This window comes from Notolabrus celidotus, chromosome 10, assembly GCF_009762535.1.
Source record: "Notolabrus celidotus isolate fNotCel1 chromosome 10, fNotCel1.pri, whole genome shotgun sequence".
Taxonomy (NCBI): Eukaryota; Metazoa; Chordata; class Actinopteri; order Labriformes; family Labridae; genus Notolabrus; species Notolabrus celidotus.
The window spans coordinates 35984026-36115077 of record NC_048281.1 but is presented as its reverse complement, the minus strand read 5'-3'; the positions used below and the strand labels follow the sequence as shown (position 1 = coordinate 36115077).

Sequence of the window (131052 nt, the reverse complement as noted above, 5' to 3'; positions counted from 1 at the left end):
GAAATTCCCAGAGCTCTGCTAAGTGAAGGACAGGGGAGGCGAGGGAGGCGGGGGGGAGCAGGAGCGAGGGAGGCCAAAAACAAAATGCATTAACTCACAAAATGTGGAATAGATTAAAAAAATCTAAATTAATACATCTTCATTTTTTCCCTTTCCTCATTTCTTCTACATTAGTGTTTTCCTCCTCCTCCTCCTCCTCCTCCTCCTCCTCCTCCTCCTCCTCTCCTGCGTTCTGCTCTTACCCAGTCGGTCGCACGCTATTAAACAAACAGTCCTAATATTTTGAGCTGGCTGGCAGTTTGAATTTCATCTCGCCGACGCATCTTGTTTCTCTCAAGCTCTGACTGTTTTGACATGCGCCCCGATTAAATTATAAACAAGCAGGCCTCCTGATGGTGATGCTGGAGCCACTAATTTCCCTAATTGTTTGCAGTTGTCTGGGAGGCGAGGCTCGGAGGCTCGGAGGCCCGGGCCTGATCCCACCGACTGGCACGGGTTAGTTAGAGGAAAGAGAGAGAGGGAGGGACGGAGGAGGAGGGAGGAGTGAAGGAAGCAGGAAGAGGGGAGGTGGAGAGGAAAGGAATGGAGGAGCCAGAGCAGGTAAAAAAGAGAAGGAAAAAGGAGGGAGGTAAAAAATAAGAGTGGAGGTGTAATTAGGACTTCCTCGGTTGGTTTACTCAGCGGCCTACAAGAACGCCCATTAGAGACCAAAATGGCCGACCTGCAGTGACCTGGTGGGCAGCAGTCACTCAGATCCTTTACTTCAGAGAAACCAGAGTAACAATATCCAGTGATATGTAGAGAACTGAACTCTCTTTAAACCGGATTCCTTTTGACTCTGTCGCTTTGAAAACCTGAAGTCTGTCGACGATTCTTCAGACTGAAGGCAGAAAACTTAAACCCTAAAAGAAAGCTGCAGTTTTTCAATAAACTGAATGTGTTCCTGTTGCAGCTGTGCTTCTGCTGTCCTGTATTTTCCTGAATGAGTTTATTTCTTACCTGCACAGAGACAACAGATCTAAATGAGCTGCAGCTTCAGCCTGCCTTCTCTTCCTGCTCCCCCTGCAAGCCACCTCTCAACCCTCCTCCTCTCCAGCTCCTCATTCCTGCTGTGTCTGATTTTATCAGTGTCATATGTATCGTCACTGATTCCCACTCTGCTCTGTACCAAGAGAGGTCTTTGCTGCTGCTCTCCCTGCATGTGAAAGAGAGGGGAGGTGTGCTCTACCTGCCTTAGGCTTTGCCATTCCACATAGGCAGGTGGAAGGGGCAGGGGGCTCTCAGAACAGGGAGATACTGCTAATGCATGCTCTGTTCTGCACTCGGGGTGTCTTTGCTGCTGCTCTCCCTGCCTTGGCTTTTCATGCATGGACAGGAAAGAGAGGGGAGGTGTGCTCTACCTGCCTTAGGCTTTGCCATTCCACATAGGCAGGCGGAAGGGGCAGGGGGCTCTCAGAACAGGGAGATACTGCTAATGTATGCTCTGTTCTGCACTCGGGGTGTCTTTGCTGCTGCTCTCCCTGCCTTGGCTTTTCATGCATGGACAGGAAAGAGAGGGGAGGTATGCTCTCCCCACTTCAGGCTTTGGCATTCAGCATATTAAGAAGGAAGGGCAGGGAGCTCCCAGAACAGAGAGATGCTACTAACGCATGCTTTGTTCTGTACCCCGGGGGTCATTGCTGCTGCTCTCCCTGCCTTGGCTTTTCATGCATGGACAGGAAAGAGAGGGGAGGTGTGCTCTCCCCACTTCAGGCTTTGCCATTCCACTTAGGCAGGTGGAAGGGCAGGGGGCTCCCAGAACAGAGAGATGCCGCTAATGCATGCTCTGTTCTATACCCCGGGGTCTTTGCAGCTGCTCTCCCTGCTTTGGCTTTCCATGTATGCATGTGAAAGAGAGGGGAGGTGTGTTCTCCCTGCCTTAGGCTGTGGCATTCAGCATATGCAGAAGGAAGGGCAGGGGGCTCTCAGAACAGAGAGATGCTGCTAATGCATGCTCTCTTCTCTACTTGGGGTGTCTTTGCTGCTGCTCTCCCTGCCTTGGCTTTTCATGCATGGACAGGAAAGAGAGGGGAGGTGTGCTCTTCCCACTTCAGGCTTTGCAATTCCAAATATGTAGATGGAATGGCAGGGGGATCCCAGAACAGAGCCATACCGTCAGTTACAACACTTCTACATTCTCTGTTCTGTACCCCGGGGTCTTTGCTGCTGCACTCCCTGCCTTGACTTTCATATACGTTCTTCCTGTGTCAGGCTTTGACATTCCACGTAGGCACATGGAAAGGCATGGAGCTCCCAGAACAGAGCCATACCACCAAATATAACTCATTGCATGAACATAAGTCTTTTAATGGTCCTGACTGAACTGTCCTTCAGAACAGGAAATGGTGACAGCAGGGCGCGTGAGGCCGCAGAGGTGTTTACATTTTACACTTTTGAGTCAGTCCACCTTTTCCTGATTCAGTGTCCTTCACAACGTAGTAAAAACATGTCTCTCTGTTTACCTCACATCCAGTGACACATGACTCAGAGTTCAGGCAGTCACCAATCAAACACACCTCTGTTACCCTCTGTTTCATCTCAGACCTCCAGCTGTGTGTCCACACACTCCTCCAGGACTGATAATGTGACAGAGTGACTCACAGAAAACACATATTTGCTCTGGTATGCTCTTCATGGTTTGATTTCCGGGCCTCAGTAACACGAGATAAAAACACACAAACAAACTGAAAGGAAATCTATGTATTGTATGTGTGTGTGTGTTTGTGTGTTTGTATGTGTGTGTTTATATGTGTGTTTGTGTGTGCCCTGGTCCAGATGGGAGCGGATGAAAGACTTCAGAGTTGAGCTGTGAATGTTATCCTCGCTGGCATCAACAGGCAGACAGGAGTGCAGTCATATCACCGCCGTCATCACCCCATCACTCCTGTCGTCTGTGTGTGTGTGTGTGTGTGTGTGTGTGTGTGTGTGTGTGTGCCCTATGAAGGCTAATTTAGCGTGACAGTGGAGTGGGTGGTATTGTTGAAGAGCAGGTGAGCTAATACACCTTCCTTGCTCAGAGGTGAGACCTGAGGAGGAACACGTACACAGAAACACTCTCTGCTCTGACTGTGAGACTGAAGAAGAGAACTTACAAACATGATGAGAGACACAAAAACACATCTGAGTGTCATTTGAGAAGCTAAACTAGCGGTCGGATCATTCGACACTGTGGTCCAGACTGAGGTTTGATCAGCTATAATCCAATTTGCTGCAATCAATCAATCAATCTTTATTTATACAGCTCAAAATCACAACAAACGTCACCTCTAGACCATACTCTATGTTCTATTATTAAGATCCAGTCCCCTCTTCCAGACAGGACTCAGTCTGATCTCATCTTAATCCACCATGAGCAGAGCACTTTGCAGCATTTAGCAAGTTACAGTGGCAAGGACAAACTTCCTTTAACAGGCAGAAACCTCCAGCAGGACCAGACTCATGTTAGACACACATCTGCTGAGACCGTGTTGGAGAGAGGGATAGAGGGAGATGAAGAGAGAGAGAGATGATAGTGGGGAGACGGATAGTAGTAGTTGTAGCAGCTGGAGTCTGGACCACGTCCACAGCAGCAGAGATCCAGAGGAACCTACGAGACAAGGGAGCTCAGGGACTCCAGAAAGGTCTATGGTTAGTAACTTTAATGGGACAGGAAGAGTTAAAGTGAGAGACAGGCAGAGAGAGGAGAGAGAGGGAAAGACAGGATCCCAGTGTGTCAGTCTAAGCCTATAGCAGCATAACTAAGAGCTGGTCCAAGCCTGATCCAGCTCTAACTATAAGCTTTGACTAAAGGTTTTACCTCCCATACTACTTTTAGAGACTTTAGGTAAGATGAGCAGGCCTGCATGTTGGGAGCGTAGTGTTCTAGAGGAGTAATAGGACACTATGAGCTCTTTAAGATACAGTATGAAGGTGTAGTTATTATAAATAATGCAAAGTATTTATTTAAAGCAGAGAAGAAGAGTTTGAGTTTTATTTAATCAGGACATCAGGAGAAGGTTCCTCGCTCAGTCCCCGGCCTCTTCTCATTTAGTCATTTCCCCCATTGCAGAGGGACTGTGTGTGTGTGTGTGTGTGTGTGTGTGTGTGTGTGTGTGTGTGTGTGTGTGTGTGTGTGTGCTGCTCTGTCAGCTGTTTAACTATTTCAACGGAAGGAGCCCATTATGTGACAGCTTGTGGTGATGAATATTGAATACACTGTGTGCCCATGTTAATGTCTGCAAGTGTGTGTGTGTGTGTGTGTGTGTGTTAGTAGGTGTGTTTGTGTGTGTGTGTGTGTGTGTGTGTGTGTGTGTGTGTGTGTGTGTGTGTGTGTGTTTTCTGTAAAATACGTGATAAGATCTGAATCATATTTTCTTGGGGAGGAAGTTGCATGCTATGTAGATTCTGCATGCTCGTGTTAATGTCAGCTCATCAACAAAGACTGAACACACACACACACACACACACACACACACACACACACACACACACACACACACACACTCGCACACGGCTACATTAGTACACACACCCTGCGTTCATCACTTATTTTCTGGGTGGTAAATATTTGAATGGATCTTGTTTGTCTTGGTTCTGAATGAATAGCTGAGAGTGAACGGCGTGAGGACAGCGATCAACGGAGCGACCGTTTGGACGTATTAAGATAAACAGACGGAGAGAATGAGTGACAGACGAGCGTTCAACCAGAGCACGCTGCTCAATACTCCACTGATAGAGTTAATGCCTGATGAGACGTCAACACCTTCTGTCTCAAAGGGTGACGGGGGAAGTTACTGACTGACAGCCTTCAGGCGGGTTTGAGGAGTTTAATGTAAAGACTGAGTTATAGAGACGAGCTGAGATCTGTCAGAGAGAGAGGACGGACCAGTTCTTACACTTCAGCAGCTGCAGCCTTCAGTCAGGATGTTTACACCTGAGGGTTCTGTCATAGTGTCCTATTACCCCTCTAGAATGCTACCAACATGCAGGCCTGCTCCTCGTACCTACAGTCTCTAAAAGTAGTATGGGAGGTAGAGCCTTCAGTTATCAGGCCCCCTCTCCTTTGTATTCATCTACCAGTCAGGGTCCGGGAGGCAGACACCCTCTCTACTTTTAAGAGTAGGCTTCAAACTTTCCTTTTTGATAAAGCTTATAGTTAGAGCTGGATCAGGCTTGGACCAGGTCTTAGTTCTGCTGCTATAGGCTTAGACTGACACACTGGGATCCTGTCTTTCCCTCTCTCTCCTCTCTCTGCCTGTCTCTCACTTTAACTCTTCCTGTCCCATTAAAGTTACTAACCATAGACCTTTCTGGAGTCCCTGAGCTCCCTTGTCTCGTAGGTTCCTCTGGATCTCTGCTGTAGATTCTTTTTTTGGGGTCTGTTATTCTTTCTTTCTTTCTTTCTTTCTTTCTTTCTTTCTTTCTTTCTTTCTTTCTTTCTTTCTTTCTTTCTGTCTTTCTTTCTTTCTTTCTTTCTTTCTTTCTTTCTTTCTTTCTTTCTTTCTTTCTTTCTTTCTTTCTTTCTTCCTTCCTTCCTTCCTTCCTTCCTTCCTTCCTTCCTTCCTTCCTTCCTTCCTTCCTTCCTTCTTTAATTCCTGCTGCTGTGGACGTGCCAGACTCCAGCTGCTACAGCTACTCCTATCCGTCTCTCCACTGCATGCTAAGGTTGAAACAACATGGCTAAGTCCAGCTCTTACAATCTCTGAGTTTGGTCTGTACTGTTTGATCCCCCTCATCAAAGCATGAAGACGTCCCTGTCTCATCCAAACAGTGTTCTTATTTAAGGTTTCTTCATTAGCTTCCGTCCTCTTCTCCATCTGCTCTTCTATTCTCATCCCTCCTTCATTCCAGCAGTCGCTCCGTCCTCTCTGTCAGGAAGCATCAGTGCTTCACGGGGCGGAGGCCTGGCACCGGGGACGGCCCCGGGCTTCTCTGTCCTACACACACCTGCTTCTGTTTGCTCGTCCCTCCATCACAGCCCGAGGGGGGCAGAGCTGTGCTGAGGTAATGGGGGACTGAGGGCTGATCTTATGGCCTCTGATGGTCTCTCCTCAATCCTCCAAACAGTCAGATCGGTTCACTTCAGCTCCCATCAGCCGCTGTTTCCCACTCTGAAGCAGCTGTTCATAAATGACCAATCACCAACCCGCCCTGTTGTTGTTCATCATCTTCAGTCAGACTGTCGGACTAGCATAAAGCCGTCACAACCTTTCAATCCTTATCCTCACTTAGTTCTGCACTTTGGTTTTCTGGAGCCAGAGGTGACTTTAGAGGAAAGAGGGAGGAGCCAGTGAGGCATTCGTAAACACTGAGTTATCAAAGTCTGATCCATTAGCTAGCTAACCGTCATGTTTCTAACAACACAAGATTCTTTTTAACGTTTGCATGCTCACGTCTCTGTTGGTAGAGCAACCAGCAAATCTCCAAAAGGCTCCAACCCCACAAACACCGACCAGAGGTTAAAGGTCAGGGACTGAATGAGCTGACTGATACCTCTTTTCGACCAACCAGGTCGTACCGGGTTGTATTTCCGGGCTGGTGCTCGTGCTGGTTTGGAGCTGGATGAACTCACGTACCACAACTCGAGCCCATGGAAGAGACACGTCATAACGTCAGATTTACATGAGCGCTTCTCCCAGCAGCGCTAGTGTGAACTTTCCCTCACAACAACAACGATGGAGGACAACGGCAGCTCGTCTTCTCGGCCGACCGCTGCTTTGTCTTGGAATCCATTAGTCTCTTTGATTTGTTCGCTGCAGGACGATGGAGGAAACACGTTTGGGTTGTGTTTCTGATCACGGCAACTCCACCCCCTCGCCCCTGATGTAAGCGGTTCCTGGTTCTAGATCAGCAAAGAGTTGGAGCCGCTCTGGAGCTGGTTTTCCTGGCCGGGAGCCGGTTCACTCACAGTCGAAACATGAAAAAACGGTTCTCAATTTAGCGCCGGCTCCGAACCGGCCCTGAAACTGCCTCGGTTGAAAAAGGGGTAAGCTAGCATCTCCCACCTGTCACTCAAAGAGGCCACACCCCCTAATTCTACCTCCCTTTCATCCTTAACCCATTAAGACCTCAAACGCCTGCTAAAAACGCCTTTAAAAACCTAAGCATAAATTATACACAACCTCTGAAAACCTGAAGATTTTCTGGAAAAAAATCTGAGTTGTCAAATGTCACTAAAACTTTTCTATCTGAGCCTCTGGAGCAGATAGGAACATGGAATGAAAACCATTTCATAGTTTAGAAATTAGGCTTTAATTGGATCATCATTACTTTGCTCTTATGTGCATTAATCATCATCAAACAACAAAAATATTAAAAATATACATTCAAATGATTACAAAATATTTTTTCCTGCAAGCGCATTTCATTGGTCACATGTCTTGAAAATGATGACACCGTCTGAAATGACCTACATGTCACATCCAACCTTAAAGGTAAATATGGTATACGTTGCATCCGGTCTAAATGGGTTAAATTCGCTGTAGAGATCAAAATGTTTAAATTTCCTGCTTGTTTATTTCTGCAGTAAAATCAGAAATTTCATACATTTTTTTGGTAATAGTGCGGCTAATGCTGATTTGGCTGTCATATATACATTCTTAGTTAATATTATTATTCTGTTACTGATATGGTAACTGTTGTCAATGTTGCTTGTTGTTCTCTTGTCTGTTTTGGAGGATGCCCTAGCTTGGATGGTGGTTTATTATATGTGTTGGTCTGAATGGTTGACCAGCGGTTGTTTCTGGTGGTCTTTGTTCCTGTAAAGAGCTCAGTTATTGTGAAAAATCAATACAAATCTTACAATACAGAAATTTAATATAAAGGCGAGTGGAAGTTGACTCACTTTGGAGGCAGCCTCGTGTGGACACTTGAGGAACTGCTGTTTTTGCACCATGCATGCACCTTCACTCTCCTTTTCTTTTTAAGTAGCACAGGTTAGTTCACAAGTCTCACCCTCCCCCCAGGTTGTGAGTCTGGGTGTCATCCTTGACAGCACATTATCCTTTCAATCACACATCAATAACATCACCCGGACCGCCTACTTCCATCTTCGTAACATCAATCGTCTCCGCCCCTCCCTCACCCCTCACACAGCCGGCATCCTTGTCCACAGCCTTGTCACTTCCCGTCTGGACTACTGCAACTCTCTCCTCTTCGGCCTCCCTCACAAATCCCTCCATAAACTCCAACTGGTCCAGAATTCAGCTGCCCGGATCATTACCCGAACCCCCTCCATCCACCACATCACTCCTGTCCTCCAACAGCTCCACTGGCTCCCTGTTCAGTTCTGTATTCAGTTCAAAGTCCTTCTGTTAACATTCAAGACCATCCACAACCTCGCCCCCCCCATATCTGTCCGACCTCCTCCATGTTCCCACTCCCTCCCGCTCCCTCAGATCCTCTTCCTCCATACACCTGTCTGTCCCCTCCGCCTGTCTCACCACTATGGGGAGCCGAGCATTCAGCCGCTCTGCTCCACGTCTCTGGAGCTCATGACCACCTCAACTCAGAAACACAGATTCTTTCCCCCATTTCACCTTAACGAGGAAAAGACTGAGGTCATTGTATTTGGACAGCCCCAACAGTTCGATGGGAGCACTCTCGGCCCTCTCACAGCAAATACTCACTCCTCTGTAAAGAGCCTTGGAGTTCATTTTGACACTGCCTTCAAATTTGGGAAACAAATCTCTTCTGTGGTTCAGTCCAGCTTCTTCCAGCTGAAGGTGAAGGCATATCTCCCTCCTAGGGATCTAGAGAGAGTGGTCCATGCCTTTATTACGGCTAGGCTTGATTATTGTAATTCTTTGTATGTGGGCTTAGACATGGCGTCTATTCAGCGCCTGCAGCTTGTACAGAATGCGGCTGCTCGCCTCCTGACTGGCAGGAACAAGAGGGAGCACATCACACCTGTGCTGTGTGCTCTCCACTGGCTCCCAGTCCGTCACAGGATTGATTTTAAGGTTGCACTTTTAACGTACAAGGCCCGAAATGGATTGGCACCATCCTACTTGGCTGATCTTCTCCATGCTCACAACCCAACCCGAGCACTGAGGTCAACAAACCAGCTGCTCCTGGATGTGCCTAAAAGTCGCCTTAAAACCCGGGGAGACCGAGCATTTGCAGCAGCGGCCCCCAAAGCTCTGGAATGGATTGCCACTCCAATTAAGATCGGCCCCCCTCTGTTGAATGTTTTAAATCTTTGTTGAAGACACATCTCTTCTCTTTGGCCTTCTCCTCGTGAAGAGGACAGTAATATCCTGTTATGTTGTTGTTTATTGTTGTCTTCATGTAATTTTTACTTTTTACCTTGTAAAGCACTTTGGCCAACACTGGTTGTTTTTAAATCAATCAATCAATCAATCAATCAATCTTTATTTGTATCGCGCCAAATCACAACAAACGTTATCTCAAGACGCTTTTACAAACAGAGGAGGTCTAGACCACACTATGTCAAATTATGAACAGAGACCCAACACCAAGACAGGGTAAGACTCAGTCTGACCCCACCTTAATCCATCATGAGCATTGCACATCACAGTATTTAGCAAGTTACAGTGGTGAGGAAAAACTTCCTTTTAACAGGCAGAAACCTCAGGCAGAACCAGACTCATGTTAGACAGCCATCATGCCTCGACTGAGTTGGGTCTGGAAAGACAGATAGAGGGGAGTAAGAGAGAGAGGTGATAGTGATGAGACGAGTCGTAGAAGCTGTTGCCGCTGGAGTCCAGCACGTCCGTATCAGCTGGAGTCCAGATCGTCTGAGAGATTCAAACAGAAATAAAAAGATGTCTCTTTGTTGATTTTGATTCCTCTCTCTGAGCGTGAGACGTGATCCTGTGAGAGACGTTTATTAAAGCTGTAAAGACTTCTGAACGCCGTCCGGTCCCTAAACTAATATTATTTCATCTCTCTCTGCTCTCAGGGAAGAATCCTCCCTCTCTGTGTGTATCTGAGACTTTGCTTTAAAAGTGTTTGAGTAAATCCTTTGATGGATGAAATCATTACATTTGCCCTCATGTATATTTCATGTCCCAGTCCAGATTAGTTATTCCAGGGTTTAGAGAAATGCTGAGTGCGATTTATTTTTAATCACAGCAGCTGTTTGCCTTCTCGTATTGAAGATCTCGCCTGACAAAGACCCAGACCGGATGAGACAAATCTGACCGCGTGCGACCCGTGCTATTGTTAATTCACACTGCATTTGACATATCACTGAAGAGGCGGCCATCTTTCTCCTCTCTGTGCTTCATATTGAATTAACACACCCTCTCAAACACACATGTCGGACCAAACAAACACAGAGCTGCGGTTCGCTTTGTCTCCCAGCAGAAACATCTGAAAGTGTTCTGATCAACTTGAAGTGTCACGAGTCGTATTTCTCCGAGGACGCCATGAAAGGCTGAGTCCTGACAAGCAGTTGTTAATCTCGCCGTAACATTTGGCTAATTGAATGTCTGCTGTTGTTTACTGTTTGTTTCATTGTGTCCCCTCGAGTGAGTAACCCCGCTGCCTTCTGTTTCTTTGGTGCATTAACGTTGATGTACAGCGTCGCCATGCCGAGAGCTCACCAGCTGCTTCGCCACTCTGCAGCACGGTGGCCGGGTTCCCATGAGAGACCGGTCCATGGGAAGTCTCTCCTCTCTCCTCCTGTAAAAACCTGTATCTTTTCACTCCATCAACAAACAGGAGTGTGAGTGTAATATCCCCAACAGAGAGGACGTCACAGGCCGGGTATTCATGTCTTAACCATGCCTGGTATATAAATATGTTACATATATGTGGTATAAAGAATAAAGCAGGTCTATTCAGCTGCTTTATTAGACGGGCCTGTTTTTTTTTATCAGGCATTCATTTCCTGGGCAGAAAACAGCCAAATTAAAAGTGCTAAAAACTGCAGTTCCTCAAACGGCCACTAGAGGCAGACACCAAAAGTGAATCAATCCCCATTGAGCCTCATATAAAGATGTCCAATTATAAAGCACAAAGAAAAATAGCTCCTGGGGCAATGTTATCTTAGTTTCCATAGCTTATTTTTTTATATATAGTGGTACACACTTGCTCTACTTTTTGAAATTGTTTTTATTTATCTATTTATTTTATCATTTATACATTAATTCATTTTTTATTTTATCTATCCATCTATTAAATCATTTTATTTCTTGAAGTGGTAACATATTAAACCTAGTCAAATTAAAAGTGCCAAAAACTGCAGTTCCTGAAATGGCCACTAGAGACAGACTCCAAAAGTGAATTAATCCCCATAGAGCCCCATTATAAAACGTCCAATTATAAAGCACAAAGAAAAATGGCTCCTGGTACAATGACATGTTTCCTGAGCTTATTTCAATAGTGGTACATACTTGCTCTACTTTTTATTTATTCATTTATTTATTTATTTATTTAATCATTCATTCATTCTTTTATTTATTTATTTATTTATTTAATCATTCATTCATTCTTTTATTTATTTATCTATCTACTAATCATTTTATTTCTTGGAGCGTTAACCTTTTTAACCTAGCCAAATGAAAAGTGCCAAAAATTGCAGTTCCTCAAATTGCCACTAGTGGCTGATCCCAAAAGTGAATCAATCCCCATAGAGGCCCATGTAATTAAACATATTAACATTGTACAAATAATTTTAGACTTTTTTTGGCCCACTTCTCTGTTTTATATACATTTTTATTTTATCTATTGTATTCTAATTTTAAAAAATGCCACTAAATACTGCAACTCTAACTAACTGTCCTACACATAGAACAAAATTATTATTATTTTATTAAAGCAGAAAATCCGAAGGCTGAAATAAAGCCGACATTAAATCCCAAAAACTGCAGTTCCCATAAATGGCCACTGGAGGCTGGTTCCAAAAGCAAGTCACTCCCCATAGAGCCCCATGTTTTAATGTCCAACTTTACAGCCTGGTACAAAAACAGTTTTCATCTCTATAGCTCAACTGAAAGGGCTTCATTTGTATATACTCACCTGTTCACATTAGATTAAGGATTAAAGGGAGGTAGAATTAGGGGCGTGGCCTATTTGAGTGACAGGTGGGAGCTGCTAACTGTCTGCTAGGATATTTGGCGCAAATCTCCCACACACCTCCACTTCTACTCCCAGCTGTTGTAGTTTTGTGTCTTGCAGAGTCTTCCTCCAAAGTATTCTTCTTTGTGTGTTTTTTTCTAGCCTAGCTTGAACTGTTGGCTGCACTGCTCAACACTGCCCCCACAGTTTTTCGGTGGTACTGCATCGTACTGCAATACAAGAGAACGCAGAGCACAGGCAGAAGGCTCCATCTGTAGACGACATACATGAGCCTCGGTGGTGTCGTCTCTTATTCTGGATACATATTATTTTGTAAACTTATCACTTCGTCCCATATTTCTAACTTCATTCAAATAAAGAGTCTAAAGAGGTCATTAAAGGACCTGACTCAGCCGCACTGATGTAGCTCTTGACCCACACACACTCCCATCCCTCCTGAACACAGCAGGGGGCCACAGGTGTGTGAGCCCTCTCCACAGAGACCGCCCCCCCTACCCCTGATGCTGCATTGTGGGTAATAATAGTTAGCAGCAACAGCTGTGCCCCCTCTCCCCTCTTTCACCTCTAATGTTCTCTCATCATCCCTCTATCAGCCTAATACCCTGCAGCGGTGCCCTCGCAGCTGTCGGAGGAGCCCAGGGTGCAGAGACAGCTGTCAATCTCTCTGCTGCTAATTCTCACACACACACGAGCGCAGGATGGAAATCTGATAATTCTTTGTCCGTTTAATGACGATCTGTGACGGGAAACACTCCAAGAGATTCTCAGGGTGAAGATTTTCCTCCCATTCAAGGACGGTGTCGGTCAAATGATGACTTAGGTTTGAGACTCTTATTTCATTCATGCATAAAGAACAGAAGATTGATCCAGGAAGTTTATTTAGATATCCTTTTTTCTGCTTCATGAAGCGAAACAGATATCCCAATCATAGTCTGAGATAGGAGAGTCCTTTACTCGTTCCACAACAGGGAAATTCAAGAGTCACAGTAACAGAGTAGAGTGTGCAAAAAATATAAAGCAAACAAGAGCCTATAAAATATCCATTATTAAAAAGTTATTAGCAATTAACATTAAAATTAAAGAGGTCAAAAATAAGCATATCTACAACATATATATATATATATATATATATATATATATATATATATATATATATATATATATATATATATATATATATATATATATATATATATATATATATATATATTATTGGTTATAGAGTCTGACAACTGCAGGAGAAAAGACCTGCTGAATCTCTCCGTGAGACACCGCAGGTGAAGAAGTCTGTCACTGAATGAGCTCCTTAGTGTTGTTCTGGTCTCCTGGAGGGGGGAGCGATGTGTTTTCCATCAGAGAAGATAGCTTTGCTATCATCCTCCTGTCAGCCACCACCTCCACAGGGTCCAGTGGGCAGCCCAGGACAGAGCTGGCCTTCTTCACCAGTCTGTTCAGCTTCTTCCTGTCAGCAGTAGAGATGCTGCTTCCCCAGCAGACCACTCCAAAGAAGATGGCTGATGCCACCACAGAGTCCAAGAAGGACTTCAGAAGAGCCCCCTCCACACCAAAAGACCTGAGTCTCCTGAGCAGAAAGAGTCTGCTTTGTCCCTTCTTGTACAGCGCATTTGAGGCAAGGCAAGGCAAGGCAGCTTTATTTGTATAGTGCATTTCATACACGAGGGCAACTCAATGTGCTTTACATGAAAACATTAAAAGCATTGGAGACATTCAGACAAGCATGAAAGAGCACAATTAAAATGACAAATATAATAAAACAGAAAAGAAGAGGAAAATTAGAAATATATTAAAAATTACATTAAAATTTTAATTTAAAGTGGGTTAAAATAATCTAAGATAGGAAGGCAGTGGGAAATAAAAAGGTCTTAATCTTTGATTTAAAAGAGGTGACCAGTCCAGTTTGTTATTCAGGTGAACACACAGGTACTTGTAAGATTTCACACTCTCAATGTCCGTTCCCTGGATGTTCACTGGTGTGGGAGGAGAGAATACTTATAGCCGGACTGCCTGCAGTAAAAATGCTTGATAAGCAGTTTTGAGTGTTTTATTCTGAAAATTAACCGGATGTTTTCATTTTGTTTTGGTGAAACCTGACTTCCTGTCCCGCTCCATCTGCTCTGTTGAGATTGATACGTCGTGCTCCGGCATCCGGCACAAATAGAAGTCTTGTGTATCTGATCCGGAGGGCTCCGACCTGCCGGATCAGAGACGTAGCGGATCCAGTGGAAGTTAACACATTGACTAGAATAGAAACCTATCAGATCTGGAGCTGTGACGGATCCGATCTGCTGGAATTTGGCCGTTAAGAAGGGCACCTTTTTCCTTCCTTACCTCTTCATGATCCGTGGAGTTTTCTTTCCTTGCTGCACGTGCAGAAGATCACTTCAACAGTTCACACTTCTTTATGTGCCTTTAAAAATATACCAAACACAAGCCTTCAAAGAGAGGTGAAATTAGCCCCCACTTTTCCACAGAGACTTCCCAAAAGTGATCACCCAGACGGATGCTCAGACTGCAGTGAGCATCTTTGAGAACCACAGACCTCTGGGTGGTCCTAAAGAGCAGACCTGACTCTCATCCAACTTCTGACGGAGCCGCCGTTTAACACAGAGAGGCTGACAAGCATTTAACTGCTGCAACACCCCGCAGGCTCTTCAGGCGCTTTATAACACTTAATGCACGTGTGTGTGAGAGAGAGAGTGTGTGAGACAGAGAGAGAGAGTTTGGGCCTGCTACCACTCCGTCACAAACCCCGTCTGTTAATGACTACCAGCTCTATAGGACCTCAGGCAGGCGGGGTTAAAGCCCACCAATTGAGCGAATAATGAGTTGAATTAGGAGATTTAGGGATGAGGTGGAAGGAGAAGGGGACGGGTGGTGCTGAATGAAAACCAGAGGTGCTTACCGCAAAGCTGCAGAGCTGCAGAGGCTGTGAGAAGAGAGTGTGAAGAGAAGAGGAGATGAGAGAGAAGAGAGTGTGAAGAGGAGAGGAGGAGTGAGAAGAGAGTGTGAGGAGGAGAGGAGGAGAGAGAAGAGAGTGTGAGGAGGAGAGGAGGAGAGAGAAGAGAGTGTGAAGATGAGAGGAGGAGTGAGAAGAGAGTGTGAGGAGGAGAGGAGGAGAGAGAAGAGAGTGTGAAGAGGAGAGGAGGAGAGAGAAGAGAGTGTGAAGAGGAGAGGAGGAGAGAGAAGAGAGTGTGAGGAGGAGAGGAGGAGAGAGAAGAGAGTGTGAAGAGGAGAGGAGGAGAGAGAAGAGAGTGTGAAGAGGAGAGGAGGAGTGAGAAGAGAGTGTGAAGAGGAGAGGAGAGAGAAGAGAGTGTGAAGAGGAGAGGAGGAGTGAGAAGAGAGTGTGAAGAGGAGAGGAGGAGAGAGAAGAGTGTGTGAAGAGGAGAGGAGGAGAGAGAAGAGAGTGTGAAGAGGAGAGGAGGAGAGAGAAGAGAGTGTGAGGAGGAGAGGAGGAGAGAGAAGAGAGTGTGAAGAGGAGAGGAGGAGAGAGAAGAGAGTGTGAAGAGGAGAGGAGGAGAGAGAAGAGAGTGTGAGGAGGAGAGGAGGAGAGAGAAGAGAGTGTGAAGAGGAGAGGAGGAGAGAGAAGAGAGTGTGAAGAGGAGAGGAGGAGAGAGAAGAGAGTGTGAAGAGGAGAGGAGGAGAGAGGAGGAGAGAGAAGAGAGTGTGAAGAGGAGAGGAGGAGAGAGGAGGAGAGAGAAGAGAGTGTGAAGAGGAGAGGAGGAGAGAGGAGGAGAGAGAAGAGAGTGTGAAGAGGAGAGGAGGAGAGAGGAGGAGAGAGAAGAGAGTGTGAAGAGGAGAGGAGGAGTGAGAAGAGAGTGTGAAGAGGAGAGGAGAGAGAAGAGAGTGTGAAGAGGAGAGGAGGAGAGAGAGAAGAGAGTGTGAAGAGGAGAGGAGGAGTGAGAAGAGAGTGTGAAGAGGAGAGGAGTGAGAAGAGAGTGTGAAGAGGAGAGGAGAGAGAAGAGAGTGTGAAGAGGAGAGGAGGAGAGAGAAGAGAGTGTGAAGAGGAGAGGAGGAGTGAGAAGAGAGTGTGAAGAGGAGAGGAGTGAGAAGAGAGTGTGAAGAGGAGAGGAGAGAGAAGAGAGTGTGAAGAGGAGAGGAGGAGAGAGAAGAGGGAGGGAGGTTTTTACAATGAGATGGAAACCGTAAATCAACCTGTTGAGGTCTTCTACCGGTCTGAGATACGAGGATCTCCAGTTTCTGGGCATCAAGACCCCTCAGAACGTACCATGTAATGATTATTGTTACCATACTTGATGCTGATTGGTCAAAACACCCCACTTTATATCAAATCAGTCCACAGAAAGCAGTCATTTCACGTCTGCCTGTTGACACTGTGGCAAAAACGTTAGCTTCTGTTAGCTAACCCTGTCTGAAATCTAATGTGCATGATCCCTGCTTACTTCATTTCATCCATACTTATCACCTGGCTTTCTTACTAATCTTCCGGCTGTGTAAGATGCTTCATTCTGATTGGTCAAAACCCTTTGACCATGGTTATTAACTTCAATAACATGAGCAACACCAGAGACAAACTGATCACATGTCATGTCATGGCTAATAATTTTGGCCTCAACTGTAGAGAGAGAGAGAGCTGAAGGCAGCAACTCATGCAACCTGACACCTTACAGACAGCTAGCAGCTAGCTTGTCACTCAAATAGGCCACGCCCCTCTTTTTACGTAACTTCAAGCTTCAATATATTTGTAACAGGTGAGTTTTATAAAGAGTCAGTCTTGTATGAGCTGTAGAGACCAAAACTTTACATGCACCAGGCTGTAATCAGGATTAAATCTGCTGTACAGGATTTTAATATGAGGGTTAATTGAGATCGACTCACTTTTGGAGCCAGCCTCAAGTGGCCGTTTTGGGAACTGCAGTTCAGGCTTGAAATATTAAACAGAAACATACATTTTTCTTCAGTATGTTTATATATATATATATTTTTGGGGGCTTTTTTTTGCCTTCTATGATACGACAGCTGAAGAGAGAGACAGGAAATGTGGGGAGTGGAGAGTGGGGGAGGACATGCAGGAAATAGTCACGGCCGGGAGCCGAACCAGCAACCCCCGCGACCAGGACTGTAGCCTCTGTATGTGGGGTGCTTAGAACGCTAGGCCACCAGCACCCCTCTTCAGTATGTTTGACAATAAGTCACTTTAAGTCAGTTATCAGACCCCTCTCCTTTGGAATCATCTACCAGTCAGGGTCCGGGAGGCAGACACCCTCTCCACTTTTAAGAGTAGGCTTAAAACTTTCCTTTTTGACAAAGCTTATAGGCCTAGACTGCCGGGGGAACTGGCACACTGACACACTGGGATCCTAGCTCACCCCTTCATCACTTACTTTAACTCTTCCTGTCCCATTAAAGTTACTAACCATAGACCTTTCTGGAGTCCCTGAGCTCCCTTGTCTCGTAGATTCCTCTGAGCTGCCGTAGACGTCCTCCTGCTGCGGACGATCTGGACTCCAGCGGCAACAGCTTCTACGACTCGTCTCATCACTATCACTTCTCTCTCTTACTCCCCTCTATCTGTCTTTCCAGACCCAACTCGGTCGAGGCATGATGGCTGTCTAACATGAGTCTGGTCCTGCTGGAGGTTTCTGCCTGTTAAAGGAAGTTTGTCCTCTCCACTGTAACTAACTAAATACTGTGAGGTGCAATGCTCATGATGGATTAAGGTGGGGTCAGACTGAGTCTGATCCTGTCTTGGTGTTGGGTCTCTGTTCATAATTTAACATAGAGTGGTCTAGACCTGCTCTGTTTGTAAAAGAGTCTTGAGATAACGTTTGTTGTGATTTGGCGCGATACAAATAAAGATTGATTGATTGATTGATTGATTGATTGATTGATTGATTGATTGATTGATTGATTGATTGATTGATTGATTGATTGATTGATTGATTGATTGACTTTAACAGCATTGATCGAGTTTTAATGAAACAGATCACAGAAGGAGTGTTTTAAAAGTTGAATAAGCCGCCTGTCTCTCGGTCACTGATGAGGGGAACTCCAGCAGTTGTTGATAAAGTTCCATTCCCACTGGATACCCCTCTGTCCTCGTCTGCCTGATACAGATTTATCGATGCAATATGCATTTTGATAACAGACGACTAAAGAAGTCAAAGGAAAAAAAAATCAGGCCCAAAATTTGACGCCATAACAAATGTCATTACCGAGGACGGAACTTTTTATAAGAACATTAAGTTCTGCTTGTGGGCCGGAGAGGATTCATGTGAGAGCTGTATTTCCATTCAGATTAACTTGTTGTATCTTTAAAAGCTTATTCCGCTGCCGGCTCTGGACCATAAAAAAGAAAATGTTCTTGTCACATTTGTGATTCCAGGAGACGGTTTGATGAGGTTTATTTTTTAATTTCCAGGACCATCCACAGAGAACTCCTTTGTAACAGAATTCCAGTCTTATTTGTTTGCAAATGAAGCGGCAGATTTGAATGGCATTAGCACTTATTAGCTTTATCTTGCATAATATTCTCCTTTTATCCGGTTTGAGGCAGATTGCTATAGATGAAAACGCCACGCTTTGCCTTTTTAATGTGTGTTTTTTTTAGTTTCCTGGACATCTAAAGCTCTCATCTTTGGTAATAATGCTTTTAAAAGTCTATTCCTTTGCTGTATAAACACAGGAAGCTGCATTGTCATCCATAATTTCCAGTAAATTCCTCCCAAAAAAGCCTCTTGGGTAGTATTTTTTTCCATTCCTGGTTTTCTTTGATTGCGTACAAATGAAGCAATATTTGGTTCCTGTGGCCACGTCTTTGACTCGGCCCAGCCTGCACCCCCTCTCCCTCCCTCCCTCCCTCCCTCCCTCCCTCCTCCTCCTCCTCTGAGCCAAAACCTTATTTAAGTTTATACACAATACACAACATTGTTCAAAAGACAAGGCGCTCGGAAACAGTCTGGAAGCCTTTGAACATCATGAAACGAGTCATTCCAAGGTTAACTTGGACGGATAAACATAAACTGGGAGAGAGGAGTGATTCATGTGGAAAAGAAGGAAAAAATGACAGGTTTCTATTTGCTGGATAATGAAAATATCAACCGTACCAATGAAATGAAAGACAGCAGCTGCTCCCCTTAAAGAAGCACCAGATAATTATCCTTCTTTCTTTTTCTCTTTGCTTTGTTTTTATTCTCTTCCAACAAAAACTACAAAAACTACATCTTAATAAAACACGGCAGGTCATGAAGGGAAAATAAGGACTCTGCAGAAACGACATAAATCTTCTCACCACTGCTTCACTAAATACTCTTATCCCAGATCCCAGTCTTTGGTTTTAAGGATCGTTAATGTGATCTCCCAGAAGTTACGACTCTGAGTTCAATGTTAATAAAACAGATTTTGATGCTTTGTAAATCTTTCAAACACTATGAATTATGGGAAGTGGTGCAGAGATAAGATGTCTAAGAGTTGGTACAGGGTTCATCAGCTCTTCTTCGAACAACACTCTGTGAACCCAGGAGACCAGGTTCTGGACTTTAAAGTGTCCCGTTCTTGCCTGATAGAGGATTTCAGCTGCTCAACAGTCCAGGGTCTCCTTTGTCATATTTTATGTATCAATGGGGGACGAGTCAGGACTGCAGGCAGGCCGGTTCAGCACCTGGACTCTTCCACTACAGAGCCATGCTGTTGTAATCTGTGCAGAATGTGGTTTGGCGTTTTCTTGCTGAAATCTGTAAGGTCTTCCTGAAGACCTCATGGTCTGGATGGCAGCATGTGTTGCTCCTAAACCTGTAGATATAGTTCAGCATTAATGGAGCCTTCACAGATGTGGAAGCTACCCATGCCATGGACTCTTATGATCCCCATACCATCAGGGACGCTGGATTTGACCTGTGAGCTGATAACAAGCCGGGTGGTCCCTCTTCTCTTTAGAGCGGAGGACACAGAGTCCAGGATTTCCAAAAAGAATGTTCTGATCCATCAGACCACAGGACAGTTTTCCACTTCAGGTCCGTCTTAAACTGGCTCAGGTCCAGAGAAGTCTCTGTGATTCTGGATCAGGTTTATATATGGTTTCCTCTTTGCACGGTCCAGTTTGAACCTGCATTTATGGATGCAGTGACTTCCACTACAGAGTCATGTCTGTGTTTAATACAGTGACTTCCACTACAGAGTCATGTCTGTTTATAACGCAGTGACTTCCACTACAGAGTCATGTCTGTGTTTAATGCAGTGACTTCCACTACAGAGTCATGTCTGTTTAATGCAGTGACTTCCACTACAGAGTCATGTCTGTGTTTAATGCAGTGACTTCCACTACAGAGCCATGTCTGTTTAATGCAGTGACTTCCACTACAGAGTCATGTCTGTGTTTAACGCAGTGACTTCCACTACAGAGCCATGTCTGTTTAATGCAGTGACTTCCACTACAGAGTCATGTCTGTGTTTAACGCAGTGACTTCCACTACAAGGCCATGTCTGTTTAACGCAGTGACTTCCACTACAGAGTCATGTCTGTGTTTAACGCAGTGACTTCCACTACAGAGTCATGTCTGTGTTTAATGCAGTGACTTCCACTACAGAGTCATGTCTGTGTTTAATGCAGTGACTTCCACTACAGAGTCAAGTCTGTGTTTAATGCAGTGACTTCCACTACAGAGTCATGTCTGTGTTTAATGCAGTGACTTCCACTACAGAGTCATGACTGTTTAATGCAGTGACTTCCACTACAGAGTCATGTCTGTGTTTAATGCAGTGACCTCCACTACAGAGTCATGTCTGTTTTTAATGCAGTGACTTCCACTACAGAGTCATGTCTGTGTTTAATGCAGTGACTTCCACTACAGAGTCATGTCTGTTTTTAATGCAGTGACTTCCACTACAGAGTCATGTCTGTGTTTAATGCAGTGACCTCCACTACAGAGTCATGTCTGTTTTTAATGCAGTGACTTCCACTACAGAGTCATGTCTGTGTTTAATGCAGTGACTTCCACTACAGAGTCATGTCTGTTTAATGCAGTGACTTCCACTACAGAGTCATGTCTGTGTTTAATGCAGTGACTTCCACTACAGTCATGTCTGTTTTTAATGCAGTGACTTCCACTACAGAGTCATGTCTGTTATTAATGCAGTGACTTCCACTACAGAGTCATGTCTGTTTAATGCAGTGACTTCCACTACAGAGTCATGTCTGTGTTTAATGCAGTGACTTCCACTACAGAGTCATGTCTGTGTTTAATGCAGTGACTTCCACTACAGAGTCATGTCTGTGTTTAATGCAGTGACTTCCACTACAGAGTCATGTCTGTGTTTAATGCAGTGACTTCCACTACAGAGTCATGTCTGTTTTTAATGCAGTGACTTCCACTACAGAGTCATGTCTGTTTTTAATGCAGTGACTTCCACTACAGAGTCATGTCTGTGTTTAATGCAGTGACTTCCACTACAGAGTCATGTCTGTTTTTAATGCAGTGACTTCCACTACAGAGTCATGTCTGTGTTTAATGCAGTGACTTCCACTACAGAGTCAGATTGCTTTGATCCTCTAGCTACAGATCTGTTATGGTAGACTTACCAGCACACGGTCATAAGTCTTAATAATTACAGATTGATGATCTGCTGAAACGAATGAAAGTCGTTAGCTTCCGTTCTGTTTTCATTTGTACGGTCTAGAACACAGAAGGTCAGCAGTGACGACTTTTTATGTTCATAATCTAACCCTAAAAAATCGTCTTTTTCCGATCCTGACTGAGCGTGTGGACTCCTAAAATCTCCCCCCTCTGTGCTCCAGGTTCAAACCGGTCAACACAAGTTTGGTTTGTGAGATCTTGCAGAAGTTAACTTCCTTGCTGCTCTGTGAATCAGACATTAGTCTTTCATAGTTTGAGCCTTGTTAGAGTTTAAAGCGTTTAAAGCGTTGGGCACAGAGACGGGCGTCTGCATGTAAGGGGGGCAGAGATGGACTCTGATGGTTCTCAGCAGGTATAATTACCCCTCGTCTGCAGAGTCGCAGCACAAGCTGATTGTCTCTAGTCAGAGGAGACAAGCTGAGAGGGACACGCTTCTGCAGGACGACCTCCACCCTGCAGCTCATCACCGGCTCTCAGCGGCTATTGTTTACCGCTCTAAACGCTCGACCCAACCCCCGGTGGCAGGTTAAACACCAACATTGTTCTGCCCAGAGTCACCTCATCAGAGCTGAGAGGATTTAGAGAGGCAGTCAGAGCAGTGTGTGTGTGTGTGTGTGTGAGTGTGTGTTTCCTGCAGATTGCTCTGTCTCATGATCTCCTCTATTTTACAGTCTCCTGATGGACAGACGTGTTGGCATGTCTCGTATAGAGACGTATCATTTGGTTGCATATTAAATATCTTTCTTTTTATGGACTCTTTTTTTTGACATATTACGATATTACTTCCCCAACCAGACACCTCCAGAGCCAGAGATGCTGCGTGTGTGTGGTTCCATGAGTTAGCATGGAGCTTACTGCTGGAAACCCAAATCCACAGTAACCTTCTGACTGTGTAATTTAAGTTATTATAGCAGGCGTCTAAAATAGTTAGCGTCCGAAAAGTGTCATAAGCTTCTCTCTGTAAACATTCCTGATATTGGGTTTGGGCTGGGCGTGGATTTGTTTGTTTTATTTTGAAAATCACAGCCTTAAAAAAAGCTGACATCTCTCACTTTCTTTCTACTTCTTGGAAGAAGCTGGATGGAGCAGAAAGAGCTTAATTTACTCTGTTTATTCCCTTTATGTATAAAGTTACTAACCATAGACCTTTCTGGAGTCCCTGAGCTCCCTTGTCTCGTAGGTTCCTCTGGATCTCTGCTGTAGATTCCTTTTTTGGGGTCTGTTATTCATTCTTCCTTTTCTTCTTTATTTTCTTTTCTGTTCTTCTTTCTTTCCTTTAATTCCGTCCTTCTTACTTTTCTTTCTTGCTTCCATTACTTCTTTCTCTTTTGTATTCCTTCCTTCTTTCTTTCTTTCTTTCTTTCTTTCTTTCTTTCTTTCTTTCTTTCTTTCTTTCTTTCTTTCTTTCCTTTCATTCCTTCATCCTTTATTTCATGCCTTCCTTCTTTCTATGTTTCTTCCTCCTTTATGTCTCCTTTCCTCATCCCCTCCTTTCCTTCTGTCTTTCCTTCCCCATTTATTCTCCTCTTTTTCTTTCTTCTGGTCTCCCTCTCTTCTCTCTTTTCTTAGACCTTTCTGGAGTCCCTGAGCTCCCTTGTCTCGTAGGTTCCTCTGGATCTCTGCTGCTGTGGACATGCCAGACTCCAGCTGCTACAACTACTACTATTTATTTATTTATTTAATGTATTTGTTTATTTCAACAGGGACAGAGTACAGCCATGTAGTTGTACCAGAGTTAGCTAGGAGCTAATTTACATCAGTAGTCCCTGGGCAGGAGACAGAGACATGCCTCTGTTAAAAACAAACAGTACATCATTTAAACAGCTACACAATAATACATAACCCCTATACTACAACAGGGATGCATTTACATCCAAACTATCAACACAATAATAACATATAAAAAGCTAAAAGCACTACACTATGAAAGTCATTTTATTGAAGTGTGATGAGGACATGATTGGGTTGATTTTAGCCGTGATTTCATCCTGGACTTAAATTTAGCAAAGCTGCAGCACTCTCTGATTTCACTCAGTAAGGAGTTCAGAGCAGTTGTTGCTCTAACAGAGAGGGCTGATTTGCCAAATTCAGAAGAACTGTGGTGTATGACACAGTCACCTCTATTTGCTGTCCTAGTTGTTCTTCCATTATCTGCACGCAGTGATATAAACTCTTTTAATGGGGGAGCAGCCATATTGCAGTAGTGATAACTTTTTTGGCTTCTTGTCCAGTATTTAATGTTTGCTTGTACAGTGCTTTGATGGGAGCAAGTGTTGTTTTCCCAGCTTGTGACACAGAACGACAGATGGGAAAATATCATTGCATGCATGTATAGTTTTGCTGCATCAATCGGTAGCTGGTTTTGGATAAACCTGAAGGTCCTGGGATTAAGTCTTACGGTGTTATGAGCTTTTTCACATGTTTCTTAAAGGACAGCTGTGAGTCTAAGAGAATTCCCAGGTATTTGAATTGTGGAACTATCTGTAGCCTTTTACCTTTAACAGTGATATCAGGTTGAAATCTGTTTGTCCTTATATAGAAGTACATACAAGCTATTTTGCTCAAATTAAGTGTGAGGCAAGACTCAAAGAGCCAATCTGATATTTTAGCCATTGCTGAAGTTAATTTGGCTGCCTCTTCTTGCCTGTCCTTACCATGTGCAAAGATGACAGTGTCATCTGCTACAACTACTACTATCCGTCTCCCCACTATCATCTCTCTCTCTCTCTTCATCTCCCTCTATCCCTCTCTCCAACACGGTCTCAGATTCAGATGTGTGTCTAACATGAGTCTGGTCCTGCTGGAGGTTTCTGCCTGTTAAAGGAAGTTTGTCCTTGCCACTGTAACTTGCTAAATGCTGCAAAGTGCTCTGCTCATGGTGGATTAAGATGAGATCAGACTGAGTCCTGTCTGGAAGAGGGGACTGGATCTGATCCGGTCTTGATGCTGGGTCTTTGTTAATAATAGAACAAAGAGTACGGTCTAGACCGGCTCTGTTTGGAAAGAGTCTGAGGAGAACATTTGGGATTTAGATATCCATGAACTCAGCTTGTAACCGTGTTTGTTTTTGTTTGGCTTGTTGAAGGTCGGTGGTTAATTCACCTTCCCCATAATGAGCATGTTTATATATAAATATAAAGAACATTCAGGAACTTTCTCCTCAGAGTCCTCATTTGACCCAAAATAGACCAAACATGTGCAACCGTCCTCCGTCTGTTTATGTGCATGTGTAATTTCACCGCTTGTTGCATTTTCATATTTTATCTTTAGAAACAATGAGGAGAGTAAACCTCAGAGACAGAGGGACTTTGTGCAGGCTCATTGTTTTCTGTGCAGCGTCCAGGAGAGAGAGAGAGAGAGAGAGAGAGAGAGAGAGAGAGAGAGAGAGAGAGAGAGAGAGAGAGAGAGAGAGAGAGAGAGAGAGAGAGAGAGAGAGAGAGAGCTGCTGGCTGAGCTTCTGTGTGAATTACTGCCACTTATTAGCAGCCCCTGTGGCTTTACACAGACTTTTAATTGATTGGCTGCTCGCAGGAATGCTTGGCCCCGCTACAACATGCATGTCTGTGTGAATGTAAGGAGCCGTAAAAACGTCTGATAATAATTATGTCATGCAAATGAAAACACACGCCGTTTCTGAATTCACAAATTTTAATTCACTTCAACGCTGGATGAACTTAGATTTCATTGGAACTGCATTTGAGTCAAACCCTGATTCCTGTCATACAGAAAAGCACAATATCACCGTACAGAGTGATTACGTAGAAGGCAGGTCATGTTTGAGTGTAGCAGCAGATCAGGAAAGTCCAACCAGGAGATCCTGTCCACGCTCGGGTAATGTTTGAACAGACTGTAGACTTTTACACGACGGCACCAGACAGAAAAATATGAATTCAAGGGCTGCACCTGGCTCTGAAGTTTGTCAGTTGAAACCGAGCTTCAAATCCCCTTAACATTTCCCCTCTCATGTTTACCTTCAGGACTACTTACTGGTGTTCAAGTCACCTGCAGGTAAACAGTGTTTATCTGCAGGTTAAGTCATTTTTGGTTACCTTAAGTTCTGCTAACTTTCCACAAAGTCCTGCAAGCTGAGCCTCCTGAAAACAAGTTACTGGCAGCTCAGCTAGCAGCCCCTCCTGAGGTTGATGTAAAACTGAACTATGTGGTGATTTGGATAAATGAAGTCTGCAGTCCAAAGTAAAAACCTGGTGTTCAACTCACAGTGCAGGAATCCTCATAAATAAGCAGCAGCTCAGCTAGCAGCCCCTCCTGAGGTTGAATGATTTGGTGTTTTGGATAAATGAAGTCTCTGCAGTCTAAAGTAAAAACCTGGTGTTCAACTCAGTGCAGGAATCCTCATAAATAAGCAGCAGCTCAGCTAGCAGCCTCTCCTGAGGTCTAAGAAAAGCAGTTTTTAAAGCTGAACTTCTGTTTTTACCCGTTTTTATTACCTCAAATACAACCGAGCAAACAAGCTGACAGCAGCTCAGCTCATAGACCACTGGAGGAACTCAGATATTAATGAAAGACTGTGTTTTTTGAATTTTCACTGATTATAAACCAGTATTATCTGATTGTTTATTTAAGGAAAGGAGACTTCTTTGATAATTTGGCTTCATAATAATGAAGTACTCTTGCAGGGCACCTGTTAAAGGTCACAGCAGCTCAGCTAGCAGCCCCTTCTGAGGTCCTGTTTCTACTTGTGTCTAAGGAAAGCAGTTTTTAAAGCTAGACTTCTGTTTGAACCAGTTTTTAATCACCTGGTGATCAGTTATTACAGATGGATAACCAGCCCCAAGACAAGCTGACAGCAGCTCAGCTCACAGACCTCTGGAGAAACTCTGATCTAATGAAAGACTGTGGATTTGGAGTTTTTACTGATTATAATCCCCAGATTTGTCTGTCTTTTGAGGAAAGGAGACTTCTTTTCATAAATTGGCTTCACCACAATGAAGGACTCAGCTCAGCTTGCAGCCTTTACATAGAACTGATTCATTCTGTGACTCTACCTGCTCTGATCTGTTTGTTTTGGAGACTTCTTTTAAATGTTTCTTCTCTCTTGCTGCAGATAATCATGCAGCAGCTCAGCTAGCAGCCTCCTTTAGACGTGCTGTGTCTGCAGAACTGCTCTGTTTCATGTTCCACTGGTTTTAATACAGAGTTTTAAACAACAGCAGTTTTGAACACTGAGCTTTGAGACTGAAAACAAGCTAAGCTACTAGAAATGACTCAAATTAGAAAGCAGGAGCTCAGCTCACAGCCTATGCATATCTGGAGAAGACTTTTGGAGGAAGCTGACTTTAATGTGAGACTGCTTTTTATGTGTTTTTATTATCAGACATGTTTGCTTTAAGGAGGAGGAGACCTCTCTGGAGTCACTTTATACAAACAGCTCACAGCAGCTCAGCTCGCAGCCCCCTCATTGCGACATGAGGCCTAAAATCCAGATTCTCTAACATAAAGACTTTTTGTTTTGATGAAATGAAGACCTCAGCAGGTCAATCAGCTGAACTGTTTCCCTAAAGACGAGCTCAGCATCTACTACAAGCTAACAGCAGCTCAGCTCACCTCCCCCTTTCAAACCTTGTGTCTCCTAAAGAAGCAAGAGAAAGACTGACTTTAGTTCCTACGTTGATCTGCATCATTCAGGCTTCACTGACACTTTCTTTAGAGAGGGTGAATAATCACGCTGCTTCAAACAGAAGTGACGCAGGTTTCCTCTGACAAACTTCGATCGGTAGTCCCTTCATATGATTGGTGGACTCTGAGCAGCCCTCGTGAATTCTCTTTAAATATTCTCGTGATTGAATTTTTCCCGGCACGACGAAATGAACTGATTTCACTGAGTTGTCCTGAAGAAAAACAAAAAGAAAGCACTTTTTCTGTTACTCCAAATTGGCTCAAACACTTGAAGTCACTCAGCAAAATAAAAAAAAGAAAGTAGAACAATAACAATTTATCCCGTGTCGGGTATTTACACACATCCAGAGTGAAGAACAGAGTCCGACCTGCCACTTTTCTTTAATGGCTCAAAAAGTAGATTGTCATCAACATCAGCGAAAAAACACAGTTTCCTCTTATTTCTTTTTTAAAACAAGTCTTATCTATAATTTTTTTTTTGGAAATAATGATAAAAAATGGCGTAATGCAACATGACAGGATCTTTCCAAACCAAATAACACTCAGTAACTGCTTCTTCTTCTTCTTCTTTATCTCCTCCACCCTCTCCTCCTCCTCCTCCTCCTCCTCTTCGGGGCAGAGTGCTCTTAATGTCTCGTGTCGCCCGGCTCTGCGAACCAATATTTAAAAACCATGGAAACAAAACTAAAAATAGCACGCAATGACAGAAACTCTCGCCATAATAACAACAATAATAACAATAATGATAATAATAATAATCATGGATAAAGATAGCAATAAATAGGGTTGGTGAAGTTTAAGTGCGGGGAGGTGTGGTGGAACACAAGACTGTGGGCTTCAATTAGAGAGAGGGAGGGAGACGGGGGAGACGGGGGAGGAGAGGGAGAGTGGAACTACCGCACATAAAGTGACTGATTGTTTGGCTGCTGAATCTCCGCTCCGTCCGTCCGTCCGGTTCTTTACATGTTCGCCTCTTCCTCCGGACACGCGGGAGCCGAGGCGACGCCGCGTCACACCCGTCGTGTCTCAGTGAACAGTAAGTGCTATAAAGGACAGGAAGTGATTCTGGAGTGTGTCGGCGAAGCGAGGGCGAGGACTTCAGGTGGTTTCTGATCTCTCTGATGGACGGTCGGTCGGCGCCGCGGTCCATCCGTGTTCTCAGGCAGGCGACAGCATTAGCAACATCAGTCAGTGTGTCCTGAGGATTGATCGGATCTTGGAGGTCTGAGGAGGCCCCGGATCCGGTTTATGAATGTCACTAAAAGGAGGACGTGTTATTATGTGACTGTGCTCAGATTTGGAGAGGACGCCTCCTCCTTTCGGAGTGGCGTTCTGGTGATGAGATGTTGGATGGTTTGCGTTGAGGAGGTTTTGAATCTGTCGGAGGAATGAGCAGCAGAAAGTCTCTCCAGAGTTTAGGAGTGAATCATTTTTGGGGAAACTTGTTTTTCACAGTTGCACAACCACTTCTGTGTCAAAGCAAACCTGCTGAGGTAATTTCACTCCACACGTCAGGTCTTCACGGATGTCTGAGATTGTCACGATGAAGAGTCTGTGCAGTATTTCAGCCGAATGGTTTCTGGTTAATCTGTGCCGACACAGACGTTCATTCCCGACCCGTCCCTCCTGACTTTATCTTATTCCCCTGTTCTGTTTGTTGGTGTTCTCTCCGTCCGTCCTCTCTGGGAGTCAGTCTCTACCTTTGGTAGTCAGCCTGCTCTCTTGGACTGGATGAGGAGCTCCCGCCGGGTCGGCCGTGCCCCTTGTCCTTGCCTTCCTCCTGAGTGGCGTTGCTCCCCGAGGACGACTGGCTGCAGTTGGAGCCGGAGGAAGCCGGAGGGAGCTGGTTCATCCCTCCTGCGCTCCCTCCGTTCCCGTCTGTGGACTGGTAGATCTCCTCGGCTCCGTCTTCACTGGACTCGGGGTCCTCGGATCCTGACAGCAGCTCCTCTTCTCTGTACTCGCTGACGTCCACGCCTCCGCTGGCCGCAGCGCTCTCGCCCAGCTCCTTGAGGCGGCCGTGGTGCTTGACGTGGTAGCGCTGGTTCTGGAAGAACTTGATGATGGTGTGTTTGGGGAGGTCGAGCTGGGCTGAGAGGGTGTGTATGGCCTCCTGGTCTGGGTACAGGCCCACATCCTGGATGAAGCTCTGCAGGATCCCCAGAGCCTCCAAGGAAATCTAGAGGAAGACATGAAGAGCTTTGAATGAAAGTCCCTCAGCTAGCAGCCCCCTTTAGACGCTGGAGTCTGCACTGAATCAAATAAGACCCCAGCAGATCATTTAGCAGCTTGTGGAGTCCTCCCCTGCAGGCCTTTGGACCCCTTCAGATTTAAGACACCCTCTGCATCAGGTTCAACTTTGCAGCTACAACTCTTCCTCCATCTCTGCACTCTTGAACGTCCCATCATCTTACCTTGGTGCGTGATCGCGGCTTCTTGTTGCTCCCGCCGCTCCCTCCTGCTCCAGGTGGACATCCTCCTCCTGGACCTCCTGGTCCCACGTTATGCGACCCCTCCTCGTTCACCTGAGCGGACAGCTGCTCCTCACGCATCGGGGACAGGCGGTGCTCCTTCATCTGGGGCGGGGGCGGCCTGTGGAGCGCCTGGCGAGACAGACAGAAGAGCTGATTAATGGGGCACAGTGACCCCTGATCAAGACTGCAGGATGTGTCAGTGACGTCAAACATGTGGACCCTGAATCCTGTTTGCAGCAGAAAGATACAGATTCTGCTCGACGGGGGCGGGGACTTTATTCTACACAATCATCACTCTGGAGCTTTAATCTGTTGGATTAAATAAAAACATGATCCCCTGAGGATAATCTGTTCCTCACACTAACTTCTAAAACACCAGTCCCCCGTCCCTGCAGCACACAGTAGCCTGCAGGGTGAGCCGAGGGTGAGAACAAGTGTTTCACAGCTCACAGAGCGTCACGGCCGATTAACCTGCTCCAAGGCTGGCCGGCTGACCTTTGACCTAATGTGTGTGAGAGATTAGCTCGAGTAAAACGCCAACCACCCGTCTGCAGGGAAGTTTCTGATTCACTAACTTTTGACACCTCGTCACTTTTTAACCAGCTCATTCAGAAACATGAGAGAGGACGGAGGGTGATGCAATCCTCTTTAAGGAGGTGTGTAACCACGGGCTGAGGATCCAGTCTGAAGGTTTGGAGAGAAGAGAACGAGACGTGACTGAAGTTTAAATACGATCACATCAAGGGGAACGGTTTCAGGTTGTGAGTGCATCGTATCGAGAAAGGTTTAAAGCTTATAGTTAGAGCTGGATCAGGCTTGGACCAGGTCTTAGTTATGCTGCTATAGGCTTAGACTGACACACTGGGATCCTGTCTTTCCCTCTCTCTCCTCTCTCTGCCTGTCTCTCACTTTAACTCTTCCTGTCCCATTAAAGTTACTAACCATAGACCTTTCTGGAGTCCCTGAGCTCCCTTGTCTCGTAGGTTCCTCTGGATCTCTGCTGTAGATTCCTTTTTTGGGGTCTGTTATTCATCCTTTCTTTCTTTCTTTCTTTCTTTCTTTCTTTCTTTCTTTCTTTCTTTCTTTCTTTCTTTCTTTCTTTCTTTCTTTCCGTCCTTTCTTTTCTTTCTTCTCTTTTTTCTTTTTTCTTCCTTCATCTTTCTTTCTCTCTTTTATTCCCTTTTCCTTTCATTCCTTCCTTTCTTTCTTTCTTTCCTTTCTTTCCTTTCATTCCTTCCTCTCTTTCTGTTTCTCTTTTATTCCTTTTTCCTTTAATTCCTTCTTTCCTCTCTTCTCTCTCTTCTTCCTTCCTTTCTTTGGTCTTTCCATGTTTCTTTATCCTTTATGTCTCCTTCTCTTACTCCGTCCTTTCCTTCTGTCATTCCTTCACCATGTCTTCTCCTCTTTTTCTTTCTTCTGGTCTCCCTCTCTTCTCTCTTTTCTTAGACCTTTCTGGAGTCCCTGAGCTCCCTTGTCTCGTAGGTTCCTCTGGATCTCTGCTGCTGTGGACGTGGTCCAGACTCCAGCTGCTACAACTACTACTATCCGTCTCCCCACTATCATCTCTCTCTCTCTCTTCATCTCCCTCTATCCCTCTCTCCAACACGGTCTCAGCAGATGTGTGTCTAACATGAGTCTGGTCCTGCTGGAGGTTTCTGCCTGTTAAAGGAAGTTTGTCCTTGCCACTGTAACTTGCTAAATGCTGCAAAGTGCTCTGCTCATGGTGGATTAAGATGAGATCAGACTGAGTCCTGTCTGGAAGAGGGGACTGGATCTGATCCGGTCTTGATGTTGGGTCTTTGTTAAATATAGAACATGGAGGACGGTCTAGACCTGCTGGTGTTTTGGCGTTTTCTAAATAAAGAAGGTTTCAGTTCCCTCAAAGAAAGGAGATATTATGCTTTAGATTTATAAGCTTCAAGCATTAATTCAATTAATAACCTCTTACATAAAGCATTCAGAAGCATCCGGTGCTTTTTAAACAAGTAAAAATATTTCAATCCCATGACCCTCGTGGAAGAAAGTCTGATCTGAGACTCACCACAAACCACCAAAACAACAAACCAATCATTTCAGCTGGTTTTTAATAAGTGTGGGGAACTTCTGCACGTCCAATCGATGACATGCTGAATAAACTGGAGTATTATCTGCTCAGTGATGAGAAAAACAAAACTCTCTTTCTTGAAATGACAGAAGCTTAAAATACCGATGATGTAAATATAGATCACTGTTTCTGAAGGTTATCTATAACGGCCTGAACGATCTGCAACCGGGGACATGTGCTGCAGAATTTAGAATTGATGCACGATCACAAACATGTGCAGGAATCTGAGAGAAGAAATAATAAAAATATATTTCTGATATATAAACACTAGTAGGGTTATTGCACAGATAAAAACTGCAGTTGTTAAAAAAATACACAGTATATATGTTTGTTTGTTTTTCTAATATAGTTTTAATGCATTTTCTTTTTCACTAGATAGGACATCTGAAGAGAAACAGTAAGGGTGGGGAGTAGAGAGCCGGGGAAGACATGCAGCTAATTTTCACGGCCAGGAGTTGAACCGGTGACCTCTGGGACGAGGACTGTAGCCTCTGTACATGGGGCATTCTTAGATCGCTAGTTTAACGACAACCTGTTGCATGGATTTTGGACTTTTGCATTTGCAAGCGAATTTGCATCCTTCCTCCCTTCCTACTTTCTTTCATTCCCTTTTCCTTTCATTCCTTCCTCCTTTCTTTCTTTCCTTTCATTTCTTTCTTATTTCCATGTTTCTTCATCCTTTATGTCTCCTTTTCTTATCCCGTCCTTTCCTTCATCATTTATTCTCCTCTTTTTCTTTCTTCTGGTCTCCCTCTCTTTGCTCTTTTCTTAGACCTTTCTGGAGTCCCTGAACTGGGCATTTTCGCTTTTACTAGATAGGACAGCTGGAGAGAAACAGTAAGTGTGGGGGAAGACATGCATGGATTTTGGACTTTTGCATTTACAAGCAAATTTGCATCCTTCCTGCATCTCTCTTGATGATGTTCTAGATAGCTTTGCCTTGATTACAGTCGCTGTGGGCGGTCAGGATACAGGAGAGCAAGACTGAACTAACTGGGGAAGAAGGCCAGCTCAGTCCTGGACCCTGTGGAGGTGGTGTCTGACAGGAGGATTATGGCCAAGCTGTCGTCTCTGATGGACATTTCTTTTCTGTATATACTGTTTCCTGTTGTAACTCCATGAATGTCCCTGTTGTGGGACGAATAAAGGAGGATCTTATCTTATCTTATCTTATCTTATCTTATCTTATCTTATCTCATGGGATTGAAATGTTTAAAATTACAGTCGGTTTGTTTTCCTGTGGTGTTGGTACAAAAGGGGCCCAAGAATCGAGCCTTGGGGAACTCCTCTGGTCATTTTGGTTAGGCCTGTGTGACATTGCAACAACAGAAGTCTCTTTTATGAAACAGTAAGAGCTTGATTGTTAAATATTCATCGTGCAAGTAGATTTCAAAGGTTCACTGAGGAGACATATGATGCAATTTTGGAATACCAACACGGTGAGTGCCCTCGTTTGGCTTCACGACGCCAGCGGGTGACGCCACAATGTGTCACAAGTCAACAAACTTTATCCTTTTAATGCGTTCCAGCTGATCTTGTGATTTGCTGCCTGGTTATTTATTTGACTTAGTATTTACTTAAATGAAGCGTTCATGTATTAAAGCACAGTGGGTGTACTTTCAAAGAGGAAGGAGATGGACTCCAGATGAATGATCTTTATTAACTCCGCCCGGTCGATAACTCAGCCTGACTCAGAGAGCTCAAAGCTCTGCAGGTTTTCAGTTAAGATTTAGAGAGCCGGTTTAAAATAGGACACATGAGAAGAGCTGGGATGGAGATTATAAATACAGACAATGAGGGTGGGTGTAGTAATGTGTTTGTTTTTGTGATGGGTGGAGCGGCTCTCCCCGACACAGACGGATGGATCCTCTGGCTGTCAGGAGCGGCGGGAGGGCCGTGTGACAGCAGCGAGGAGGGCCGGACGAAGTGTTGGGAGGGAAAGTGGGGCTCTGGGTTGTTTGTCAGGAGGTAGTGGCTGTTGTGAGAGCGTTGCGGTCGTGTCCCGCCCGCTCGCTTTAAGAGCAGGGAGGGGTTCTCCCCACTGGAATGCCCAGCTATAAATCTGTGGCGCATTAAAATTAAAGGACCCACATAAAGATAATAGTCATTCGCTTTTCTCTCCCTCTCTTCAATAATAACAGGGTATTACTTAAATAATATTGAGGGCAGGCCAGACCATGAAATTGCTCCGGTTTCACTCGCAGGGGTTTTATTTTCGGTAGGGGGGATGACCAATTTACAGGAATTCAGAAGGTTTTTGACATTTTTCTCTCTTTTCCTCCCACATAATCTTCAGTTTCGCTCACACAGAGGGATTATTTTAGAAAAGACTGTGAGAAAGCTGGAAACCCCGGCCCACAACAAACAGATATCTACCCTATTTGGCCTAATGAGGACCACACATCAGGACCACAGAGACCCCGCTTAATAACTGAACTCGTGGAGGGGGGTTCTGGAACCGAACGTCTCCGCCCGCCCTCCTCTCAGACCGTCATCGTTTTTAAACTTATCCGTCCTGACAGCGAGGACTCTTGGATCAATCGCCACACACACATGCATGCACACATAGCGGGGCCTGGTCTCCTTCATGCACTAATGATGATGTTACAGAGCAGAGCCAAACACACACACACACACACACACACACACACACACATCGCCCGGCTCCTTCAGAGTTCATCTCTTCCTCTCACTCCTCTTTCGTACCTTTAATTCTGCCCCTCTTTTACTAGCTGTTTCTCCTCCCCCTCTCTCTCCTCACCTCTAATGCATCAGGACACTAATGAAGTGGGCCTCTGCCAAGCCAACATGACTCCACATCCAAATCAACCCTGAACCTGGTGGACGCCAGGAACCCCCCCACCTCCAACACCACCTCCCTCGTCCCAGTCTACCTCCCCTTAGCTTTCATTACACCTTCAGTCCTCGCGGAGACTCCTCCAGCTCCTCCGTCTGTTTGTCTGGTAACCTTTGACCCCTACAGTCTGTCCCATTCTGTACAAGCAAGCACATATCCTTCTGTATCATCACATTCAGGGAGGACGCAGTGACCACAGCTCTCCTCTGAGTCCTCTCTGTTCTGTTAGTCTTGCAGAAATTTCCTTTTAGTGACAAACTCAGAAACAGTCACTATAACTGAACACTCCACCTCCTCCTCCTCCTGCATGCTCTACCCACCAACAGATCGAGTTATGAGAGCTTATTACCCTGATTCTGGTTGTATAAGATGCTTGATTCTGATTGGTCAAAACCCCTTGACCACGGTTATTAACTTTCACTAACATGAGCAACACCAGAGACAAACTGATCACACGTCATGTCAAATCAATCCACAGAGAAGAGTTCAGACACATTTAGCTTCTGCTTGTTGACACCATAGAAAGCCAGTTAACAAAGAAACTTAAGGTGCATTTGGACCAAGAGTCCAAATGTCTTTTAGCCCCCAGAACTACTTTCCCCTGAACTAAAAGGTTCCTGGTCCCCCATTGTTGTCTGTGTTTCGACCGTGGGCTGAAGTCCCGGGTAGATTGTGTAAATCAGGCCAGTGATGTATGGAGGAAATAAAGTAAATGCACTACACCACCAGACCAGTAGAGGGCAGTAACACAAAGAGGAATGCCATTCATCACAGATGACACCATAGAAGCAGACGGACAGGCAGGTATCATTCTGAGCAACACAACAGTTAGCCTGTTAGCATGAAGAGACTCAGCTGGTCTGTTTTAGATGGTGCTATATTTCATCACAGATGGATTCACTGAATCAACACGTGAGAGGAGATAAGCGCGAGTAGCAAAGACGTTTCAACACGGCTTTAAAATCCTTTAGAACTCAAAAAGTCGTGATCGCAGAGATCGGCCGGTGTTTTGGTTTAAACGGCGACCCTGTTAACTGGAGACTCTCAGCCGGATGCATCCCTCATAAACGTCTTTAGACCATCATTAAATATCTGATGAGGATATTTTGAAATCTTAATAAAAACTAAACTAGTTTGCATTCCCAGGAACTCCCTCTGTGTTTCAACAGCTGTGTAAACTCCACAAACACTGACACGTTCAGCTGAAGGTCTCCAGTTTACAGGGTCACTTTTAAAAGCGGAACACCGGGAGGAGAGACGCATTCACGGTGGGCTGAGAGAAGACTACTGTTACACGCTGCTAAATCAAGAGAATCACAGCTTCTTCTTTTGAAAAGTACACACACATACAAAAAAGATAGAACAAATAAAAACTAATGAAAGAAAGAGAAATCAAGAGAATCACAGATGGAATGGAAAAAAAACAATTACTGTGAATTGTTTTTGGAAAAAACTGAAAAAAAAATTAAAATTTGACAAAAACATTTTATGAAAAAAAATTGAAAATTTTTTTTTTGAAAAAAATGGAATAATAAAAATTTGAAAAAATAAATTTTGACAAAAAAATGTTTGACAAAAAAAAATTTGACAAAACATTATTTTGACAAAAATTTTTTTTTACAAAAATAAATTTTGACAAAAAAATTTTTTGACCCAAAAAAATTTTGACCCAAAAAAATTTTGACAAAAAAAAATTTTGACAAAAAAAAAAACGGCTTTAAAATCCTTTTGAACTCAAAAAGCCGTGATCGCAGAGATCGCCCGGTGTTATAGTTTAAACAGTGACCCTTGTTAACTGGAGACTCTCAGCCGGATGCATCCCTCATAAACGTCTTTAGACCATCATTAAATATCTGATGAGGATATTTTGAAATCTTAATAAAAACTAAACTAGTTTGCATTCCCAGGAACTCCCTCTGTGTTTCAACAGCTGTGTAAACTCCACAAACACTGACACGTTCAGCTGAAGGTCTCCAGTTTACAGGGTCACTTTTAAAAGCGGAACACCGGGAGGAGAGACGCATTCACGGTGGGCTGAGAGAAGACTACTGTTAAAAAGCTGCTATATCAAGAGGGGGGAGATTATCTACCCCTGAACTTAATTTAGACCCTAGTTCCTCCTGTTGAAATGGCCCTTATGGTTAGCAGGAAGTTATGGGAAATAGAATCCTGACAGGGTGAGAACAGACCCGGTGGATTCAGTTTTTCCCTCTCTTTTATTCGCTGTAAGCGTTTTCTGCCACTCAGCATTTCAGGCTGACGGGAGGTAATCTGTCTTCATGCAGCAGCAGCAGCAGAGCGACCTTTCAGTGTGTGGGAACATAAAAACCAGGTGATAATCATTAAACTCATCTGCTCCTCTCAGTAAATATGATTATAAACTGCTAAACAGAGAGCATTAGTCATATGTCAGAGCGAGCAGACTCACACCCCGGGGACGAATAACTGGAAACACAGCCACACCCCTGAACGTCACCGGACTACAAGTCCTCCACAGTTAAAGGTTTCCTGACCTTCTTTTGAGTCCCGTCTCTCTCAGAAGGACCGGATCTTTTTCTCACTAAGCTGTCTGAGCCTGATTCATGGGCCCGGTCTCTGACCTGAGGCCTGGGGGGGAACGGTTTGGTTAGGGGTCAGGGATAAAAACAGTTTGGTGAAAGTGAGGAGAGGATGGTGGTTTGGGTTCAACAGCGTCTTGTTTAAGGGCAGAGAAAGATCATGGTCAAAGTTAAAAGAAGACTCAACTTGGTTAAGGTTTGGGAAAAACTCATCAGTGACAGAAACAAAGAATGTAGACAGTGATGCATTTTATACTCAGCTAGAGGAGCTTTTTAATGCATGATGAGCTGAAATAATGCTGCTTTAAAAAGGAGGGACATTTATCAAAGTTAATTAGATTCATTTTCTTTATTTGATTTTCTGTTTTCTGCACATTTCCAATAGACTCATTTATTAGGAGCTGGGGTAAAATGAGTAGAATAAAGCTAACTTGGATTTTAAAGCTCTTTACAGGCGACCCTGATAGAGATGAGGATAGTTGTTTTTATTTGCATTTATTTATTTATTTTATTGAATTGTATTATTATTCTTATTTTTTCTTTATTATTATTCTTATTTTTTTATTTTATTTTATTTCATTTTTTCTTTATTATTATTCTTATTTTTTTATTTTATTTTATTTCATTTTTTCTTTATTATTATTTTTTTTTTTTTTTAATTTTTTTTTTTACAGTGTTTTATGTTCTGTGTGATTGAACTTATTTGACCTCACTGTGCAGCACTTTGGTAAACTTTATTATTTAATGTACTAAATAAATAAAGTGGATTGGATTACTGACACTGAGCGTCCTTAATGACCTGAATCTTTATTGATTAAACTATTGAATATTTTCCTTTATTTGTTGGAAACAAATTCTTTAAATGACATTTTAATTACCTTTCCCTAACAGTCATTTTACTGACTGAACCTGAACACATCACATCTTACGTCATCTTATTTAGCTAGCTTTCATCCTGCTGATTTCATCAGAGTTCAACATTAGATCACTATAACAGCACTTGCATCAGAGTTTGGATGTGAGGATGAGGAGGATGACTGTCCTTCTGCAGCAGCAGCTGTTTTATTTTGTATTCAACCTGAAGTCAGTCAAAGTTCTGCTTTTTCTTTAACTTGATGCACAATATTGATGCTCTTAGAGGTTATGCAACATCCAATCCACTTTAATGATAAAGCACATTTAGAGAAACAAAGTTTACCAAACAAAGAGAACTTAAAATACTGGAAAAAATAAAAATAGTTAATTAATTAAATGAATTAATTAAAATCAAATAGAATAAAATTCAATTAAATAAATTGGTTAAAAGCCAAGAAGTAAAAATATGTTTTAAGACTTGATTTAAAAAGTTGGTAATGTTGGGGACAATCTGACATGAGGGGGAAGCTTGATCCACAACAACACAAACTTAATTTATCCTCCTCTTTGTCTACATTTAAAGAAAATGCACAACAACCATGAGTCCAGAATGAACCCTGCTGAAGCAAAGGTGTGAGATTTAATCTATAAGGAAGTGATAAATGTTGTGATCATGCAGTAAAGTAAGATATTGTAATATGAAGGGTCTGCAGCATCCTCTCCTGATCCCCTCAGCTTCTCATTATACGCTTTATTCTGTTTCGATGGTTTAATGTTTCATCATCAGACCACAAGAAAACTGCAGAATCAGGTCCCAAAAAGGGGCGGAGCCTATTCTGGTCTGTATTTGACTTCTCCTGACCTTCACACTCTGGAAGAAACGTCATTTCAGAGCAACACAATGCAGCTCTGCTCTCCCAAAACCACAAACACTGGAGTCCTGACCCGCTCCTCTACAGCTCTGATTCAATATTCCTGAAAACTTCCCCTCTCTCTCTCTCCCTCTCTCTCCCTCCCTCTCTCTCTCTCTCTCCCTCTCTCTCTCTCTTCCCCTCCTCCCCTCCTCCCCCTCTCTCTCTCCGAGCCGTGCTGAAATGAAAAAGTTTTCTTTTAAACGTAAATCAAGGCAAATTACGGCGCAGAACTATGAAAGAATTATACAACATGAAATATTCATCCTCTCCTTAATGAGCTCTGGTTCTCCTGGGCCCTGAGCGGTGTGTGTGTGAGAGTGTGTGAGAGCGTGTGAGTGTGTGTGTGTGTGGTGAGGGAGGCAGTGTGTGACCACCAGAGACACCATTAACACAGAGATAAATACGTAATGAAGGAAAAATCACTTTTCTGTTAGTTTTGTGCATGACTTCACCTTTTCCTGTTAATCAGAGTGTGTTTTCTTATTTTCTGCTTCTCTCTCCATCTGTCCGTCTGTCCTGCTGTCTGTGTGTGTGTGTCTGCATGTGTGTGTGTGTGTGTGAGATGTATTGGAATAAGTGTGTGTGCTTGTAATTCATGATTCAGGCGGAGGGAGTGGATGAGTCACTTCACATTTTCGTTTTTTATTTGTAAAATAATGTTTCTTTGATGAAAAGCTGAACACGTTGTTGTTCAGACGGGGAGAGCAGCTGAGTGTGTGTGTGTGTGTGTGTGTGTGTGTTTGTGTGGTCGTATATTTGTTTATGTGCATGCTCTTGAGACATTGCATATTTCTTTGGTTCAGGCTGTGTGTGGTATTCATTCCATTTATCTGCAATTAAACAATTAAGTTAATTGTGGTTTGCCAGAAACTCCACCCTCCCACAATAAGAGGCCACCGGGATGCACCGAGGGGGGGTGAGGGAGGGAGGGAGGGAGGGAGAGGGAGAGAGGGACAGAGAGAGAGAGAGAGAGGGAGAGAGAGGGAGGGAGTCATCTTGAAGTGAAGTTAGGAAGCAGAAAACAAAGTGTCGCAGCTTCCAGATTTATCCTCTGATTTAAAAAGTGCAAACGTTGCAGGAAAGGGTGCAGAGTTAACAAATCTTAATAAGTGACCCTATATGATTTAATTTGACTGTTATTTAAATTAATTTAACCAGGTTGGTCCCATTGAGATTAAAAATCTCCTTTTTGAGTCATCTATTTTTTTAATAACTTCTTTTAATGTATCATATTAATGTCACTAATTTATCATTTATTTTAATATTCTATTGTTTTATTTATTTTTAACTCCTTTAGCTTAATTTTGTATTGCATTTATTTATCATAGACCTTTTTTATTGTCTACTAGTCATGTTTTATCTTTTATTGACTTATTTCTTAACTATTTCCTCTTATTGTTTATTATATACATTATATTTCAATTGTTTTGCATTAGTCTCTACTTCTGAATCCACTTCAGCTTCATATTTAGTTGCTATTTATTTTATTTGTATTTCTTTTAATTGCTGTAAAGCTCTTTGAATTGCATTTGATTTGTATGAAGGGTGTTCTATAAATAAAGCTTGATTGATTGAAGACAGTTGGTTGTAAGAAACACAAAGTTACAGACGCAGACACACGGGGGGAGCCGACGTACGATTCAGCAGCACTTAAACTTGCAATAAAAGAGAAACTATCTGGAAGTCAGTTGTGCACCAGATCCCCACTAACCCACAACGGTTTCTGCAGCCGTGCCTCTTTTAATTTTGAGTTTTCTGCAGAAAAGTAAACAGTGATTATTGCAAAAGCATCAAAACAATGGAAAGGACTAGACTACAGGGACCATTAGAACAAAACTAGCTCGCCTTTTTCACGACCAACGTTTGACTCGTGAAATAAGAAAGCACAGGAACCGATAACCAGAATCTCAAGGCCCTGAAACTGAAGCAGCTCAGTGGATTTCTGCAGAGTCAGAAGATGCACCTGAGCTGTTCCTGCAAATGCATGACACAATACAAGTCCACAACATGTCTGAACCTTAGACCGTATTATAAACGGATGTAGTCTCCCTGACGTCACCGGCTGAACTCAACCTAACTTCTGTAGAGCTAGTGTGAGGTAAAGAGGCGGGCCTTGCTAACAGGTACAGCGTTACCGCCTGTCAATCAAGTCAGCCACGCCCTTATTTGGGCAAAACTTGTAAGTTTAATATCTTCAAAAATACAGAGTTACAACAAAGTCACCCCGAGAGAGAAATGAGCTCCTCAGACCTAAACTGTTTTTTGAACCAGGCTGTAAACATGTTTATTTCTGCTGTAAAGATCCTCTCTTTGAATGGGTGTGTATGTGGTTTCTGGTGTTTTTTGCAGCCAGCCTCTAGTGGACACTTGAGGAACTGCAGTTTTTAACACTTCTGCATGAGCTTCATAGTTTAAGAGTGGAGATGCCGCTTGGTCTGAAAAGCTTGGAGGAAACGCTTGGCTGTTAAAAACACTGGAGTAATGCTTCTGGTGGGAACTTTCCAAACTCTGAGAAAGTAATACCTGATGATGTCATCCGGGTTTTTCTCGGCGTGGGCTTGGACGGGACGGCAGAGTTACAAAATCAGGGAGTTTTTTTTCGAGTCTAATGGAGAGAGACGGGAGAGTTGCATTATGGGAAGTGAAAGGTCTGAGCATGACTCATTAATCTGTGTGTTACTTAAGACACTTCTTTTTCTCTTTAACTCTACAAACATTTTCCAAAATAAGCTCCCATGCAGTCGACTACAAGGGAAGCAACCATGTCAGGGATTAACTGTAAACGCAGAATCGTCCGCTGTTGATGCGTCGCCTCGACCGCTCTTATTTCTTCTACATTTCATACATATTTACTGAAACAGAGAGATTTCCACTGCAGAGAGAGGAGGAGGGAGGTCACAGCGGTTGTTACTTCTTGTTCTAGTCCACCACTCCTGGGGTCTCAGCCATGGTGAGCGGTCTCTCCCTCTCTCTCTCTCACACACACACACACACACACACACACACACACACACACACACACACATAAACACCCTCTTCTAGCAGCAGAAATCAATTTAGCAAAAACAATAAAGAAATAATTTATAAGGGCAGACTCTGCCAAATTAGCTGTGGGACGCACTTAACTGCTAAAGCCGTATGAATAAGAGCTGTGGAGCGAGCACCAGGACCGTGTCACTCATGGAGAAATGTGATGCTGCTGAGTTTACTGACATGCACACACACTCCAGCAGCACCTGCAGACCCAACACACACACACACACACACACACACACACACACACACACACACACACACACACACACACACAGTTGGAGATCTCCCAAAGCTCAGAGACATGCAGAAGTGGCTCACGCTACTGTACATACAGTCCGGTCCAAACACACACGCAGGACTCGTGTGTGGGTTTTTAAACCTGCATCCTCTGAGGGCGCAGAGATGAAGAGAATGCTTCAGTGCCTAAACTGCAGTTCCACGAGTGGCCACTTGAGGCTGGCACCAAAAGTGAGTCAATCCCCATAGAGCCCCATGTTATAGTGTCCAACTTTAAAGCTCAAATAAACGTGTTTAAAGCCTCGTACAAGAACAGTGATGGTCTCTACGGCTCAGTTCTTTATTCAGGACGACTTTACAGGGAATTCTATTTTAAATAACGCTACATTTTAAAATATATTAGGTCACAGAGTTTTTGTAATTCAAGTTAAAAGACGGTCAAATAGCTGCTGTGCTACTTTTTCATGTGTTTTTAAAATTAATTGCATAATTTTCTTATAAAGCCTAAAGATAACTATCCAACATTCACACCCAGTGTCAGTAAGGTTTATAGAAACCTATGTAGGAATATTTAAAACTGGAATATTAGGATTTAAAATTATGTTTAATACTTTTGAGATGCTCGGACAGCTCTGGACAAATTTAACAGAGCACTAGTGGAAAGCATGACCGGACAAATGAACGCTGTGTTAAAATAATTAAAAATGTTCCACTATATTTTTTCATTCATGATCACCTGATTTAGAATTTCAATTTTTTGGTGATAATATTTAAAAATTGAAATAAACTTAATTTCTTTGCGTTATTTGTGAGATCTAAAAAATACTGCATTTTTTTATAACCTCAATCAGTTATGATATTCTGCAATATAAAGGCCTTCTTGAGAATATTTTACATGGAAGTTGAGAAATTTTGAGAAATTGTGAACCCTGATTTATACAAGGTCATTCAAGTGATGCATAATTAGGGGCGTGGCCTCTTTGAGTGACAGGTGGGAGCTGCTAGCTGTCCTTTCAGCTTAATTCATCCCTGGATTTAACCTCTGGCTAACATCCTCTTTCCACTGTTTACTGTAGGGTTTGAGAATTTTAAAAATAGCTGAAGTCCCAAAAATTGCAGTTCCTCAAACATCCACTAGAGGCTATTCCCAAAAGTGAGTCAGTCCCCATAGAGCCCCATGTAAAATGTCACAGCAGAAACAAACATGTTTACAGCCTGGTACAAAAACAGTTTGGGTCTCTAGAGCTCATTTCTCTCTTCATGACGACTGTACGGCTGAATTTATATACAAATCACCTGTTCAGAGTGATGCATAATTAGGGGGCGTGGCCTCTTTGAGAGAGGGTATCTGTCTGTGCTAACTAACCTGGCTTCAGTGTTTGTCATACAGTGATTTATTCCTGTTGGCTCATGAATGGGAGTCAGTATTCTCGCTGTCTTTCCTCCCTAAAGAAGACCTCGAGCCGGCGATGACAGGTCCGGGTATTGTTCGCCGCGCACCACAAGTCGTCTCAGCTTCGTTTGTCTGATGAATTAAAAAAGTTCACCACAAATAAAGTCTCAATCAGAGGGCGACACGATGGTTGATGAGGCAGCGACAGGCAGAGATTGGACCGCTCTAATAACTGAGTCCTCTCTAGCTCCGCCCCTCTCGTCCAAATATGGTCACTTCTGGCGGCAAACCAATGTGTGACATCACAGAGTCTACGTCTATTATTAATACAGTCTACGGGACGCACGGCGGCGTTTCTGCCTCTGCACCACATTCATTTTTCATGTGTACTCTGTGGTCGCTTGTTACAGTTTTAGAGACCCTCTCATTGTCCACAACACAAAGCAGCGCTCACATTACCCTCTATCAGTGTGTGTGTGTGTGTGTGTGTGTGTGTGTGTGTGTGTGTGTGTGGCAGATGGGACACATGTGTGGTCTGTGGTGGCAGGCTGGCTGGAGCCTGAGGTTGGTGGTGGCTTCATCTGGGACGGAGGAGGAAGAGGAGGAGGAGGAGGAGGGTCTGAAGACAGCTACACACACACCTCGTTTCCCATTAATAAATCACCAATGTTTCTCCACAGCTCCTCTCCTGGTGTCTGTCAGGGCGCGGTGTGTGTGTGTGTGTGTGTGTGTGTGTGTGTGTGTGTGTGTGTGTGTGTGTGAGAACATGGGCGTTATGAGGGTACTCTTTATTTTTAGTCTCTGCTGGGAGTGTTGGAGGAGCAGAGGAATGTGTTAATGGTGCCACCACAGCTTCCGCCCAGTCTTCCCATCAGCCTTTAATACACAGCTCTGAATGGGAGGGGGAAGGGGGCGGAGCTACAGAGCAGCCCGTAGGAGTTGTGTTGAAACGGGAAGTTTCAGGACTGGGGCTGGTTTTGATTTATGGCAGATGGTATGGACTATATGTGGTGTATAAGAGTTTTGTGTTCAGGCGGCAGGATGAGCTGCTGGTGAGACAGGAAGCCTCTGAAACAGGAAGACGGACGTGAGCTCACACTAAACCTGCTGTGATGATTGGGGGGGCTGACCCTGACCTTTCACCTGTCATCAGTTAAAGAACTATTCTATATGAATATTTCAAAATATTGCAAAAGGAATGCTATACTGAGCTATCAAAACATACTAAATCAAACTGTTAAATTCAGTCAGTTTTTGAGTTTATGGGAAACCCAGGTCACATGACTGATCAGCTGACCTAGTCTGCACCCATAAAAGTGTCTTCAGACTAAATGCAAATTGCGTTTCTGCACAAGAACTCAGTATAGGATGAGTCTAGTTGAGGACAGGAATTAGCTTTTCACTAAAGCTGATCAGCGTTTAGATTTCCTGACTTCCTTGAATGCATCAGAAATGATGGATCCCAACTAATTCAGAAACATGTTGAACCTGGATCTCAGGGTCTGGGTTTTAGTCTGAGAAGGGTTCTGGTCTCTGTCTGTAGTCTGAGTAGTATCCACCAATCAGGTGTCTGCAGGAGAAACAGTCTGTATGGAGAGCAACAGCAGGAGGAACACAATCCAGGGGAGGATTTCTTTCTCTCTATAAACAGATATCTGCATGAAGAGCAGCTAACAATCTGTTCTACATCAAACATTTACACTGAGACACTAATCTGCTTGATGCTGTGTCACTAAAGACAATCAGCGCTTAGATTCCCTGACTTCCCTGAACGCAGCATCAGAAATGATGGATCCCACCTCCATTCAACAAACAAACATTGTAGACGTAGTTTTCTTCTCCTCTTGAGGACAGACCTGACAAAGCTTTTTACTTTCAGTTACAACTAACCTGTAATTACAGATTCTGATTCAGAGACATGTTGGATCTGGATCTCAGGGTCTGGGTTTTAGTCTGAGGAGGGTTCTGGTCTCTGTCTGTAGTCTGAGTAGTATCCACCAATCAGGTGTTCTGATTGGTCTGATCTCAATTCTAAACTCAAAGACAGTTTCTTAAGTTTCTTTACTTTAAATCAGGAGATGCAAACACTTATGTCCTCCTGTGATGTTTCTAAAGTGACTTAAAGATGAAATGGTAAATGGATGTTGTTGCTGTTCTGGACTGAGGCTCAATGGATTTTACAGACTAATGATTCAAAAGTTTGGGAACAAGTTTCTTCCCTTGCATGCATTTTAACATTTACCTTAAGAACAATGTTTCAGCTCATCTCAAACATGACCTCAGTAAATATGGAAGAAGATACCAGAGTGTACTGAAGTCATAGATGTCTGTGTTTGACTGCAGGAGTTACAAACCAAACATGAACGTTTTGTTCTTCATTTTACCTCCTAGTTTTCTTCCTGATCTTAATACTCTGTGTATTAAACCTCCAACTGTCCCGTGTGTTGGTGTGAGAGACGATCAATCACTGAAGTTACTCTAACTTCTGAGAAAGTAGATGTTTCTGAAGATTTCTGTCCCGTCTGTGACTTTAAATCAATAACAGATAAGAGGATTTATACAGCTGAGGAGTAATAAACGGACAGATAGACGGAGAGGCAGATAGACGGGGTCAGCGTGTGTGTCGGGAGGAGGGTTACAGTGGTGTGTGTGTGTGTGTGTGTGTGTGTGTGTGTGTGTGTGTGTGTGTCCTGCATCGATCTCCCTCCTCCTCCTCCTCCTCCTCCTCCTCCTCCTCCTCTTCTTAAGCTAATGGGGCATTTCCTCCAGTGCCACACCACCCAGCTACACTGTTTACTCTTCACTCCGCTGGGGCACGCACACACACACAAACACACACACACACACTAACACATGTGCACACACATCCAGATCAAACAGAGCTGAACACACACTCACACACACACACTAACAGATTTTAATAACAGCATTAATAAGGATGGGTGCGGACTGAAGAGAGACAGCGCTCCGGCTCTGGAGATGACACCTCTGCACATTTTGTTTTCTGCACGTTTTAAACAAACACAGATGCTGCTCAGAGGAGACCACGACACAGAGGACCTTAGACTTTGTTTGAATTTCATGCTGGGTGACTTTTAGAGGAAGTGTTCACACTAAGATTTAAGCAGTTATGAAATCTTTAAGTTGAGTTCTCCTCTCACACGTAGAGAAGACGTCTTTGAGGGACGTCTTTGGTGTTTGGAAAGTGATGTGTGTTTAGTTCAAGTCTGCAAACGTGACACCTACAGCTTCTTATATTTGACTTTTTAAGTTATAAATCTACTTTTTTACAACCTGGGAGCAAATATTGTGCATATAACTTTGCTGTATTTGGCTTTAATATCCAGATTTATGATGCAAAATATGCAAATCAAATAAACAATGCTGCAATTTTAAAGAAAAGGATGTTTCTGCATGTGTATTTAGAACCGGATAATAATCATGCATCCAAAAGTGAGCTTCTCTCGTGCATGGAGATTGTTTTTAGGACTGCTGCTTCATGTTATGATGCAAACACTTAATCAGGCCACGTTTTAAATGCACGAGTGTTTTTGACTCGTGCATGTGAGGACTTCTACTCAGGATAGGATAAACTTTCAGAGAGGCCAGAAACAAGGGAAAACAGCTCATCTTCCTCTCTTTAAAGGTGACAACGAGGTCCTCTAAATCTGATGATTCAAGGAATAAAAGAGCGCCACCGAGGCGTGCATGTTCGGCTATTTCTCGACTTGAACCAGATGCAAGAAAACCAGAGGAGTAACTCTTCACCACGCTGTGAACGTCTGAGTCATTGGATCAAATGTTGAACTACTCCTTTAAGATGTGTTGCAGGTTTGCCCGCGCAGCACCTCTGGAAACGATCAGCAGACGTTTGACAAAAACAAGATCATAACTAACGTAAATAAAACACATTCTCCTGCAGCAGACACACCTACGTATGTCAGGGAGAGTAAACTCTCGTACGCCGGCTCAAATCAAATCATGTCGGTGAAAATACATCCTCAGAGTATTTCTGCGAGCTGCAGAATCCGGATCAGGTGTTTACAATCTACTTCAGCAGATGTAAATATTGTGAGGTGAGGTGGCGTGTGCAGGAAATCTGTTTCTCATGCGTGCTCCGGAGATGCATTTTAACGCCAGGTGTAAATAGAACCTTCCATCTGGACGTGCAGATAGGAGTCGCATGTCAGCCGCAGCTGTGAGCGCTTAGCGTCCGGGTCTTACCTGGGTGTCCTGTGGCAGGTGGAGGACGGTGTGCAGCCTCTCCGTGTGGTGGTGCCGGGACTCCTCCTCGTACGCCAGGTCTCTGTCGGCCTGCGGGAGCGTCAGGAACCTCCGGATGGTGCACAGGTTCTCCCACAGGGTGCGGTTCTCCGGGCTGGGGTTCTCCTTCCACCGGAGCAGCTCGCACAGCCAGCCCTGGAGAGACGGAGACGGAGGGTTATCATCGTTTAATTTGAACTTTAATTTGAGATTATTTGATTCAGATAATGCACATTAATCAACATTTCAACAGAAGGCCTCAATGTTAATATGCAGGAATTAGCACAATAGCTAAATTTCATCTGTAGTCCTCAGGCAGGTACTCACATAAAACATTAACCAACAAGTTTTAAAATGACAGGGTGTCACAAGACCGTCTAAATTTCTTTTAATTCAAACATTTGATTGTCTTTCTCCTGTTTGGATTCTATTCATCAGTTCCTCTGTTTGAAAAAAGAAGAAAAAAGAACATTTTGATAATAAACTCATAATTTGACTGAGAAAAACATCAATATATTAAATTACTGCACATTAAACTAGTCTCTTAAATAAACAGAATCTTCAGGATAAAATAAAATTTTCTCTTTCTTGTCATTTCCCCTCGTTTTTGCAGAGATAGTGGAACTAAATAATGTTCCTCTGCAGCTCTGGTCGGTGCACATGTTTAAAAAACAAACTTGAAACAAGCTCAAACATTTAAAAACACATTAGAGACCGTATGTTAGCATGCATGTTGTTTTAACTTTGCAGCACACTCCGTTTTTAAATGTTTGAGCTTGTTTCAAGTATGTTTTTTAAACGTGTGCACCAACGAGAGTTAGTGAGGAACATTATGTTCCACTATTTATGCAAAAATGATGGGAAATGACAAGAAAGAGAAGTCTTGAGTTCATCCTGAAGAGTCTGTTTATGTAGGAGAGTAGATTAAGGTGCAGGAATGTAATATATTGATGTTTTTCTCAGTAATATCATGAGTTTATTATCAAAATGTTCTTTTTTCTTCTTTAATGTGCTCCTAGACTTTAATCTCATGAGGTCAGATTTTTTCCCTTAAAACACTTTGTTGTAACATTTTGCATGAAGTCAGAAAATTGTTAAAAATCTTGTTTAGTGTTTCCAAAAGCACGAGCTGACATTCTCAAATATCTTGTCTCAGTCATAACGCAGAGAAAGTCAGACAAAACAGACCAAAGAGGAAAAGTTGAAATCAGAGAGTTGGGGATTAGATTTCGTGTAAAGTTGCAGAAACTCCAGACAGGCTATCAGTTTCCCCCTGCTCTCAGTCTTTATGCTAAGCTAGGCTAACCTGTTTGCTAACCCATCATCCGTCTGTTCCTGAAGCCAATCAATGGCGGGTGCCATATTGGAAATGCTGAACTCAACCTAACTTCTGTGGAGCTAGTGTGAGGTAAAGAGGCGGGCCTTTAGCCTCCTCACTGACAGCTACAGTGTTCCCGCCTGTCAATCAAGTCAGCCACGCCCTTATATGGGCAAAACTCAGATGTTTAATATCTTTAAAAATAACGAGTTATAATTAAATTTGCCCCTGAGAGAGAAATGAGCTCTTCAGACCTAAAGTGTTTTTTGAAACAGGCTGTAAACATGTTTATTTCTGCTGTAAAGACCGTCTCTTTGAATGGGTGTGTATGCGGCTTCCTGTGTTTCTGCAGCCAGCCTCTAGTGGACACTCGAGGAACTGCAGTTTATAGCACTTCTGCATGGACTTCATATTTTAAGAGTGGTGGTTGCAGCTTGAAATGAAATCCTGTGTAGCTTCAGTCAGAATATTTCTGTGAACAGGAACCCAAAAACTGAACCCTGAAGGAAACTTCATGAAGGAGAACTCTGAAGGATGATGATGAGGAAGAGGGGACCAAGGAGGGATAAAAGGACTGAACTGTGATAACAGAGTTGAAAGTTGAGAAAGTAGGAAGTATGCAGAGAGAGAGAGAGAGAGCGAGGGATCTGTAGGACAGGAAGACGAGCGGAGGAGAGATGGAGAAGATTGAATTATATCTGCTAGACTGGTTCAGTTTGTGACACCAGCTGTTGTGTTCAACCAGCCGCCACCTCGGGCAGCGGCGCCGCTAATAGCCTGATCATCTCCCTCTCTCTGCTCGCTCGCCGTCCTTGTGGCCAGCTGCAGCAGATGGGTGCAGTGAGCCGTGACCCTCAGCCACCCCCAGACCCACCGAGCAGGGGGACCTCGCCAACCGCACGCACACACACACATGCACACACACGCAGGAGCATAAAGAACACTGTATACATCTCTGCAGATTAGCTCTCTCACGCTCACAGCTCTCAGTCACACGCGTTTATGATAGCATGACCGTTATTCTTAAATGAAGAGGTTCAGCTCCTCCTGAGAGTTGCAGAAACAAACATGCATGTCCTCTTTTTTAAGATTGCAAGGTGTTTATATCCTCGTTAGCAGCAGAGAGAGAGGGATTGTTAGCAGAGGACAGGTTGAGCCACTTTCATCAGCTGTCTTCAGGGCTGAGAATTAACACAAACACTCTGCAGGATCGTGAAAAATCGACAAATCTGGTGTTAAATTTCCTCTTTTTGAATTTGCTATGCAAGGATCTACAGCATGCAGCCCACGTGGACGAGTAGAGGAGCGTCTGATGCTCTGATTTTTAACCTGAACCTGCTTCAAACTGAGTTTTTATGGTCAATATTTCATGGTGTTTGATTTAAGGTGGAGGGGAGCTCTGTGGATGATCCAAGTCCAAATTAACACCTTATAAATCCAAACACTGAAGGCATCCTAACTGCAAAGGACTGCTTTACAAAGCTGCAGTCCTCCCTCTCACCTGTGGGCAAGAAGCTGAAGGTGTTTGTTGGCGTTGAAAGTCTGAATCATTCCCTCTGGAATTTCAAACAAGCTTCTCTCCGCATTGATCGTCCCAAACTAAGAGGTAGAATAATAAAGTGCTTCCCTAACCTTTGCAGCACAGTTTGAATCTCTGTCCCCGAAGCTCTGCTCCAGTTCAAGTCCTTCAATCTTTGAGATTTTTATTCTCTTGCATTTTGAGGTTTCTACTTCTGCAACTGTCTGCAAACACTACCAGCGTGCATGGATCTTTAAAGTCCCAGTAGGTCATGTGCAGCACTCTGACTGACTCATGACCTGATGCATCAAGTTTTATATTTTTATGAGCTTTCCAACTCAATCAGAAAAATCTTTATCATCCTGATAAACTCAAATCTTAGTTCCAGGGCATCATCCTTTTTATATCCCCTTATTCCTGCAGTGTTTCCCTCACCTGGCTCTTGTTGGCGCCTAACCTTTGCAGCTCCGTCTAAATCCCCGTCCCTGAAGCTCGGCTCCAGTTTGAGTCCTTCGATCTTTGAGATTTTTATTCTCTTGCATTTTGAGGTTTCTACTTCTGCAGCTGTCTGCAAACACTACCAGCGTGCATGGATCTTGAAAGTCACAGTAGGTCTCGTGCAGCACTCTGACTGACTCACGACCTGATGCATCAAGTTTTAAAGTTTGTTGTGCATCAGAAAAGACTTCTTTGTCTTGATGTGCTCAAATTTTAGATGCAGGACATCACCCTTTCTTTTGTCCCGTTTTTTCTGCAGTGTTTTCCTCACCTAGCTCTTGTTGGTGCCTAACCTTTGCAGTTCCATTTATCTCTCCGTCCCTGAAGCTCTGCTCGATCTTTGTTAGATGAGTCTCTTGCATTTGGAGGTGTCTACTTATGCAGCTGTCTGCAAAAACTACCAGTGTGCATGGATCTGAACTGTCACAACAGGTCTCATGCAGCACTTTGACTCTGCTCCTCTGACCTGATGCACCATGTTTCACATTTGTATGGGCTTTTTAATCCAGTTTTGTTGTGCAAACATCTCTAAATCAGAAAAGACTTTATTGTCATGATGCCCTCAAATCTTCAGGGCATCATCCTCTTTAATGTCCTCAGTGTTTTCCTCATTTGATTCCTATTGAGGCCGAACATTTGCAGCTCCGTCCCTGAAGTTCTGCTCCTGTTAGAGTCCGTCGATCTTTGTTAGGTGAACATTTTTAGTGTCTTGCAATTGGAGGTTTGTACTTCTACAGCTGTCTGCAGATAACACCAGTTTGCATGGATCTTAAAAGTCACAGCAGGTCTAGAAATGGACGGAGGAGCCTCAGCGATCACAGAATCAGAGCCTGTAAGAGAATCACTCAGACTCGGACTCAAGACCTCAAGTTTTACGTTTTTAAATCCAGTTTTTGTTTGTTTGTGCATATATCTATTAATCAGAAAATACTTTATACTCTTGATGCATCCAAATCTTAGATGCAGGACATCATCCTTTTTATGTTCCTTATGATCCGTGCATGGATCTTAAAAGTCCCAACAGATCTAGAAAAGGAAGGAAGAGCCCACATTAATCAGTCCTCTTGTGCAGCTCTCTGACTCTGACTCAAGACCTCAAGTTTAAGTTTTTATGAGCTTTTAAATGCAGTTTTGTTTGTGCATAAATCTATCAATCAGAAAATACTTTATACTCTTGATGCATCCAAATCTTAGATGCTCGACATCATCCTTTTTATGTTCCTTATGATCCGTGCATGGATCTTAAAAGTCACAACAGATCTAGAAAAGGAAGGAAGAGCCTGAGCGATCACAGAATCAGAGCCTTTAAGAGAATCACTCAGACTCGGACTCAAGACCTCAAGTTTTACGTTTTTTAAATCCAGTTTTTGTTTGTGCATATATCTATTAATCAGAAAATACTTTATACTCTTGATGCATCCAAATCTTAGATGCAGGACATCATCCTTTTTATGTTCCTTATGATCCGTGCATGGATCTTAAAAAGTCCCAACAGGTCTAGAAAAGGAAGGAAGAGCCCACATTAATCAGTCCTCTTGTGCAGCTCTCTGACTCTGACTCAAGACCTCAAGTTTAAGTTTTTATGAGCTTTTAAATGCAGTTTTTTTTGTGCATAAATCTATCAAACAGAAAAGATCTGAGATGCAGAAAATCCTCCTCTTTTTGTCCCCAGTGTTTTCCTCACCTGGCTCTTGTTGGCGGCCACCTTCGCGAACAGCGCCTGCGACACCTTGGCTCTCTTCATCTCCTGCTGGATCTCGTCGTAGATCCCCGACGTGATGTTGACCAGCGAGTCCAGCTTCAGCGGGAGGTCAGAGGTCGGCCCGCTCGGCTTTGGCTGCGAGGAGAGAGACGGAGAGCGTATGACGTCACAAACCGTGAGTACCAAAGTGAGATAAGTGTGTGCGACAGGAAACGTCACGAAGCAGAGAATCTCTCACTAAGTGCTTCGGATAAGTTCTGCAAGAGGAGACGAATCCACAAAGCATCTCCGGGTGTTTACATGTCAGAGCGGAGGAGGTTATCAGCTGATGATCAGACGAGTCGTGCAGCGCTCACATCTGCGGCGCACGTCTCCACATGACTTTTGTTTACAGATCAAAGTCATTAAGTCCTCCTCTTTTGTCTTCCTTTGTTGTTTCTGTTTGGGGGAACATGTATTGGCTCTCAGAGAAGCTTGTATACACACCGTTTGAAGTCGTCCACGAGACGAGTACGGACCAGCTAGCTTACATTCCCTCAGTGTAAACGATGCTGAGATAATTTTACAGACATAATAAGAGCGGCTCTCAGATTCTCCGTGAATGGACGCTCGCCCTGACATCACAGAGAAATCCTTATCGCTGATGTGGCTAAATTGTTCTCCGCACATGGAAACAAATACTGTATAATGTCCTTTATGTTTACAGCATGCTGCTCGGATGGCTTTGAGGCTGTTTCTCATTATAAACAGGATTTGTTTAAGATAAAGGAAAAGTTTACAGACAGGCGGCGTGACGTGCCGCAGCTCGACTCCGGGAGGGCAGGGCGGAGATCTCAGATAAACTCACCGAGTTGGAGATCTTAGTCTTGTTCTTCCAGATGGAGGCCCAGGTATCAGGGGTTATCTGGTCATCCAAGCTCCTCTCCCACACTTTCTATGCACACACACACATGACACACACACACACACAGCAGGTTATAATCAAATTCATGCATCACAAAAAGCTCAGGGTTTCATCCTGCTGGAGCTCCTTTAGATGCAGATATCACAGAAAGGGAAACACTTCCTCACTGAGTCTCTGCAGAGTTTCAGGAGTCAGGGATTTTCAAGAGTGCTCATTTTGCAGAATCAGGGTCCGGTTTAGTTTTGTAAAGAATTTGTTTTCAAGGAACTCAAACAGAAAGGGATGGAAGTATTTTAAGATAATAACGATATATCACAAACTTTGCACAATAAATGCAATGAGGAGTTGTGCAGTTTTGCAGGAATGTGCAAGCCCGACATCTAAAAACTGATATCTGCATGTTTCACTCCCTCCACTTTAAAACAAGCTCCTCACTTTGACTTTAATGCATTTTATTTTGCATCACTGTTCGCTGATTTCATCCTAAATGAACGAGACGACAACACTCAGGAAAGATGATTCTCGTTTGCAGTGGCGTAAAATTGTGTATGGACCGTAGGGACAGGTCCCTACCAACCTCAAGCAATGGCTGAAATGTCCCCACTAATGTTAAGGCTGAAGGGGAAAAAAATGTGCTTCATAAGACGCATAAAGGGTTAAATCCTTTCCTACTTTGGCACCGCCTCCCAAATACGTCTTTGAAACCAGTCTGTTTTTTGATGGCTTAGCTCCCTGTAGGTCAGTGTTTCCCAAACTGTGGAGCAGCGCAAAGGTACGACACTTCAGGAGGGCAGAGCCACGCTCCTCAAACAACAGCAGAGCTCTGCAGCTCTGTAGATCTGTTACTACAGCTCTACCTGCTTCAAAGTGTGTTAACACTCTGTTACCACGACTCTACCTGCTTCAAAGTGTGCTAACACTCTGTTACCACAGTTCTACCTGCTTCAAAGTGTGTTAACACTCTGTTACCACGACTCTACCTGCTTCAAAGTGTGCTAACACTCTGTTACCACAGTTCTACCTGCTTCAAAGTGTGTTAACACTCTGTTTCCACAGCTCTACCTGCTTCAAAGTGTGTTAACACTCTGTTTCCACAGCTCTACCTGCTTCAAAGTGTGTTAACACTCTGTTTCCACAGCTCTACCTGCTTCAAAGTGTGTTAACACTCTGTTTCCACAGCTCTACCTGCTTCAAAGTGTGTTAACACTCTGTTTCCACAGCTCTACCTGCTTCAAAGTGTGTTAACACTCTGTTTCCACAGCTCTACCTGCTTCAAAGTGTGTTAACACTCTGTTTCCACAGCTCTACCTGCTTCAAAGTGTGCTAACACTCTGTTTCCACAGCTCTACCTGCTTCAAAGTGTGATAACACTCTGTTTCCACAGTTCTACCTGCTTCAAAGTGTGTTAACACTCTGTTTCCACAGCTCTACCTGCTTCAAAGTGTGATAACACTCTGTTACCACAGTTCTACCTGCTTCAAAGTGTGTTAACACTCTGTTACCACAGTTCTACCTGCTTCAAAGTGTGTTAACACTCTGTTACCACAGTTCTACCTGCTTCAAAGTGTGTTAACACTCTGTTACCACAGCTCTACCTGCTTCAAAGTGTGTTAACACTCTGTTACCACGGCTCTACCTGCTTCAAAGTGTGTTAACACTCTGTTACCACAGCTCTACCTGCTTCAAAGTGTGTTAACACTCTGTTACCACAGTTCTACCTGCTTCAAAGTGTGTTAACACTCTGTTTCCACAGTTCTACCTGCTTCACAGTGTGATAACACTCTGTTACCACGGCTCTACCTGCTTCAAAGTGTGTTAACACTCTGTTACCACAGTTCTACCTGCTTCAAAGTGTGTTAACACTCTGTTTCCACAGTTCTACCTGCTTCACAGTGTGATAACACTCTGTTACCACGGCTCTACCTGCTTCAAAGTGTGTTAACACTCTGTTACCACAGCTCTACCTGCTTCAAAGTGTGTTAACACTCTGTTACCACAACTCTACCTGCTTCAAAGTGTGTTAACACTCTGTTACCACAGCTCTACCTGCTTCAAAGTGTGTTAACACTCTGTTACCACAGCTCTACCTGCTTCAAAGTGTGATAACACTTGTTCTGAGTTCCATTTGAGGGCAGCAACAGTTCAGACTGTTTCTGAATCACGCCGCTGACTAACCTGTGAGAGGCGAGAAGCTCCAGAGTTGGATGGGTTGGACGGAGGGAGCCCGACGGTCGGGTTCATGGTGCGCTCTCTCTCCTCCTGGTAGATCCGGTCTCTCTCGCTCTCGGGCAGGTTCAGGAAGTTCTGCATGGCCTTCAGGTTCACCAGCAGAGACTGAGAGGCCGTGCGGGGGTCCTCCTCTTTCCGCAGGATCTCTGACAACAAACCCTGCAGGAGGAAGAAGAGACAGACGGCCCCGGGTGTTTATTTACTTCAATCGATTAAGATGTGAGGCCTTTATTTGAGACGGTCTTCTATTTGAGACTAGAGTGCAAATAGAGTGGTTTTTAATCTCCAGAAACACATCAGAACTTTAAATCAATTCATCAAATATGTAAAAACATGATAAACTGTCATTTATTATCGTGACAAAAACCATCAACATGTTTATTTACATGATTTCATTTCTTAAAGTCAGTCTTCAAAGGAATGAAAGTTTGTAATAAATACACATACAGTATCAGAGTGTGTGTTGGAAGCTCACACACACACACACACACATGCACACACACATACACACACGCACTAAATGACACCTGGCCTGTATAGCAGTAGCTCTATGATCCACCTCCCATTACATTGGTCTAATGGGGCGTACGCTAACCCGTTTAGCACAGCCTGAATGCATCAGGTGTTTGAGCTGCTGTGAGGGCGGAGGAGACTCAATGACCCAGCGAGGAAACCTGCTACGCTTCCGCTAATCCCCCTGAAAATACCCTGAGGTGGGTGACCGCAGAATCAGCCAAAGAATTATCAGGGATCTATTTATTTCTATCACGTGCGGAGTCGTGAGGAACGAGAGATATGATCCTTTCAGACCTGGAGGAAGCAGCTCTGGAGTTACAGAGGATGCAATGTGTTGAAGTTCGTATGCATGACAGGAAGGGATGCCAAAATGTCACATGGCCTCAAGTAATGCAGCTCAGGTAAGTTTCAGTAACCTGACAGTGAGTTACTGTAGTTTGGCGACTGGTTTTATTATCACACGTGACTTCCTGACATTTTCCAGACAAATCCTGAACGTCCAGGTCCTGATATGATCAGAGATGTCCTTTCATAAGTGAATATTTAAAGACATAGAAAACCTCAGACGACAAACTGCTCCTAACCTCATCGCCGCATCCACTCCCTGAATGTGTTCACACCGACTTGGCTTCATGTAGTTCCTCACTCCCAAACTCTGCCTACCTCCCCTCCCTCGCTCCTCCTCTTCCTCTGACCTGACTCTACCTCCCTCCTCCTCTCTGTGTCTGTGGTCGTTCCTACTGTCCTACCTGTGTGCGGTTGAAAGCCACGCGGGCGAACACGGCCTGGGAGACACTCGCTCTCTTCAGCTCGTCTCTGACCTGCTGGTAGATTTCAGATGAGACCTCGGCGGCCGACGGGTTGCTCCCGGGATGGTCGCCTCCGACTTTGGACGACCCGCGTGGGATGGGCGGGTGGTTGAGGAACTGCTGGTTGATGGCCTGCGGGTGCTGGTGCGCCAACAGGCGGCCAACAGCGAGCTGCTGGTTGATGAGGTGGGCCATGGCGAGCTGTTGGCGGACCATCTGCGGGGTGAGCTGCGGGGACAGGATCCCACCTGGACCCAGCAGGGGCTGCAGGGCACCTGGGAGGGGCGGTGGGGGCGGGGGAGGCACCTGGCCCGTGCGGAGGGGAGGACTGTGGTGGAGCGGGCCGTGAGGTGAGGGCTGCTGCTGGGGAGGAGGGGGCTGCTGAGGCTGGCCGGGGGCCTGAGGGTCACCTGAGACCGCCTTCATGAGGGGACTGCCGGCTCCGAGGTGGCCGAGCTGGGCCAGGGTGGCCAGGTGAGGCGGAGGTCTCTGGCCCAGGACGCAGAAGTCGGCCATGTTGTCTCTTTCAACTGGAAACCAAACGGGACGATCAGAGCAGTCGCACAAAAACTTAACACCAACACAGAGTCTGAGATTCAATCCTTACTTTTGATGTCTGACGCTTCTCGTCCGGACCACATCTTCTCCAGGTAATCTACTGCTCCACAGAGAGACAGAGTCAGGCAGGGGGGACACGGACTCATGGAACTAATGCAAGGCTCAAAATCTGCACTCATGCATCCTGTGTGTTAGCATCATGTGGAACCTAACAGGCTGTAGCAGCTTATCAGGAACAAATCATCTTTGCATCTTCTCCCTACATTTCAGGGGAGATGCACTTAAGAAAGTCTAGCTACAGAGAACCTATGATGAAGATTAATCCAAAAAAACAGACTCAAGTGTTGGTCTGGACTTGAAAAGGACTTGTTCCTTGATTCTGTTCATTATTGCAGAATAAACTTGCAAACGTCTGACTCTAAATTGGAAGTTGCATTGTAGAGAAGAGAGATTTTGGATGTTATATGTTGTATTCTTCCCTTTAAGCATCTTTCTAAAGAAGAACCTTTTCTCAGTTTTCCATCAGATACAGAGGCCCTCACTTTGGGAACAGTTTACCGCTCATATAACAAGAAACACAAACTTCAACTCATTCAAGAAACAAACTAAACACTGTCTATTAGGTGAGTTAAGCAATACAACATGATACTAACTTTAATGCATATTTACAAACACATACTCTCCTTACTTACCTAACTCATAAATAAATATTCTGTTAGTTTTTAATCTCTTTCTCCTCTTTTCTTTTCATCATTATTTTAAATATTATTGTTTTTATTTGTATGCAGATATTCTGTTCTACATTGATGCTCTGTCTTTGTGTTGATTGTTTTCTGTTGGAGGGTCACTCCTCCTGCCCATAACATGTTAGAGGTTAGTTTTATTATTGAATTGACCTGTTATATCTTGGCTCATGTTATTGAACAAAAAAGTTTTGTTTTGTTCTTTTAAATGTGCAATAAATAAATACATAAATAAGAATTAATGGGAATCTATAATCACAAAGCTGCAGAGCCTTTAGCCGTGCAATCAAAAAGGTGATTTTCTCTCCTCAGATTGTTTCATCGTGTCGTTGTGAAACTGTTCACAAGACAGAGAGAGATTTATTGAAGATGCATTTTCTGTAAAACTTTAAATCAAAGCCGATTCCAATTAGACGCAACTAGCCGGTCTGCAACTGCACTTAAAACCACGTTGAATAAATTAATGCTGATCCCAAAAAAGAAGTCAAAATGCATGAATGCACTCTCTGAGGATTAAATCAACAACTTTGAATTTTTCCTGTCTTTGCTTTGCATGAGTTTCGTCTGAAAATGAGCAGAATCTGGCCTCAAATAGAGGACTGTCTCAAATAAAGGCCTCGTGAGTTCATAGATTACAGTAAATAAACGCCCTGGCAGTTAAAGCATCTTTATAAATGTCCAAATAAGTTGTGTGTTTCATCAGTTTGACACCAAAGACATTCAGCAACCTCATCTTGACTTTTCACAGAAGTGTGATCCATCAGCTCACCTTTGATTTTCTTATATTTCTTGTACCAGCGACCAAACTCCTGACATTTGGCGGTGGAGACGTTGGCATAGTACGAACTATTCACTATGGAGGAAATCATACTCTGAGAGGGAGAGAGAGAGAGAGAGAGAGAGAGAGAGAGAGAGAGAGGGAGAGAGAGAGAGAGAGAGAGAGAGAGAGAGAGAGAGAGAGAGAGAGGGAGAGAGAGGGAGAGAGAGAGAGAGAGAGAGAGAGAGAGAGAGAGAGGGAGAGAGAGAGGAGAGAGAGAGAGAGAGGGAGGGAGAGAGAGAGAGAGAGAGAGAGAGAGAGAGAGAGAGAGAGAGAGAGAGGGGGAGAGAGAGAGAGAGAGAGAGAGAGAGAGAGAGAGAGAGGGGGAGAGATAATTAATAACCTACATGATATGAAATGCTTACACTCACGCAACAACCACATGGCATGCTCACGTAAACACACACACACTCACACACACACTCACACACACTCTCACACACACTCTCACAATAGGAACAGACAAACATTAATCATGATTGGAAGCCACCCATGGAAACTCGAGCCAGTGCAGCGCAGAGAGAGGGAATCTCCAGCCACACACACATATGCTTGCAATTGATGCTGCGATCAACACCCCCCCTCCAGAGCTCCATTTAAACACACACACACACGCACACACACGCATAAATCTCACACAGCAGTTATTATGAGACAGGAGAGAGGGAGAAACATGCAGCTGGGGAGTTGAACATGATTGAGGAGACAGTTCTTAATTTTGTGGGGTGGAGTTTGATTAAAATGTTACAATAATCAATACAATGCATGTCGGATTAATCCTGGGGCTCGTATTGCCTAAATGTGTCTCATAAGAGCCGGATCATCCACAACATGTGACAGTCTCGTTCGTGACATAAGGATCTAGAAGCGTAATGTAAAGTTGAGATTTAGGAGAGCTCTTTCTAACTCCCATGAAGACAAGTTCTGCAGCTTCATCAGCGGCTCAAAGCTGCACAGTGTAGACACCCTGAGCATACTCTGTAAAGTCTTATTGTTTTAGAGCAGCATTAAAGCTCCAGTAAGGAACTTTATCTGGTTATAAAACAGACTGAAATTAATACTGAAGCCTCTTAATGACCTCTTAAAGTAAACCAGACCATCAGCTACAGGACAGATTATGTCCATTTCTTTAATTGTGATGTCTAAAACTGCTAGCGGGGGGTAGGTGTCAGCCGAGTTCTGCTGAGTCAGCCTTTCCAAAAGCATTTTACAAAGCAGAGAGTTACACAAAGTGATGTGTTTTAGTGTCAAAATAACACGTGGAGAGATAATTTGTCAGAAAACACGCCAAAGAGATAAGAAGTTCCACTTTGTCCACAGGGGGCGCCAAAATCAACACACAACAAAAGTTCCTCACAGGAGCTTTAACACAAGTTGACTAGTTTTATGTTGTTTTTCTCAAACAGATATACTAGAAGTGCTACATAAATAAACTGTACTCACTTATTTAGGCTAGTTTTACATCAATTCATAACATTACCAATCATTATCATTACTTTAGCCACATATCATGTGTTTCTGTTTTGCGTTAGCTCCTTAGGAAACATTACTTCAGTTTTAAATTAGCATGCATGACACAAGGTAGATTTAAACGTCACATAACTTACAACTTTTAGATTTACTAACATGCTTTTATTGGCTTAACGGCAGTAATACACATACCTGACTTAGTTTTGCATTAGCTCAATAACATACTAGTTTTATGTTAGCTGGATAATATAACACTCCACTTCTTAGTTTTATGATGAGAGCAGAGTGTAAAAAAAACTTTCTTCAAATACTTATTTCTCATTTTTCCACACTTTTCTCTGGTAGTTTTGTTGCCTGAATATGACCGAAATGCAGCTAACACATGTATTACTTATCATAGGAGCCATGCATCTTCATACCGCTAGTGAAGCTTTTGTATTTGACATTTGGGTGGAGGATCAGTGTGTTCTGTTCTGCAGCAGCAGCAGTTTGTTCTCACCTGTGACAGAGGACACTCTTTAGCCAGAGTGCTTTGGTTCATTTCCTTCAGCAGCTCTTTGAGAGCGTTCCTGACCGTCGCGTGGTTCCACTGCTCACAGGGAAGATCCTCCAGCTTTGCAAAACTATGAGACAGAACGGACACAGGTAGTTTTAGAGCAGCATTAAAGCTCCACTAAGGAATTTTATCTGGTTATAAAACAGACTGAAATTAATAAAGATGCTAATTAAAGACCTCTTAAAGTAAACCAGACCATCAGCTACAGGACAGATTATGTCTAGATGTTTAATTGTGATGTCTAAAACTGCTAGCAGGGGGTAGGTGTCAGCCAAGTTCTGCTGAGTCCAACTTTGCAAAACTATGAGACAGAACGGACACAGGTACATGAAGCACGTCTTAAAGTTAACAACCAAAGACACAAAAGGCAAAGCTTTCATTTAAAAGCAAAAAGTAACTCAAACTTTATTTATAGACACGTTTAAAACAACCGGGGTTCACCAAAGTGCTGTACAGATCAAAAGCAGCACAAATAACAACATACAACACAATACTAAAATACATAAACAGAGTGCAAATATATAATAAAATAAGACAGACTAAAATAAATTCTAATGTAATTAAGATTATGCCAGATGTGCACTCAACCTTGATTAAAGGCGAGGGAGAAGAGGTGAGATTTAAGAGAGGAAGACGCCGGTCTGACGTCTGTAAACGATGAAGATGAAGGTAAAGTCCACATTTGTTAGCTTAGCATAAAGACTGGAAACAGAGGTAAACATCTACCAGGTTTTCTTCAGATACTCAACTCAACTTTATTTATATAACACCTTTCATACATAAAAACATGCAGCTCAAAGAGCTTCACTAAATAACAGAGAGACAGAAAACAACAGCAATGTTACTTTTTAAAAAGGCATGAAGGAAAGAAAAGGTTAGAAATAAGGAAGCGTTGACAAGATCAGATGAATACAGGAAATAAAATAGAAAGTCTGCTTTCTTTTTATTTGAATTATTCAGATATAAATACCACAACTAACCAAACAACAAGAGCCACAAGTATAAAGACTATTCCTGCAGCTCAGAAAACAACGATTAAAAAAGCATCAGAAAAAGTTTTAAAAAGTACGATAGTCAGTTGTTGTTTTTTTTTCCACTTTCTTCGATCCCACATCGAACAGATTGGCGAGCTAACTGTTTGGAAGCATGACTTCTATCAGAGTCCTCCAGAAACATCACCTCGCCAAGAAACAATCGCCCAACACTCAGAAGATACACAACTTTCTGTTTAAGCTTTGTGTGTTTTTATAAGACCGACTCGTTGTTCCCACCTTCACCCTACAGACCTGAGAATGATTCTAAATATTCTCAGTGAGTTCTCTAAAAGGCCTTCCTCTCCTGAACTCCAACATGAACTTCATGGATCTTTTAAAACGTCCTTAATTAATCTTTTTTTCCCTCAAACCACTATTTCCTGTATCGACCTATCTTCCCCCATCTCTCCGTTTTTATGTCATTTAACCTCAAATAAATCACTGAACCCCAGACTGAGCCAAACTCTGCCTTTTCCATGGATACACACACAAACACGTAAACAAACCTGGCTGGTACGTGCCAAGACAATAACAATAATAACCCTCTCATCTGGAGTTTATCTGTTTTTATCCGTCCATCAGGATCCTGCTTCACTTATTCCGGGGAACTAGGAGTTCCTGGCAGACGGGCGCTCCCTGACGGAGACAGATAATAGATAAATCCCCCGCGGGCTGTTTAACTCCAGCTTCAGCCTTTCAATACTGCTCTCTTATATTTGATAGATACGCTGAATTCTCAGAGTAATTATCTGTGGTGACATCAGCTGCCCTGTGGACCCAACGTCTGACTCAGTGCGACCGCAAAGAGCCATAAAATACGGACACGCACTCTTTCTAATGATGTTTGTCATCTCTGAGGGAGGAGCATTGATGAGTAAACGTTTCTGCTTTCTCGCCCCGACATGCAGAACATAATAATCCTCCGTGAAATCTAAGGAAAGATGAGCCGTGACCTCTGACCTTTGTAGCTGTATGCGTAGAGTGACCATGTGGTAGACCTCCATCAGCATGTCGGCGACGGTGGCTTCGGGAGCGTCGGTCAGGAAGTGGATGGGCAGAGGGTTCCACCGTCCCACCTTGATGATGCCTGGAGGGAGACAGAGACTCGGTTTTAGATTCTGAGGTAAAAAAAAACAAACTGTACCATATCCAGACCCAACTCAGTCGAGGCATCATGGCTGTCTAACATGAGTCTGGTCCTGCTGGAGGTTTCTGCCTGTTAAAGGAAGTTTGTCCTCTCCACTGTAACTAGCTAAATACTGTGATGTGCAATGCTCATGATGGATTAAGGTGGGGTCAGACTGAGTCTGATCCTGTCTTGGTGTTGGGTCTCTGTTCATAATTTAACATAGAGTGGTCTAGACCTGCTCTGTTTGTAGAAGAGTCTTGAGATAAGGTTTGTTGTGATTTGGTGCTATACAAATAAAGATTGATTGATTGATTAATTGATTGATTGATTGTCACATATCATAAAACATTTAATCCTGTTGACATCATCTTATCCCGCCATATTGAATTCTACCCTAATAACTATGTGATAAGGCATCACATTGTATCATATTGTATTATAAGGCATTTGATAATATTGTAATACATTGTATCAAGTCATTTCGTTGGTGTCATTTTTTTGTATCCTGTAGTTTCATGTCATTTCATATCCTGTTGTTTCTGAATCAGAAAGAACTTAAATCACAAAGTATCTCAAGAATACAAAGAATTTGACTATTTTTGCGTACTCCCTGCACAAACATAAATAGACAGACACTAAAAATCAAGAGCTAATAAAAAATATATAATATATAAATATTTATATATATATATATAAATATATATAGATATATATATATATATATATATATATATTATTATTTTTTTTATTTATATATAAGTACAAAAGGCACGAGTGCAATAAAAATAACATATTACAACGAAAACTAACAAAAACAAGCAAGGTACAAGAGAGCGCAGTACCGATGTGGCCATCTGGGGCGCCATCTTGAATCACCACCATTCGTTTGTGTCATTTTGTATGGTGTCATTTCTTTGGTGTCATTTCGTTTCGTGTCATTTCTTTGGTGTCATTTCGTTGGTGTCATTTCGTGTCATTTCTTTGGTGTTGTTTCGTATCGTGTCGTTTTGTCATTTCGTGTCATTTCTATGGTGTCATTTCGTTGGTGTCATTTCGTTGGTGTCATTTCGTACCATGTCGTTTCGTGTCATTTCTTTGGTGTTGTTTCGTATCGTGTCGTTTTGTCATTTCGTGTCATTTCGTTGATGTCATTTCGTATCGTGTCGTTTCGTGTCATTTCGTTGGTGTCGTTTCTTTGGTGTCATTTCGTATCATGTCGTTTTTTGTCATTTCGTTGGTGTCATTTCTTTGGTGTCGTTTCGTATCGTGTCGTTTTGTGTCGTTTCGTGTCATTTCTTTGGTGTCGTTTCGTATCGTGTCGTTTTGTGTCGTTTCGTGTCATTTCGTTGGTGTCGTTTCGTATCGTGTCGTTTCGTGTCATTTCGTTGGTGTCGTTTCGTATCGTGTCATTTCGTTGGTGTCATTCGTATCGTGTCATTTCGTGTCATTTCGTGTCATTTCGTTGGTGTCATTTCTTTGGTGTCATTTCGTATCATGTCGTTTTTTGTCATTTCGTTTCGTGTCATTTCGTTGGTGTCGTTTCGTATCATGTCGTTTTTTGTCATTTCGTGTCATTTTGTATCGTGTCGTTGCGTGTCATTTCGTTGGTGTCATTTCGTTGGTGTCATTTTGTATCGTGTCGTTTCGTGTCATTTCGTGTCATTTCGTGTCATTTCGTTGGGGTCATTTCGTATCGTGTCATTTCGTGTCATTTCGTGTCATTTCGTTGGGGTCATTTCGTATCGTGTCGTTTCGTGTCATTTCGTGTCATATCATGTTGTATCGTGTCTTGTCGTATTGTTTCGTATTGTATCCTGTCATCTCGTATCAATTCTTATGGTGTCGTATAATTTTGTGACATGTCGTGTAATATGGCGTTGTGTCGTGTCGTATCATGTGGCATCGTATCCATCGCATTGTGTCGTGTCATATCATCATTTCAGCTCCAAATTGTTTCGTATGGTTTCGTATCAGGTCATGTCATATCGTGTCGTATCATGTAGTATCGTTTTGTGGCTTGTCATGTCGTATCATGTAGTATCGTTTTGTGGCTTGTCATGTCGTATCATGTAGTATCGTTTTGTGGCTTGTCATGTCGTATCATGTAGTATCGTTTTGTGGCTTGTCATGTCGTATCATGTAGTATCGTTTTGTTGCTTATCGTGTCGTATCTTGTAGTATCGTTTTGTTGCTTGTCATGTCGTATCATGTTGTATCGTGTCATATCATGATAGTGTCGTGTCTTATCGTATTGTTTTGTATTGTTTGTGTTTTTTCGTATCGTATCCGATCACATTGTATCTATCCCGTCGTATCGTATCGTGGTTTTTCTGGTGTAGTTTGTTGGAGTCACTCTGAAGTGTCTCGTTCCAAAAAGGCGGGACCAGAGGAAATTTCCACCAAAGATTGAATTATTAAATTTTCAAAAATCTCATAACGGAGAAGAGCAAATGATGCTTTATCAGGAACAAAGATTCCTCCAGAAGACTAAACCTTTTTATTGTTTAAACCTTTAAACTCTTTAAAAACAACCGCCCAAACTCTTTTGAAACTACGGACAGAAAGCTCTCTCTGTGTCTGTACGTGTGTCTGAGCTCAGAGCTGAATGCATCCTAATACACGTGCAATCAGGGTCACAAGATAGAATAAAATAAGTTCATAAAAATAATTACAGGAGAACATTCTGCCGGATTGTTGCACAGAGAATAAAGAACGTCTACAGCACTCAAACCAGGCCGGACGTTGTGGTGTTTGTGGAGGAGCATCATGGAGGTCTGGCGGATGCTCAGGTGGATTTACCCGGATAATTAGGTCACCAAATAATCATATCTATATCATTTTGTTCTGCTTCCTCTCACAGACTGCATTAAGAAATGTGAGGGGGATGTTTGATATTTAAAATGATAAACAAACCTTTAACGAGCGCTCTGATTGGTCTCTACGCAGAACGCTGAGTCATCAGATGGAAATATCTCCCGCTCTGATTCAAACATTCTGCTTTCATTTCTTTAAATTAATGTAAGGACTTTAAAATGCTCTCACACACACACACACACACACACACACACACACACACACACACACTCAGAGAGGTTTTTCATGGGGACTGGCTGGAGCTGTGAAAACTAAACAAAGCTAATCGCATTACTATCCTCTAAATGAGATCCAGACGGGTCCTCAGGAGTCTCCCTCCCTCTCTCTCTGTGTCCCCTTCATCATCACCCCCTCCCCTCCCCCTTTTATATCTCCCTGTTCTTTATATTCCTCTCCTCCCCCTCTGATCTCTCGCTCCTTCTCTTTCTGTTCCCCTCCATGTTTATATCCACGTTATATCTTCGGTTCCCGTCAGACCTGAGAAATGTTCCTGGGTATCTGGTCATACGTGGGGCGAGGTAGGGCGTCATATGAACAGAGTGGACCCCCCCAGAGGAACCTCAGACCACCGTGACCCCGTTTTAAAGCCTGAACCAGATCGAATAGTTTTATTATAACATCCAGACCGCAATAAAAATAACATCTTTTGAATAAAAGCTCATTTTCTTTTCTGTAAACACCAAAAAACAAAAGATTGAAGTGAAGGAGAAGAAGAAAGAAGGAGAGCGTTGATTTATTGTTTTATATGGAGTCTGAAATATGATCCTAATTTTGCTTTCAGAAATTTACCACAAAAAACACATAATGCAATTTTAATGTGTTTAAAATAATACAAAAAATGCAAAAAGAAAGTTGATTGAATTAAAAATAATCAATGTATTATTTAAGATTGTAGAGATGCAACAATTATTCAATTAATGCATTTATTCTGAACATGTTTGCTTTTTTGTTTTATAGACACAAAGTCAAAAATGTCTGATTGCAGCTTTTTAATTCACATTTTCTCTATTTTAATTTATTTTTTGGTTGCATTAAAAATTATGAATAATTGAGGATTTTATTTTGAATTTTTCTGCAACACTCGCTGTCGTTTTCTGCCATTTTCTGACACTTAAAGTCTAAAAAAGTGGCGATAAAATCAGCAGAATTATCTGCAAATACTTGAATACACAAAGGCGTCATTATCACGAATGAATAAGGATGAAATATTTCATGCATGACGACTCTTCACATGCAAAGTGCTTTTTCCTGTACGAGGATCAAAGTTTATTAAAAGAAGTTATTTCATGTTTTTTATGAGGGAAAAAAACACTTTACTCCATCAAAGCTCTCTTTTCTTTTTCCTTCTTCTCCCTGTCTCTGTCTCTTTCTCTCTCTCTCACACACACACACACACACACACACACACGCTGACACACACACAAACATTTCCCTTCCTGCAGAAAATCTCCTGCATGCTGCATCTGTGAAAAATAAGCCATAACAACCTCGCTAATGCCAAGTTGGGTGGAAGCAAACGCGTGAATAAGCAGACAAACACAAACTCACAGAGGACACATGACAGCACACAGAGAGGCCGACATGTACCAGCTTGCATGCAAGCACACACACACACACTCACACACACACACACACAGGGGCGCACAGTGTGATGGTAAATGCATTAATAATTGATCCATCATTTTTTGGTCTGCTGTTCGATGCGCTGCTTCTTGTCCACATTTAAAAGTAGAAATCATTGTTCCCATTTCCACATTAAAATTCCACCTCCCACAGACGCGCCTTCATGTGGCCGGCTGGTGGCTTGGCTCATGTCTGAGTGTGCTCATCCGCACAAAAACACAAACACACACACACACACACACACACTGAAGTCTCAGCTCATCAACACTCACACAGGCCCGCACGCATGGATGCCTGCTCACACACACACACACACACACACAGTAATCCTATTGTCCCGTGCTAGAATAAGTCCTAATAGTGGCGGCAGCCTGCACACGCATGCAGGCTTCCTTCCAAACTGGTTCCAGGTCTCACCCCTGGAACACCCTAAGGGAAACCCCGTGCATCTGACTCACCCCCGTCACCCACCGCTGCACCCCGAGGAGCTCCTGTCATGCTGTCATTTCAGGGAGGGCTCTCCTCGCCGCTGAAACACCTCGCTCGTGAGAAAATGTTGCACAAGGCCGAGCTGAGGGAGCGACGGCGTGGAAACGAGGGCAGAGAGTTCAAGGCTGATTGAAAGTTCCAGTTCTATCTTTAATAACATTGAATGATCCTCTTTTATAAACGGAGGGGGAAGTTATGAACAGCATTTAAAGATATGTGTCAGATTTACTCTCATATAATTTTATTTCCCTTCATATTTAACGGCTTAGAGGACTCGCTTCTTTTCAGAATCATAAAAATGTGACATAAAAAGTTGTTTTTTTTTACAAGCAAACATCCAAATCCTGTCGTACAGCAGCGGTTTCTCTGCGGCTGCAGGCTTCCTTCAAAATAAGAGCGTGCGCTTTAGGGCTGTGTCAGAGATGTCAGGAGCGTCTGATGCAGTGGTTTCCTGTAATTCATGCAGAATATTTAAACTTCTGAGTGTACTGCTGAGAGATTGTGTCGGTCTGGATGAACTTCTATCCGCTTAAAGAGGAGAAGTCAGAGTTAGAGATGGAAACAGCAGAGCTCAGGAGGAAGAGCATGAGGATTATTTGGGCCTTTTTTTACCACAATGAGGCTGAGACATGAGCCAAAATAATAACAACATAAAGTCCTACATGAAGTTATTTTAAATCAAATTAAAATATAAAATGTTGACTTGTGTTTGATCTGTAACACTAACACGCCTAAATGTTTGTTCACTGAAGTCAGACGGACACAGAATGAGGTCGACTAAATGTGGTGAGAAATAAGAAGAAGTCTGATTTAGGATTAAGACAGGATGAATTCAAAAGTTGATAATTCAACACTTCATGATCAGCTGATAACACGTGTGTCTTCTTTCTGTTTGTTGGATGTTTTATAAGAAAAATAAAGCAAAATGTAGAAATAAGAAAGAAGAATGAGGAAGAAACATCCGAGTTTTATTTTGAAATATCTGCATGTAGCTTACATTTACAGCTAGCCAGCTGTGTTGTTAAATGTTTATTTTGTTGTGTATTTTAGTTGCATATTGTCTTGTTGTGTGTTTAAAGTAGAGACAGACCCGACTGATTAATCATCCGATACCTGCACGATGAAGAACATCAACAATGTCTGCAGACTCTGCAGGCCGCCTCGTCACTGTGGCTAACATCGAGCTACCTTAACATTCCTCTAAATAATAACACCTTCTGTCCATCCTGAATGACAGTATTCCATAATACATAGATTAATACAGTTTAATATTTCCTCTAATATAAGTCATGTTCTGAAGTCTGAAGCATGACCTGATGTAGTTTTCTATTTCATGCATTTATTAAAACACATCTAAAACATCTCACTAGCTAAATTAACTTAGTTTAATTAATTCTGCATGTTTATGTGCACGGATTAATGCATGTTATTATTCAATTATTGTATTTTATCAAATGCAAAACAACAACAATGATATCAGCATTAAATATCGCCGACCTGCTCTCTAATTATCAGTTAAATTAACTGAGATTGGTCGTCCAGTAATTTGACCGATGTTTTTAAGGACGTGTTTGATGCTGCGGTGTAAACATGGTAAACATACTTCCCCCGCCTTCAAAAATCTATCACCTGACCAAGACAGGAAGGTATTTGGTGTGTGTATAACCCCCTCTCCAGTTTATTGAGGTAACATCATCATCATCAGATGTTTCCTTCCTCTGTTATCTTTTTTTGTAAGTCATATTTTCATATGCCTTTATTAGATAGGACAGCTGAAGGGAGACAGGAAACGGGGGGAGTAGACATGCAGCGAATGGTCTACCAGCCGGGAGTGGAGCCGGCGACCTCTGCAATGAGGACTATAGCCTCAATACGTGGGGCGCCTAGATCGCTAGGCCACCATCATCATCGTTTTTAAGGACATTCTCTATGCAGCGGTGCATTGCATGTGTCCACACCTGTCCTCATGGTGCAATCACTGTGTGCACAATCTGTAAATAGTTGCTCCACCTTCAAAAATCTATCACTGATTTGTATTTCCTGATGTGTATAACCCTCCACCTCTTCCAGGTTTTTGAGGTACCATCATCATCATCAGATGTTTCCTTGTTTCCCTGAGATCACGTTGAACAAACCAAACTCTCTGTTATCTTGACTGTAATGACAGATTTCTCTCTACAACATAAACCCCAGAGGTGTCGTCATTTTAAAGGTGTGATGAGTCAGAAATCAGAGAACCAGAGAGGCTTTAACCCTTCTGTTGTGTTCGTTTCTCAGGGACAGCAATAATGTTCCTGGGTCAACTTGACCCGGGACATATTTAATGATCCAAAAGTGTCAAAACCCAAAAAATCTCATTAATAACTCCATTACTGACCATTTTAACCAATATTTATTGCAATAGTGTTCTTTAAATCGCACAGATCATGGTTCAATGAGGAGAACTCACTCCTTTTTTTATGAACACAGTTGCAAATAAAACATTTAGTATTTGACCCTTCTGACCCCTTTTAGCCGTCACTTTGACTACAGGGTCAAATTGACCCACAACCAGTATCTATGTAATATAAACATGCAGTGGGGAGAGTTTGCAAATGTGTGAAATTAACCATTTTAATTTTAAATGTTAATTGTCACACTAATTAAGCCAAGCAGAAGAAGTTTCATAGCCAAAAAATACATTTTTTTTAATTTTTGAACTATAAAAAGGGTCAATTTGACCCGCAACATAACAGGAGGGTTACAGACGACAGCTGATCATGAAGAGGAAAAACACCATGAGATGTGAAAGTTGAATAAATCCATCCTGACTGAGATGTAGAGAGGCTGAACTCAGGAGTCCAGTAAACAGCAGTGACCCTCTGTGGCCTGTTAGACGTGGCACTGCAACAATACTCTCTCTCCCCCCTCTCCCTCTCTCCCTCTCTCCCTCTCGCCCTCTCTCTCTCTCTCCCTCTCGCCCTCTCTCTCCCTCACTGACCACTGTTAACCGTTCACTGACTAAAGCCGTAAAGTACAGGTCTGCTCCCATCCATTCTATAAAAGCCTTCAGACCCTTATAATTGAAATAAACAATATCTCCCAGTTAATTACTGGGCTGAGCTAATTAAAGAAAGGCCGTGGTCCTCGGCGGGGACTTTAAATACACCGCTGGGATGCAAGAATGCAGGACACAATTCAAACAGGGAGAAAATAGCCGGGACTCTGTGTAATTTTGGTCGTGGACCGCAGGGGAAAAAATGTATAATTTAAGCCAGAAATTATTCATTTAACATAAACGCTTGTTTTAAAAAACAAAAAGTATTCATTTGAGAGGAGCTGGGGGGAAGGGCGTGTGTGTGTGTGTGTGTGTGTGTGTGTGTGTTTTGTCTGTGATACTGCATGACTACACGGGATCCTACGCCCTGTGTATGTGAACTCCTTTCTTTCGCATGTGCAGATACATCCGAGCACGGGTTAAATAAAGTTTACAAGCGTGTCACTCCTGGGACGTTTTGTTTGTGTGATGTCCCGTTTGGTCTCGGCCTTTGAAGCCCCTCCTGCGGTGCGTTTCTCAGAGAAGGGGACTGCATTGATGTGGACAGGGGACCAATGTGGCTCGCTGTTTTCCACACACACTGATGAGACAGACAGAGAGAGACCTCCCCCGATGTTTGGCAAAAACACTAAAGGCTAAAAGTGCTACTAATGGCATTCATGTGCAAACCGTAACAAACACTCCCCTTACTATTTTAGTGTTTTATATTTCGGGCTGTCACTGCAGGAGAATGTGTGTTGTTTATTACTCAACAGGCTGTTAATGGCGGCTCTGAATCCTCAAACTAAAGAGGAGACAAAAGATCCGCAAGGAGCTGATTGAAAACTGGAAATGTACGAGACATTCTCAGTAATACTCCTTTAAAGGATCTGTTCTTACTTCCTATCTCTGCGATCTCTTAAAGCTCCTATAAGGAACTTTTAATCAGCATTTTAGTTTCTGCTCATCTTTGCTGTGAAAATGTGAAAATAAAGTGTGTTTCTAGCTAGCTTTAGCTCCGACATCCACCCCGCAGCAGTGCTAACATGCATTAAATCTACCGTAGAGAAATAATCAGTCTGGTCACTGAGGTTTCATTTACTTTTGTCGTCCATAAAGAGGCATTAAAACAGCTAAAAACTCCTCAGAGTAGCTTTAAGCAACACAAAATATGAAAGACAGAGAAGTGTTTGTTTGCTAAAAAAAAAAACACTGCTGATACAAAAATATCATATCTGACTTGCTGCTAAGTACTGTTTAGCATCTGTAATACATGTGATGTCATCTCATTGCAGTGATATAAATAATTGCTCAACTTCCCCAGAAGACAGGTGAACAAATAAACCACACCCCCATTTCTTCCGGTGGTACCATCATGAGTCACAGCGAGCATTGAAGAACAATAAAACCAGGCTAACAGTTTCTATTAGGCTCACATAAACTCCTGATGGTCTCCTCACAAGCTGAGGACAGTCAGGTCGTTTCACACATGAAGCTCACGGGAGGAACATGTCAAAGTCAGACATATATATTATAATATAATAAAAAAACAGATTAATTGATTTGGACATTTGAGTTTCTACCATTCTACCACCAAAAGATGGATGGCATGCCAGCTCCCCAAAAGTGAAGACAAACATTTGGAGCCCCCCAGACTTACTGGCAGCAGTTTAACTCATAAAGCCCTGCCTCCTGCATTTTAACAGATGGGTCATGGGTCAAACTGTAACATGTTGTCTTTGATCTTAAAGACAGAATTCTAGAATGTTGTCTTTGATCTTAAAGGACAGAATTCTAGAATGTTGTCTTTGATCTTAAAGGACAGAATTCTAGAATGTTGTCTTTCATCTTAAAGGACAGAATTCTAGAATGTTGTCTTTCATCTTAAAGGACAGAATTCTAGAATGTTGTCTTTGATCTTAAAGACAGCATTCTAGAATGTTGTCTTTGATCTTAAAGGACAGAATTCTAGAATGTTGTATTTGATCTTAAAGGACAGAATTCTAGAATGTTGTCTTTGATCTTAAAGGACAGAATTCTAGAATGTTGTCTTTGATCTTAAAGGACAGAATTCTAGAATGTTGTCTTTGATCTTAAAGGACAGAATTCTAGAATGTTGTCTTTGATCTTAAAGGACAGAATTCTAGAATGTTGTCTTCGATCTTAAAGGACAGAATTCTAGAATGTTGTCTTTGATCTTAAAGGACAGAATTCTGAGGAAGAGGTTGGGACTTAAATAATCAGTGGCACAAACCCTCTTCCATATTAAGACCATGATTGACAGCTGTGTTGACCAATGAGGCTCCTGCAGCGCTGCATGTGCCGGATTATCAGAGTAGAGGAGGAACAGTGAGAGGAAACATAACAAACACTAACACAAGAGTCATTGAACGCACCATAACTCTGAGAGTCTGCTTCAAACCCACACAAGAATCTGTGACGCTGAGGACTGGACCCACCTGAAGGCTCAACCAGCCAACCACTACTGCACAGACTCAGGCTCCAAATATGCAATATGTCAGTGCATGTGAGCATTTTGGCTTCACTTTTTTTTAGAGGAGGCAGAGACGTGTCATCCATCTTTTTAATAATCTTTTATATATATACAGCTAACTATTCAAAACATGTTGCACCTCTCTAGGATACTGTCAGGACATGTTCTGCATTTTAAAGCATGTGTGAAAGGAGCTTAACACAGCTACAGCAAGTGAAGCTAGTTCCAGCGGTATACAGTCTTTATGCTAAGCTACGCTAAGCTAACTTGCAGTGAAAAGCTTTCAACCCGTAACATAAGTTGCACTGGTTTATAAGAAGCAGAACGTTTGCTGGGCACTATCAGAGGGACAATAGTCTGAGCTGTGTTCCTGCTTTAAGACTTTCACTGCGTTCAGCAATGTGCAGCTTCTGTGCAGACGTGTAGCTCTCTCTCTAGCACCATGCTAATGCTATGCTTCCTGTATGATAGCTGAGCTCAACCTACAGCAGCACTGATAGCTGCGAGCTACACACTGACGTAATGCTAACGACCAATTATTACAACAGAATAATAAAGAGTGATGAAAAGTGCGTCTCATGCGTCTGATTTTTACGACGCATGTGTAATCCTGAGGTCGGCTGTTGACGCAGCAACATGCATCTTAATAAATCACGCCTCAAAAACAGCCTGAAGCTCCGACCAAACTCCTACCACCCTCCGTGTCCTCGTTTACTCTCACTGACTCTGATGCACTTGATGCACTTGTCTCCTGAATGTGACTTTAAACACGGAGACGGGGTTTGAGATGTGAGTGAGGACGACTCAGAGAAAGCAAGAGAGAGAGGTCAAGAGTACACGCTCTGCTTCAGGTGGGCTGGAGGTCTGATAAGAGCTGCTGGCCTTGAGGCTGTAAAGGGATTACCTGTGACTGTGTTTATGGGATCTGGAGAACACACACACACACACACACACACATGCACAGTTGTGGTTCTGCAGCGTTAATTCAAAAGGGACCTGGCTGATTGCACACACACACACACACACACACACGAGGATACACGAACACTGCAGCCAGATCTCTAACAGATGGGGATCTCCCACCGTCTTCGCTCTGTTGCGATACTCGTGTTGCTTGCTGTTGTTTCCATTTTATATCGATGTGAGGCAACTTCCCCAGATGGCATTTTCTGCATAGTTGAGAAAAGACAGCAGTAAACGACACTGTCCTGCTGCAGATGACTACCATGTGTGCGACAATAAATTACAGAGTTTTTCTTTTCCTCTGCTTCATAAACATTCTCACACATACTGTACACACACACACACACACACACACACACACACTCACACACACACAGAGTGTATTTTGGTCTTGCGGAGACATTCCTGTCCGGCTCTTTGTTGTTGTGTCTTTAATGAGTTTTACAGGCTCTGTCTGTGTCTTAGTTGTGTTTTTGAAACATTCTTGCTCTTATTGCCGCTCTGACAGTTTGGTGTCGGCTCTAAATAGTCGACCTCACATCCAGTTTTTCTTCTCAGGACTCCCGTCGCAGTCAGGGGATCATCTCTGTCCTGCGCGGTGTTCGTCTCTGAGTCAGACGCAGCAGAGTTTACACAGAGAGAGACGTGCGGTGGGTGGAGAGTCACGACTGTTATTAATGGCCTCCATGAACCCTCTTTATACAAACACAAGCTGCTTAAATGACAGTATAGAAACAGGATTTAGAAAACACTGTTTAGACGTATTTATTTGCAAACTTTAAAGTCAGTTATCTGCTCAGCCGTTGATTACAGCGTTGTGACGAAGCGCTCCAGTTTCGTGGAGTCACTCCTCCGAACAAACAGTCGTGTCACCACTTCAAAGTTTGGTGGCGTCAATTTTCTGTCTCACGCTGGAGTTTCAAAGCGGAGCTCCCTCAATCTGTTTAGTTTGGATAAACATTTTTAATTATCGTGGCTTCCAAACCAGAAACACCAGGTTCTTCTTCAGATTTCTTTCTGAACGCGACTATTCGTCCACGGAAATGACGTACGACTAAATAAAAGCATGCATCTGCAACATTTCATTAATGCTACAGCCTAATGGTTAAGTTGGGCGCCCATATAGCGGGCGGCCTGGCTTCGATTCCATCCTGCGGTCTTTTCCTGCATGTCATTCCCCCACTCTCTCCCAGTTTCCTACATCCACTGTCCTCTCCACTATCAATAAAGGTGTAAAAGACCCCCCAAAAAATATATATAGTAGGTAAAAATAAGGTTTTAAGAAGGGGCGCTGTTGTCCTAGCGGTCTAAGCATGCGCCCCATGTACAGAGGCTAAAGTGCTCATCGCAGAGGTCGCAGGTTCAACTCCCAGCCTCGACCATTTGTTGCATGTCTTCCCCCTCTCTCCACTCCCCACATGTCCTGTCTCTCTCCAGCTTTCCTAACTAATAAGGGCAAACATGTCCAAAAATATAACAATAAAGAATGAAATGATAAAAATGAAGTATGAAGAAGTTGAGTCTGTGTGAGTACAGAGAGTCAGGGACAACAAAAGCACGAGTATTTGGAAGTACACTCGTGCTTTTTTCGTAACAAATGAGGATATTGTGTTGCTTTACATCCAAAAAAATCACAACCTCTTCATCCTTTCCTTTCATACTTCCTAAAATGATGCTTGATGCAGTGGACCAATCACAGGGCTTGTATTCTGCATTGTTTCCATGCATAGTTACATTTTTACGTATGTTAGCTTTGTGCAGGTGCAGCGCTACGTGGACCTGTGTGGTATACTACAACGTCAATTTGATGCATCAGTATAAATCAGGCTTAAATGTAGAGATGAGTGACTTTCCTCTCTTCTGCTTAATGCTAAGCTAAGCTGTAGCATCGTATTCAGGGTGCAAATGTTCCCTCTGTGAAGAACAAATAAGATGTTCCCCCCCTGAAAAGTCCAGCCCTGTCTGTTCCTTTGAGAACACAGGGACAGATTTATAAGCACAATCCTGAGGTCAGCTGTTGTTGCAACAACATAAAGCTTTATAAATCACGAGTCTGAAGCTCTCAGCACGTCCCACAGCGAGTCCACGCTTCACTCAGACTCACAAATGTTCCTGCTGAATATTGTGCTTGATCTCTTTCTTTGTAAGACAGCATGAAATCTTCAACATCAGGATCATTTCAATCATTTTCGAACATTTGAAGCACCAAAAGGACCTGGATTTGTTCATAGTGTTGTCTAAGTTAAAGGTAATGTTTGCAGTTTAAAGCGGTATGGCGGTGCATGTGTGCGTGCAGCGTGTCTCTGACTGACCGTGAGCTTGTGCGGCCGAGCTGTGCGAGTATCCGAGGGCGAGCAGAGCCGTCTCCACCAGCTGAGAGAAGAGGATATCCTTCCTCACCAGGACGAACTCTGCGTGTTCATCTCGGCCGTCACACACGTCCGTCTGCATCCCTCCGTCCGACTGCTCCACCACGCAGAACACTGGAATCATCAGACCTGAGGAGGGAAAGAGAAGTCCCTCTATCATCTTAATGTCACACTGTTGGAAACTTCTGAGGATGGAAGCATGTTAACAAACGAGGACTGCATTCATACACTGACTGAAACAGAGCTGCTCACTCTCCCTGAGACACACACATCTTTATCTAACGGCGTATTAGATAGGACGCCATCATAACAACAGATATGCAAACACTATTCAAATAAACAGACACCTGCAGAGGAACATCTGCTGCCGTCATTAGAGCGCTAATAACAGACAGAATAACCTTTGACCTTTCTCTCTGAGTTCTGACCAAGCGGCAAACTCCGGTCTCAAACGATGAAGCCAATGCGGAAGTGATATAAACTGCAGTACATCGAGAATCCACTTGAGGCTGTCTGCAGAAACACCGGAAACCACATAGACATGAATGGGAAAAAGACGATCTTTGCAGCATTAATAAACATGTTTACAGCCTGGTTCAAAAAACGGCTTGGCCCTACAACGCTAATCTCTCTAATGACACACACTGTACGGGGGTGAATTTATTTCTAACGTGACGGTTAAGAAGATATTAAGATTATGAGTTTTGCCCAAATAAGGACATGACTGACGTGACTCCCGGTCGAGAACACACAGCCATTGGCTAAGAGACTCACACTACGTCACACTCTGCCTAGTTGAGTTCCGCATTTCCAATATGGCTGCCGCCGTCGATTTGCTTCAAAACAGCTCTCAGGAACAGATGGGTGACGTCACGGATACTACGTCCATATTTTATACAGTCTATGGGCAGAATTCTAGAACTCTGCCTTTGATGACACGGCAGAATTCTATTCCATTACCAAGGCCGTGATTGGCAGCTGTGTCGACCAATGAGGACGGTAGGGACCGGACCAAGCGGCAACCTCCGGTCTAAAAATAGAGACGAGTCCAATGTGGAAGTGTTAAAACCATAGACTGTATAAAATATGGACGTAGTATCCGTGACGTCACCCATCTGTTCCTGAGAGCTGTTTTGAAGCAAATCGACGGCAGCAGCCATATTGGTAATGCTGAACTCAACTAGGCAGAGTGTGACGTAGTGTGAGTCTCTTAGCCAATGGCTGTGTGTTCCCGACCGGGAGTCACGTCAGTCATGTCCTTATTTGGGCAAAACTCATAATCTTAATATCTTCTTAACCGTCATGTTAGAAAAAAATTCACCCCCCGTACAGTGTATGCCATTAGAGAGATTAGCGTTGTAGGGCCAAGCCGTTTTTTGAACCAGGCTGTAAACATGTTTATTAATGCTGCAAAGATCGGCTTTTTCCCATTCATGTCTATGTGGTTTCCGGTGTTTCTGCAGCCTCAAGCGGATTCTCGATGTACTGCAGTTTATAGCACTTCCGCATTGGCTTCATCATTTGAGACCGGAGTTTGCCGCTTGGTTAAAACCTGCAGTTCATGGAGGATCTGCTTGAGGCTGGCTCTGGAAGTACCAGAAACCACATACACACCAATTCAAAGAGCCGATCTTTACAGCAGAAATAAACATGTTTACAGTCTGGATCAAAAAACACGAGTGTAGTCTGGATCGCTCATTTCTCGATGTGCTCTCTCGATGGGTGAATTTTTTCTAACACAGCAATTTCAAAGATATTGAGATTATGAGTCTTCCAATGAGAGGCACAGCTGACTTGACTGACAGGTGGGAACCATAGACTGTAAAAAATATGGACGTAGTATCCGTGACGTCACCCATCTGTTTCTGAAGAGCTGTTTTGAGACCAATCGGCTGCGGCAGCCATATTGCTTCCGTCGAGCCAGTGTGACGTAAAGAGGCGGGCTTTGAGCCTCCTAGCCAACAGCTGCAGTGTTCCTGCAGGCAGCTGTGCCTCTCATTGGAAGACTAGTAATCTCAATATCTTCTAAATTACCAAATTAGAAAAAAATTCACCCCCCTCACAGTGAGAGGACATCTAGAAATTAGCTATTCAGACTACACTCATCTTTTGTACCAGGCTGTAAACATGTTTATTAATGCTGCAAAGATCTTCTTTTCCCCATTCATGTGTATGTGACTTCCGGTACTTCCGGAGCCAGCCTCAAGCGGATCCTCGATGAACTGCAGCTTTTAACACTTCCGCATTGACTCATATTTTTAGACCAGAGGTTGCCGCTTGGTGGGAACACTGTCAAAGCCCGCCTCTTTACGTCACACTTGCTCCACAGCAGCAATATGGCTGCCGCCGCCGATCGGCCTCAAACAGCTCTTCAGAAACAGATGGGTGACGTCACAGATACTACGTCCATATTTTACACAGTCTATGGACTGGACCCACCTCAGGACTGGACCCACCTCAGGACTTGACCCACCTGAGGGAGCTGTAGGGGAGAACGGGGTTGGTTGTCACACGGGTTGGTTGGCACACTCGTTATATCTCACCACCAGGGGGCACTTTCTCTCAAATTGGGGTATGGACATTTCCAGAATTAGGATCAGAGCTCACCTACATAGTCTTCTCTGGAGTATCAGAGTATCAGAGTGTCTTTGATAGGTAATCGCCTCTTTGTTACAATGAGTTGGAAAATGAGAGGGATACAGATTTCAAGCCAACACCTTAAGCTTCAGTTTAATGTAGGAATGACTATTGAAAGATGTTTTGATGATGAGAAATCATCAAAACAGTAAAAAGTGTGACAACCAACCCAGTTCTCCCCTACTTCTTAATGCAGCTTTCATATGACAGCGGCTCGACCAGCCAATCCCCACTGCACAGACTCAGGCTCCAGGATGTGCAATACGTCAGGGCATGCTTGCATTTTGGCTTCACTTTTTTTAGAGTGGGAGGAGGCAGAGACGTGTCATCCATCTTTTTATTACATTTCGCGCCCCTCAAGGATACTGTAAGGAAACTCTCAGTGTTTTAAAGCACGTGTGAAAGTGTAAATTATAGATTTAGAGCAACGAAATGAAACTCTGAATGAAGCGAGTGATTCTAACGTCTTTCTCAAAGTTGCAAATTCAGACCAGGTGAGGAGCAAACCACATCGTCCACAAAGCTTCAACAGTTGGCGTGGAGCACGCTGGAGCTTTCTCAACACACACACACACACACACACACACACACACACACACACACACACACACACAACCTTGACACACTTATAAGCCTTTGCACGACTCTTTGAGCCACCTCACACTCACACATGTGGAAGATAAAAGTGGGACTGATTATATTAATCCTCAAATAAAGAGAAAAGTTGCATTATTGTGGGTTTGGACTCATCCCTCAGTCATCTCTGTGTTTCATCACGCCGCTTCTTAGCGTGTGGTTATCTCACCCTAAATGACAAAATTGCTTGTTGTCATTGACTTCAAAACAATCATCTCTCGGCCTTCCCGAAACAGAAACACAGATTGTTCTTTTTCTGATCTGAGTCATGAAACGGAGAGGAGATGAGAGGAAACGCTTCCCTTTCAGAGGAACGACTTCTGTGTGAGGTTTTCAGACTCTCTGATGGCGCCTCATCGCCTCCGACAGAAAACAGTCACGATTTAAAGGCATGAAAACTATATTTATAAGTCATTTAGAGCAGTTAAACAAATGACTAATGCTTTCCTTTCTCTACCGACTACATTTATTCAACCACTAGTTATTATTCGCTGCACCACGGATATGGAAAATACTCATCCCTGTTTTCTGAACTCTAATCCTAGCTTAAATCAGTACCTTAGCATTGGTTAAATAACTATTATCTTCCTTATTAATAGACATATTGAACCATATTTCCAAAACTGTCACATGCAGAAATATACAGATGTTCCACCCTTCACCACGTCTTTAAAAATCCACATATTCTTCATCTGCTTTAGGCCTTCTTTTACGTTTGGTTGCAGCATATCCACAAATGCATCCACTCAGTTTAAGTCATGTTTACACCAAAAGTAACCAGAACTCTTTAGTCAGAGGTACTACTTTCCAGGGGCCTTAAAGGTTCCTGGAAAATACTTTTTAATGGAAGTCAAAATAAGGACAAAGTTTAGTTGGATAAGTTCACTTAAGTATGAAGATGGGGGGACAAGCCTCTGCCCTAAAGTACTGGTACTTTTGGGACCCCCCTAGTAGAGGAAATCTAGGGATAGTTTTGAATGTGGTTGCGTGAGGTACTTGTCTATAGTTACTGTATTAGCCATCGTGCGTTGCAGTTTGAAGAAAATGCATGAAAAAAACTTTAGAAAAAACGAACTATCCCTTTAATTTAGACCCGGATCACTGCGTCAGTAACTCACAGAGCTCCTCCAAAGTTTCCCAGCATTGATGTTTAATTAAGACCTTGACATGTTGCTGCTCTCAGCCTTGCTTCCAACCATAGACTGTACAACACATGGACTGAGTCTGCATTACATCACTCAGTTTCTGAAGACGCCTCGGCACCGAGACGAAGGCCGAGCTGTGCTTCTTATTATGCAAATCAACGTTTAACTCTGAGTCTTTAGAATATCTTAAAGGATGCATTATAAATAAAATCACTCTCTGTACAGCGTGTACAAAAACATGAGCTACACAAACCAAAGAGCTGGATTATGAACCCGACTGTAAACACATTTAGTTCTGCTTTAAAGTCAGACGCTCTCACAGGGCTCTGTGGGGATTCTTCGGCTTTTGGAGTCAGCCTCCAGTGGACACTCAAGGAACTGCAGTTTTTTACACCTCTGCTTTGGCTTCATGTTTTAACACTGGATGCTGCTTCCAATTTTGCTCTGTGGCTATTAGCAGTATTGCAGCATTAGACTCCAAATAAAGCATCCTCCTCATAGATCCAAAATATGAAACTTTAATAAAACCTAAAACTACAAAAATGGTCGACATATTTTAAGATGCAGAGTTGTTATATTTATGGAACCTAAAGGAAAGCTATTTAAAAACTAGTGACAGAGACTATGTTGGTGTATACACCAGGTGTAGTAAGGTTCTTATTGGATGAATGGGCGCCATCTTTGAGTCTGGTAAATAGTTCCTGATAAGACCTCCACGGTTCCTGCAGTGGAAACCTTGCTTTAGTCTTCTTCTTCTTCTTCTTCTTCTTCTTCTTCTTCTTCTTCTTCTTCTTTTTCTTTTTCTTCTTCTTCTTCTTCTTCTTCTTCTTCTTCTTCTTCTTCACTTGGAGCTTGTTTAAACTTTACTAACATTAAGGCACCTTGATGTGCATCATTGCGTATTCAGCAAACGACAACCTCTGGTCTTAAGATAAGAAGCCCATGCAGAAGTGCTAAAAACTGCAGTTCCTCCAGCGTCCACTAGAGGCTGGCTGCAGAAACACAGGAAACCACATACACACCCATTCAAAGAGACGATCTTTACAGCAGAAATAAACATGTTTACAGCCTGGTTCAAAAAACTGTTTAAGTCTGAAGAGATCATTTCTCTATCGGGGGCACATTTTTTTTATAACTCTTTTTTTTGAAGATATTAAACTTAAGAGTTTTGCCCAAATAAGGGCGTGGCTGACTTGATTGATAGGCGGGCACCCAAGGAGGCTAAAGGCCCGCCTCTTTACCTCACACTAGCTTGGATGAAGTTGGGTTGAGTTCAGAATTTCCAATATGGCACCCTCCGATATGACGTCCATTTATTACTCAGTCTGTGGTCTTCATTCAGTAGCATCTCTGTTCTCCGTCTGTGTTTTCATTGGTGGATTGAAACGTTTGAGTCACGTCAGGCGCACTTGTTCTGCTCCAGTGTTTTCTGGTATCTGATCCCCACATCCTCCGTGTCCTCCTGGCTCGGCGCTGTAATATCAATCCTTCCTCTTCAATATCCGCCTTTTTCCTAAAAGGCTTTTGGTTTTGGGCCACCTGTCAACTGCCAATTAATTAGAGCTCTCTGAAGAAATGATGGACTGAGAGCATTAGGCAGCGTCCCAGCACTAATAACACAGGGCACGGATACCACACGCACACATGTGCCTGCTTCTCCCGGCTCACACACACACACACACACACACACGATCCTCAGATCCATCCCACCCGTTGTTTTAATCAGTCAATTCCTCTATTTCTATTTCCTCCTCATTAATCACTCGGCTCCCAGTCCTCCAGGCTCTCATGGAGTGAATTACACACTGGAGCACCGTGCCAATTCAAGTAAGTGAATTTCCCCCAACAGGGAAATATAACTGTCAACACAGAGCGGCTCCCTCCGACCAGCTCTCTCTCTCTCTGTCTCTCTCTCTCTCTCCATCTCTCTCTCTCCGCCGTCCTGTGATTCGCTCGCTCTCTGTATGATCTGGTTTGGATGATGTGATGTTGCCTCAAACCTCTAATCCCTCTAATATGTACGGGGATGACTGAGCGGGGTATTAAAATAAGATATGTGTGTGTCAGTGTGTGTGTTTTTGTGTGTAAGTGGGTGTGTGTTTTGGCAGTGTGAGTGTCACAGCGTGGAAGTGTGTGAATGTGGACATATGGGGTGTGTGTGAGAATGTAAAGCAGTGTGTTTGGAGCTTGAACGCTGCTCTGAATGTGTGTGTGTGTGTGTGTGTGTGTGTGGCCCCCTCCTCGTGGCAGCAGTGTGGTTTGGAGGAGACACGTCGAGTTTCCTGTCTTCAAAGACAACCCGTCATTATTACAGGCCAGCCATCCGTGCAGAGCAGGAAACCCCTTCCTCCTTCTCGTCTTCTTCTGCGAGCCCCGCCCTCAGATCCTCGTCATGTCTCTCACCAACTTCTTCTTCTTCTTCTTCTTCTTCTTCTTCTTCTTCTTCTTCTTCCACTCTCATTGATTCTTTCCCCTCTCCTGCGGTTGGACCTGAGCTCCATGTTGGTTTTGCGTCCTCTGTAACTCTTCCAAAGCTGCAGTTGAGTTTATCTTTGCAAACCCGACTCTGTGCAGAACTCTTGCTGGAGTTGTTCTGGTGCCAGTTACCAAACCTGGCTCGGGTACAGGGGATACAAGCAGCCGCCAGAGGCACCAAGTCCTGGAGGTGGAGCTGCCTTAAATCCTGAATGTTTTGAATGTAGCCTTGTGTGTGACGTCGAAACACAAGCTGCAGGATTGTGATGATACTAACAACAAAATGCACAAAAATTCCAACTTGAGTGAGTGAACATTTAATGATATCGGTCCTCTGTTGGGTTTCTTTGTTGCGTTGTTGAATGCAATATATGAAAAGCAACAGAAGTGGTGCTATTAACATGACGACGCATCGTGCTAGGGCGTGCAAATCCTGCTGATGACAGTCATGCATGTCTCTGTGACAAATGAATGACAGTCTGTGCAGGTAACTCCTCTTTTAGAGCAACTAAGAAGAACTCAGTTCAGGCCAGGTCCCAAGAAATGATAGTAAATGTTAGCAGAGTGTGTGATGTTAATCAGAGTAACACCGATAAGCCAGGGGGCTGAGAGCTGAGCTGCCGCTCTTTTTTAAAGGTACGATTCCTTCGTTGATCATCAGTCCTGAGGTTTTTCAAAAGTTATGTTTTTGGCCATTTTGCTTTAATTGGATAGGGAGGCTGTGGGGAATAGAGAGAGGGGGAAGACATCCAGCAAATCGTAGAGGTAGAGAGTCGAACCTGCGACCGCTGCAATGAAAACTACAGCCTCTGTGCATACGGCATGTGCTTAGACTGCTAGGCCAACAGCGCTCCAGTCCTGAGGTTTTGAAATGTGCTAGATTATCTTGAGAGGTCTCTTCCTCTCTGAAACCAACAGCTCCATAAATAAAGATAGTTATAAAGCAGTAAAATGTTTGTATTTCCCAGTTTGTGTGGTGGACGTCCAGAGGGGCTGAGAGCTGAGCTGCTGTTTGATCTAGCTCAGACGGTTCTGGGTTTTGATTCCTTTATGGGTCATTGTTTTTGAGGTTTTAACCAGAGCTGAAGGATCCTGAGAAAGTCTCCTCCAGAAAACAAACAGCACAGGAACTATAAATGTTTCTCAGTTTGTTTGGTGGACGTCCAGAGAGGCTGTGAGCTGAGCTGCTGCCTGTTTTTAGATAAGGATTCCCTTTTTTCGTTCATCAATCCAGATTGAGATTTGTGAAAAGAGCATGATTACCCAGAAAGGTCTTCTTCCCTTGAAGCTTACGGTTTTATAAAAGCAGAAAAACCCCAAATTAGTCAACTTGAAGGATGTTTGGCCGAAACCAGAAACAGAGAGATGTGACATTTATAGTCATCGCCAGCTGTAACCCTCACAAAAGTCCCAGAATTGTTCATAAATATCCACACATGTAGGAATTTCCAATTTTCCTCAAAGGGTGCACAGAGATCTGTGGAATATTTTGGTTTTAAACGAAGGTGCAGATATGGAATCACTAACCCTCACAGTGAGATTGTTTTTTCTACACTTTCTTATAGTAACGGGTAAATCAGGATTTAAAGGGACAACCTGAAACCTTTCTGCAAAACCTGGCACCACAACCCTCCACAGAGAAGAATAAATGCATGCACACATGTGCTCACACATAACCAAGAAACAACTTTCACAATGAATGCGGGGATCGATAAGCCCGAGTGAGTTATATAAATCTTGTTTATATGGAGCAATCTCCTTTATTTGGTGAGCGTGTGTTATACAGTTCCCTCCTGACTTATAGATTAACAGAAACAGCTCGGCGCCTCAGGCAGCAGCGCCGCCACGCTACAAACACAGCAGCTCCGAGCCAAACTCAGATCCCGGTCAGGAGTACGGACTAGAGCCAGGAAGAGAGAGCACATCTCTCCTGTGTTAGCTTCTCTACACTGACTCCCAATAAAATCCTTCTTCTGACCTCCAAAGCTCTTAATGCTCAGACACCTTCGTATCTTAAAGACCTCATAGCGCCCTATCACCCCTCTAGAACACTACGCTCCCAACATGCAGGCCTGCTCCTCGTACCTAAAGTCTCTAAAAGTAGTATGGGAGGTAGAGCCTTCAGTTATCAGGCCCCTCTCCTTTGGAATCATCTACCAGTCAGGGTCCGGGAGGCAGACACCCTCTCTACTTTTAAGAGTAGGCTTCAAACTTTCCTTTTTGATAAAGCTTATAGTTAGAGCTGGATCAGGCTTGGACCAGCTCTTAGTTATGCTGCTATAGGCTTAGACTGACACACTGGGATCCTGTCTTTCCCTCTCTCTCCTCTCTCTGCCTGTCTCTCACTTTAACTCTTCCTGTCCCTTTAAAGTTACTAACCATAGACCTTTCTGGAGTCCCTGAGCTCCCTTGTCTCGTAGGTTCCTCTGGATCTCTGCTGCTGTGGACGTGCCAGACTCCAGCTGCTACAACTACTACTATCCGTCTCCCCACTATCATCTCTCTCTCTCTCTTCATCTCCCTCTATCCCTCTCTCCAACACGGTCTCAGCAGATGTGTGTCTAACATGAGTCTGGTCCTGCTGGAGGTTTCTGCCTGTTAAAGGAAGTTTGTCCTTGCCACTGTAACTTGCTAAATGCTGCAAAGTGCTCTGCTCATGGTGGATTAAGATGAGATCAGACTGAGTCCTGTCTGGAAGAGGGGACTGGATCTGATCCGGTCTTGATGTTGGGTCTTTGCTAATAATAGAACATAGAGTACGGTCTAGACCGGCTCTGTTTGGAAAGAGTCTGAGGAGAACATTTGTTGGCGCTTTCTAAATACAGATTGATTGACCCTCCTGTAAAAGCACATACACCTGGTTAAAGTGGTCTCTTACCTCCTAAAGGTCTCAGCGGGGCTCCATTGTGGCGTATTCGAGGCCCTGTCGGGCTCCCGTTCAGCTCCAGCCGCCCTTTCTTCCCTGGCGGTGGGAGTCCACTGAGGTCAGGGCTGCACCCCCTCCGCTCAGGACTGTCCTGGGTGATGGGACTCTCTCCTCCTCGCTCCATCCTCCTCCACACCCCCAGAGGAGCTCCAGCCAGAGAGAACGAGTCTGAGGAGAGGAGAGGAGAAAGGATGATGTAGGGATGAAATATTAGAGCTTTATTTCCAACGATGAAAACAGTCTGATGAACTTAAGTCGTAATGGAGTCCCTGTCTCTGAGCCATAACGCCTCATTGTTGTTAAAATCAAACTGAAACACATCAGTGAGCCACACTCTGGCACTGGTTGACATATCCCTTTAACATAATGAAAACATTATTTAGACTGAATCCCACACACACCCTCCTTTTGCCCCACATATTCATCAGAGCACCAAATCATGATTCATCCGCTGCAGAAAGTAGTTCCTGTTAAAGGCACACCTTTCTCCTGCTCCAGTGACATCTGCAACAACAGATTCCTCACTCCTCTCCAACATAACTTATCAAACCATATATTTGTGACTTCTTATGAAGTTTTCTTGGACACACAGTCTTCAAACCGACCAAAACATGTCTTCTCTGTAGTTATTACAAGCAAAAATATGAAGCTTTTCTGGATTTAAGACTTTATTCTAATTTATTTAACTCATTACAAGAAATTCAAGCCTTAATTTTGGCTCGTTAAATATTCAAATTAAAGATTGTTACAGACTGTCTCCGTGACGTCAACCTTCTGTTTTGAAGCTGATCTTTGGAGGGCGCCATATTGGAAACGCTGACCTCAACCTAACTTCTGTGGAGCTAGTGTGAGGTAAAGAGGCGGGCTGTTAGCCTCCACGCTCACAGCTACAGTGTTCCCGCCTGTCAATCAAGTCAGCCACGCCCTTATTTGGGCAAAACTCGTACGTCTGATATCTTAAAAAATAACAAGTTATAAAAAAAATGTCCCCCCCGATAGAGAAATGATCTCTTCAGACCTGAACTGTTTTTTGAACCAGGCTGTAAACATGTTTATTTTAAAGATTGTCTCTTTGAATGGGTGTGTATGTGGTTTCTGGTGTTTCTGCAGCCAGCCTCTAGTGGACGCTTGAGGAACTGCAGTTTTTAGCACTGACTTGCTCTCTCACCACTTTCTTTTATCCTGGATCTTATTTCTTTAGATTTTGAGGTGCTTTTAGTGGTCATAAGGTTCCCAGGATGCAAACTTGATTACAATCCACTGGATTTAAAACAATCCACTGTCACACCTGTCAGCTCGAGACAGAAACTATGTTGGTGTATGCACTAGGTGAAAGGTTCTTATTGGACGGCATCTTTGAGTCTGGTATCTAGTTCCTGATAAGACCTCTATGGTTCCATGGTTCCAGGTGAAGGATCCTGCAGTGGAAACCTTGCTTTAGTGATCTTCTTTGTCTTCATGTCGAGCTTGTTTACACCGTACCAATTTTGGGTCTACCCAAACCTTATCTAAAGAGAGGGAGTGTCTGAAAGCCTGCAAACACATTCCCAAAGTCCCCCCCAAAAAAGGCAGAAATGTCAACCCCCCTTTTCTACTAGCTAAAATATTAAATATAGCATGTTAACTCTTCATGAATGTGTCCCAAATTATTCCAGATAAAGGTTTAGATGAGGATGAAAATGATGTCCAGTGTTTCAGACTCAAGCAGACACAGGTGTGTTTCTTTTTGTAACGCAGGAGTAAACATCCTCACACACACACACACACACACACGTGAGAGAGTGTGTGAGTTCTGTCCTCTGATAAGACAAGAGGGAGCCAAACGTCTAATTGGGGTAATGTCATTAGAAACGCTGCCAGAGCAGACGGGAGAGCCAGCCAACGTATCAAAGAGCCAGCTCACTCAGACCAAGTGGACTTCTTTTATTCACGTACGACCCCCCTGACGATTCCTGCAGACACGTGTGACCCTCGGAGAAGAGCGAGGGATCGGAGACTAAACCAGGAGGAGAGAGAACACATGGAAGGGTTTCAGAGATCAGATGAAGGAGCGTGAAACTCTGAAGGAACAAAAGAATCTGTTTGTTGTTTGACTTGATTAGAAAAAGCGTCCTCCTCCCCTCCTCCCCTCCTCCCCTCCTCCGCTCTCCGCCTCATTTTTTAATATTTCTGCAGCTTTTACGGCTCCAGCTGTCGCAACTCTGAACAAAAGACAATGTCTGTGTGGTGTTGTCTCTCCTTCTTTCTCCTCCTCCTCCTCCCCTTCTTCTCTTCTCTACCTTCTTACACAACAACGCAGCTGAACAACAGCATCCACCACATACACCCTAAATCTGAGTCGTATTAAGAGCTCGGGCGAAACGTCAGAATGTACAATAAATTAAAAACATTAGCTTTGGCGTGATTAAAAAGTGTGGGAGGCAAACAGGCCAAAAATGTAAGTGGCAGAGTTTAATAAAAGTGGGTTTAAGAAAAAAACGGAGTTGAAAGTGGTGGTAGCTATAACTCACGCTGTGCTGAGAAAAAGGGAGGCTTTGTAAATAAATCTAACCACTAACAATGTTGTAGCTACAATAAAGAACAACTGATCGTAACTGAAGACTGAGGCTGCAGATCACAGCCTGTGTGGGACTCCAGACCAAGATCTCTTTCTGCATCTTTCACCTCATATTTCAAATAATCCTGCAGAGAGGGTTTATCACACGGCAGGTCTTAACCCGCCGGAGCTCCCTGATGATCCCTATCACGACCCCGGCCTGCGACATCTCACCATCTAACCTGTGCTGTCATGCATGTGTACAAACATTGTGACAGATACTCTGATTCCCAGCATCACCTTATCTTTGAGCACGACTGAGATGCAGGAAAATCACGGCATCATACAGACGCAAAAAAAACAAACAGGTTTCCAATAAACTTCCTCTTTTTCCTGCAGAATATTCATAAAGAGAGAAACCTGCTACATCACCTTACTGCTGAACAAACTTAACAAGAAGCAACTGTTGGATCCTCTCTCCTCCATAAAAACATGCAGAACAAGGTGAAAGGTAAAACCTGCATTCAGACCCATTCCTCCTGATACTCAGAGGATATTTAGACGCTGTTTCTGCAACATTATTCACATTTTTCTCAGTTTCTCAGCCTCTAATTTAAAATCTAGCTTCCACCACATGAATAAAAACAACAAACAAACTTCTCAGACATTAAAACAGAAACTTTAAATCTTAAAAGCTGCATGCAGAGTCTACTTTACATGTTTTTTTTGGACCTGATTAATGATATGAGGTTTCATGCAAGGTTATAGAAAATCAGAGACTGGCTGCAGTTCTCCAAACTTCCTCTAGGGGTGTGAAGTCCACTTGAGAAACTCTGCAGTAAAAGTAAAGAACACATTCCACCTCTGGAAGTTCTGCAGGTGTTTGTTTGACCTTTTCAGGTACGTCCAAGCAGCAACCTCCGCTCTTAACATATGAAGCCCATGCAGAAGTGTTAAAAACTGCAGTTCCTCGAGGGGCCACTAGAGGCTGGCTGCAGAAACACAGGAAACAACATACACACCCATTCAAAGAGACGATCTTTACAGCAGAAATAAACATGTTTACAGCCTGGTTCAAAAACGGCTTCAGTCTACGTAGGTAATTCCTCTATCGGCACACACTGTACGGAGGTGAATTATTTTCTAAGAAGATATTAAGATTACGAGTTTTGCCCAAATAAGGACATGACTAACTTGATTGACAGGCGGGAACACTAGCTGTTGGCTAGGAGGCTCAAACCCCGCCTCTTTACGTCACACTAAGTTTATTTGAGTTCAACATTTCCAATATGGCTGCCGCAGACAATTGGCTCCAAAAAAACAGCGCTCAGGAACAGATGGGTGACATCACGGAGACTACCTCCATTATTTCTACAGTCTATGGATACGTCTTAAAGAGTTTCATTGATTCTCTAGAAGCTACATGACACAAGAAGTTTGTATAGTCCCATTGAGATACAAAGTCTCTTTTAGGCAGTCCTGACCAAGATAGCAGCATAAAAAGTTTCACAAATAGAACAGGACAAAACATAAAGTGACAAGTATTACATCCATTTATAAATGATCAGTGTTAAGCTCTAAAACATGAGCACAAGCTGATCAGATCCTCCTCTATCCGAGTTTTAAAATCCTCCAATCAAATTAAACAATCTAGTTTCAGGTGACCCTGAAGCTCAGACCAAGAAGAGGGAGCAAAGACATTCACTGTAACGATGTCGTAATATATCGGTGTTGATGATAACAAATGATATCATGCTAAAAATAAGCACACAGTAACACAGTGTAACTAACTGGTTTACAGTAGAGGTTCTAGCCTGCCGTAAAACAGAGCGAAGGCAAGGAATAAGATGCAACAGAAGAAGAAGATTCAGTAACCAGCTAGCTAGCTTTTACCAGAAGTGTGGGGCTACGACTGAAGTGCAAATCATGTTAGAGGAGATGACGGATGAAGGCGAGGTGCTCAACCTGCACGCCAAATAAGTTCTCATGCCAGTCTGGGAGTTTTTGGATTTTGTAAAAAGACGTGGAACGCAGAGAAGAAGCAGAAGAAGAAGCAGAAGAAGATGCAGAAGAAGACGCAGAAAAAGAGGACGCAGAAGAAGAAGCAGAAGAAGATGAAGAAGAAGACGCAGAAAAAGAGGACGCAGAAGAAGATGCAGAAGAAGATGCAGAAGAAGATGCAGAAGAAGATGCAGAAGAAGACGCAGAAGAAGAAGCAGAAGAAGATGCAGAAGAAGATGCAGAAGAAGAAGCAGAAGAAGATGCAGAAGAAGACGCAGAAGAAGATGCAGAAGAAGAAGCAGAAGAAGACACAGAAGAAGAAGCAGAAGAAGATGCAGAAGAAGATGCAGAAGAAGACGCAGAAGAAGACGCAGAAGAAGAAGCAGACGAAGATGAAGAAGAAGAAGCAGAAGAAGATACAGAAGAAGAAGCAGAAGAAGACGCAGAAGAAGAAGACGCAGAAGAAGATGCAGAAGAAGAAGCAGAAGAAGATGCAGAAGAAGAAGCAGAAGAAGACGCAGAAGAAGAAGCAGAAGAAGACGCAGAAGAAGACACAGAAGAAGATGCAGAAGAAGATGCAGAAGAAGACGCAGAAGAAGAAGCAGAAGAAGACGCAGAAGAAGAAGACGCAGAAGAAGAAGACGCAGAAGAAGAAGACGCAGAAGAAGACGCAGAAGAAGACGCAGAAGAAGACGCACAAGAAGACGCAGAAGAAGACGCACAAGAAGACGCACAAGAAGACGCACAAGAAGACGCACAAGAAGAGTTCTGATGCTCCACCTTTTCCTTGTCTTTCCTTAAATTAGCCGTTAGCGTTGTTTTCTCTAAGTTTTCCTTAAATATTGTGATGTCTTTATTGTAGTTTTTATGGCTACGATATGCATGAGATGAAAATCTGATGACAGCTCTGAGCTACAGGAGGACTCTCTTCTTTATTCACTTCAATATTTGACCACAGACACGATGGATTTCTTACACTGTGCTTTTCTTCCAACCCTCCCACACTTTGAAGATAACATAGATCCTGTATTAACACAATTACCACCTTTAAAGTCACATAAGGTCACATGTAGAGGATTTAAACTGAACCTCCTCATGTGGACTCCTCCTCTGAGAGTCAGCTGATCTAAGGTGAGTCAAACATCCAGTCTCACAAAGCCCTCTGTATCACCCTCACTTCTCCTCTCTTCCTCTCTTCCTTCATTGACATGCTTCACTCCTTCACGGCGAGCTGATCGACATGTAAGCACCGCTCAGGTGTGGACGTGAGAGTCTGATGCAAAACCATCCTCGGTCACACGCTGATAAACCATAATCTGTTGTTACAGGCGTGTTGAGCAATCACCTCTCGGCCTGAGGAGCGTCCTTACACAAATTGATAACTCCACACAGAGAATCCTCGTTAATAACTCTGCCCGCCGCCGTGTTTATTGATTCAGCGACAGCGCTATCAGACGCCGTGATAGCTATCGCTTGTTTCCTAAATCCATCTGCAGAGTGTTTGATAAGAGGGAAAGTTAGAGCTGTTAATAAAGACCAGATAAGACGAGTGTTGATTATCTGTTGTGGAGACGAGGACTGAATGTAATGTCTCGTTGATAAGGAGAGGGTCATGACACATTTTCTAAATTTATTGCTCCTCTGAGAAACTGCCACACCTGAGAGGACAATTAATTATTAAGGGCTTACTTGATCAACCTGAAGGCTGCTCTTTAAGGGCCAGCAGATCCAGCTCTCTGAGGGGGTTTAAAGTTATTTATTTTTAGCCCTGGACTGCATTATTTTATATTATTAATATTGTTTTATTATTATTTATATTATTATTGTTTTTGCAGCATTTTTTATATATTTATATCTTGTATTTATCTGATATTTTTAATTCTTCTTTCTACCCTTAATTATTTTATTAATTTTACTGTATTGATTTCATTTTATTTTTAAGTTTTTTTTAAATAATTTGTTTATTATTTTACCATTTCTGTAGTTTCCTGTCTCTCTGTATGAAAGGTGCTTTATAAATAAAGTTGAGATGACAGAGGCAAGGCAAGGCAAGGCAGCTTTATTTGTATAGCGCATTTCATACACGAGGGCAACTCAATGTGCTTTACATTAACACATTAAAAGCATTGGAGACATTCAGACAAGCATAAAAGAACATAATTAAAATGACAAATATGATAAAACAGAAAAGAAAAGGAAAATTAGAAATATATTAAAAATTACATTAAAATTTTAATTTAAAGTGAGTTAAAATAATCTAAGATAGGAAGGCAGAGGTAAATAAAAAAGTCTTAATCTTTGATTTAAAAGAGGTGAGAGTTTGAGCAGACCTACAGCTTTCAGGGAGTGTGTTCCAGATATGTGGTGCATAATGACTAAACGCTGCTTCATCATGTTTCGTTCTGACTCTAGGAACTGAAAGCAGACCAGTACCTGATGACCTCAGAGGTCGAGGTGGTTCATAAAGTAGTAGCAGATCAGCAATGTATTTTGGGCCTAAACCATTCAGTGCTTTATAAACCATCAGCAGGATTTTAAAGTCTATTCTCTGACAGACAGGAAGCCAGTGTAGAGATCTAAGAACTGGAGTAATGTGGTCTACTTTTTTGGTCCTTGTTAGGACTCGAGCAGCAGCATTCTGTATGAGCTCCAGAGGGGTTTGCTTTCCATCATATCTCACAGGTACGTTTTGTTCCTTTAATTTTTCCTGACTTTGTTCCTCTATTTGTTCCTAATTGATCCACACTCAAAAAAAGCAACATGGGTGTCTGTTTTATCGACATAAGTATAACATGTAGCTTCTATTATATTAATTCATGTTTAGTGGTTAAACATTTTTAAATCATGTAGTTTTAACACAACATGCAAAATCCTTAAAACTACAAGATTGCTTTATGTCAACACAACCTAATGGGTTTAGGTAGATCCCATCTGCAATACCTCTCCAGAGCAGAAGGTGGCAGTAACATGTGACAGTCCCTATTTATCAGCCAAGGTAGCCTGCTTCTGGCAAAGAAGAGCCATTACGGGGAATTGCGAGAGATCACGTGTGACTGACTGCAATTGGGGCACTGGTGGCTTAGCAGTCTAAGCGCCCCACGTATCGAGGCTATAGTCCTCGTGGCATAGGTCGCCGGTTCAACTCCCAGCCGGTCGACCATTTGCTTCCCCCACTCTCTACTCCCCCGTTTCCTGTCTCTCTTCAGCTGTCCTGTCAATAAAGGTGAAAAAGCCCAAAAATATAACTTTAAAAAATAATAATAATAAGCTATCCATAATCATATTATACAAGTTTTGTGACCTAAGACAATGAAGTCAGATCCTAACTTAGTAAATATGTTGAAACAACCTTTACAAATTAAGTTGGACCCAAATATTGCAAATAAGTAATGGTAACGTCAAAACTTTATGTTCACTCAACATATTTAAAATTAGTTGGTTCAATAAAATTATGTCTAGCTAAATGAAAGCATTTTAATGAGGTGGAAATTCTTTCCATAATTTTATTATGTTCACCCAACAAATTATTTCTTTGAGTGCAGATAGTGTTGTTTAATATATTAATATTAAGCCTGACTTCATTAAAACAGCGTCTGATATCCCTGTTAAGTTGGTAAATGGTAAATAGACTTGTACTTATATAGTGCTTTTCTAGTCTGTTTGACCACTCAAAGCAGTGTTAGCTAATCTCATTCATTCACATTCACACACCTCTGAACAACAGAGGGAGCAATTTGGGGTTCAGTGTCTTCCTCAAGGACACTTCGGTATGTGACTGCTGGAGCTGGGATCGAACTGCTAACCTTCAGATTGATAGACGACCGACTCTACCCACTGAGCCACAGCCAGTGGGTATATAAGCAGCTTGTTTGTATAGAGAGCCATCAGCCACCACCTGCAGCCAATCAGATCATAAAGACCTCTGCTGATTACATCTACACATCCAATCAGCAAACGGCTCTTCCTGCTTCCTCTGCAAACCGCTCTCCACCCCTCCTCCACCCCAGCTCCTCCTTTCTTTCACCACTATCACTGATGCTCGCTCTGTTCTGTCCCCAGGAGGTCTTTGCTGCTGCTCTGCCTTCCGTGGCCTTTCATGTATCAATCAAGCTTTATTTATAGATCACCTTTCATACAAACAAATGCAATTCAAAGTGTTTTACAGCGATTGAAAGTAAATAAAAATCAAATATTTAATGAGTAAATGGATTTAGAAGTAGAGACTAATGCACAACAATTTAAATAAAATGTATATAAATAAAAAAAACAAAGGGAAATATTTAAGAAATAAGTAAATAAAAGATGAAACATAAATAGGTAAAACAATAAAACAGTTAAATATAAATAAAAGCAACAAAAAGCAGTATGTATGTACCCCAAAGAGAGGGGAGGTGTGCTCTCCCCGCCTCAGGTTGTGGCATTCCACGTACACTCGCAGAACAGAGCCATACCGCCAAATCTAACTTAATGCATGTAATAATTAGTCCTGACTTGGACATTAAAAAACCCTCTCACGGGCTATGTAGCGGTGTGCCTTAAATATACACGTCACCTGCCCTGTGGGGGTCGGCACCTGTAGGTCTGAACATCTCATGCAGAAAACAAAGCTTGAAGCTTGAAGCTGAAAACTCTGCACAGTTAAATAAGAGAGAATCAAAATCGGTGCCCAGTTTTTTAAAGCCCTGTTTCTAGTCCTGTTGACGGGTGTTTCCAAAGTGACAGACAAAGCAAACATCAGGATTCCCAGGCTGCAATAACACAACACACACCTGAACCATGAGGCCAAAAGAGTGACGTCATTTAAAGAAACATAGAAGATAAAGTCAGAGCGACATGAAGGAGGAGTTATAGTCTGGCAGTTCTTCATTCTGCTGCTCTGAGATAAAAAACGATCTGAACTTTAATATTCCTGCTTCAGAGAAAGAAAACATCTCCCTGCTGTTCGTCCCGCATCGCGTTTGATTCTGGGACAACCTCATGTTTGGGTGATAAGCCACTCCATCAAATTCCACATTATTACACGTTCCAGACATAACAAATACACACGCAGAGCCAAAGGCTGCACAGATTGCAGAGCAAAAGAAGCAGACACACCCAAAGAAATGGAGGAGTAGGACAGGACAACAAACACACCTATAAACAACGTGTCCAGCTCAAAGACGTAAACACACACACACACAGACACACACACACACACACACACAGAGAGAGAGAGAGGCTAACGTGTAATTCAAAGCCAGTCTAAACTCTACAAATCAGACGCCTGACTAACACTGATTGGTACTCTCATCAGTTTGAAGGACACACGGTGTAATGAGCGGTGGGAGGAAGGGCAGCAGGGGAACATGGAGGCTGTTTTTAGGCTGTTTTTCTCTGCATCACTCTCACTTATTTTAATCTCACATGAATCAGAGTTTCCCATAAAGAGTTTGTCTGAAAACCTCAGACACAGAGAGGATGTCAGGCTCTGCTCTGATCGAACACATGCCGTACAAACATTCTTCTTCTACCAGAAACCAAATCTCCTTTTTAAGTTTTACAAAGTGCAAAACCACGAAGGTCTCTACCTCTCTGACCTTAGCTGAGCTCTGATGGATGGCGTTATGATTCCTCCATATTTAACAGGAGCAGAAGTTATCTACATGTCTTCCTCATTCTCTCTTAAAAAAAAGAACAATGTGATTTAAATCAATAAAAACTGAGAGAGTGAAAGAGTGTTTCACGGATATTTCAGTGGACCAGTCTGGAAGCAAGCAGCTGCATGCTGAGCTGCTTCTAATGCTAGCTTAGATGTTTCAAAATACTCACATAAAATACACATTTTCACAATAAAAGTCTGTGTGCAACATCAAGAATCAAGAAAGCTTTATTGCCTTGTGAGCTTGCACACAAGGATTTTGACGTGGTGATTGGAACAATGGTTCTTGACAAAAAGACAGTAAGGACAATAAATATAGAAACCTAAAACCTAATTTAAAAATCTAAATCAAAGTACTTTCTGTACAAAGAAAGGTATAGAAGTAAACATCCAGGGGCGCTCTGCTCCTCTTCATTTATCCTTTAAGAGGTTTCTATGAGGAGTTTGTTTTTCTGCAGATCTCTCCTTCTCTCTGAAACTAACAAACCAAGAGATTAAAACTGATAAAAACACACATTTAAGCAACTTCTGTTGAGCCGGTCAGCAGGGGATGCAAGCTGAGCTGCCTCAAAGTTAGCTTAGCTTGTTTTTAGATCCTCCAATTGTTTTTAAGGTGAGAATTAATCTAAATTAATCATTTATCATTTACAAAGTTCTTAATGGGAGCACTTTTTTTTTAAACAACAAACACCTGGAATTAAAGTGAATATAACTATATTTTATTCAAAAATGTTGCAACAATTCAGCAGACAAAGCCTGTTTTAAAGGCTGCAAATGTTAGCTTAGCTTGTTTCTGGATGCTCCAGTTGTTTTTTAGCTTAAAATGAATCTAGTGTTTTAGTGTTTACAAGGTTTTTAATGGGAGTTTACTTTTCTAACAACAAACAAACAAACCTGGAACTAAAGTGAATAAAACACTAATATGAATCAATGTTTCTTTAAAGCTTGTGACAAATGCAGAATGTCCTTTATCCTTTATTCAACATTTCTGCAACGATTCAGCAGACAAAGCATGATTGAAGAGCTCCAAGCTGAGCTGCTTTGAATGTTAGCTTAGCTTGTTTCAAGATGCTACAATTGTTTTGAAGGTTAGAATTCATTTTGTGTTTATCGTTTAAAAAGTTTAATGGAGGTAAAAAAAAAGCTGTAATTATAATAAGTGAAACACTCAAATCAAGCAGTTTAAAAATATATATCTATGTTTCTTTAAAGCTTCAACAAATGCAGAATGTAAAATATTTCATTCAACATTATCTGAAACTATTCAGCAGACAAAGCATTTTTTTAAAGGCTGCAAATGTTAGTTTAGCTGCTTTCTGGATGCTCCAGTTGTTTTTTAAGGTTAGAATTGATAGTGTTCATAGTTTGCAAATATTTTACACACTATTATACACATTATTTAACAACAAAAAAAACTGGAATTTTTAGTGAATAAAACACTCAAATTAAGCTGTTTTAAAAATGGATTAAAGGCTTCAGCAAATGCAGAAAGTTCACAGTGATTCAAATGATATTTTTCAACATTTTCTGCAGACAAAGCATGTTTTAAAAACTGCAAGCTGAGCTGCAAATGTTATCTTAGTGTGTTTCTGGATTCTCCAGTAGTTCTTTAGGTTAGACTCCCTGAAGTGTTTATTGTCTGCATGGTTTTTAATGGGAGCACTCTTTCTTAACATTAAGAAATAATAATTGAAGTGATTAAAACACTCAGATAAAGACGTTTAAAAATAACAAATCTATGTTTCTTTAAATGCAGATTGTAAAACATGAGCTGCAAATGTTAGCTTAGCTTGTGTTTGAAGTTTCTCTTGGATTCTCTTGGTGTTTATAGATCATGAAGGGAGACAAATTATTCAGAGATTTCCTCTTCATAGAAAACCAACAGAGTGAAAATGTTAAAAACAGTTCAGAAAGTAGATTCTTTTCAACAAGACGAATTTGAGACGTGTCAAAAATCAGCTCTATGCAAAAGTTAATTAATAGAATTAAATCTCTTTTTCTGTTGAGACTTGAGTCAGAGTAAATATTAAAGATAGTTTCACTGCGTTCATTTTTCACTCCTCCACAGAGCGAGGCCGTACGAGAGCGGTCCTGATCATATCACCGCCATGAAGCCCCAACGCTGATCCTTCTCTCTGAACTCAACTCAAGAATCAGCTCAGGAAAATCACTTAAACTTTCCTCCGGCTGATTTCACTCTCTCCTCCGTGAACCCAGACGAGTGTGAGACGGAAACATTCAGAGGAGGAGACGGAGCACGTGAGTCAAAGCTGCTCAAACTCTACGCAGAAGACTCACAGATAACTTCAGCGCCATCTGATTGTGAGAGGTACAACAGAGCCGTAAACACACACACACACACACACACACACACACACACACACACACTCAGATTTAAAGTAATACTGACGGTAAAGAGAAGTCAGCAGCAGGGTCACATGATCCATTCAGAAAGAAAGAAATAGAACTGACCTGAAGCTTCTCCTGCTCTAACTGCCTCTGCCGTATCTGTTCTACCGTTACGATACGTGTCTGCTAAAGAAGGGTTGTTCCTTTAACATGCAAACCACACACACACACACACACACACACACACACACCCACACACACACACACACAGTGACCTGTGAGGGCATTATTAGCACTGATAGCAGGGGAGAATGAGAGAGGCGTCACCCTCTATAGGAAAATATTCTGCTCTTCCCTAGATCTGCTTTTATAGCCGGGTTATCAAGCTATTGGTTAATGCTTGCTCTCTGCAGCACAGATAAAGATAGGAGGAGGAGGAGGAGGAGGAGGAGGAGGAGGGATATTAAGCGCCCTGCTGTTAACACACACTGAATGCATGCATGAAAGTATGCAGAAGAGTCCAGATCATGTGGTGAACTCAGGATTTAAACTTAAATAAATGTGCAACAAACTGCAGTTCCTTCAGCGTCCACTGGAGGCTCGCTCAAAGTGAGTCAATCCCCATAGAGCCCCATGTTAAAATGTTACAGCAGAAATAAACCTGTTTACAGCCTGGTACAGAAACAGTTTGGGTCTCTATATCTAACTTCTCTCTTCATGACGACTGAACGGCTGAATTTATAAACAGCTCACCTGTGGTAAATACTTGATTCTGATTGGCTGAAACCCCATAACAATAGAAATAAACACCAGGGACAACCTGATCACACACGGCATATCAAATCAATCTGCAGAGAGGAGGATAGAACAGAATGTTCAGATGTAGGGGGGAGTATTGCCAAGAACCTCACGATATGACAGTATCACCGTATATCCCAATATCACAACATGGTGATGTATTTCTACACAGTTAACTAAGAACAAAATAGAGATGGTGGAAATGTAAATCAAACAATATTACTCAAAATTGAAAGGACAAATTAAGTCCAATCCAATCCATTTGATTTCTAGAACACATTTTAAAAACAACAAGTGCTGCACAACAAATACCAACAATAGAAATAAATACAAGTCAAAACTATTTGATTGAAAACAACTTTTCCACTTTGTTTTTGAAATATTGAATGTAAGGGCCATAATGTTGATTTTCTGTCTTATTCGTTAATCATGATTATTTCCTTTTTTATTGCTTACTTCATTTCCTGTTTTGTGTTCACGGGTGTGGTTCACCTTTTAAAGGACCTGCTCAGGTGGGGGCGGGAGGTTACAGAGAGGGTGAGTGGGGTTGAGTACTTTTTGTTGACCGCCACTGTCACCGCCATTATCATTATCATTATCATTGTTTATTTCAATCTTTTTTGGTATTGATTTATTTTGAGTGTTTGTTAATTAATAGAAAACTTACTTTGAACTTTGATTTTGACCCCATTTAGTCTCTGCAGCAACTTTCAATCTGAGCCGCTTCACTGAAGTTGTATTTTAGTTCCAACTCGGCTAAAATGTGAATTTTTACTATCACAAAAATATCGATATTAAGAGTTGAAATATGGATATCATATTGGAGGTCAAAGTGTTGTGATGTATTGCTGTATCAATATTTTTTCACACCTCTGTTCTGATGTTTCAAAGTCAAATAGAACGATGATTCATTCTAGACACTAAAAGAGACTCCAGGGACGATCATGAAGACTGGAAGGGCTGAAGATTAGATCAAGGATTAAAGGGAGGTAGAGTTAGGGGTGTGGCCTCTTTGAGTGACAGATGGGAGCTGCTAGGTGTCCCCTCAGCTCATTCAGTCCCTGAACTTTAACCTCTGGGTCGTGTCTTTTAGATTTGTTCATGTCAAATAATCCCACCTTGTTTTTACACTCAGTCTAACTCTAGTGTTATTTATCCATCAGGTGTCTGAGTGTGTGCTCACCACACCCGGCTTGTTAGTTGATCAGTGTTTGTTAAACGTTGATTTATTTGTGGCGGTTTAATCCACTAAGATCCAGAAACTCTCACGGTCCCTTTAGTCTGATAAAACCGGATCATCTTTGCACTTTTATGTGATAAACCAGGAGATCAAAAATGAAACTAAACTCCTGCACACTGACCAACTTGAAGAAAAAGAATCTATTGGGACCTTTTTGGGTGCTGCACCATCTTCAGCCCGCCTGATGAAGGCCTGGACTCTGCAGATACACTATCTATTCCTGCAGGTCAGACAGCGTGCTGGAGTTTCTTGTCTTTTCTTCGCGCAGCAGGATCCCGCTCATTAGCAGGCTAAAGAACCAGCTCCGGGCACGCACTGTTTATCTTTGATTAGACGGTGATTTCTCACCCCTCGCTCCCCCTCCAGCTCCGCTCTCTCGTCCAAACACAGTGACTCCTCGCTCCGGAGAAAGAAAACAACATGGCGACGGCCAAAATGTCAAAGCGGAGGCTTCAAAAAAAGGGGCGGTGGGACAAACCGATCGGCTGTGTCAGTTATTTATACGGCCCTCGGTCGGGGACATGAAGGAAGCTGTTTTTGAAAAGTCGGCAGCGAGACTTCTTTCACAATAATAATAAAAAAAGCAGCAGCTTGTTATTTAAAGCCTGAAAACAAACGCAGGAACAACATTTTAATGAGGCTGTTTATGAGAAATGATTGCTGCTTTTTGGGAAGGTTGTGTTATTGTGAAATTTGCTGTTTATGGCCATCAGATGTGTGATCGGGAGAGTGGTGTGAAATGTGAGAGGAGGAGACCTTTATGAGCTAAATGCAAGACTTTGGTTCTGTTTGTAGCTCTGGAGGGGGTCCACACACACACACACACACACACACACACCCACACACACACACACTGAAATACGAGGGGTGAGGGGGACTAAGTCGAGGGCCTTCTGGCGAGCATGTTTGGCTCTCATAAACTTCTCATTTGATAATTCGGGATGAAGCAGCGTTTATGACCTCGCCCTTGCAGCTATAGAGGATGCATACTTACACACACACACACACTTCTCCACACACACACTTCTCCACACACACACAGACAGACAGTAAGCCACACAAACCACAGCCAGCATGCTACACAGACTCGCTGCTTTAACACTTCCAGGGACCACACACTGACTCACATCGCAGCCACACAGCAGCAGCAGCAGCAGCAGCAGCAGCAGCAGCAGGACGGATCTGAAAACGTCAACACGCTCGTTCACCAGGCGGACGGAGAGAAAGTGTAATCACAGGACAGGACAGGAGTTCCTGTCATATTTGGGAGATTTCAGATCCCTATTTCTGCCCAGAGGAAAGCGAACAAGTTGACTCTCTGCACACACACACACACACACACACACTGATGCCAAACCCTCCACCACAGCTCACACCAGCCTCACCAGAGTGGGAAGGACAAGCTGGAAAAGCTCTCAGCATCCACTTCCCAGAGCTTCCCTCAGTCACATTAGGCCTTAAAGGACATTAATTTATATTTAGATGAAATATGTTCATCTTAAAATGAATGGGAGACGCCCACAGAGAGAGAGAGAGAGAGAGAGAGAGAGAGAGAGAGAGAGAGAGAGGGAGAGGAGCATCATTAGAGAAGCTCCTCTCTGCCCACAGAGCTGCTATCTAATCTGCAGTTTAATAACGCTGACACACCCTTATTACGTGTGAACGCAGCGCTGGTTCACACACACACATGGGGACACACACACACACACATGGGGACACACACACACACATATGGAGAGAGAGAGGAGCAGAAATATCACAATGTGGGATCTGAAGATTTTAATTCCTGACTTTGTTATTTCTGATTATTCTAACATTTGAACCTCTCAGTGCCTGAGACAAAATGTGACATTATATTTTAACTTGTTTTTTATTCTGATTTATTTTAATACCTCAGGATTCTGAACAACACAGGGACAGGAACACGGATGAGAGTGAGGCGTTGAGCTAACTCGGGTGAATCTCATCCTGTTAATGATCAGTTTGAAAGTCAGCCTTTTATTTAGCGGCGTTACGATGAACAGAATTAAAGGTTTTAATGGTTTTAAAAAGACTTCATTTGAAGTTAAACCTGATGACGTCGGTTAGATTTAAAACATGTAAACAGACGTGTTTATATATTTGAGTTAATGTGCTTTATTGTCATTTATCAGCCACTACACGCTCATTGTTCTCTGCTTTAATTTAATAACACAAGTTTAAATAGATCTGCTTTATTCATGCTCTTAAATTCACTGATATACAGTTGTGTTCATAAGTTTACATACCCGGACAGAATTTATGATTTCTTGGGTAGTTTTTGTCATTCTGATATAAACAGAGTAAACACAGTTTTTTGATAATAATTTGCTTCAAATTTTTTCTCCTATCTTTCATATTTTCTGAAAAATGGCCAAAAAAAAATCCCAAATTCTGCCAGGGGATGTAAACTTATGAGCACAACTTTATATAATTTGTTTCCATTATTATTTGGATTTTAATGTTTGATTCTACTTTTGCGCTCCAGTCTCTCTTTTAATAATGTTCTCATCTTCAATTAATTTCTGCTTAAAAAAAAAGAGATTTTAAAATATCCTCAGACTTTAAACTGACATTTAAGATGTTAAATTTAATAAATAACATGTAATGGAATAAAAGCAGAGGATTTATTCTGCAGAAAGAAGCTTCAAATTAAAGTTTAACTCATTAAACTGCAGACCGGGGATACCGTGCACACACACAGTCACACACACTCTCTCTCACACACTCTCACACACACATTCAAGAAAAGCCAAATAAACTCACTTTCCCACTATTTTTGAAATGCAACCCCTCCACACACTCCCCCTCCTCAGTTTGACGTCCTCACTGAGTCTGCGCGAGCTGTCATCTTTTCCCACTTTATAAAAACATGATGTGTGTAAACTCGAATCTGACAGCCTGCAGGCCCCGGACCTGCTCAGAGTCTCTCCATCAACCCGGGTGAGACCAATCCGGTTCTCCTCGCTGCAGCTCCAGAGTAAATCCCGTTCCTGTGATTTACTGGTTTAGACTTCAGGAGCTTTGATGGAGGAGAGACTGACGCGTAAAGTTGGCACCAAGCAGCTGATTTTAAAACTCAATTAATTATCAGATTTATTAAATTCTTCTTCTACGGCTGTGCGTAAAACCAGCGCGTCTCCTCTGCCCCTGATTCTAAATCTAACTGTTTATAATTCCACCTCTCTAAAATAAAGTGAGACCTGCGCGCACACACACTCCTCACGAGGGACTAATTTAAGGAGGAATAAGAGTTTGAGGAGTCCTGCTGGTTTGTGAATCAGTCAGCATGCTGCGGTGTGTTTCCACAGATCTGAGGAGCGACTCAAGATTTAAAATAAGGAGCAGGAAAAGTCCAGACTGCCTCACCTGGAGGTTCACGCGCTCTGTCCTCAGCGAGGCTGCAGATTTGGATTCATGTCTGTGTGTTTAAGGACAAACTCTCGCTCCTGACAGCTCGGCCTGTTTCTCATTCTGCAGACATTTGGCTTCAGTTTCTCCTGGAGGCCTTTTCGGAGCTCAGAGCCTCCTCTCTGATCAGACCTGCGCGCTGTGATCTCCTCATGCGCCTCAACCAAAGTTTGCAGCAGTGAGTGTGTGTGAGAGTGTGTGTGAGTGTATGTGTCTCAGGTGTTGCAGGTTAAAGGTGCTTGTAGCTCCTGAAAACAGTCTCCCCGTGTTCGACACCTCTCTGCTCCCTCACCATGTTTTATTCATCTGCTGCTGCCGGAGGAGGAGACGCGGCGGAGTCGACCCGAGCAGAGAAAGTAGAGCCTCGATTTAAACTCCACGCGCGTTAAACAGTAACACGAGTGACACCAAACACACACGCACACACACACACACACACACACACACACACACACACACACACACACACACACACACAGACACACACACTGACACACAAACACACAGACAGTGACCCGACCCATTAATTATTTTTAAGAAGTTAAAAAGTCACACAGTGACGCAGATTGGACGGAAACTGGACACACACACACACACACACACACACACACACACACACACACACACACACACACACACACACACACACACACACACACACACACAAAGCTTGGTGTAAATATTCTTCTAATTTTCTCGCTAAAGCTGCAAAAATTCTCTTAAAAAAAGGAGAAAAACATGATTTGAAATATTAAACATGATCCTGCTGAGTCACTTAATAACTTATATGATTTAAATGAAGCATTTGAATCTTGTTGCATATTTTAAAAACCTGAAATAAAACCAACAGGATTAAAAAGGACTTTAATTTAATTCACTTAAAAGCGTAAAACCGAGAATTAGAATTAAACTGATTTCTGAAATAACATCTGGTGTTTTATTTGTATTATTAATATTACTAAGGAGGGAACTGGATTTTTTTTAGGTTTTAAGATGAATTAAAGCACGAATAATTCTGCATTTACAGCCAATAATGACTTCATTTATATATCTATATATATTCTAAGTATTGATGTTAAAGCTGCAGAGACAGAGAGGCTGATGTGGAGTCACAGTTTTTTATTATTAAGATCAAAAACAGAAATTCAGCATCTTTTAGATCTGCCTTTTTTTCTTTTACGCGTCAAAAACACCAACTTTTTAAAATTACAGGCACTTTGAATGTGTGTGTGTGTGTGTGTGTGTGTGTGTGTGTGTGTGTGTGTGTGTGTGTGTGTGTGTGTGTGTGTGTGTGTGTGTACTCACTGTTTACGGCGTGTCTGTAGCGCTGCTGCCCGCTGAGGAGGCTCTGTCCATTGATCAGGAGTATTGAATCCAGGGCTGAGCTGTGGTCCGGATCCTGGAGACTCTGCGGCGGCGGCGGAGGCTCACGGTGATCTCGACTTGAATCTGGACTCGGTAAAAGGGGGGGGGGGGGGGACCAGGAGCAGGGAGCAGGACCGGACAGGGGATCCACGAGAGGAGAAAGAAAAAGTTAGTTGTCTTGGTTGGAGAGGGGCGGACTGGGAGGATGCTCGATGTGAAGGCGAAGAAAAGAAGGAGAGGGACTCTGGATCTGCTGAGGTGGTCTCTCCTGGATCCTGCACAAAAACTTGATCCCTCAGACTCTCTCTGGTCTCCTTCCTCTGCGCGTTTTCCGCCTTTTTCAGTTCAAAACGCGTCTCTGCTGCTCAAAGCTGCGCTCCTCTACACTCATAGCTCCATCTTCCGCGGGGAATGAAGAGAAACCGAGGAGAGGAATGTGAAAGGTTGAAGGAAACGCGGACCGGCGACTCAGGAGCAGGAACAGCAGGATTTATCGGAGCGCTTTCTAATCAGAGTGTGTCACTTTCAATCTTAGCTGTGCCAAGGGGCGCACTGACTGATAGAGGGAGGAGAGAAGGGAGGAGAGACAAAGAGAGAGAGAGAGAGGGAGAGAGGAAGGAGGGAGGGAGCAGAGGGGGCGTCAAAAAAGCTGATGTGACCCTCAGGAAGCTTTTCTGTGGGACGGATCTCTCTCTGAGGGAGACTAAAGAAGGGTTTTGTCTTTTCAGGAGGTCTCTGCGACCCTCCTCCTCCTCTTCCTCCTCTTCCTCCTCTTTAATAAACTCTGTTGTGACTCTCTGTTCAACATAAACAGTTGCGTAATAAATATCCAAATGCTATCTCTCCTATCACAGAGACCTTGACTTTAATGGGAGACAGCAGATAGAGCATTAGGATGTTTCTGTGGGCGCAGCAGAAACTTATCAGGCTGCTATCAGCGCCGCAGCTCCTCTCTAATACTTCCACACATGCCAGGATCATCCCGCAGGTAATCAGCTCAGGTGAAGTCCACGTTAATAAGTAAGAAGACAGATGAGAGCTGGTTATCTCCTCTCATTAGACAGAGAGAGAGAGAGAGAGAGAGAGAGAGAGAGAGAGAGAGAGAGAGAGAGAGAGAGAGAGAGAGTGGTCACTGAACTCCTGCTGCGTCATGGCACAGCTGACCTGGTCATCACTGTGTTGGTGTTTTACGCGCGCACTGTTTCCTTCACTGTGAGTGTTTTAATGTGATCCAACAACTTTCATCTGATTATGAGAGAATTAAAATATGGAACATTAGTTTATATGTTTTTAAATATATAGATAAATTAATATAAGTGTGTGTGGGTGTGTGTGGGTGTGTGTGGGTGTGTGTGTGGATGCTTGAGTGTGTTTTTGCGTAAAAGCAGAACACAAATCCTCTTTTTGTCTGATTCCAAATATTATCTTTCTTTTTAATGGAAGAATTTAATGAACATTAATCACAAATAAACCAGATATTTAAATTGCTATTTTAATGCACAGTTATAAAGATTAAAATCTGCTTTATTAGAGTGACCTTGGCAGAGATAAGGAAGCTGCTGAGGGTCAAGTGACGCCAAGGACTGACAGGAAAAGCTTTCTGAGTAATTTTAAGAACACTTTAAATTAAATGATCATTTTCTTTAAACATGCAAACAATGAAGATGGTGATTTATTATTTAAGTTTAATTTCCACATTATTATTAGCTAAGATAATAATTTAAATGTGAGGTAATTTAAGAGAAAAAAGGCAAACAATTAAAACAATGGATAACAGAGAGCAGAGCGGAGTCAGCCTTCTGCAGGATGTTATAAACGCAGTTTTTACGCAGCTGAATTCCTCTTTCTAATTCCCCTCTGTTCTCACATTTGCATGCAGCTCCGTGTCTGTGGCCTCGTAGAATTAAAACAAAAGAAGAGCATGCGCACAACAACACGACAGAGGCTAGAAAACGAAGCCACAGGTTTGAAGATGTGTTTCTGTGTCTGTGCGTAAAAACAAAAAAAAACAGCGTCTGCTGAAGGAGCGACACGGGCACCAGAGACAAGAGAAGGAGGAGGAGGAAGAGGAAGAGGAGGGGGGTGACTGCTGCTTTCTCCTGGACTCCTTCAGGCTGGATTGGGAGCTTAAAGTGGGGTCAAGTGAAAGAGCTGTGCCAGTCCTGCGCGGTGGACTTTTGTGCTCAACATGGAGAGATTTAAAGCAAATTAAATAAATTAAAGTCCCTAAAAACAAAACATTTACTGACTCGACATAAAAACAGAGAGAGTTAGAGTCTGAACCCAAACATGGAGTCTCACTCTGAAGCATTATTTTAAACTCACGGCTTCACCCTGTCCCATCTCTGACTCACCTCAGTGGATGACTCCTGCCTGTCAGCCGCGGAGTCACCTGGCTGCTGCTGCTGCTGCTCCTCTGCTCTGAGACGCGCTCTGAAGGAGCTTCAGCAGCAGGCTGTGGCTGAGAGCTGGCGCGCTGCTCGCTGCTCATTCGTCAATAATATTAAATATGATAATGACGCGGGCCTAATGTGGAGACACCACACAGAGAAGCTGGAGTTAAAACCTCAGACTGAGCAGATTTGGATGTTATCTGGTCTCTTCGTCTCTTTTCACTCCTCGCAGTTATTTTAATTTTCAAAGCGCTCATTAGAGGTCTGAAGTCAGATCTTTAAAATCCATTTAAAGCTTTATTCCTCTCCACAGGCCGTTAAACCCAAAGTGTCTGCGGCTTTTGGAGAAGGCGATATTAAGCTCCAGACTTGCCCCCATAATTAAGCAGCGGGGAGGAATCCTTTTAAGTGTGGAGAGTTTATTTATATTTATTATAGAACATTATTTTTACATTAATTAGAAAATGTTAAAAAAAAATCACACACTTTGTTCGTTCTCTTTTTTCTCTGAGAGGTTGTTGTTTTTTTTTTTAAATGCAGGTCGTTAAATTTTAACACATTCCTGCTAAATCCAGAGATTCGACACAGATGTATTTAACTTTGAATAATTTATCACTGCACATGAAATAAAGAGCTGAATGCTGAAAATTCACAACAATAATATGAAGAGGAGGAATACAGGAAATAAAGATGGTGGTGGTTTTAAGTCGCTTTGAATATTCCAGAGAAAAGATATAAATCAGGTTTATGGTGTGGAAGAGGTTCAGTGTGTGTGTGTGTGTGTGTGTGTGTGTGTGTGTGAGCAGGGGCGTCGTAGTGGGGGAAAAGTGGGACTGACTACCTAGGGCCCATGTGGGAAGGGGGGCCCTTAATGGACCTGAAATGAAATGTGTTTTCTAATACACTGTTCTTGTGTTTTGTTCTAACTGCAATAAGATAACTAAAACTGTCTGAATACATAAACAAACATTCAGCTCCATGAGATGCATGTCTCATGCCTAAAGTGGTGAATTGTCATATTTTCATACAGCAGCAAGTGTGACTGAATCTGATTGAAAATAAACTGCAGGTTTTAAGAGTTTTAGAGTTTAATTTGACTTCATGAGGTCAGGTTACACCAAATAATGCCTCCTTGTTGTTATTCAATGAGTCACTTGGCTTCAAATAATCCTGTTTAAAGAGGGGGTGCAGTCTGAAGGTCAATATTGAGCAGCTACATTTGGAGAAATTGTAAATTAATTATATATATTGATATGAAGCTTAGATTTGAGTCAGTTAACCAGGATAGTTTGAAATGAAAATAAGCCAGTATTATAGCACCATGTTATATTATGTATGGTTGGCTGTTGTGGTGATGGAGCCCACTGAGATATCTTTTCAGGGGCCCCAGAATTCCCTGGTGACTCCCCTGATGAGGAGGAATAAAGGAAATAAAGATGGTGTTGATTTATCGCTTTGAATATTCCAAAGAAGAGTAAAAAAAAATCAGGTTTATGATGAAGAGGTTCAGTCAGTGTGTGTGTGTGTGTGTGTGTGTGTGTGTGTGTGTGTGTGTTTGTGTGTGTGTGTGTGTGTGTGTGTGTGTGTGTGTGTGTGTGTGTGTGTGTGTGTGTGTGTGTGTGTGCAGGGGCGTCATAGTGGGGGGAAAAGTGGGACTGACTACCAAGGGCCCATGTGGGAAGGGGGGCCCTTCATGTGCCTGAAATAAAATGTGTTTTCTACTACACCTTTCTTTTGTTTTGTTCTAACTGCAACAAGATAACTAAAACTGTCTGAATACATAAACAAACATTCAGAATTCCCTGGCTCTGTGAGATGCTTGTCTCATGCCTGAGATGGTGAATTGTCATATTTTCATACAGCATCAGGTGTGGCTGAATCTAACTGAAAGTAAACTGTAGGTTTTTAGAGTTTAATTGGACTTCATGAGGTTAGATTATTCTAAATAATGCCTCCTTGTTGTTTTTCAATTAATCACTTGGCTTCAAATAATCCTGTTCAAAGAGGGGGACAGTCTGAAGGTCAATATTGTGAAGCTACATTTGGAGAAATTGTAAAATATATAATATTGATATGTAGTTTAGATTTGAGTCAGTTAACCAGGATAGTTTTAATAATATGTATTTTTGTTTAATGCAAATAAAGCAGTATTATAGCAGAAATGTTATATTTAGTAGGGTTGGCTGTGGTGGTGATGGGGCCCTCTGAGGGCCCAGAAGTCCTGGTGACGCCCCTGATGAGGAGGACTAAAGGAAATAATAAAGATGGTGTCGATGTGTCGCTTTGAATATTCCGAGGAAAAGTTATAATTCATGTTTATGACGAAGAGGTTCAGTGTGTGTGTGTGTGTGTGTGTGTGTGTGTGTGTGTGTGTGTGTGTGTGTGTGTGTGTGTGTGTGTGAGTGCGCGCGCAGTATTTACTCAGAGAAATGTTAACTAACTGCATCATGTGCATTTCCCCTCATCATGCAAACACTCCGCTGCAGCCGGCGGCGTGAATTATTGACGCCCCCGGCTCCCCTGCATCTCTCCCCGGCTGCTCCTCTCAGACTCTTCTCCTCCTCTCAGACTCTTCTCCTTCTCTCAGACTCTTCTCCTCCTCTCAGACTCTTCTCCTCCTCTCAGACTCTTCTCCTCCTCTCAGACTCTCTCCCTCCTCTCAGACTCTTCTCCTCCTCTCACTCTTCTTCTCCTCTCAGACTCTTCTCCTCTCAGACTCTGTTCCTCCTCTCAGACTCTCTCCCTCCTCTCAGACTCTTCTCCTCTCAAACTCTTCTCCTCCTCTCAGACTCTGTTCCTCCTCTCAGACTCTCTCCCTCCTCTCAGACTCTTCTCCTCTCAGACTCTTCTCCTCTCAGACTCTCTCCCTCCTCTCAGACTCTCTCCCTCCTCTCAGACTCTTTTCCTTTTCTTGGGGATCTGGGAATCTAGGAACGAGTCCAAACACGCGTAAAGAAAAGAAAAAAAGCTCCAGGAAGAAGAATGAAATATTGATCCCTGAAAGATGCCCGATGGAGACAGACTGAGAGGACTGCTGTGAATAATGGATGTGTTCCTGCAGCAGCGTGTTCTACATGATAGTGATTGGAGTGTAATGTGGACCACTTACACTTATTGAGAACATATTTACTGTACAGGTAACTGTGTGTGTGGGGTGTGTGAGCTCCGTGCTGCGGCCTCTGGCTGACGGAGCACCTCCTCCTCCACACACACACACACACTCATACACACACACTCTCTCTCTCACACACTCACACATAATCCCTCGTTTTTTCATATTTGACTTCAGCAGGTCTGCAGAGTGACCGTGTGATTGTGAGCAGAACACAAAGCTCGTTTAAAAGTAAGGAGTCAGCAGAATCTCAGAGAGGAGTCTGCTTTGGATCAGGAGAGGTGGAATATTAATAAATACGCACAGTTTGCACAAACATGCAGGAGCAAGGACACACACACACACACACACACACACACACACACACACACACACACACACACTTCTTTCAACTCCAAGAAAACAATTCCTGCCTTTATTTTGGCGACAAACATAAAATAAAGTCCAGCTCGTCCAGGTGTGTGTGTGTGTGTGTGTGTGTCGCTCTCTCCCTCTCTCTCTCTCTCTCTCTCTCTCTCTCTCTCTCTGTGTGTGTGTGTGTGTGTGTGTGGCTCTCCGTGTGTCAGTGTGTGTGGCACCGTGAAGCCGTTTAGCTCGCAGGATTTTGCAGACTCTTGTTTGTCACCTTGTGAGAGTGAGAGTGAGAGAAGCAGAGGCATGATTTGTGCAAACAGCGCGGCTGTGTGGTGGAGAGGAAAACACAGAAAGAAGAGAGGAGACTGGAAACAAACAAACAAACAAACAAACAAACAAAGAAGTCCAGCAAAGCAATCTCAGACTGCAGCAGGTCCGTCTGCAGCAGAGGGTTAGTGCGCGTGCATTCCCTCCCTCATGCTTTTTAGAAATATTAAAGTCTTTCCTGCTCACGCCTCAGTCTGAGATCAGGGATTTAATCCACTACGAGGACAGCAGAGGATGCTTCAGATGTAGTCTCCTGTAAATCCTCTGCAGAGCTTCAGGAGGTTAAAATGATTTATTTTTAGAAACTGTAACAAAGAATGAAATAATACATGTTTCCAGCGCTGCAGCAGCTCGCAGATATTCTTGTTTGATTCAGAATATTCCCAACGCATGGATATTTTTAGAATTGTATTTGATCTCCTGTAACTCAGTTTCCCTCCTCGTTCATCCTTTATTCATGTCAGAGGAAGAGGAGAGGCAGAGACACGGAGCTGAGGCCTCGAGGTGAATCACAGGTGGATCTACAGGAAGATCACACGAGATCAAAGATTCATCAAACGGTAATCTCGCGTTTTTTAACCATTAAAGAAGAAAATTAAGGCGTTAAAAATAAATGAAATAAATATGTAATAATTATAACAAGATGGAAACACGGGAATTACTATTATTACTATTATTAATATCATTATTATTATTATTAATATTATTATTACTATTATTAATATTATTATTATTATTGTTCTTATTATATGAATGTGTTTTTTTGTTTTTTGGTGTCTTCAGAGTGAAACGCTCGTGAGAATCACCTCAAACTGAAATCAAACCACACACAGAGGTGTCACAAAACCGACTTAAAAACGAATTCAGATTAAAATTAAACACATTTCACTGCACGAGACATAATACAGATTATTATTACAGATTATTAGAAATAATAAAGATCAATTTAAAAAGGTAAAAAACTAAAAAAGAGGTTTTTATTACATGTCCGTTATGACACTGATTCAAGAAGCAGCATTTATTTCAAATGCCTCTTATTATTATTATTATTATAATTATTATAATTATAATTATAATTATTATTATTATTATTATTATTATTATTATTATTATTATGTAATTGTCTAATTTTCCCAGAGCGTTAAAAATCGTCAGAGTGTGTGTGAAGGATCCGTGAAGGTGTGTGAGTCGTGCAGACTCGTGACCTCTGAACGGAAGTGATTTAGTGAAAATCTTTAAAGAGAGTGAAAAAATTATAATCACAAAAATAATACGCGACGGAAATGAGACACACCCTTTCAAAATAAATTACTTAAACCGATTTAGTAAAAAGGCCCTTATAATAATAATAATAATAATAATTATAATTATAATAATAATTTATGAGTATGAATGTGAATTTACAGTTTTTGGTTTCTGCTTTAAAACAAAGGCAAACTAATAATCAATCAATCAGGATCAGAATTAAATCATTACATACAGTTTTTAAGATTCATAAAATATATTAAAAATTAACTTTCACATTCTGCATATTTCAATGTGTATTTTTATAATATTAAGATGTCAAAATACACATTTATCTAATGAGAGTAATATTAAAAATTACATTTAAATGGTTATTTCTGCACGGTGGTTTTAAATGGAAGTATCTTAAGGTGGTTTTTATAATATCCCAGGTCTGATTGAAATTCAAATGATTGATTATTTGATCAAAAACAACATTTTTAAAATCTTTAAACACTAAGTTAAATATTTTTCTCAAGGTGTAAATCTGAAATGTGGTTTAAATGATCTTTAAACCATCAGAAATGATTTATCTGAACATGTTTACACCTGATATTAAAGCTCCCTCAGTATGAAGGGACTGTGGAACACTAAAGGATTAAAGTGTGATTAAAGCTCCTCCATTAAGACGCTCACATGAAGTAAAATGATATCCTCAGTCTGAATTGAAACATGTTATTATAACAGGAGTATAAAGTGATCAGTAGGAGCTGTGTGACATCAGCTCTAATGTCCCCCTGCCTGTCTTTGAGCTCTCTGACGTGGGGCGGCTCACAGGATTGTTTTCCTTTCTGTTAAAAGCCGTGGCCCCTGCCGGCGAGGCCCCCGCAGCCTCCTTCCTCCCTCCTCAATAAGTCCTTACCTGAAATCAAATCCTGGTGCTTAACGAGGAGGCGGCGGCGGGCAGCAGGCAGAGGGAGGCGGTTGTGAGCGTCAGCACTCTGCACTATGTCATCGAGCACAAGTATTTGACAGTTGGAATTATCTGTAAATACTTCATTAAAGTGTGTATGAGTTCCCCTCTTGTGCGCCTCACGGTCCAACTCTGGTAAGATTTACAAATGATAACGTAAACACGGAGGAGAAAACGAGAGAAATTCAATTCTCATTTGAAAAGAATTGTAGAAAAGAGAGAGAGAGAGAGAGAGAGAGAGGGGAAAGGAGAGGAGAGGGGAGTTGTGGGAAATTGATTGGAGGCCCACGAGCAACAAAACAGCGGAGGTCTGTGTAATGAGGTTTGGAGAGTGTGTTCAGTGTTTTCGGGGGCCAGCGTTTACTTGACCTGCCAGAGGGATTGTCTTCCAAATGGACGCCAGAAGTGCCAGAAGTTGAGCTGAGCTGTCCCAGAAATCTCCCACAAACTGCCTGAGACGAGGAGGAGGAGGAGGAGGAGGAGGAGGAGGAGGAGGAGGAGGAGGAGGAGGAGGAGGTGGAGGGCCAGGGTCACCTCGTCAGGAGAGGGGAGACTAATTCACCCTGTGAGCTGACTCTTAATATTCAGCTTCAGTGAGATTAATTCTGCCTCTGCCAGGTTGAACCATGAGCTCTTTTCTGCTGTGAGTTCAGCCTCTAACAGAGAGGCCCGGCCTGCAGGGACGCTGTGCAGGACTACCAGAGAGTCCTGTCACTAAAACCATGATGCAGGACTACCAGAGAGTCCTGTCACTAAAACCATGATGCAGGACTATCAGAGTCCTGTCACTAAAACCATGATGCAGAACTACTAGAGAGTCCTGTCACTAAAACCATGATGCAGAACTACTATAAGAGAGTCCTGTCACTAAAACCATGATGCAGAACTATCAGAGAGTCCTGTCACTAAAACCATGATGCAGGACTATCAGAGAGTCCTGTCACTAAAACCATGATGCAGGACTATCAGAGAGTCCTGTCACTAAAACCATGATGCAGGACTATCAGAGAGTCCTGTCACTAAAACCATGATGCAGGACTACTAGAGAGTCTTGTCACTAAAACCATGATGCAGGACTATCAGAGAGTCCTGTCACTAAAACCATGATGCAGGACTACCAGAGAGTCCTGTCACTAAAACCATGATGCAGGACTATCAGAGAGTCCTGTCACTAAAACCATGATGCAGGACTATCAGAGAGTCCTGTCACTAAAACCATGATGCAGGACTATCAGAGAGTCCTGTCACTAAAACCATGATGCAGGACTACCAGAGAGTCCTGTCACTAAAACCATGATGCATCAGTCTGGAGATTTTAAAAGTCTAGAGTCTCAGTCAGCATTCTCAGAAATCAAAGTGCAACTTCCTGCACACAGCTATCAGAGAACAGAGTTAAAGAGCCGTGCTGTGTTTTTATAAATGTGGGCGTGGCTGATCAAGCTTTGATTGACATCTTCTGGCTCCGCCCACAACAGTATAACACGTGACAGTCGTTTTTCAGCCCTGAAAAATACACTCAGAGTCGAAGGAGGCGGCAGAAATCGTGACGTCCTAAAATCTCAAATTTACAGAATATATTTTCTCATTATGAGCCGAAATATAACACACTTTAAGTTACTCAAACTCTGAAGGTTTTCCACTTTTTGGAATATTATAAGAAGATGAAAATCGTGATTTCATGTGTTAAATCTGCAGGACAAATAAATGCATGCATTGTTTTTGTTTCTTTTACTTGTTTCGATCACTAAAATCTGCAAAACTTTGAAGTCATACAATTTATTCTTCAGCTTTCATGGGTTTTATTTTGCAGGATAATGCCGCTTTCAAAAACTTAATACACGCCATAACTCAACATCACTGCACTTGCTTTTAAATAGCTTTAAAGTTGTTCACTGCTGTCATATGTTTGTATTGTTGTTCTGTCTCTAGGTCTCTCTGTGTGTCCTCTCTGTTTTTTGTTTTGTCTTTTATTTATTGTCATGCCGCCTGTTTGTGTTGCCTTCTCGCCCAGGTCGTTATTGCAAATGAGAATTGGTTCTCAATTAACTCACCTGGTTAAATAAATGTTAAATAAATAAAATGAATAAAAACATAGATGGACTTGCAGCTGCTGGGATATTTAAGCTTCAATCCTCAAAGCATGTAGTACGATAACGTACGTCACTTTCATCTGACAAGTCTGGATACAAATCTGACTTATTAAGATCTTACAAGGGATTTTTTCCTCCCTCAAAATAAACCAGAACAAAGTGTGGTCTCTGGATAATCAGGGTTTAGTCTGAACATTGAGTGACTGAGGCCAGCCGTCGCTCACTGCTGCAAGATTAAGGGGATGAACGAGGGAGAGACACGGTGAGCGAAGCCGCTCAAAAGTGAGGCCAAGTTAGATTAAAGTGATTCCTTTATTAATAAAACTGTTGTGAATTCAGCAGAGAGTAAAAAACGATCAAACACCCGAGAAATACGACGCCACAGAGAGAAATATCAGAGGATAGTGACGCCAAAAAATCAGACTGCAGGTTATTTTATGTCTTATGATATTTAAATATTGATGCATTGTCACATTTATTCTGTTTACATGTTGCATTTTAATTTTGAGACATTAAATAAGTTTGTTTATCATCATTAAGTATTTAAAAGTATTTTGCAGAATATCACAGTGAACACTTAGCATGCAACGTTAGCTTAGACGCTCCTGTTTGTTGTCAGTGCAATGCTAACTGATGCTCCTGCAACGTTAGCTAGTTTTATGTTCCTGCAGAGCCACTGTTTCTCCATTATTACTCACAACCTGCTGAGAATAGATCACTAACAACTAAAACTACTGCAAAATAAATCCCTTCATACTTCTGACTTTGCAGAATGAAGTCAGAGTTTATTTTAAAGGAAGTGCACAATATCTGAGGCTCTCTAAATCTTCTGAAATGTTTAATGACGTGTGCACAAGACTCAAACTATCATCCTTTAAAGACGTGTGTGTGTGTGTGTGTGTGTGTGTGTGTTCAGATTTTAGACACTCAGCTAACGTCCACTGTGACTTGTGAACTTAAAGTCCAGAGTAAATGTGACCCCCCCTCCTCTTTAACATCTGTTTTAATCAACAGGACAGAGTTTCAGTCTTTTTCCTGTCAGCTCAAATATTTGTGTTGCAGTGAGACGGCAGAGCGAGCGCTGTCATAAAAACCTGCAGGAAACTTTAACTTCAGAGATACTCAGAGGTAAACGTGTGCAGAGGTAAGTGTGTGTAAAGGTTCTTTAATGTGTGGGGATTAAAGGTAAAATTATAGTTTAGGATTTCTCCTTTTTTTTCCAACAAATTTTGCAACTTCACAGAGAAAAGCTGCATGAAGAAGAAATGTGTTTTTATTATTCTACTTCCAAAAAAGTGTAATTTAAATTTTCAACAAGGCCGTAATAATTCCTGAAATTAAAGGTTTGTGCTTGGAAAAGTCTCGCCACACAAAATAACTCAGTGTTATTAGTGGTATCAGTTTTTTCCCAGCAGCCCTGGGACCCGGGACACACACGCTGAAGTCAAACTGAATCCAGTTCAAAAGTTTCCCCATTCAGCCTGACACACTCACCTCAGCGCTCACATGTCAGCCTGTCTGCACCAATCACCCGCCTGCTGCAGGCTCCGCGTACCTGAGAGCTCACGTCAGGAGCCGGCCGATGTTTGGAGGAAACGGAAACTGATACGCTTTTAAAGTGAGGAGGAGGAGGAGGAGGAGGAGGAGGAGGAGGAGGAGGAGGAGGAGGAGGAGGAGGAGGAGGAGGAGGAAGGGTCAGCAGAGTCTGTGACCTCCTTTGAGTCGAGTCTTGAAGACTACTTTGTGATTTTCATGCTCTCTTTATTATTCCTTTAAATCTATTTTGCAATCTCAATTTTTCTCAAATAATTGTTTTACCTGATTCCTTTAAAATGTAATAATTTTATGAAATGTTTATTTTTGTTTTTTGCAGCTTTGTGATTTTTTTGTTGCACAGATTTAGAAAAACACTCTAAAATAAAGCAGGATACAGAAAGAAGAAAGAGAGGAGGATGTGGAAATGTTTAAAATGTTCCTGATGGAGGGTCACAGATGGCAGAGGCAAGAAAACATCAATATAAGAGCTCAACACACACACACACTCACACACACTCACACACACTCGCCACCTACCCTGAAGCATGCTGGTCCTCGCAGGTCTCTGGACTCGAGTCGTCCACGGCCAACGCTGGCGTCCCAAACTTTCTCCGTCTCCTCACCTTCCGGCAGACGAGCCAGCGGCCTTGTGGGTAAATAAGGGTGTGCGGGGGTATAGTGGAAGGTTTCACTTTGCAGGTCGCCCCCACTGGGGGTGGGCGGAGCCAAAGCTCTCAAAGTAAATGTCAATCATTTACTGTCAGACACCAATGAGGAAGCTTTTGTCTGCTAACATAAATCCTTTGATTCTTCTGGACGGAGTCAATGATTGAAAACATGCAGGGAGGGACACCCATACAGGCCTGCCAGTATTTAGAGTGTCTGACTCTGTGTGTGTGTGTGTGTGTGTGTGTGTGTGTGTGTGTGTGTGAGAGGGGCTGTCAGAGCGATAATGATCTGGCCGGCTGTGAGGAGGCTGCAGGGTCAGAGGTGACCTCAGCGCTGTGATCTCCTGTTTGTTATTGCTTTGCTGCCCTTGGACGGGTTAACATAGCACACACTGCATCAGCTGGGCCGCACACTTCCTCTGACACACACACACACACACACACACACACACACACACACACACACACACACACACACAGACAGGGCTCAGTCACCGGGCGTCTGGGGGTCACTTCCACATGTGTTGATGGTCCTGAGTGGACTAATCTAAACTGGTGAAATGTTATCCCGCTGCTGGGAGGACGGGAGCCAGAGTGGCCTCGACTGCTGCTCTCTGACATTCAGAATAAAAACACAGAGAGGTAAAAACAAAGCTCCATGACACAGAGTTTAAAAGTTTGGATCAATAGATGAATTTCAACCTCACCTGTGTCTTCATTGTGTCTCTTTATGTGAGTTTTACAGCTTTAAATGCAAAACAGAAGAGTGTAAGAACAAAGCTAGCTTTGTTGACGTACACAAAAGGCCAAAAGTTCACAACACTCACACTTTGTCTCGTCGTTTAACTTCCTTTTCTTGTGTTGCGTGTGTCTGACTTGGTTGTGCATTCATAGAAAGCTTGTAAGGAAAAATGTAGGTCTATGTTTTAACTTTAAGTTTATGTAATGTAAAAAAATGTTGCAAAAATATAAACACTTGTTAAAAAGTCAATCATGTTCCCAAAGAGAAACTGAAGTTGTGTAAATTCCACATTCTTGTTTTCATACACGTCACAAATAAAAACTTGAACTTAAAGCTCCCATGAGGAACTCTCAGTTTGTGTAGATTTGGCGCCCCCTGTGGACAAAGAGGAACATCTCATGCTGTTGCTGTAATTGTCCCATCCTCAGCGTTTGCAGACCGTCACAACAACAACATAGAAATGATGGATCTTCTTCCTGATTGTTTCTTTTATTTTTATAGATCATCAGAGGAATCAGAAATGAAGTTAAGGAGTTAACTTAAATTCAGGATCAGGACCACGCCTAAACCACGCCATCAATCACCTGACAAGCCTACGTCTCTGATTCTTCAACCCACCCTCCCTCACCTTTCTCTACTCCACTTAACCTCTCTCCTTATCCCCTTCTGCTCAACTTGTGCTCGCTTCTTCTATGCCCTTGTCTACTTCCAGGTACAACCCGGGTCAAGATCAGCTCGGCAGGATAACGCTGAGACCGAACCCCCATCCTGAGTCTCTTTCTGCTGGGCCACACTATGCACAAATAATGGCGTGGTCCTTGCTAGTGAATTCATTTTTAGTCTGTTCCATAACCGGCTAACATCTCTGCACAGGAGCTTTAATGTTATTTTCAAACGTAGAAATAAATCTGTGGTTTGTACCTGAACAACCAGGTTACAGCTTTATATTAAATATACATTTACCTGGATGATATCAGGTCATTATTGGTGTGCAACCAAGCAGCAACCTCGGTTTTTAAAATATGAAAGCAATGCATGAGTGCTTAAAACTGCAGTTCCTCCAGCGTCCACTAGAGGCTGGCTGCAGAAACACAGGAAACCACATACACACCCATTCAAAGAGACGATCTTTACAGCAGACATAAACATGTTTACAGCCTGGTTCAAAAAACAGTTTAGGTCTGAGGAGCTCATTTCTCTATCCGGGTGGAATTTTTTATAACTTGTTATTTTTAAAGATATTACACTTCAGGTTTTGCCCAAATAAGGGCGTGGCTGACTTGATTGACAGGCGGGAACACTGTAGCTGTTAGCAACCTAACTTCTGTGGAGCTAGTGTGAGGTAAAGAGGCTAAAGCCCCGCCTCTTTACCTCACACTAGCTCCACAGAAGTTAGGTTGAGTTCAGCATTTCCAATATGGCGCCCGCCGATGATCGGCTTCAGGAACAGACGGGTGACGTCACGGAGACTACGTTAAAATTTGCACAGACTAGAAAGATGTGGTTGAGCATTTTAAAGCTCTGATTGATGTTCTTACACAGAAACATTCATTGTAGTAATTACTGCTGTAACGTAAAGTTGTTTCAGATAAACGTTGGTTGTATTGGTGAGGTCGACCTGCCGCACCGTGAACAAGAAGTCCTCTTCAAGAAGGACGACCTTAAATCGGAGCAGCCGCGGCTCTGGGAGGATTTGGAGTATTAAATGGACAGTGTTTACCCTCAGGATGGTTCTGTGGTGTCGCCCCCGTACAAACACAACAGCAGCCACATCACAGGTCTGCAGAGGCTGCAGTGCTGAGTGAGGCGGTGCCAGCAGAGGTATGCTAATGGAGTCAGAGGATCTTTCTGTGTGCGTCACAGCTCTCCTCGGAGTACGGTGGTCGGATGCCCACCCACCTCCTTAATTCTCTTACTTCAAACACTCGACAAAGACTCACTAATACAGAACATACCGGGCCGGAGAGCCGGACAAAGAGACCAGAGAGAAGAAGAAGAAGTCATTATTTATAGACCCGGGAGGTTTAAAGTCAACATGTTCAGGAACCAGAAGAACATTATGGTTTCAAAACTGCTGTTACAATAATCACAGAGCAGATATCAGGATCACTCCTCCTCGGCTCCTTACATCCTACCTTACATCCTTTCCTTAATGGCAGTCCTGCAGCTGCAGCACCAGAGACGTGACTAGGGCAGCTATACGAGGGTTTGGTGTTGACAGCATGTGCTAATTATTGTTACACAACAAACAACACATTAAATACTGCTGGAAAGATCCTGCATTGCAAATGAGTGCAGCATTAATGATGTCAAACAACGACAAACACGCTTCAACAGTCTGACAGAGAATCATGAGGAGCGACAGGAACAAGAACTCAAACAAACACACCGATAGAAGTGTGCAAAAGAAAGCTGAAATAACTGCAAACTATAAACAAAGCAGATTAAAAACAAACGATGGAAACATGAATACTCCACCACTGCTACTAAGCTAGCTAGCTGCAGCTAATGTTAGCCTATAAGATGCAGCACATAGCAGAATTAGCTCACTCTTAACTCACAACACACTAACGTAAAGTATTAAAGTCACTGTGAGGAGTTTTAATGGTGTGTTGATTCTGGCGCCCCCTCTGGATTGCATCGGTAGTGCATTTCTTGATGCAGACTACATTTCCCCTGAGCACCGTCACCCTCTGAGGTAAAGATGTGTCTCATTGTTGTTGAAGTAAATGAATGAATACAGATCTTTATCAGGATGCAGAGTGATGAGGTAACGTGTTGATTCTGGCGCCCCCTCTGGATTAAGCTGGTAGTGCTTTTCTGGGATAAAGGTAAAGCTATGTATCTTTTTGTTGTTGAAGTAAATGAATGAACACATTTTCTTTTTAATCCTTCTGTTCTTTGTTCAACTTTAATAAGGATGCAGAGTGATGAGGTCATGTTTTGATTCTGGCGCCCCCTCTGGAGTAAATCGGTATTGCTTTTCTTGATGCAGACTGAATTTCCCATGAGCACCGTCAGCCTCTGTCTTTAATATGTCTGATTTCTAGTTGAAGTAAATTAATGAATATAAATCTTTATCAGGATGCAGAGTTATGACGTAACGTGTTGATTCTGGCGCCCCCTCTGGATGAAGCTGGTAGTGTTTTTCTGAGATAAAGGTAAAGATGTGTCTCATTTGTTGTTGAAGTAAATGAATGAATACAGATCTTTATCAGGATGCAGAGTTATGACGTAACAATGTTGATTCTGGCGCCCCCTCTGGATTAAATCGATATTGCTTTTCTTGATGCAGACTGAATTTCCCATGAGCACCGTCAGCCTCTGTCTTTAATATGTGTCTGATTTCTTATTGAAGTAAATAAATGAATATAAATCTTTATTAGGATGCAGAGTGATGAGGTAATTTGTTGATTCTGGCGCCCCCTCTGGATTAAGCTGGTAGTGTTTTTCTGGGATAAAGGTAAAGCTATGTATCTTTTTGTTGTTGAAGTAAATGAATGAGCACATTTTCTTTTTAATCCTTCTGTTCTTTGTTCAACTTTAATAAGGATGCATGAGGTAATGTGTGGATTCTGGCGCCCCCTATGGATTAAATCGGTATTGTTTTTCTTGATGCAGACTGCATTTCCCATGAGCACCGTCAGCCTCTGTCTTTAATATGTGTCTCATTTGTTGTTGAAGTAAATGAATGAATACAGATCTTTATCAGGATGCAGAGTTATGACGTAACGTGTTGATTCTGGCGCCCCCTCTGGATGAAGTTGGTATTGTTTTTCACAGTATTTTTTAACAGATCTTTTTAATCCAACTTTTCTTTCTTCATCTTTTATCAAGATGCAGATTGATGAGGTCATGTGTTGATCTGTAGCTACGTCAGATTATGACCTGTGCCGTAACAACGACTAAACTTTGTGACCGTTAGCTAGCTTACAGACGGTGAGCAGACGTACTGGTTTAACGTTACCCATCACAGCCTCGGTGTCGTGATGTGAGCTTCGGTGTCCTGATAATTGTCTGAATAACGTAAACATGGACACGGTTTAACTCTTAAGTCCACATTAAACCCTGTTCATACCCAAAAGAAGGCAAACTTCTGCAGCAGAGACACTTCAGGATGAGGGACGAATATCGACATCAGTAAAGCCTTCTCACAAGTTCTTCTTCTTTCTTGTTTTTGTTACACTATAACAAAAGTCATACGGTCCTAAACTATCTGTATCAGCTCCAATCTGCAACGATGAAATGTTCAAACCAAGCCAGAAACCTTGGTGTAGTCTTAGACTCAGACCTTCATTTCAGCAGCCACATTAAGACCATTACAAAGTCCGCCTACTATCACCTTCAGAATATATCAAGGATTAAAGGACTCATGTCTCAGCAGGATGCAGAAAAACTCCTCCATGCATTTATCTTTAGCAGACTAGACTACTGTAACGGGGTCTTTACAGGACTCCCTAAAAAGTCCATCAGACGCCTGCAGCTCATACAGAATGCTGCTGCTCGAGTCCTAACAAGGACCAACAAAGTAGACCACATCACTCCAGTTCTTAGATCCCTACACTGGCTTCCTGTCTGTCAGAGAATAGACTTTAAAATCCTGCTGATGGTTTATAAAGACCTGAATGGTTTAGGCTGATCTGCTACTACTTTATGAACCACCTGGACCTCTGAGGTCATCAGGTACTGGTCTGCTTTCAGTCCCTAGAGTCAGAAGGAAACATGGTGAAGCAGTGTTTAGTCATTATGCTCCACATATCTGAAAGCTGCAGGTCTGCTCCAACTCTCACCTCTTTTAAATCAAAGACTAAGACTTTTTTATTTACCTCTGCCTTCCTATCTTAGATTATTTTAACTCACTTTAAATTAAAATTTTAATGTCATTTTTAATATATTTCTAATTTTCCTTTTCTTTTCTGTTTTATTATATTTGTCATTTAATTGTGTTATTTTATGCCTGTCTGAATGTCTCCAATGCTTTTAATGTTTTAATGTAAAGCACATTGAGTTGCCCTCCTGTATGAAATGCACTATACAAATAAAGCTGCCTTGCCTTGTCTTGCCTAATAAGGGTTTAAAGGTTTAAACTTTGTGTTTCAAAAAGCTGATATGAATCTTGTCATCACTGCGAGACTGTAAACGTCTACACGAACAATTGTTTATGTGCACACGATATTAAATTTGTAAACAATAAGGACCGGCGAATCGAATCAACAAGCAGCGAAGCCAACGGTCATCATCATTCCCATCACTACAACGTCATGATGAAATTATGTAGAGGAGAAATATGATTATAGTTTCATCCAAGACACTTCAAAGACTTCTTATCGAGGACAACATTTTTCTAAAGAGCTGACGATTAAAACATCTCAGTCCTTTATTCTTTTTCTGTTTGATTCTGTTAAACTCTCCGTTGCTGCTTTTGAGAGAATGACCTCATGTGAATGTCAGAGAAAGTAAATCTGTGCTTTCTTGCAAGATAAACGTGTGATTGCTGTTGTGCAAACACACGCGTGCAGATGCTCGCCTGCGTGTGCGGTGTTTTCAGCTGTGAACCGAAAACAAATGGGAATCCTGAGCGAGGTGAACATGACAAATGGAGCTGCTCGCAGGGAACAGAAGCATTAGTGTGTGTGCAGAGAGGTCTGGTTTGGTGCATGGTGTCTGAACTGTGTGTGTGTGTGTGTGTAGAGAGAGGGAATGGGAATGACAGAGCTGATGAGGGGAATGGTTCGGGATGCAGTCAGCGAAGGTCTGACACTGCCAGATCCCTCCATGTGTCACTGATTAGCCGCGTAGAGCTGCGATGATTTAGTTGACAAAGCATCACATTAGTGCAGGGGATCCAAATATGTGTGTGTGTGTGTTCTTGTGTGCATGTGTGTGTGTAGATTAATGATCCAGGGAAAAGCCAGATACTTGTTGACATAAACGGAGGTGCCAGAGTGATATCACTGCATTGTTTTACTCCTCACGATGATATTTTCTTTTGGAACCAACAGATTATCGAGTGTGACGGCGATGCTTTCTTGGAACTTGTGAAAAATGATTCATGCACAAATCTTTGCAGAAACAATAAATATCAAAACTTAACGTTTGAAGTCATCAAGGATGGAATTATGGGATTTAATAAAGAAAACTAAAATGATTTGATTGTTTATTTTTTAGCCACGAAAGAAATCAAGTCGGGTGACATCTTGGATTAGTTTCACAGAGCTTTGATTCAAATACTCAACTCATAAAAGAGATTTTTTAAAATCCAGCAGGGGCTTAAAAGAAGTGAAAAAAATGCGGAGGTCCCAAAAAATGCAGTTCCTAGAATGGCCACTGGAGGCTTGCTGCAAAAGTGACACAATCCCTCATTGAGGTCAATGTTAAAATGTTTAGTAACAGCAGAAATGTTTAATCATCATTTAAAAGCAGTCAAACTTAACGTTTGAAGTCATCGAGGATGGAATTATGGGATTTAATAAAGAAAACTAAAATGATTTGATTGTTTATTTTTTAGCCACGAAAGAAATCAAGTCGGGTGACATCTTGGAATTAGTTTCACAGAGCTTTGATTCAGATACTCAACTCATAAAAGAGATTTAAAAAAATCCTGCAGGGGCTTAAAAAGCTAAACAAACTTGAAAGTCCCAAAAAATGCAGTTCCTAGAATGGCCACCGGAGGCTGGCTCCAAAAGTGACACAGTCCCTCACTGAGGTCCATGCTAAAATGTTTAGTAACAGTAGAAATGTCCAATCATCATTTAAAAGCAGTCTAACATTAAGTGGGAGAATTTAAGAGGGCCTTTAAAGGGATAGTTCTGTGTTTTTCTTTAGGCGTGATTGTATGAAGTACTCTTTGATTCTCTTCATTCAAACTGGAACGGAAGCTAGGCTAATAACTGCTGCATACAGGGTCCACTTTACTACATCATTTAGCTACTTTTAACAAACTCCAATCACTGTACTCGCTGTAAGTGCACGCTCTATTTGGAAATGTAGATTCACACTGGTGACGAAAAGCTGGACAGTCTCCTGCAGAGAAAAGACAAAGAGAGGAGAAACTAGCCTTGTTTGTGTTTATTGGACCCTTTTGCAAATTTCAGAAAATAATCTGACTTGCTCTTCATTTTCATCTTCAATATTTAGCTTAAAATTTAATATTTACAGTTTTATTGACGTTCTGTTTTGATGCATTTCGTTGTCCCCTGACTTTCTTCGTGTCTGAACGGTGCAGAAAACATCACAAAGTCTCTGTGATCTCTGCAGCTGTTTTAAATATTTTGCTGCTGTTAGTTAGTTGTGAAAAATGATTCATGCACAAATCTTTGCAGAAACAATAAATATCAAAACTTAACGTTTGAAGTCATCGAGGCTGGAATTATGGGATTTAATTTTTGGGGGCGGCAGTAGCTCAGTCCATAGGGACTTGGCTTGGGAACCGAAGAGTCGCCGGTTCGAGTCCCAGCATGGACGAAGTTTGGCAAGTGGACTGGTTGCTGGAGAGGTGCTGGTTCACCTGCCTGGGCACTGCCGAGGTGCCCTTGAGCAAGGCAGCATCCTCACTCTGACATCTCTCCCTAAGCATGTTCACTGCATGTGTGTGCATTTGTATGTATATACCAAAAAACTGTATGTGTAGCATGTCCAAAATAGCACGAGTGAAAAAATTGAATTTCCCCCCTGTGGATCAATAAAGTACCTTTCTTTCTTCTTCTTAATAAAGAAAACTAAAATGATTTGGTTGTTTATTTTTTAGCCACGAAAGAAATCAAGTCGGGTGACATCTTGGATTTAGTTTCACAGAGCTTTGATTCAAATACTCAACTCATAAAAGAGATTTTAAAAATCCAGCAGGGGCTTAAAAGAAGTGAAACCAATGCGGAGGTCCCAAAAAATGCAGTTCCAAGAATGGCCACTGGAGGCTAGCTCCAAAAGTGACACAATCCCTCATTGAGGTCAATGTTAAAATGTTAAGTAACAGCAGAAATGTCCAACCATAATTTAAAAGCAGTCAAACATAATGTTTGGAAGTCATCGAGGATGGAATTATGGGATTTAATAAAGAATACTAAAATTATTTGATTGTTTAATTTTATGCCACGAAAGAAATCAAGTCGGGTGACATCTTGGATTTAGTTTCACAGGTCTTTGGTTCAGGTAGTCAACCCATCAAAAAGGGTTTAAATAAACCCAGCAGGGGCTTAAAAAGTAGAACCAATGCAGCAGTCCCAAAAATTGCAGTTCCTAGAATGGCCACCAGAGGCTGGCTCCAAAAGTGACACAATCCCTCCTTGAGGTTAATGTTAAAATGTTTAGTAACAGCAGAAATGTCTAATCATCATTTCAAAGCAGTCAAACATAACGTTAGTAAATCATTGAGGTTAGAATTTTTGGATTTAATAAAGAAAACTAAAATGATTTGATTGATTATTTTTAAGCCACGAAAGTGATCAAGTCAGGTGAAATCTTGGAATTTTTTCACAGATCTGTAGTACGAATACTCAGCTCACAGAAGATGGTTACAAAATCCAGCAGAGGCTCAAAGAGTGAAACCAACTTGGAGGTCCCAAAAAATGCAGTTCCTAGAATGGCCACCGGAGGCCTGCTCCAAAAGTGACACAATCCCTCATTTAGGCCCATTTTAAAATGTCCATTTACAGCAGGACTGTCCAATCATCATTTCAAAGCAGTCTAGCAATAAGTGTGGATATTTAAGAGGACTTTTAAATGGATAGTTTAGTTTGTTTTAAGTGTGGTTGTATGAAGTACTACTTCAATACTCTTTATTCAAACTGCAATGGAAGCTAGGCTAATAACTGCTGCAGACGGGTTCACTTTATCACCTGATATCGTTCCTGGTTTAAGTGCTCTATTTTTTGAAAGAGACGTCTAACAAATTGAAGAAAACAGACAAACACGAAACACAGTATGAGCTCTAGAAGAGTTACAGGACTGGTTTGGTGAGAAGAAACTTAAAAAAGAGATATAAAAAGTAACAGGAAGAGGATCTTAAACAGGCTCTGTGGTTATTTTCTGTAGCTGTTAAAGAATACAACAGAAAAATGCTAATGTTTGGACTTTTCTGTGATGAAAATGTTCAATTTAACGTGATTTATAAGAGTAAAACTGGCTAAAATTAAGACGTTATTCTAAATATAATGTGGATTTTAATTTTAAATGAAGGCCAGGGTTTTGTCTCACCCTGTAGGGATTCTATTTAGCATTAAAACCTGCTCACTGTACATTATCTGTAGCATAATAATGATAGTGCAATTAGTTTTACTGTATGTTGGGGTTTTAGGACATGTTGAGTGTTTTAAATATGTTGTTTTAAAGGCATGTATTTACACTCCTACTTCAAAGACAAGTCTATGCCTCATACGCCTTGATATAAATACAACTTCTGTGACTTTTTCAACCTTCTAATAAGTCAAAATCATGGATAATTGGGAGCATGGCCTCTTTGAATGATAGGTAGGAGCTGCTCGCTGTCTTCCAGCTCTCACCTCAGCTATTCATTTTACTGAAATAACTCTCTCTGCCTTGTTTGTGTTCATTGGAGCTTTTTGCATTTTTTTTTTCATGCAAATTTCAGAACATAATTAGACTTGCTCTTCATTTTCATCTCCAATCTTTAGCTGTTTTGTTTTTATTCTTTAAAATGTAATATTTACAGTTTTATTGATGGTCTGTTTTGATGCATTTATTGTCCCCTGACTTTCTTCGGGACCGAAAGGTGCAGCAGAGATCTCAAAGACTCTGCATCTGTTTTAAATATTTTGTTGCTGTCCGTGAATCTACCTACAGTATGTCTGCATCTGTGCGTGTGTGTGTGTGTGTGTGTATGTGTGTGTGTGTGTGTTGGAGGCTGTCAAAGAAGGTGTGTGTGTGTGTGTCTGACAGAGAGGTAGCCTAGACAAGAGGAGTGGATAAGTGAGGGAGAGGAACCACCAACACTTTTCTTAAACCGAAGCCGGACCTGTTTTATCTCAGCGTGAGGAGAGAGAGAGAGGGAGCGGGGTCTCTGCAGGGACAAGGCCAGGCTGGGTCTGTGTGCCTGGGAGAGGAGGAGGAGGAGGGAGAGGGAGAGGAGGAGGAGGAGGGATGATGTTTGCTGCAGGTCTGTCTGTCTGTCTGGGAGCTGTGGAGGGCCTGCTCTCGGGGCTAACTGATTAGGCCATAATTTGAGGGGGTGTCTTGTGGGAGCAGCCCACCGCCGCCACCCATGGGAGGCTGGAGTAGGTGCAATAAGACCCGGAGAACATCAACACACACACACGCATACACACACACATAAACATGCATACTTATGAAATGATGGATAAGCAGACGTGGGGATTGAGAACAGGAAGTGATGGTTTAAACAGAACGCCGCAGACGCCAGAAACAGAACTCTTTACCCTCCCTCCTGCTCGCTGAAACCAAACGCACAGTGGAAGGAACAGGTAAGCTTTGAATTATGTTTCATATTCACGTCGCCATTTAATTTAAAGCGGCTGTGATCAATATTTCACTGAATCAACATTGGATCAAATGGCTACTTACATGTGAGAAGTTGTGCTAGCTGAAATGAATCTACAGAGAATTATCGCCCGGCTGCAGACCCTCCAGTTTCAGGGACCGCTTTAACTTCTTTCAGCTCATGTTGTTTCTTTCACTTTTTAAAGTCACTGTATTCGACTTTAAGAGCTTTTAGAGCGCTAAAAACATCAAAAACATGTCTCCACATCTATTTGTCTGCACATTTACACAGCAGACAGAAAGTATTAGGCTCTAGCTGGTGCACAGAGAAGAGCATTTAGCAGTCACACAGACAGACATTACGAAATATAACT

The 131052-nt window shown here is 42.6% G+C and overlaps 1 protein-coding gene across 1 annotated transcript; it reads right to left on the bottom strand.

Annotated features, from left to right (window-relative positions):
- Positions 1 to 27675: 27675 nt before the first annotated feature.
- On the bottom strand, positions 27676 to 106841 carry satb2 (SATB homeobox 2). Its single transcript, XM_034693166.1, has 14 exons — positions 106748 to 106841; positions 87404 to 87619; positions 77576 to 77761; positions 63636 to 63762; positions 61585 to 61708; positions 59568 to 59670; positions 58105 to 58155; positions 57438 to 58027; positions 56119 to 56331; positions 53887 to 53973; positions 53022 to 53174; positions 47964 to 48158; positions 29726 to 29935; positions 27676 to 29490 (listed from the first exon to the last, which is right to left on the bottom strand). Exons 2-14 carry the CDS (start codon positions 87573 to 87575, stop codon positions 29008 to 29010), a joined length of 2694 nt encoding a protein of 897 aa, XP_034549057.1. The 5' UTR covers positions 87576 to 87619; positions 106748 to 106841; the 3' UTR covers positions 27676 to 29007.
- Positions 106842 to 131052: the final 24211 nt, after the last annotated feature.

Excerpts from the sequence above, each read along its gene's own strand:
- satb2 (XM_034693166.1), bottom strand. The coding sequence starts at position 87,575 with ATGGAGCGAGGAGGAGAGAGTCCCATCACCCAGGACAGTCCTGAGCGG. Across the intron at positions 58,028-58,104 it reads AGAAGCGTCAGACATCAAAA|TTGAAAGAGACAACATGGCC; the intron begins GTAAGGATTGAA and ends TTTGGTTTCCAG. Across the intron at positions 53,175-53,886 it reads AGACTAAGATCTCCAACTCG|CCAAAGCCGAGCGGGCCGAC; the intron begins GTGAGTTTATCT and ends CTCTCCTCGCAG.